The sequence below is a fragment of the Acinonyx jubatus genome, chromosome C1 (genome assembly GCF_027475565.1).
Source record: "Acinonyx jubatus isolate Ajub_Pintada_27869175 chromosome C1, VMU_Ajub_asm_v1.0, whole genome shotgun sequence".
Classification (NCBI taxonomy): Eukaryota; Metazoa; Chordata; class Mammalia; order Carnivora; family Felidae; genus Acinonyx; species Acinonyx jubatus.
In genome coordinates this window covers 12,209,216-12,347,789 of record NC_069381.1, presented here as the reverse complement: position 1 = coordinate 12,347,789, position 138,574 = coordinate 12,209,216, and the positions used below count along the sequence as shown (strand labels likewise).

The following is a 138,574-nucleotide window of genomic DNA, read 5'->3' as shown; positions in this document are numbered from 1 at the left end:
GGAGAGTTGGAGTAGGAAGTCCAACCTGCCCATCTCTCAGGGGGTGGTGTTGGGGTGTGTGTGTGTGTGTGCGTGTGTGCACGCACATGTGTGTTTCGGGGAAGCTCAGACAAGCCCCAGGATGTGAAAGCCCTTTATAGCACAGAGGTTAACAGTGAACACCCCGGGCCAGGCTGCCCGTCCCGGTTCTTTCACCAGCCGCGTGACCTTGGACGGAACACTGAGCTTCTCTGTGCACCTGTTCCCACTTGTGTAAAAAGGGGATGATGACAGAGGGCTGCGGAGAGGTTTCCGTAAGAAATGCTCACACAACTCTAGGGTATGTGGGTGCATTCACTCTACTGAGAGTGCAGGCGATGGTGGTGAGGGTTGCAAATGGCTTTGCAGGGGCTTTGCAGGTTGAGCGCCCGACTTCGGCTCAGGCCGTGATCTCACGCTTTATGAGTTCGAGCCCCACGTCAAAGGCTGGGGCCTCAATGACACATAGTAGGTGCTCAATAAACAGAGCTGCAATTATCCCGTCTATGAGCATGGCTTTCACTCCCCTTTCGGTTTTCCCGGACTTGAAAAGCAGAGAACAACAGCTAAACGCGTACAAATGCTGTTCAGCAATTATTTCCGGCTCTCTCTCCGGGTAGGAAGGCTGGCACCTCCTGACGCCCCGGGCGGGTGCGGGCAGTCAGCTGGGAATGGAGGGGCCCTGTTTGTCACCTCCGAGCGGAGCATTCAACTGCCAGAGCGAGACCCTGCCCAGTCCCTCTGGCACACCAGCCCACCGCTCAGGACAGGGAACTTCACCAGCCTAGGACTCTACCTGACCGCAATGAGCGGAGTCCCCAACCCGAAGCAGTCCTTTGTTGTTTCCGTCATTTAGATTTGGGAGAGGAGCGCCTGGTGGCTCAGTTGGTGGAGCGCGTGACTCTTGATCTTGGGGTTGTGAGTTCGAGCCCCAAGATGGGTGTAGAGACGGCCTAATAAAATCTTAAAAAAAAAAGAAAAGAAAAGAAAGGATTTGGGAGTTGCTTCTATGGCAGTACAGCAGCCCCCATTCCACTCCTCATGTCAATCCTCTGCGACTTCGGCTGCTTGCAAGCCCATATCACAGATAAAGAAATCGAGGCTCAGGGCCACTCAGGTGGCTCAGTCAGCTGAGCGTCCAACTTCAGCTCAGGTCATGATCTCGCGGTTCGTGGGTTCGAGCCCCGCATCAGGCTCCCTGCTGACGGCTCAGAGCCCGGAGCCCGCTTTGGGTTCTGTGTCTCCCTCTCTCTCTCTGCCCCTCGCCCACTCACACTCTGTCTCTCCCTCAAGAACAAACATTAAAAAAATCTTAATTAAAAAGAAAGGAAATCGAGGCTCAGCGAGGGTGAGCAATTTGACCATGATCATTGAACTATAAATGGCTGTCTCAACAAATGATTGCCGCATAATAAAAGAAAAAATTTAATGGCTGAAGATGATAAGCCTGTACCGTAGCTCACGGTCAGCCGTGCGGCTCCTCTGGCCGGGACTACGCAGAGTTGATCTCAGCTGGACTTGGCTTGCTCACAAGGCTGCCGTCTGCTGGTTTCGGAAGCGCGTGCTCGGGATCCTGTCCTCCACGCGGCCCTCATGGGCCACAGGCTCGTGTCACGTGATGGTCACAAGGGTCCGAGAAGGAACGTGCGAGCGGGCAGAACCTCCTGACCCCCTGACTTAGAAGTCACTTGTCCTTCTGTCTACCATGTTCTTTGGGTCGAGGCAAGGAGTAGAAAAACTGACTCCACGACGCCGGGAGAAACGGAGCGTGGTGGGTGTTTTGGTCACTTATACGGTGGTTGGGCCAGGATTTGAATGCAGGCCTGTCGCTTCACTATTACTGCCTCCTACTCTCTTGCCCGCCGCCCGCCCCCGAATCATCCACACTTGCTCAGTATTCAACTTGAGCCTCTGTCCTTTCCAGCTCAGGCCTCTAAGGTGGAGGCGCCTCACCGAGAACCCTAGAGGCACAGCTTATTTCCGTCGATTTTCCTGGCCACCCACGGATGTCTTAGATTCCTACTGGCCCTGCCTTCTGCCAAGCTCAGGGTCATCCTGAGAATTAAATTCACAGCCCAAACAGCTGGGGCGCACCCAAGACATGGCAGAAACAGAAAGCAAGTTGGAGGGGGTGCTGAAGCCAACGGCTTGGAGGGGGGCCCGCTTCCCAAGAGGCCAGTGATGAGCATAATGGGTCATTACCAGCCGCAGTGCTGTCCCCACAGAACTGTCCTCACAGAGATCGGTAGTCAGACGCAGCTGCGGCTCCGCTGGGGGCCAGGGAGCAGCAGGAGGGTTCTGCAATGCGCACGGCGCCCCCTGGCGTTGTGCACTGAGCAGTACGCCAGGATGGTGGTCAGGGTCAAGGGTGAGACTTGGTTCCTATTCTTGTGCCCCCTCCTCCACCCCAGAGGCAGCTGCCGAACCCCCTGGTCTTACAGATGTGGCTCTTGTGCAAGTCATTCCACCTCCTGGGGCCTCAGTTTTCTTCCCTACAAATGGGCGTGATGATGCTACCTCTCACTGTTGCTATGTGGCATTGCCGAAGTCACAACCGTAAAGGGCCAGTGTTCTGAGCAGCTTCCCCTTCGTCCCGAGGGCAGTAGCCCCACCTCTCGACTCAGAGTCAGGAGCACGTCAAGCTCGGGGTCAGGCCCACAGCTCGTGGCGAGAATCTACACGGGATCCTTGAACAACATGGGTTTGAACTGCACGGATTTGGAACGTCCATGTGGATTTCTTTTCTCAATAGATACAGTACAGCACTATAAATGTATCCTTTCCTCTGTCGAGGAGCAAGAACTCCCGTCCCCCTTCCGGAGTCCTTCCGGCTGGACCAAGAATCAAATTGACTTGAGACAGATTAATGGGAGAAGATAAAATTTAATAGAGTGCGTACGGGGAATCCACACAGACACGGAGATTCCAGAGACAGTCGGGCACGATGAGATACGCACATCGTTCTGAGCTAAAGAGAAGGGGGCAAGGGGCAGGGACTTCGGAGGAAAGAAATGCACCTCACAGGGCGATGAGAGGAGATGTTTGGTAATTAGATGTCTCTCCTGCCATGTAGATGGGTCACTCAGATAAAATGTGTCTCCGATAATAGCCCTGCTTCTGGGAAAGACCCCAATTTACATGCTTCTATGTAGTTAAGGGAGGGACAAATATTTCTCTCGAGGCCTCAGGGTCTCAATTGCCATCGGCTCAAAATAACCTTCGTGCCAGGGGCGCCTGGGTGGCTCAGTCCGTTAAGTGTCCGACTCTTGATTTCGGCTCAGGTCATGATCTCAACGGTTTGTAAGTTCAAGCCCCGCATCGGGCTCTACAGCACAGAGCCTGCTTAGGATTCTCTCTCTCCCTCTCTTCCCCTCCCCTGCTCGCTCTGTCTCTCAAAATAAATAAACTTAAAAAAAATTTTAAAAATAATCTTCATGCCAAAGTGGACCATCTTGGGGCGGTCTGCCCTCGGCCCTCCACACTCCCATTTGATTTAACATTTTCTTTTCTCTGGCTTGCTTTATCGTAAGAATACAGCGTATAATACATACAACACACAAAATATGTGTTAATCGACCGCTTGTGTTATTGGTAAGGCTTCTGGTTAACAGGAGGCTAGAAAGAGTTAAAGTTTGGGGACATCAAAAGTTGTACACAGATTTTCCACCACGCGAGGTGTCTGTGCCCCTAACCCCCACGTTGTTCAAGGGTCAACTCTAATCTTGTGTTAACTGAAGACAACACAGAATCTCGAAAGCAACGGCAAAACACACACCTACAACGTGTTTCACGTTTTTGACCCTCCCTGCATCACTATGAGGAAACTGAGGTTCAGAGAGGTTCGTTCGCGTGCCCGACATCACACAGCCGGTAGGAAGTAAAGTCAGGGTTCAAAGCCAGGCCTTCAGGCTCCAAAATGTGGACTTTTGTCCTTGATGGAGATGTTGCTCTACCAACCTGCCCGGAGAGGGAAAGAGAAGACAAGGATTTTTTGTTTATTTATTTTTTTCGTCTCCTTTAGGTAGATGGAGGCAGCATACAGTTCAGCCCGCCCCCATCCCCCAGTTTGGCTGGAAGGCTGACCTGGCCCCCAGCCTTCCTGCTGCCCACTGCCTCCCCCTCCCAACCCCGGGAGCAGGGCTCATCCGGGGATCAGGGCAGTCTCGTTTCAGGGTGGGGTAGGCAGGGTGGGGTAGTTGGGGGGGCACCCCAGGCTCCCGCTCCTGCCGCGAGCTGCAGCCTGACTCAGGGGAGCCAAGTTTCCAGACGCACTGGCACCCCAGCTCAGGCCAAAAGCCTCAACCGACCCTTCCCAGGAGAAGCTGGGACACAGACCGTGACCCCACCAGGAGCATTAGGTCTGGGGGAGCAGGGAGAGCGTAGGAAGGCAGGGAGGAGCTGCCTTTCCTCTGGAGCCACAATCAGCTGGAATGTGAATCCGGACCTTGAGTATGATCATCACCACCAGGTAATGATAACAATAAAGGGAAATTATAATATAGCACAACCACATGCCCCACACTGTTCTTGGGTGTTTTACATGTATCGTCTCAATTTTCACAACTGCCCTATGGAAGGGGTGGTTAAAATGATCCCCATACCACAGATGAGAAAACTGAGGCACAGAGAGGTGACATCACGAGTTCGTGGTCACCGAGCTAGTCGGTGGCGGACTCACGAATCCTGACCCAGGCGGGGCTAAGGGTTTCACATGATCATTTTGTTAAATACAAAATCCTTAGGGGCGTTATTATAGCCAGTTTGTAGAAGAGAAAAATTGAGGGTCTGAGGGGCAAATCGCCAGGCCCAAGATCACACAGTTAGGAATGTATGGGCCAAGTCCTGGGCTCTTAACCACAGGTGACCTGGTTTCCAAACAGCAAGGGAAGCCCCTCTTCTTTGTCCAGATGCCTCCTGAGGGCAGGGGCGGAATCGTGGAGCTGAGGCGCCCTCTGCTGGCCTCGGCGAAAAGGACACCAAGAGGACTAGGGATGCTGAGCCCATTGAGGGCTTGATCCCTTCCCTGATGGGCGCGCAGTCCCCTGAGGGGAAATGGATCGTTTAAGAGAGGGGTAACCACAGGACTCGGGAGCAATACCCAACCAAGACTGGGTGGTCTAGAAAGGCTTCCTGTAGGAGGTGTCCTACATTGAGAGATGGGTAGCCTGATTCAGAAATGCAATTCACTGAGGCCAAAACCGTTTAGGTTCGAGCGGCCAGAGCCACCGGCAAGGGCCACCCTGAAAAGCTGGACTCCTGGTTTCAGCTCAGGTCATGGTCTCAAGGTTCGTGAGTTCCAGCCCTTCATCAGGCTCCTCGAGCCTGAGGACAGAAGAGGAAATCCCGGTCGGGTGGGGGAGGTGGAGGAAGGCGCTGCACGGGCTGAGCAGGCAGAAACGGGAACCACAAGTTGGAGGGAGCCTCAGTCAGCAAAGGCAGAGGGAGAGAAGTAGGAGCTGGGCCGCGATCTGGCCGCCTGGGAACTTGTTGGAAACGCAGATGATCGACCCCCAGATGCAGCTCAGAGGACCACCGCTCTGAGCCATCCCTGAGAGTCCTGCTCCGATCTGGACTCCCCCAAACCAACTCCCTGCTAGTTCCCTTCACAAACCAGGTGAGGGGCGCCTGGGTGACTCAGTCGGTTAAGCGTCCGACTGGATTTCGGCTCGGGCCACCATCTCACAGTTCGTGAGTTCGAGCCCCGCGTTGGGCTCTGCGCTGACAGTGCAGAGCCTGCTGGGGATTCTCCCTCTCCCTCTCCCTCTCTCTGTGCCCCCTCCCCCCCCCCACCAAAATAAATAAACTTAAAAAAAAAAAAAGCAGGTGAGCTCGCGAGCACACAGGCTGGCCTGCATTCTGAGAACCGTGTGGCCCTATATCACGAGTTTGTGGGTTCCTAGTAACAGGCTGACATTCGCTGCAGGGTCGCCCCGCTGGACCGTTCTCCATCCTCCCACAAAGCACCGACAGTGGCGCACCTGTGCTCCAGACCCGGAGACAGGGACTCGCCGAGCTGGAGGAACTTGGCCCAGGCTCCCAGAGCAAGGACTCAGTCCGGCAGCAGCAGGTTCTGGAACACAGGTGTCCCCACTCCTTCCCACTGCCTGGCCCTGAGCTGGACCCACTGCATGCGCATGACGAGCTCTTCTCTCCCCCCCACCCTTGGTTTCCTCGTCCTTGCAATGATGGAGTGCCAAAAAGATCGTAAGCTCCTTTCCCGTTCTAAAGCTAGCGGAAGTCCTACTGCCGGGGACCCTGCAGTCACGCCTTCCTTCTGGCCAGAACCGTGCAGAGCGGGAGACAGGCTCCTGCGGGTTAGGAGGAAGTACAGAATGTGCCAGTAAGTGCTGGGGAGAGAGAGACAGCAGAGAAGGGGACAGGCGTGGGTGGCACTTTTGTTTCGGCTGCCTGGAGGAGGTGACATCTGAGCGGAGACCGAGGGCGATGAGGGCTTGGAGGAACTCAGGGGTATGTGGGAGCAGCACATTCCAGCCAGATGGGACAGCAAGGGCATCATCTCTGAGGCAGGAGCTTAGCCTGTCCAAGGGAGGCCGGGCAGCTGGACCAGAGAGAGCAGGGGTAAAGCGAAGCGGGAAGACGATAAGGAGTGTAGGGAAAAATCACGAAAGACCGAAATGTCATGAGAGTCTCGACTGGCTGCCTGCCTACCCGTTTCTGGCCTCTAAGGTAACTTGGGACTCTACCCCATAGTGACGCACATCTCGTGCATTAAAATGTAAATTGTGTCCTGGGCGTGCGATTGATTTAAAGGTTCACCTGCATGGAGATTGGGTAGGTTGCACTGACCTAGTTGGGGGCAGGAAGGGTTTGCCTGGATAATACCATTGGATGGACGGACAGAAGGAAAGGAGGGAGATGGGAGGGAAGGAGGGAGAGGAGGGAGGGAGGGAGGGATGGAGGGAGGGAAGGAAGGGAGGGAAGGAAGGAAAGAAGGAGGGAAGGAAGGAGGGAGGGAGGGAGGGAAGGAAGGAAGGAGGAAGGGAGGGAGGGAGGGAGGAAGGAAGGGAGGGAAGGAAGGAAAGAAGGAGGGAGGGAAGGAAGGGAGGGAGGAGGAAGGAAGGAAGGAGGAAGGGAGGGAGGGAGGGAGGGAAGGAAGGGAGGTAAGGAAGGAAGAGGAGGGAGGAAGGAAGGAAGGAGGAGGGGAGGAAGGAAGGAGGAGGGAGGAAGAAGGAGGGAGGGAAGGAAGGAAGGAAAGAAGGTAGGAAGGAAGAGGGGAGGGAGGAGGGAAGGAAGGGGTTGGCTTTTCAGCTCTTCAAATCCAGGAGCTTTCAGAACAAACTAGAACCTTGGGCCCTTTATCAGAACCCAAAGGAGAAGAGGCCTCACACAGACCAGTCCTGGGGGCTAATTATTTGATGTGTCTGGCTCACGTCTCTCAATCCATAGGAGTCAAGTTGCGGTCTAGCCTGTTCTCTCTCTGGTGCTTGTTCAAAGCAACGTGCACTCTTCCTACGGCCATGGTGCCACCTGCAGACGCCCCCACCCCCACCCCCACCCCCGAGAGTGGTGTTTTAGGGGTTTGCGGGGGCCCCGGGGGCACAACGCACTGTAAGTAACGAAGGCAGAATTGAGCAGACGAGCCTCTACCTTCGCAGCCACCGCGCGTGCGTTCATGCTCGCTCGTGCGCGTGCTTCTTTAATCTTCCCCAGACATTTGCAAGAAAACGTCAAACTTCAGAGGAACACTGGAGCGGGTCCGGCACCAAGCAAGAAGTCAACAGAGGACGTCTCCGGATCCCAGCCCTTTGCTCCTTCCTCCTTCCTGGCTCCCAGTGCTGCCCGCACAGCATAACCACCTGACGTGAATTCGCCCTCACACCTGCGTGGGGGGAACGACCTTGACATTTGGTTTTGTCTCTGCAGAGTTCAACATCATGAGGCCATTAGGCGGCCAGGCTTGGCATCACCGTTCGGGGCTAAAACGGAGAGTTAGCCTCTACGGGGCCAGCCGACGACAGGCCACACGCGCGCTGCCTTCTGGGCACCTCCCATCGCTGGGTGCCTCAGAACCTCAGGGCTCAGAGAGGCTAACGGCGAGCTGGAGGTCACACGGCCATCTTCTGCCGGGCCAGGATCGGATGCCAGACTCGCCCTCCTTCCCCTTCCCTGGGGAGATTTGGATCCGTGTTCATCAACCGCGACGGCGCTCTCTGGTCGGCCCCTTCAACGGTATAGGGGGAGCCAGGTAAGTCTCACGGGGCCCCCCGTCCCCCACTGAGAGTTTATAACAGTGGGGGAAAAAAAAGCTCTCTCTGGAGAAAAAAACCCTCTAGATAGGAAACACGTGCCCATAAAGTGGGTTTCAGGGTAGCGATCAAAGCTACACATCTGGTTCTGGTCACCTCCCCCGTCGGGGCCCCACTCCAGCCCCCCCTTCCTGCTGCCACAGATGAAAATAATCCCGAACAGTAACTCCGTGGTGCTCAGCTGGGGGGGGGGGGGGGCGGAGGCGATCGTGCTCCCAGGGAACATCTGGCAGGTGTCTGGAGACGTTTGGTGGTCAGGTGGGAGAGGCAGATGTTACCGGCACCTAGCGGGTGGGGGCCAGGGAGGCTGTGCCACGTAGCACGATGGCCCCCACGAAGAAGACCCACCCGGCCCCCAATGTCAGGAGGGCCTGAACACTCTGCACTGCGAGGGCTATTTGCACACCCAGGGGCCATTTTCAGGAGCTAAGTGGGGAGGAAGGATCCTTGGCGAAGAGAACGGTTCCGAGTGAAGACAAGTTTCTCCGGGTTTATCCACAACGAGAGGCAAAGATCCCCACCCTCGCACCCATTTCTTGGCCCTCAGCTCAGAGAAAACCACTGGACGTCTCCTCCTTTACCTCCGGCCTTAGATGTGTCATCCCAAAGTCAAGACTGCGGGGCATGAGATCCAACCGGTCAGGGCCACCCGCCCGCCGCCTTCCAAACCCTCCCTCGTCACTTACGCGTCCCCGGTGCCGGGCTCGGCCTGGCACCGTTGACAGAAACGGCAAAGCACGTGGGTCCCACCCCCAAAGAGGTTACTTCTTCCCTCAAGGAGACGGTCACGGTCACGGAGAGACATTACCCCCTACAAGGCGGTTTCTCCTGTAAAAGAAAAAAAATTAGTCATGGCACTTGTCAAAGGGCAGCAAGGCAGGCTTGACTCGGGGGCACTACGGCTGTGAACGGAGGGTTCCGTTGCAGGGGACTCTGCAGGAGGGGACAGAGACTGGGCTCAAGCAAGGGACCCAGCGAGGGAAGGTGGGCAGGCAAGGACAAGGAGCAGGGTGGGTGTGGATGGACGGAGAGTTTCCAAGAGGAAACATCGGGGGTGGGGGGGCGGGGGGGGCGGGATTCTGGCTTAAGCAACAATGAAGGAAGAGGGCACACTTGTCTTCCTTCCGAACACTTCTGGGCTCGGGGCACCAAACGTGTGGGAGACACCAGCCACGCGTCCTGCGATGTACCTCGTTCCGACGCTATCTACCTGGATGGCATCAGATCCCAGCCGGGCAGGGCTCCGTCCTAAAAGACTGCCCCCGCTTCAGAAGCCAACCGCGGGCCAGGTTGTCACCTGCACCCCCGGCCCGGCTGGCTGCAGGTTGGAGGTTCCCCACCCCCTCCTCGGGTTGGGTTAATTTGCTCACAGAACTCACCCTCACGTACTCGATCGCTGAGTTATCACAGGATGTGGCTTGGGAAAAGCAGGATAGGAGGGAGGGGGGAGGAGCTTCTGAGCCCGCCCCTCCCCCCCCAGGGGCCATCCCTCCCCCCACCCCAGCACCTCCACACCCACCAACCCAGAAGCTCTCTGAATCTCGGGACCCTGAGCCCTGTCCTTTGGGGGTTTAATGGAGGCTTCATTACATTGGGATGGATGAAAACATTGGCCATAGGTGATGGAACGCCTTCTCCAACCCCTCTCCCCACCCCGAGGTCCTGCGGGCAGGGCTGAACGTCGGAAGCTTCCAAGCTTGTTAGTTTCTCCCAGCACCCAGCCCCCATCTCAGGGCCTTTCCAAAACTGACCTCAGTAACATAAACTCAGGGGTGGCTGAAAGGCACCTGTCACAGGTAACAGAAGACCAAGCCATTTCAGGAACTGAGGACAGAAGTAAATATCACAACAAAAGATGCCCCTGCCGATGGCTCTTCTATAGGAAATTGCGAGGGTTTCAGGGTCTCTGGGCCAGAACCGGAGGAAGACCAAATGCATTTCTTATTCTAAATTGCCCTATCACACACCCACCTAGTTGGAGTCCCACTGAAGGCAGGCCAGGGTGACCAGACGTCCCCAGGGCGGTGGCGGGACGTGAGGAAGCCCATCGGACATGGGGGGTGATCAGACGTGGCGAATGAAGGCTCCTGGCTGAGCCGGTTCAGCGGGGTTCTTGCAGAGGACACAGGGACAGTGCAGAGACGCTGGAACGTGGAAACCCAGAGGTCAGCACCTCACGGGGAAGGTTTCAGAGGAAGCTGAGCAGGATCTGGGCAAGGAGAGGCTCGCTGTCACCGCCAGCTGCTGACCCCTGGGCGATGGGACACAAAGTGGCAAAGACCCAGAGCCCGGAGTCTGGTGACATGGGCAGAAGACAAATGAAGGTCCAGGTGACGCAGGCCTGAGAGAATGGCTTCCTGGAGGAGGCGGCATAGATGGGACTGGGGAGCAAGGAGCAGAAGTCCTAATGCCCTCGACGGCCACGTGGCGGGGGGAGGCCATCCCCGCTCTCTGGCGACCTCATGGTCAGATGACAAAGGGTTAGAGCCCCGTGAGCCTTACTCATCACAAAAAGGCACTAAGAGGGGCGCCTGAGTGGCTCGGTCGGTTAAGCGTCCTACTCTTGATTTCAGCTCAGGTCACGATCTTGCGGTTCGTGGCATCGAGCCCCACCTCGGGCTCCATGCTGACAGTGTGGAGCCTGCTTGGGATTCTCTCTCTCCCGCTCTCTCTGCCCCTCCCCTGCTCTCTCTTTCGAAAATAAGGAAATAAACATTTAAAGGAAAAAAAAGGCACTCAGAAGCTGGATGCAGGAAAGGACGCCGACCTTGGCAACCGGGGAATCAAAGTCTTATTCCTAATTTTGCCATCAGCTGGCTGTGCAACCTTGGACCAGAAACCTCCCCTCTCTGGACCTCACTTTTTCTCCTGTGAAATGTGAGCCCTGAGCTGGCGAAGCTGCGAGCAGCTGTCTAGATACCATCTGAGGGGCTGTTCCCTCGGAGATCCTATGTGGTTTCGAGGCTCTAATGATGCGCCTGCGCTGAAGCGAACGACTCACGTGACTCCGCGTCCAGGCCAGACCTCTTCCCAACTCCGCGCTCGGGGCCAGCGGCCTGCTCCCGTCTCCACGTGGACGTCCCGTGGCATCGCAGGTCAACGTGTCCCAAACTGAGCTCCCCAGGGGTCCCCTCTTCTCATCCGCTGCCCTCCCCCACCACTCCAACCTGCTTCTACCCCGTGGGTCTCCCCTCTCCTCTGATGACAGTGACTCCGTGCTTAGGCTGAAAATTACAGTCACCTTTGTGTTTTGCTCCCGCACCCCGCAATCAATGAATCCAGTGGCCCCACCTTCAGATCACATCTGAAAACAACCGTTTCTTGCCATGCTCGTGGCTCACTTGGATTGTCACACGGGAATCCTAACTGATTTCCCTGCTGTGTCTCTTGGCTCCTTCTCGACACAGAGAGAGCAAAGTAGTCCATTTTTAACAAGAAGAATCGTGTCCCCCATCTACTCAGTGCCCTCAGGTCTCCAGCTGAGACCCTGTATGACCTCCCCTAAACTTCCCTGACCCCTCCCACCTCATTTCCTCACCTCTCTCCCTCCACTCTGGCCACACCAGCCTCCTTGCCCACAGATCCTGGATACAGTCGGCATTTACCTACCTCAGGGCCTTTGCACCTGCTTTTCTCTCTGCCCAGTGTTTCCCCCGCCCCCTGTCCCCCCGGTAGCCTCCTGTCTCCCAGCTAGCTCCCTCGCCAGAATGCCTCCTTCCCAGTGAAAGCTTCCCTGCCCACCCCGTCTGTAAGTGTACATTTTCCAACTGGCACACTCTCTCCCCTTCCCTGCTCTGTGGGACCCTCCTCCTTTAACAGACATCACAATTCACCTCCTTGCCTTGCTGGATGTCTGTCTCCCTTCGATCGAATAGAAGCCCCAGAAGGGCAGGGTCTTTGTCTGCCACTGGTCCCTCCTCTATCCCCAGTGGCAGGAATGGTGACGGTTCAGCCAGTGCTCAGAAAATATTGGTAAAAGGAAAACTTCAAAGGGTAGCTCTTTGGAAGGATGGAATGCTAGGGCAAGCATCTAAAGGAAAGCAAGATCAAATTGATGCAGCGACAGTCACCTTCACCCTGAATAACCACCTTTGGATTTTGCGCTTCTCCTTGCCCCTCCCCCCCATCGTTGCCTCTCAGCCTTCCCCCTTACAAATGGGGTCACCCTGTCCCCTAAAAACGTGCTAGGTCTGTCTCCCCGATCTGGGTCTCGGGCAAATACATGCCCTGAGTAAATCAGGGAAGCCTCCCCCTCTTGGCAGGGACGCTGATAAAGAGACGCTCTTCAGGGGGCGCCTGGGTGGCTCAGCCGGTTGAGCCTCTGACTTCGGCTCAGGCCATGATCTCATGGTTTGTGAGTTCCAGCCCTGTGTCAGGCTCTAACAGTTTGGAGCCTACTTGGGATTCTCTCTCCCTCTCTGCCCCTCCTCCACTCACTCTCTCTCTCTCTCTCTCTCTCTCTCTCTCGCAAAAATAAACATTAAAAAAAATGTAAGAGGGACACCTGAGTGGCTCAGTCAGTTGAGCGTCCGACTTCGGCTCAGGTCATGATCTCACAAGTTCGTGAGTTCGAGCCCCGCGTCGGGCTCTGTGCTGACAGCTCAGAGCCTGGAGCCTGTTTCAGATTCTGTGTCTCCCTCTCCCTCTGCCCCTCCCCTGCTCACACTCTGTCTCTCTCTGTCTTAAAAATGAATAAACATTTAAAAAAATGTTTTTAAACACTGTTCGGGGGGGTGCCTGGGTGGCTCAGTCGGTGGAACGTCCGACTTTGGCTCGGGGCATGATCTCACGGCTTGTGGGTTCGAGCCCCACGTCGGGTTCTGTGCTGACAGCTCAGAGCCTGGAGCCTGCTTCAGATTCTGTGTCTCCCTCTCTCTGCCCCTAACCCACCTGCATTCTGTCTCTGTCTCTCTCAAAAATAAAGAAATATTAAAAAATAAATAAATAAATAAATAAATAAATAAACAAACACTGTTCGGGCCCCTCGATCTGCTTCTTGGCTGTGGGTCCGCAGCTGCCTGTGGGGTATTCAGAGCTCGCTCGCATGTCTCTGTATTATTATAAGAGTCCCCGACCGCCGTCATCTCAGATCACAAGTGCCCGGTGTCGTGTTTGCTTCTTCAGCAGCGCACATTGTCGCAGTTGGGCTTTGCAAACACACACACGGACACACACACTCCTGAAGAGCTAGGCTCGCGTCCTCCTCGACCGCATCTCCCACCGCTGGAAAGGCCCCCCACTGGCCACTCCCATCTCTCACGGGGTCCCCTCCCTGAGAAACGACCTATTCTCTCACTGCTCCGCTCTTACCCAGCTGACGCTATGGAGGCCAAGAGGGGGTGTCCCTCTTCCCCAGGGTCCCTGGAGACACAGGTGCCTAACTAACCCAAGGGCCAGGCACTGAGCTGGGGGGCTGCTGCGATTTAGCTCAGACTTTCATTGTATGCAAATTATACCTCAATGAAAAGAGGAGTCTTAAGGAAAAACAGATGGGGGGGGGGCCTCGGGGACAAAGGAAAGATTCCATTTTATTATTATGGTTTTAATGTTTATTTTTGAGAGAGAGAGAAAGAGAGAGAAGAGGAGGGGCAGAGAGAGACATACACACACACACACACACACACACACACACACACACAGCATCCGAAGCAGGCTCCAGGCTGCGAGCTGTCAGCACAGAGCCCGAGGCGGGGGCTCAGACTCACCAACTGTGAGATCACGCCCTGAGCCGAAGTTGGAGGCTTAACTGACTGAGCCACCCAGGAGCCCCGAAAAGATCCCATTTTAAAAAGAGGGATGCGTAGAGCAAAGGGTTAACTTCACAGCCAGCCTGGAAGGTACAAAAAGCTGTTTCCAAAAAAAAAGGAGCTAAAACTTCTCTTAATGAGAAAGCAGACATAAAATTCGCATATGGGGGCCTGTGTTTTCACCAGTCCCGAGCAGAGATTGTGGCCAAACTTGCAAATGCCTGTGAACTAAACGCACACAGTCTCTCAGATTCTGCCAAAGATAACGTGTCACCCGGGAAGGGGGGGGGAGGGGGGAGGGGCGGGGGCCGGTGCCACTCTCATTTCTCGGGAGAGGTGGCGTGGTCTGCGGGGATAGCAGACAAACCCCACAGGCCCTCTGTCCCAGCCCCTGCCTGCGACCTGATGGGATCATTTCAAGCCCCGGCTCCCAAGTCTGCCCGTAAAGCAATTGCTAACGTCGTCCAAGGACGCGGTGGCTGTGAATCAGTAAGCCAGTCAGAGGTCAGGGGGCAGGGTGGGCTGAAGGTTAACGATGGGTGGTGTGCAAGACCCCGGTTGGAGTCCTGGCTCCCCCACGGTCTAGGTAGCCTGCTGTGAGAGACTGTTCCTCAGTTTGGTCACCTGAAAGATGGACAGATGATGGTAAAAATAGCCACCTCATAGCGCTCTAAGGAGGATTTCATAAAATTATAGACAGAGTACATGAATCTTTGCCCGCACCTAGTAAGGGCTCAATGCATGCTAGCTATAATAATAGTAACAATAATAGTTATAAATTGGCATTATCTAGGCTTTCCCGCAGATCAACTGTGTGAGCTGAAGCTAATCCACTCACCTCTGAGCTTCCCTCGGCGGGAAGGAACAAGGCCTGCTCCCAAGAAGGAATAAAATAACGTGTGTGAGGGGCGGTGACTCAGTCAGTTAAGTGTCCGACCTTGGCTCAGGTCACGATCTCGCGGTCCGTGAGTTCGAGCCCCGCGTCGGGCTCTGTGCTGACTGCCCGGAGCCTGGAACCGGCTTCCAAGTTCTGTGTCTCCTGCTCTCTCTGCCCCTCCCCTGCTCAGGCTCTGTCCCTCCTTCTCTCTTAAAAACAAATAAACATTAAAAAAAAAGTCTTAAAAAAAATGAATGTGTGTTAAGTACCCAATTGTCCCTAGAAAAGAACCATGAGCAATGCTATCTCTAATTATGATGACTTCTCAAAGCTGGTCTTTGTTTGCCAGTTCTCTTTTGGGGCCAAAAAAACCCAAAAAACCAAAAAAACAAAAAAACAAAAAAAACCGGCCTGTGATTAGCATTTAGATTCCTTGGGGGTAGGAATTCAATTGTTTCCCAGACCCAGCTCTCTGGCCCCTCAGGTATAGCAGCTGCTCCCTGATCCCTGAAGATATAACCCCCACTCCCCCCCCCCCCCAAAACCCAGAATCCACCAAAATGGTAGCTGGTTGTGTTAAAAATAAATAAATAAAGGCCGTCAGAGGAAAAACAAAACTACCTGGCTGATTGCTAGCTGATGAGGCCCGGGAAGGCAGGGCAGAGGAGAAACACGCCCATGGGTTCCCAAGGGCAGAGTCAGCGGCCTTCTGTGCTGGAAAGGGATTCGCCAAGTTGCGCCCACGGCACCTGGAAACCAGGCTCTGGGAGCCGCGCTGGGAGGCCCCAGGTCTGTACTCGGCTGGTTAACACAAGGCCCACTGTTCACTGGTCAGGAAAATGCCTTCACTTAGGCCTAGTTAGCGTCAGGGTCCTGGCCGGCCAGGTTCCTGATGACCTTTTGTCAGCTTCTCTCGCTGGAGCCCCTGGGGGTGAAACACAGCAGCTGGCTTGGATGGTTCCCAAAAGCTCTGCTATAAGTGGGGAAAAAAAGAAATTTTATTTTATTTTATCTATTGATTGATTGATTGATTTTACAAAGTCGTGGGTCATCGGCTGGCCTTTCCCCTCCTTTCCTGCACTTTCCTACTTTTCCTTTGCCGGTGCTCTGTATTGTTTTCATATCTGAAAAAAGACGTTCAGGAAACATCACCACGGGGCGCCTGGGTGGCTCAGTCCGTTGAGCGTCCGACTTCGGCTCAGGTCGTGATCTCGCGGTCCATGAGTTCGAGCCCCGCGTCGGGCTCTGTGCGGACGGCTCGGGGCCTGGAGCCTGCTTCGGATTCTGTGTGTGTGTCTCTCTCTCTGCCCCTCCCCTGCTCATGCTCTCTCTCTGTCTTAAAAATGAATAAACATAAAAAAAAACTGGTTTAAGTGGTATATTTTATGTTAGGCGTATTTTCCCGCAATTCAAAAATTTTACTTTTTTGTTGATGTTGTTTATTTAAGCAATCTCTACACCCAACGTGGAGCTCGAACTCGGGGCCCTGAGATCAAGAGGCACATGCTCCTCTGAGCCAGCCAGGTGGCCCTAAGACTTTTCTTAAAGAGTTTATTTACATGTTTATTTTTAAAGTTTCATTTATATTTATTTTGTGAGAAAGAGAGAGAGAGAGAGACATTGAGCACGGGGCAGGGTTGGGGGGGGGGGAGAGAGGTCGAGAGAGAATGCCAAGCAGGTTCCCGGTATGGGCACAGAGCCCGACACGGGGCTCGAACCCACGAACCGTGAGATCGTGACCTGAGCTGAAATCAAGAGTCGGGTGCTTAACAGACAGAGAAACCCAGGCACCCTGGCCCTAAAACTTTTAATAAAAAAAAGAAAAGAAAAGAAAAAAGAAAAGGGTGTGCCCGGGTGCCTCAGTCGGTTAAGCATCCGACTTCAGCTCAGATCATGATCCCACTGCTCGTGGGTTCGAGCCCCGCATCGGGCTCTGGGCTGACAGTTCACAGCTCAGAGCCCAGAGTCTGCTTCAGATTTTGTCTCCATCCCTCTGGCCCTCCCCCACTCAAGAGTGCGCTCTCTCTCTCTCTGTCTCTCTAAATATAAATTAACATGAAAAACAATTAAAGAAGAAGAAGAAGCAGCATCGGCCAGCAAGGTGGTGTAGCTGAGTACCTAGTACGACTGTATGAGCCCCCATCGTGAACAACCGTAAAATTGGACAGAATACCCTAAGCCATGGTTTTCAGACATTGAACCACAAGCAGCAGAAGCCTGTGGTCCCCAAGACCCAGGGAGAGACCAGGACAGGGTGAGTCCGCCCTTTGCCACCGCCCACCTTTTTCCTGGGGACGGCCCCCCAAATGCCAGCAAAGCCCTGAGGTCCTGCTGAGCGGAGGTCAGCCTTCGGGGCGGCAGAAACGGCTGGAGGCGGCATGGCAGGGTGCCACAGAGGCACTCCCCCCACCCCCGACCCAGCCTCTCCCCGCCCGGGCCTCAGTTTCCTCATCTGTAGAGGGGGATAACCACACTACCCACCTCATAGCATCACTACGGGAGTTCAAGAAGTTAAAATACGCAAAGCATCAAAACCTTTATATGGCGCATGCTGAGAGCCACGTATCTTCCGTGCGGGTCAGAAAAGACGTGCCGAGCGTAGTTAGACGCTGGGTGTTTGGTGTTAGGGGCCCGGAATGCATCTGCCAAAGCCAGGACCTGGGTTGGGTCGTGCTGTGCATGCTCCCGGCAGGGTCCACGGCGCCTTCACTCTTCCGGTGTGGTGTGCATCCACAGCCTTAAAGCGGTCCTGCCCTTTGCCTCGGTAATTCTGCTAATGGCAAAGTAGCCTGAACAAAATACTCCTAAATACAAAAAGTTCTTTGATTGGTTTAGTCATTGATACAGAAATTTGGGGGTTTTTAAAAATTTTTTTAATGTTTTATTTATTTTTGAGAGAGAGAGGGAGACAGAGTGTGAGCGGGGGGGAGGGTCAGAGAGAGAGGGAGACCCAGAATCCGAAGCAGGCCCTGGGCTCTGAGCCATCAGCACAGAGCCCGACGCGGGGCTCGAACTCACGAGCTCCAAGACCATGACCTGAGCCGAAGTCGGAGGCTTAACCGACTGAGCCACCCAGGCGCCCCGGAAACTGTTCTTAACACATGAGTGAAATGGTTTGGAAAGGAGCCACTCTCCTACGCAAGGTGTAGCAAGGATTCAGGGCCAGACTGAAGGAGGTGGGTGCTTCACGTTGTGGTTCGTGGTTGCAAGATGAACGCCGGGACAGAGAGATTTTCCAGCCTCTCTGAGCAGAGCGGCTGGCCGGAAGAAGAGCTCTCGTGTCCCCACCTCCTGGGGTCACTTGCCACGTGAAGGAGCCTGGGAAGCCCGGCTCTTTCGTGCGGGGGTTCTGCCTGAAGCACCCTGCTCGGTCCTTGGCATGGCCAGGCTGGCAGCTGGAAAGCTGGGGCCGCCCACTGAGGGTCAAGCCAGGCAAAGCAGGTTTGAACTTGGTGCCTCTCCAAAGGCCCTTCCCTTTGACTCTCAAGCCGTGGCCCACGGCCCGCACAACTCTCAGGGGCCGGGACCCACAGGTCCTGGGCCGAGCTGGGCGGGAGGGAGGGAGGTGGGGCTCCCGGAAAGCTGACCGACTGCAGAGGACGCGGTAACCCCAGAAGCCACCTTGCGGATGGTGGGGGACTCCAGGAAGCACATTACACTGGAGGACTCTCCCGGGGAGGTCTGCGGGGTCCCCAGAAGAAGCTGCGACATGAAGCGGGGAGGACACGGGCCTCTGGGATCTTACAAGTCTGGGTTGACCCGGCTCTGCCGTCTACATGATGTGTGTGGCATCCGAGAATTTTGCTCCCCTCTCTGAGCACCAAAGACGTTGCGATGGCGACAGTGAAAACACCTGCCCCTCGGATTGCTGTGAGGATTGCGTGACATGTAATTTGTGAAGCGTCTGGTAGGGATTTGAAACTTTCAACCACAAGGGCAGGAAAGGACCCATTCTTACTCTGGACGCAGCAGAGTGTGGGGCTGAGATTGCAGACTGTGAAGTCAGGGGCAACCGAGCTCCAATACAGCCTCACTAGCTGTTCAACCTCAGGCTGCTTACCTCGCCTCTCTGGGCTTTAGCTTCCTCATCTGTCAGCTGAGGTCGGTAACAAGAGCCCCTGCTCAAAAGGGCTGTCGTGCGGATTAAATGCAAAGATACATGGCAGAGGGGCGCCCGGGGGGCTCAGTCGTAAGCGTCTGACTCCTGATCTCAGCTCAGGTCTTGATCTCGGGGTCACGCGTTTAAGCCCTGCGTTGGGCTCTGTGCTGGGCGGAAAGCCTACTTTAAAAAAAAAAAAAAGACGTGGAAAACACAGGGTCTGCTTCATCACAGCCTCCACCACCGTCATCATCGGTATACCAGAGAATGCTTTGGGGAAGAGGTGACCTTGGAAAGGGCCTTGAAGGCCGAAGAGGAGTTTGAAGGACTCAGCGTGACGCTGGGCCCAGGGCAGGCACCTAAGGAGTATTTGCGGTTGCAAAACAGAGCAGAGCAAGTTCTGCAGGACGGGTGGGGGGGGGAGGGGGGGTGCCTTCTAGAGATCCCCGGGTGTCGGGGAGAGAGGCTGGGCTTGGGTGGTGGTCAGCCCTGGGTGAGAGTCTGTACGAGGTTCTCCAGGGAGACAGGAGCCCGAGGCTATACTGAGATATATGTACCGAGGTACGTCTGTTCATATGAGCAGATACAGAAAGAGATCTATTGTGAAGGGCTGGCTCACAGGATCGCGGAGGCTGAGAAGCACCATGAGGCACCGTCTGCGTGCTAGAAACGCTGACGGCACGGTGCCAGTCAAACCCAAAGGCCGAGAACTCTGGGACCAGCCGTGTGAGTCCCGGTCCGGGTCCGAAGCCCGAGAACCAGGAGCGCTGATGCCCCAGGATGCGGGATGCGTGTCCCGGCTCAGACAGAGAACAATCCGCCCTTCCTCTGCCTTTTGCTCCGTGCAGACCCTCTGGGGTCTGGATGATGCCCGCTGAACTGGGGAGGGTCCATCTGGCTCACTCAGCCGCCCTATTCAGATGCTGATCTCGCCCAGAACTCTCTCACTGCACAGCCAGCATTAGCATTAACGTCTTACCGGCTCTCTGGGCATCCCTCGCCCAGGTCATGCTGACGCGTGAAATTAACCATCACAGAGTCCCAGCTCTGCCCCCTACTGGCTGAGAGAACCTCCCCGGCCTCGGGTTTCTTCATAGGAAAGCAGGATGGGAAGGACGCTTGCATTGCCTGTCTGGCGTCCTGCAAAGCCTCCTCGCCCCTGGTGCGTGATGGGTGCTTTGTAAATGGCAGTCACCGTTTCGGGTCTCTGGGAACGTAGCAGCCTCCTCTCGGCCACACCAGCCTCCTCTGCCCAGGGACACAGATCTGTCACCCATGTCCTTACCGTTTCATCTGGGTGCCCTGTCATCACCCCCAACCCTTGCAGTAGAGCTCAAATTTCCCTCCCTCTAGCGCTGGGGTCGGCCAAGCTTCCTCTGTAAAGGCCCAGACAGCAAATATCTCAGGCCCTGGGAGCCAAGAGGCACCCTAGCAGGTGACCTGGGGCTACTTACATAACAAGGATAAAATGAACGTTCCCAAATGCCTCCTTACTTGTGATCAAATCCCAAAATTATAATCCGGGAGAATTTTTTTGTAACACGGTTCGACCAGCGAGCAGAATGAAATTCTTTCGGGGAGAGGAAGACAGTTTAACTGAGGTTCACGTGGAAAGACTGTTCTTTTTTTTTTAAGTTTATTTATTTAGAGAGAGAGAGAGAGTGGAGGAGGGGCAGAGAGAGAGGGAGAGAGAGAGAATCTCGAGCCGGCTCCATACTGTCAGCACAGAGCCCAGTGCGGGGCTCGAACCCACGAACCGTGAGAACTTGACCTGATTCGAAGTCAAGAGTCGGAGGCTTAACCGACTGAGCCACCCACGCGGCCCCCGTAAGAGCCATTCTTCACTCATGGGCTGGATGTGACCTCTCGGTGCCTCTCACTTTTCGGAAGGTCTCGGACCATTCGCCTGTCATTTGTTGTTATTTGCTGGATCTCGTTGTGAGAACTGACCCACCGGGCCTGTTCGCCTAAGCCCCCCTACAAGTTGCTGCGCTCACGTGCAGAGTATTTACTGGGTTAGGAAGCTATTCGTAGAGCTGGGAGTGAGGCAGTAAACAAGCAAGCCATCCCTCTAAGCTTCCAGCCTAGTGGAGGGAGGCGGAAAAGTGAAAAGACAAGCCCCTTGACCTTCCTGAGCCCCGGGCTTCCCTGCTATAATGCGGGCATAATCATCTGTGACCGTGGCTTCAGCAGGTGGTCTGGAGGCCCGAGGAAGCAGACAGCACGCTTCGCTAACCTAAAGCACCCTACTGACGTGAGCCCGGCACCTGAGGCACGCTGCTATTTTTAGCTGGTTACTTCTTGTCTCAAACCAGAGATTTTGACAAACGACCTTCAGGTCTCATTGCAGTTGGGAGGGATGGCAGAGAGAAGAGACATCGGTTCATCGAGGAGACGGGGCCGTTGCCAGCGCGAGATGAATCCTGGTGCAGGTACGTGTTGGGGGTGGGGGGTGCGGGGTCTGGTGGGGAGGGGGGAGGCGCGTTCCTCGTGCCCTTGAGCCCTCTGTGGCTCCTCCCAGGGCATCTGGGGGAATTCTCTCCCAGCATCCCTTGACGGTGGGTAGAAGCGAGCATCTCAATTTGCATCGTGAAGCCGCCCTTCCAAGTCCTCAGAGCGGGTCTCGCCTGGTGCATTCTTTCCCCCCCACCCCCACCCCCGGCACGTCCACCCCCTCGTCCACGTGGCCAGCTCATCATTGCTCCTCACGAGGGGGCTGCCTGCCTGCCCGCAGGCTCATGCCCCTGCCCGGGGGTGTCCTCTGTCCCACTAATGAGCCTCCCATCAAAGGAAGGCTCCTTTCTATGCCGAGAGGCCCCATCTGGGGAGGAGGGCCCAGATAGTAAGAGGGGGCCCAGGAGGGGCCCGCTGCTGAGGCGGGAACCCAGGAGTCCCTTGTCTGGGGGACTTTGAAGCCAGCCGCTGAGCTCCATGCGTCACCCCAGGGCTTGGAGCTAATAAGGTATGAGAGCCAGGAGAACGTTCGCATCATCTCGTTCAACAGTTTTCAAACTATTTTAGCGGCGACATTTTCTCTTCAAACAAAATCCTGCAGGGAACACGAACGCACAAAGTGTTGAGGTGGCCAGGTGTCCTGGTTACAAGTCCGGGTTTGAAAGAGGAAAAGGATGGGCTTTTTGAACAAATGACGGGGAGCGACTGGATATCCACAGGCTACAACATGAACTTGACTTCAGCCTCCCGTCTCATATAAAAATGAACTCCAAACGGATCATGGACTTAAAAGTAAAACACACAACTATAAAACATTCCGAAGAAAACATAGAAGAATGTCTTTAGGACCTAGGGCTAGGGTTGATTTCCTCCCCTCCTCCTCCTCCTCTTCTTCCTCTTTTTCCCAGATCATTGGCTGGTGGTAAAAAGATATAACTCAGGAACAGACAGACGGAAGAGACCCACAAGGCAAGGGTTGGGGGAAGGGCGAGGGCCTTCCCTGCCCTCTCTCAGAGCTCCCTTTTCCCCCACATCTCCACTTTTTCACCCACCCAGAAGCTCCAGGCTAGGAACATGATGCCAAAGCACAGTCCATAAGAGAAAAAAAAATTCATAAACTGGACTTCATCAAAATCAGGAAATTTTGCTCTATGGGAAACCCTGTTAAGAGGACGGAAAGCCCAGCTACAAACCGGGAGAAAATACTTTGAACCCACATGTCTGACAAAGGACTCATATTGAAAATATATACGGTCGCCTGGGTGGCTCAGTCGGCTGAGCAGCCGACTTCAGCTCAGGTTATGATCTCACGGTTTGTGGGTTTGAGACCCTCGTCGGGCTCTGTGCTGACGGCTCGGGGCCTGGAGCCTGCTTCGGATTCTGTGTCTCCCTCTCTCTCTCTGCTCCTCCCCTGCTCATGCTCTGTCTCTCTCTCTCAAAAATGAATAAACATTAAAAACAATTTTTTAAAAAGATATTTTAAAAAAGAAAATATAAAAAGAATTCTCAAAACTCAACAGTAAAAAAAAACAACAACAACAAAATGCAATTAGAAAAACCGGGAGACATGTCACGGAAGAGGGTTTACAGATACCGATGAGGGGCGTGAAAAGATGTTCAGCATCACCAGCCAGAAGAGAAATGCAAATCAAGACCCCAGCGAGACATCGCGACGTACCTGTGAGAACAGTTAGAGTGAAAACAGTTAAAGTAAAAAAGTGGCAAAACCAGATGCTGGCGAGCGTGTGGAGAAGCCGGCTCCCTCGCACGCGGCCAGCGGGGACGTAAAATGCGACAGCCGCTCTCGAAAATACTTTGGTGGTTTCTTTAACGAAACGAAATACACACTTAGCCTCTGACCCAGCGATTACACACTCGGGGCGCTGATCCTGGAGAAACAAAAACTCAAGTCGACACTAAAACCGATCTACAAGTGTTCCCAGCAACTTTGTTTGCAACAGCCAAACTCTGGAAACAAACAAGATGTCCTCTCATTGGACAAATGGTTAAGCAGGCCGCGATAGGTCATACGGAGGAACACAACGCGATAAGAGAGAGGAACAAACCGCTGATGCACACAACAGTTTGCACAGACCTCAAGGGATTAGGCTGAGTGTTCACACTCAGCCTTAGAAGGGTCTGATTCCAGGGGCGCCCGGGTGGCTCAGTGGGTGAAGCATCCGGCTGCCCATCTCGGCTCAGGTCATGATCTCATAGCTCATGAGTTCGAGTCCCACCCTGGGCTCTTTGCTGATGGAGCAGAGCCTGCTTGGGATCGTCTCTCCTTTTCTCTCTGCCCCTCCCCCACTTGTGCATGCACACACTCTCTCTCTCTCTCTCTCTCTCTCTCTCTCTCTCAAAGTAAGTAAATAAGCTTCAAAAGAAGTGGATGATTCCATTTACAAAACATTCTCGAAAGAACAAAATCACAGAGATGGAGAACAGACTGGTGGTTGCCAAGGTTTAGGGACTCCAGGTGGGAGGGAGGGGGCTATGACTACGAAGGACAGCCCCAGGGAGATCTCTGCCGTCATAGAGCAGCTCTGTGTCTTCACTGGGGTGGTGGCCACACAACCCTACACAGGCGACACAAGGTGGCAGAGGAGGACACATCGCACCAATGTCAATTTCCCGATTTGGGAATTGTACCACAGTTGTGCGAACGCCAACTATTACGGGAAACGGGCAAAGGGTACGTGTAAGGACCTCTCTGTACTATGTATGCGGTTGCCTGTGAAGCCATTATTTCAAAATTAAAGGAGAAACAAGTGAATAAATAAAAAAGTTCGGGCTCGGGGCGCCTGGGTGGCTCAGTCGGTTAAGCGTCCAACTTCAGCTCAGGTCACAATCTTGAGGTCCGTGAGTTCCAGCCCCGCGCCGGGCTCTGTGCTGACAGCTCAGAGCCTGGAGCCTGCTTCGGATTCTGTGTCTCCCTCTCTCTCTGCCCCTCCCCCGTTCGTGCTCTGTCTCTCTCTCTGTCTCAAAAATCAATAAACGTTAAAAAAAAAAATTAAAAAAAAAAAGTTCAGGCTCTGAAGTCACTCGGAATCGGGTTCAAATCCCAGGTCCCCATGGTTGGCTTGCTGTGTGACTTTAGGCAGATTGCATCACCTCTCTGTGCTTCCTGTCCCCTTCTGTTACCCGTGACCACCTCGGGAGTTTGTAAGGGTTGACTGATAGAGTGCACACATGCCTATAAAGTATCTGGTGGGTGGTAAGGGCCCAACAGATGTGTGTTATCATTTTGAAAATCTGATAGAACTGGGCTGATAGACCTTGGGCACGGGTACCTCCGAGGAAGCTTCGCCGGAAGGCCACTGATGAGGTTGTGCCTCTTTGTGTGGCCCTGGAAGCTGGAGGGACCCGGCCCAGGGGTCCCATCCAGCACCTGCCACATGGGGAGACTGAGACCCTGTGCTCCTGGCTCCTCACCCTGGGTCTCTTGCTCCTCAGCTGCCCCCTCCCCACCCACGTGGTCACGGGCATTCATTCCCGTGGGTCGATCCTGGGCGCTCCTTGTATGAGCCCCACAAGATCCCAGTGATAGGTGGACAGGGGTCTTAGCTAATGCAAGTTCCTCTTTCTCGAGGGCTCCTTCAGGCCCAGACTCGGGGTTCGTGCCCTTGACTCTTTTTTAACAATCCCAGCAGGTAAGGTCCATCCCCACCCTGACTTTACACATCAGATGACGAAGTCCAGAGGAACGCAGGAAGCGACCCAAGGCTCTCTGGCGTGAGTCCAGCAGTGGCTGTGGTCTGACCTGGGTCTGTGGGTCCAGGGGCTCCCCTCCTAAGGTCTAGGAGAAGGGCACCCAACTCATACCCCAACTCAACACGCTGAGTACCATTCCGAGACTAGCTCACTGGGGCCACAGAATGAGGCTCTGAAGTAGATTTTATTGTTAAAATTTCCACTTGCAGAGGAGGGAAGCGAGGCACAGAGAGGCTCTTGAACTTGTCCAAGATCACACAGCAAGCAACAGAGCCGGAAGGAGTCTCCATCTCCCTCCCTCACTGTCTCTCACACGGGTCCACCCTTTCCTGCCTTTCCAGAAGGGCCCTGCCTGCATTCCTGGGGCCACCTGTACTCTCCGCGGCCCCGTGAGTCATCTGGAGACCCCCCTCCTTGTCAGACTGGTTGCCCAGAGATCCCCGGCACCCTATATTGGACACAGAGCATTAGGTCATGGTGTGGGCGGAGAAGGCTTCACAGTCCAGCCAGATTCCTTCCTTCCCTCCAAGGCAGGGAAGGGGAACCAGCCCAAGACACAAGCGATTTAATGAGGTTTGGTAATAAACAAACTCTTTGGGCGGGAGGAGGGGGGAGTGTGTATAATAATAGTTATTTAAACCATCCAGAAGATAAAAAGTAATGAGTACTTTACTTGTCAAGGTGGCTTCTGGCCCAGTGGAAGGGAGTCAACACGTGGCCCTCCTCCTTTTGGCTCAGAGCGGGAGACAGCTGCCCTTCTCTGGCTTTTAGTTTTCGCATCCCTCAAAGGAGGAGACTGGGTTCCGGCTAGAAAATAATCCTTTCTGGAGCAACCTAATAGACCCAGAAATGACTATATTTCACACATACACGCTAGATACTTCGGGCCAAGATCAGGTTCCCACCTGCAAGGCTCAGATTCTCGGCTGCCAGCTTCCGGCTTCCTGAGCCCCATAATCAGGCCGGTGTTTGATGACGGGTTGCACATACCTGGTCACACAGGCAAAGCCAAGAAGTCTTCCGTGGATCAGGTCCAGACCTGCGTGATTCAATGTGTACCTTTCAACAGGCTTGCCTTCTTGTTCACTACCCGACTTCCATTCGCGGTGGATTTTTTTTTTTTTTTAATTTTTATTTCTTTATTTTTGAGGGGGGCGGCAGAGAGAGAGGGAAAGAGAGACAGAGAATCCCAAGCAGGCTCAAGATGCAGAGCCAGATGCAGGGCTCGAACCCACGAACCACGAGATCATGACCTGAGCCCCAATCCAGAGTCAGACACTCGATTGACAGGGCCACCCAGGCGCCCCATGGTGGATTTTTCTAGATCATCAGAGTCCATGGCTCATCACAGACCAGAGAACATCAGAGCTGGGAGAGCTGTCCGAGAGCAGTGAATCCTGATCTCTCAAAACGAAGTCGTTTCTGAACCACTTTCTTTATTTTTGTAAGATCTATGTAACACCTGATGAGTATCTTGCTTTAAATAAACACCTACTTTGGGGAGCCTGGGTGGCTCAGTTGGTGAAGCGTCCGACTTCAGCTCAGGTCATGATCTCGCAGTTCGTGAGTTCAAGCCCCGCATCCGGCTCTGTGCTGATAGCTCGGAGCCTGGAGCCTGCTTCGGATTCTGTGTCTCCCTCTCTCTCTCTGACCCTCCCCTGTTCATGCTCTGTCTCTCTCTGTCTCAAAAATAAAGAAACGTTAAAAAAAATTTTAAATAAACACCTACTTTAAGTTGAAGTGAATAATTTTTATTTTTTCCTTTTTTAAAGCTTATTTATTTTGAGAGAGAGAGAGAGAGAGAGAGTGTGTGTGCAAGTGAGGAAGCGGCAGAGACAGAGAGAAAGAGAGACAGAGAACCCCAAGCAGGCTCAGCTCTGTCAGTGTATAGCCCGATCTGGGGCTCAAACTCTACAAACCTCGAGATCATGACCTGGCCCGAAATCGAGAGTCAGTTGCTTAACCGACTGAGCTACCCAGGCACCCCTGAAATGAACAATTTTTAAAAGGACATTCTATATCATACATTATTGAAAACACGGATTTGGTTGCTAATGACACACACACACACACACGTATTTCTAATATACTCTGAAATGAGTTTGCAGCAATTGGAATTAAAAACAATTTTTTTAATGTTTATTCATTTTTGAGAGAGAGAGAGAGAGACGGAGTGTAAGTAGGGGAGGGGCAGAGAGAGGGAGACGCAGAATCCGAAGCAGGCTCCAGGCTCTGAGCTGTCAGCACGGAGCCCGCCGTGGGGCTCAAACCCACGAATCGTGAGATCATGACCTGAGCCGAACTCGGACGCTTCACCGACTGAGCCCCCCCAGACGCCCCTCAATTCGAATCTTCTAAATAGTCATCTGTGTGCCAGCCTCAACCTCCAGGTGCATAGCTGTGCTGCATTTCCATGGCGCGTGCCCACGAAGCGTGTCTATAACGTATTTCCACCGAGCACACCCACGAAGCGTGCCATTGGTGCGTGTCCACAGTGCCCATCCGTGGTACCTGTCTATGGTGCGCATCCCTGGAGCACATCCACAGAGCACATCCCTGGAGCACGTCCATGGGGCATGCCCAAGGGGCACATCCGTGGAGCACTGACCTATCCCTTTCATTTTGCAGTGAGGATGCCTGGGGCCCAGGCGGGGTTGCCCACAGCCTACACCTAATATTGCCGAGGCATATTCTGAGAAGGGGCCCAGGTCTCAGGGTTGAGCAGCAGGGAGGGGTGGCAAAAAGACTGTGAGTTTCCCAATCACAGAGCCCGAATCACCACCTCGGAACGCACCAGTTGAACAACCTCTCTGAGCCTCAGTTTCCCCACTAGAAAATGCACCGCTGTACCTACACAGAACACACCTCACAGGGCTGGCACCTTACTAGCACTCGGCCTGTAGTCATCGTCTTCCTCCTTCTCCACTTTGCCCAAAACAACAGAACGCATTCTCACCTCGGGGCCTTTGCACATGCTGTTCCTACTGCCTGGACGCCTGAACGAAGAGAGGCAGCTTGTGAACCGCAGGGCTCTGTGCCAACTGTGGTCTAGGAGCCCAACCTAAGGCCGTGATGTGGCCGCTGTGACATGCCTGGCTTTGGGAGGGTTCTGCCCCCGGCAGGGGACTTGCCAGCCCACGTGGTCTGCTCCCAGAAGAGCACAGACCTGGAGCAGAAGCTGGGCCCTGGCACTATCCAGCTCCCAGCCCAGCGTTCCTGTCGCCCACAGCGGACATCGTATTTGAAGATGGTGCCTCTTCTGGGGACACAGCCAGAAGAACCATTTGCACGAATGCTGTAATCCACCCGCTGCTTCCAGCTTCAGAGCGGAGCCGGGACTCGGATAGGCATAGCGAGGTAAGGAATGAAAAGAAGGGGCCCTAGGAAGAGGGGGGATTTCAGAAGGTGAAGGGGGGCACAGGTGGGGGGGGGGGCGTAGCAAGGAGAGGGCTGACGGGTGACAGTGGAGAAAGTATCGGAACGGCTGGTTGAAATCAGGACTATACATTTTAGTCTCTGCCACTAGGCAAGAGTTAGGCAAAGAGCGTATCATTATTCCTTATATTTTATCATCGCGTTGTTATGTCCCATGTTCAACCCTCGTGAGCAGGAAACACTAAAGCCGTCGTCCACTCGCTAACAGGCACTGAGTTGCAGTGTTCTTGCGATCGCACGACAGGGAAACTGAGGCACGACCAGGAGGGCTCTGCCGGGCTCAGTGGCCCCTGTTGCGTGGACGTCTTTCTGGCCAAGTTTCCCCAGAGGGGGTGGAGGAGGCGACTCAGACAGTGCTACGTTGACCTGAGGCCACGCTGTCCCCTGTCTCCAAGGCTCTCTCTCCGGAACAGCGCTTTCCAGTTTAGGGACCACTTTAAGGTGCCAGCCCTGGGAGCAGGCAGGGCAGGAGGTGCTGGCCCCCTGAGAGGTGAGGAGCCCACGCCCTGGAGAGGGCTGTAGAGGGGGACAGCATGGACCCCCCTGCACACGTTTCGCATGCCAGGGAGCATACTGCCTGGTGGTCCCCTTCTGCAGGGTGGCTGTCCCTGCCTCCGTTTTACCTTTGTGGGGCCTGAGGGGTGCCTGGGGGGCTCAGCCGGTTAAGCAACTGAATTTCGGCTCAGGTCATGATCTCACGGTTCGTGGGTCCGAGCCCCGCGTCGGGCTCTGTGCTGATGCCTCGGAGCCTGGAGCCTGCTTCTGATTCTCTGTCTCCCTCTCTTTCTGCCCCTCCTCCGCTCATGCTCTGTCTCTCTCTTTCTCTAAAATAAATAAACATTTTTTAAAAAAGGTTTTTTTTATTTAAAAAGTAGGAACCGTGGGACCAGTAGGGGGGAAATTGTGAAGGGGCTGCTTGTTTTGTTTTGTTTTATTGATTTATTTTTTAATTTACATCCAAGTCAGTTAGCATATAGTGCAACAACGATTTCAGGACTAGATTCCAGTGATTCATCCTCTCTGTATAACACCCAGTGCCCATCCCAACAAGTGTCTTCCTTAATGCCCCCTGCCCGTTTAGCCCATCCCCCCTCCCACAACCCCTCCAGCAACCCTCTGTTTGTTCTCTATATTTAAGAGTCTCTTCTGTTTTGTCCCCCTCCCTGTTTTTATATTATTTTTGCTTCCCTTCCCTTATGTTCATCTGTTCTGTGTCTTAAAGTCCTCAAATGAGTGAAGTCATAGGATGTTTGTCTTTCTCTGACTAATTTCACTTAGCATAATACCCTCCAGTTCCATCCACGTAGTTGCAAATGGCAAGATTTCATTCTTTTTGACTGCCGAGTAATACTCCATTGTATGTATATCCCACATCTTCTTTATCCATTCATCCGTCGATGGACATTTGGGCTCTTTCCGTACTTTGGCTATTGTTGATAGTGCTGCTATAAACATTGGGGTGCATGCGAGGGGCTGCTTGTTCTTGAGGTGCAGGTGATGGGGCTACAAACGTAAGCCCCTCAAACCCTCAGGAAGAGAAGCAGGGGCATCGGCTCCAGGGACGTGGCAAAGCAGAGGTTCAGTAAGTATTTGTTGAATTCCCTTAAATCTTGGTCTTCACTGTCCAGCACGTGAGGCTGGGTGTCCAGCATCTCATAGCTTCTCTCACTGGACTTAGGCAGAGACTAAGTCCCATAGGGCATAGAGAGTAAGGCTTCCGTTGAGAAATGGGGTATGACTTTCCACACTTTGAGATACATAGAAATCATCTGTGGGATCTTGATAAAAATGCAGATTGAGATTCAACAGATCTGGGGCCCAGCCTGAAATTCTGCTTCTTTTTTTTTTTTTAATGTTTATTTATTTTTGAGAGAGAGAGAGAGAGAGAGAGAGAGAGAGAGAGAGAGACTGAGCATCAGCGGGGGAGGGGCAGAGAGCGAGGGGGACACAGAATCCCAAGCAGGCACCAGGCTCCGAGCTGTCAGCACAGAGCCTGACGCGGGGCTCGATCTCATGCACCATGAAATCATGACCTAAACCAAAGTCGGACACTTAACCGACTGAGCCACCCAGGTGCCCCTGAAATTCCGTGTTTCTAACAAACACCAAAATGATGCAGCTGCGGCTGGTCCGGGGACCACGCCAAGGGTTTCCTGAAGTGGCTTACTTACTGGCCACTGTGTGGCCAATTCTGTGGCCTCAGGTGGTTTCAGAGCTTCTCTGGGCTTCCCTTCTTCCTCTGGGAAGCATACAGGTCAACAAAGCTACACTGAAAGCATGCTCCTGTCAGGCTGCCCTGGGTGCTTGCTGGAAAAACGAAGGTGAATAAAACCACAGGCCTGGGAGGGCCTTGCAGACAGGGCGGCTTAAAAGTCCAATGATAATATTTAAAGATCCTTTGGATTCTAAAATGTCATGGCTCCCTGGCAGAAATAGAGCTGGAGGGGTTTCCTCTCCCAGAAAACACCTTTCCAAACATTAGGACAAGGATCCCCATCACCTACTGTTCTCAGGACCAGGGAATATTCCTCCACAAGTAACCCTAAAAGAAATTTAGTGCAAACTCCAGCTTGCCATTTAACAGACGGGAAAACTCGGGAGAGTGTTGGGTCCAGAGCAAGTTACTGGCTTTCCAGCTGTGCTTTCAAAGGTAGTGTCATCCAATAGAAATAAAGCGTGAACCACACAGCATTTTAACTAAGCAATTTTAAATTTTGTAGTCGCCACATCGGAAAGAGTAAAACGGAACAGGTGATGTTAATTTTAATACTCCATTAACCTAATGCCAAAAAGATGATCATTTCAGCGTGTGATCAAGAGAATAAAATTAGTAATGGGGTATTTTACATTCTTTGTTTTTATTGGATGAAGACTGTGTTGGTTCGCCTACAGCACGGCTTAATTTGCATTAGCCACATTTCCAGGGCTCAGAAGCCCGTGTGTAGCCAATGGCTACCATGTTGGACGGTGAATATCCAAATGATGGCACCCTCCCCTAACCCAACTGTACAAACACAGCCCATCGGGACCAATTTTCCATTGGTCACTAGCATCTTTCTCATGATCAGTGGTCATTTTTTTGTAGACACTGGCATTGTAGCTTTCCGGGGTCAAGTCGAATAGCATTCCATTTCTGGGAGGGACCTTCAGCGCAGCCTAATTTTTTTTTTTTTTTTTAATGTTTATTTTTGAGAGACTGAGAGAGCTCTAGCGGCGGGGTGGGGCAGAGAGAGAGGGAGACACGGAATCTGTCAGCACAGAGCCCGATACGGGGCTCGAACTCACGAACCGTGAGATCATGACCCGAGCCGAAGTCAGACACTTAACCGACTGAGCCACCCAGGCGCCCCCAGCACAGCCCAATCTAACTTGACATATGCCTTTATCGAACACCAGAAGGGGCCAAACAGCCTGCTGTGGGGCCCCGCGATGGCAGGCTGGCAGTCGGAACCCACGCCTCCACAGCTCCTTGCGTGTCCTGCTTGTAACCCGGTGCCGGCCACCTAGGAAGTGCCCAGAGAACCTTCTTCATTCCTCCTCCTCGAGTTTTGCGCCAAACCGGCCTGTCCCCAGAGCACCGGCTCCATTAAAGTGAGATACGATGCAGAGCACGTCTGGGAGGAGGAAGTGTCACTTCCAGCTTGCCTGGCGGGTGCACCTCCCTGGGTCACTATCATTACATAAGCGGTGGGTCCAGCCCCGAAAGCCACGCCGGCTTTCCCCAGGAGAGTGGTGTGGAACCGAGGCATGTGCGTGCAGAAATGACTTTTGCCATCCGACGAGTCGGGCCAGTTCTCGGGTGTTATCCCCAAAGTGCTTTTCTAGCGCAGCGCGACCTCAAGAAAAACCAGTTTCACCCACACCACACCTAGGATCACATGACGCAACCCGATCTCAGCGTCTGGTTGCATCAGTGTTTTCTGACGGCTCTGTCTTCTGCGCTGGCAGAAAGCTTTATAATGGGGAAGGAGAAAAAAAAGAAAAAAAGAAAAAAGAAAAAGGCTCGCGGGCTGAAATCTAAAAGTACTATGAGTATTTCTCCTAATTGGCCACACAGGGTGCTTGGAGAATAAACACCCAACCGACCACGGAGGCCTGGCAAGCATCAGCACGCCATTTCCTGAAGGGGACTTGATGGCATATTTAGGCAAAATGCTTTTCTGGTTCGTTCTACTCCTGTTTTATATGAAAGCATCAAGGTGGAATCTCCGAAATCTTTTCTTAATGCGGGTCTATTAAGAAGAGGCTTTCAAAGGGTGTTTGTGTTCCCTGTCTTGACCTATCTGAAAAATCTCTGGAAAGTACCAGTTGGTTTCTCATTCCTAAAGTCGCTCCTGGCTCCCCGGACACGGAGACTTTTGACGGATCAAACCCCTTAGACTTGGGCCCCTTGGTTTCTCTGCTTTGCTTTAGACATTTGTTGCCTCCTGACTCCTGCTTCTTGCTCTGAGGATTAAAGAAGGAATTAATTGCAAAAATCCTAGAACTCTTATCCATCTTTGGGAAGTTGTCTAAAGATGAAACTTCCCGGTAACAGTCTCTGCCTAAGACAAAAGGAAGCAGAGTTGAAAATCCTCGGTAGGAGACCCTGTGCTATTCAGATCATATCATAGGAGGGGAGACTAGGACATCATCCCCCTCCCAGGATGAGCAAACAGAGCTTCTAAGAAAATCAACCCTTAGTATGGCTCACCAGGTACTACAGGATCTAGCTCTTGCCTACTTCCTCCGCTCTGGCCACACTGCTTTTCTTGTCCAGCCCCACTCTCCCTCCACACGGTCTCTCAAGGTCCCCGGACTTTTGTCTATACTGTTCCTCCTCGTGCCCTGGTCTTCGCATCACTGTTCGTCTGGCGAATCTTACCCACCCTCAAAGTCACTCGGCTTAACCTTCTAAAGGAGGCTTTCCCTGAACTCAGAAGAGGATGAATTTCCTTGCCATAAAGTTCCCACACGGGTGTTACTCTGCAATGCTTACGTTGGAGAGGAGAGAGCTTTCCTCGACCTTCTCTAGGGTTCTAGGCTGGGTCCGAAAATCATGCCGACAAAGGCAGCTTCACGGGAGAAAAGCATACGCGTTTATTTTTGCTTTGAGTTTATTGAAGTCATCTCTACACCTAACGTGGGGCTCGAACCCACCATCCCAAGATGAAGAGTCGCACGCTCTACCGACTGAGCCAGTCGGGTGCCCCGTGAGTTTAAGTTTTATGTGACATGAGAGCCTTCATGAGGATATGAAGACCGAGAGAAACAGACCCGTGCATTTCCCGTCATGTTTGATGGCGAGTGGACAGTGTTGGAGGACCAGCGTAGGTCAAAGAGTATGACGCACGTGTAGGTGACTGGGGACACTAAGCAAAGGTCACTTATTGGGATTCTCCCTGGCGTTCTTTTGTCTTCAGAGAGGCTGTTCCTTTCCTTCTGGGATGTGGAGGGCACTTCTCACCTGAGAGCTTTCTGACCTGTTTTAGGCAAGAGGGGTTTGGGAGGGAGGGGGTTGGTGGGGGGTAGGGGGGGTTCTCAGTGACTTTCTGGCTTCTGCAGGTTTTCTTAAAACTCCTTTAGCTGACAATATTCAACACACCGAGGTACCATGTTTCGGGGTAGCGCGTCCTGAATGCCATCACTTATCACACATGTGATTACTTGGTTAATGGTCTACGTGTCCCGTTAGACACGGTGTTTCGCTAGGACAGGACTCTTGCCCCAGCACCTAGCACCGTGTGCCTTACGTGTCCCGGGGACTTAGCAAATATTTATGAAAAATTTCCATCAACACTAGCGTCCTTGGCCTGCATACCAATCACTGGCTAATTCACTCATAGGGCAAGTCTTCACGTAACTCTACCAGGTAACGGCAGCTTGCTACATACTGGGGACGCATCCGTAGGCAGCCAAAGCGCAGCTTCTCTCTGCACAAGAGATTATTCAAATTGTATTCATCCTTCATTCCAATCACTCAATTAGGGCACGTCCCTTGTTGGCTGATGCGTGAGCAAAGTAACTATTTTCCAGCGAGTGTCCTCAGGTGACCCGTCCAGACGTGCTCGGGGGGGAAAAACAATCCAACATGTTCCTAAACCCCAAGGAAACCTCTGGCGCGCAGAGGACGCGCCGCGGAGAGGGCCCGGGGCCCGCGGCGCGGCCTGCGGAAGGCGCAGGACCCGAGCGGGTGAAGGGTGGCCGCGTGGCGCCCGGCGCAGGCTCGGGTGGGCCGGCAGTCCCCCGGGCGCGGGCACGGGCGGGGGCGGAACCGGGCCGCCGCGGGGTCCGCCGGCCGGCAGGGGGCGCGCGCGCCCCGGGCCCCGCGCCGCCCGCTCGGTCGCGCGCTCGCTTGCCGCCCGGCAGCACATGTGTTTCTGTTTTGTGTTGTAGCATTTGTTCTGGAAGCTCGTATTTACATTTTAAGTGTATCTGGTGAGTGGGCTGGAGCCCTGATCTGGGCCGGGGGGGGGGAAAAAAGCCCTCCGGTACGTCTTTTAGTTGCTCCTCTTCCGTTTTCTCTCCGGTTTCTCATCACTCCAACCAGGTAGGGACTGAAAATCAAAATCGACAACGTTCAGTTTGCGGGATCTGGGAAAGTTTTCCCCCCTCCCTTCCCCCCCCTTTTTTTTTTAAAGGAGAAAAGGTAAAAAAAAAAAAAAAACCTGAGAAGGGGGGTTGGGGGATTGAATGAATAAAAAGGGGAAGGAAGGCGGATCCACGTGGTTTAATCGGAGACAGACAGAGATCCCATTGTTCAAAATCAATAAAAAAAAAAAAAAAAAGCAGACAGGGCGAAAGCGCAGGGACGCTGGGGGAAAGTAGCGGCGGAGCGGGGCACTTTGCAGCCGGGATCGGAGGGACCGGCTGGGCCGCACGGTCGGGGAGGGGCCGGGAGAGTTGAGCACCATTAAAGTTTTTATTTTTCGTGTCTGTGCGAGCAGGTGTTTGGGGCTGGGGGCCGGCTTTATTCGCCCCCCTCTCGCCGGGGGCAGCCCACCCCGAGGGATTAGGCTAATTAGAGCCAGAGGTCGGAACCCCCGGGCTGGTGCGGAATTGGGGGCTCGGGCGGGGGAGGGGGACGGCAGAGAGAATTGCATTTAATTGAGTGGGCTTGGGGAGGGGGGCGCGGAGACAAAAGCAGCAGGTGGGGCGGCCAGGGGGGGGGGGAGCGCTTTCAAAGGGGGATCTTTGAAGTATCCCGGAGCCTTCTCTAATTAGAACGTAGAGGATCGGAGGCTGCTTTTTCTTTCCCTTTACTTTTTCGGGGACCAGGCTGCAATTGTGATGCGTTGTAGGCAAACCTAACTTGAGGATGGGCCGGGGGGGGGGGTCTCCATTTTTTTTCTTTCCCTACGCGGATTGCAGTCGGAGACCTGGGCTCCCGTGCGGGATTCCCCGGAGGAGGCGCGCCGGGGCCCGGGAGGGGCGCGATTTCCTCCCGGCTCGCCCCCTCTCCGCCCACCCCGCGGCCGCCACTTTGGGGAGGGCAGGGGAGGAAGTGGAGGCCGGTGGCTCGGCTGCGCTCCCCTCCCCCCGCGCAGTTTATAACCCGTCCATTGTGCGCCGCTGCCCCGTGTCTCCTCCAGCGCGACCATGCCCAGGAAGAAGGCGGCGGCGGCGGCCTGGGAGGAGCCGAGCTCGGGCAACGGCACGGCCCGCGCCGGGCCCAGGAAGCGCGGCGGCCCGGCCGGCAGGAAGCGCGAGCGGCCCGAGCGCTGCAGCAGCAGCAGCGGCGGCGGCAGCAGCGGCGACGAGGACGGCCTGGAGCTCGACGGGGCCCCCGGCGGGGGCAAGCGCGCGGCGCGGCCGGCGGCGGCCAAGGCGGGCGGCGCGGCCGTGATCATCACCGAGCCCGAGCACACCAAGGAGCGCGTCGTGAGTGCGGGGCCGGGGGGTCCGGGGGGCCGCGGCGCGTCACTGCGCGTCCTGGCCGGGGGCGGCGGGGCCGGCGCAGGCCGCGGGCTGAATCATCGCCGCCGCCGCCGCCGCCGCACAACAAAAGGGCGCGGGCCGGGGGCGGGCGCGGGCCGCGGCCTAGCCGACCCCGCCGCCCCCGCCCGCGCGGCAGTTGGCCGTTGGGGCGCGCGCCCCCGGGCCCCCGCCGGGGGAGGGGCGGCCGGAGCCCGCGCCCGCCCGCCCGCGCGAGGGGGTCATGGCCCCGCCCCCGGCGCCGCGCGAGCCGACTCCCTCCGCCTCCCCTCCCCCTCCCGCCCCGGGAAGGGAGACTTTTGCAAGTTGTCTCGGGCCGGAGGAGGGGACGCGCGCGCGCGCCGGGTGCGGCCCGCGACGCGGCGGGCCCTCGCCGCTCCCAGTCCCCTCTCCCCCCACCGCGGCTGCCGCTCGGCCGGGGCGCCGCCGCGGGAGGGGGCCGCCGGGGCGCTGCGGGGAGCGGCGGTTTGCGCCGGGGCTTTGAGGTTCCCGCCGCCTCGGCTCCGGCGCTCCGGGGGGGCGGGGCCTGGCGGCCGCCGCGCATGCCTCGTGCGGCCCTGCGCCGTCTCGCGCCGCCGGGGAGGCGGGGGCGGTCGGCGCCCGGGCGGGGTGCGAGGGCGCATGCTCGGGAGAGCCCCCTCCAACCCCCGCCGTTGGGGTCGGGAAGCCCCCGGGGCTGAGAGGTGTTTGGGCTTTGTTCGCCGCTCGCATTCCGAGGGCGCGGGGGCTCCGGTGGCGCTCCCCCTCACCCCGGGAGGAAGCATCTCCAGTGCCCTGAGCGGGGCTGAATTCGCTGGTTAGCGTGGGGCCTGTAAGATCTTCGTTGAGGTCGTGACCAACTCAACTCCTGCGCCTGCAAGACCCTGCGGAGCCGGAGATCTCAGCCCGGGGCCTGCGATCCTCGAAACCCACAGGCTTCTTGTGGGACGTGTGTTTGGGAGAGTCTCAGAGCTGACACCGGATTTCAGATAACCTCCAAAGAGTCAGAACTTCCGCTTAGGGTGTAGACGCTCTGGAGAGGCCTTTCGATGTCCCCAAAGGGCGTGTAAGGGTTAACAGTACCGGAGTGCTTTCCCCCAAAGGCGCTCAGTGTTTAAACGGCTAACAATGATGCATTTCTTCATCCACTTAACTGATGAGGAAACTGGGGCGCAGAGTTTCAAAGAGCCTCTCCCAGCATCACACGGAGGTGGATTTCCACATGGGCTCAGGTGTTTTCTGATGGCATCCTTAACCCCTGTGCAAAGGGGTCCCGTGAAAATGTTTTATGACTGCCCTCTCATTGAAAGGGTCAGCCCATCAGACGGTAGGGGAGAGCCCATGTCAGTGGAATGTCTCACCTGGCGTCTGGGACTGGGACGGTGCCAGGAACTAGCCACAGCATTGAGAAACTGGGGCGCAGGAACGGCTTTCCCTTGACAGATCTCATTCTCTGTGTGGGACTGTAGCCATTGGCCGCTCCAGTCCTGGTGTATGAGGAGGAGACTGAACAAAAAGGCCAGCTGAGCTCTGCCTCTGCTGCATTCTCTGTGCGTGAGTTCCTTCAGCTGCAGGGCTCCACTCCGCCTGACTGAGCGTGAGCTTTCTGGTCCTGAAGGAAGAGATTCTGACCCCAACACCAAGGTTCGCCCAAGAGTGTGGTCCCAGAGGGACGCCTCAGTGGCTCAGTCGGTCAAGGGGCTGACTTCCCCTCAGGTTGTGATCTCTCAGTTCATGAGTTTGAGCCCCGTGTGGGGCTCCGGCTGGGCTGACAGCTCGGAGCCTGGAGCCTGCTTCATATTCTGTGTCTCCCGCTCTGTCTCTCTCTTTCTCAAAAATCAATAAACATTAAACAAACAGAAAAAGAGTGTAGTTCCGGGGAGAGTGTGTGCAAGGCACACATGACTCTCCACCAGCACTGTGCGTGGCTGGCTTGTCTGGTGGGAACGGCACTTTCTCAGTCTCACTGAGCGACTCCTTTGATCCCTGGGGGTAGACAGACCGGGCAGTCCCCCGCAGCTTGCATTTGCTTTGTATTTACATCTCTAGGATCTTTCAAATTCTTGGTTCTTCTGTACAGATCTACGCGTACCTTCCCCCATCCCCTTAAAAATCAAGGGGCCTGTTAAGCATTAGAGCAGTTTCCTTTGGGCCAGTCCGCACCCTCCTAGGCTCAGCGCATCTAGGATACTGAGGGTTCAGATGCCTCATGGAAAGTGAGTACGCCGAGGTTTAAGTTCTTGTTAGCATCTTTTGGGTTGGGTCCGGAGTCCAGGCCAGGCCCTGGTGGGTCTCCTGCTTGGCCCCAGGTTCCTGGGTTCCAGGGGAAGCATAAGGTCGCCTTCTGCTAAGCTGTCCCGCCCCAGGCTGCCAGCAGCCCCTAGCTTGTTTCAGAGAAGGTTTTCAACCGCTGTTGAGGGCTTCCTGAAGGAGGTGTGTGTGAGAGCGGCTGCCAGGAGTGGTCTGGAACCGGAAGCTGCATAAGTTGGACTCCTGAAAGGTGAACCCAGATGCTTGTGTGGTCGAGGGGCAAGGTTGCCGTGAGTAAGTAAAGGTGTTGTGTTTTTGTAAAACATCTCATAGGATTTCAGTGTCAGGAAATGCTCCCTTCGGGGTTTATGTGCAGTGCTGTGAGGTGAGCGTTTTATGATGGTCTAGGGTCGATGGCTTGTGAGCTCCATAAGCCCGTAGGTGACTCAAACAGCCTTGGCAGAATCCTGGAAAAAAAGTGAGTGTCCCAAGCCGTCCGGGTCTTTGTAGTTCCTTCAGTGTTGGTTTGCTAAGGTTTTGTAGACCCTGAGACAGGTCTCCATCTGAAAGGGCCTGATAAATACGACTGAAAAGCGAGCTTGAAGTCTGTTTCAGTTGATAGCCGTTAGGAAATTTGTCATTGCTGCCATTTCTCTGAACCATCTTCTCTCTGCCAAGGGTAGCACTTTTTTAGAAGGATGTATGTGAAAAGGTTGACTCTCAGCCTCATGAACATGCTCCTTGCACTTGGGCAGTAATTCAAAAATCGCTTTGAGCCGGAAACCCCATTTTGTTGATCGGAGAAATTCTGTGCGTTTTGCTGCCATGGCCATTCATCTCGGCCCAGCTTACGGGAGGCAGCAAGGTGAAGTGAAATTCACTCATCCTGTTGGGGAGACTGTTTGACCGGCTTCATAGCCACCTGGCCTTTAGACACAAAAAGCAATCTCTTGGCCCATCAGGGAAGGTTGGATCATACCTTGCAGGGTCACCTAGCCTCCGGCTCGCAGCCCTGACAGCCATGGGGGGTCCTCTGGCTGGGAGCCAGCAGGCTTTGGGGTCTTTCCTACCTGATGTCCTGGCTCAGGTCTGTGACCAGGAGGGACATGGGCTGTGATCTAAAGGGCGTTAGGAGTTGTCATTTTAATTTTTTATTTCATAGAAGGTAAAGGGGAGAATTAAATTATGGACAAAGTCGGCGACGGCAAACAACTGTGTGGATAATAGCAGTGAAATCAAGTCTGTTACTTTGACCTCATGTGTGAGGACGTAAGGCCCGTGATGTAAAAACCTGAGTAAGATGACTCTCTCTCTGTAGGAATCTCTCTCTGTAGGAATCAGACCACAGAGACTGGAGTAGACTCCACTGACCAAGGCTTTGCACACACCTCGTATCGGGAAGGTGGGAGTTTTGTGTGAGCACGTAGCTGGCTCAGTGAGCCAGTATCCATGGGCACCTGCTCATCCGTGCAGTTGCTGGCAGGTGCAGGTCACAGAGGAAACCCGTCCCTTCCCCGGGCCAGGGCAGAAGGTCTGGCCATCTGATGGAGTGGCAGAGGTCCGCAGGGGCCACCTGCGAGCTATTGCTCTAGCAAATGCCTCTCGATGTCACGGGTTGATGGTCACATTGCCCCTCCCCCCCCCGCCCCCCGGGGCTCCTCTGCCCGCCTGGCCCGGCAGCTCGTCACACCATGCTTTAGTGCCCTCCTTGGTCTCTGCTCCCCTCTCCACGCACACCTGAGAAGTGGTGGGGAGCTGGCCGGTGACCTGCGCAGAGACCCAGGGCCACCCCTTCCTTGGGGAGCTTGACGAAACCCACTGGCTGCTGCTCATCCTCTGCTGTTGTAGACCTGTAGAATGTTCCAGCCAGGCCCGCCAGCTAAACAAAGAAGGGGAGATAACCAAGGGAAACTAGGCTCCCGTTCAAGTAATCCGAGTCTGTGGGTGCCGTGGGGTGGGACTGCCCTGCAATTAAGGTCGTTCTCTAAATAATTTAAGCCTGGTGAAGCCCTTCTCCATTCATGGTTGTTTGGCTCCCCTTTGCGTGCTGCTTTCTCTGCCCGCAGGACATGTCCTGTAGACGGACTGGCTTTCTCCAACCCCATAAACGTGGGTGAGCATGGCGGGGTCTGTTCTGTGGCGTGTCCGAGGCCTCGGGTTTGGGTCACGCTGAGTCCCCGCGAAGGTGCGTTCCTCTTAAAAACGCATGCATCGTGTGGCCAAATGTCCCTCCAGGGCCACCACCGCCTAGACATTATGATGACTGGAACCGGGTGGCTTTTTTTCATCAGGCCTTCCAAGAACAGCTCTGTAAATAGGAAGAAACTGTTCTCTTCAGTGTTCTGGGCTTGGTGCGGTAGGGGATGAGAGGGACGTCCCCTTCCCCAGCCCGTAAGGAACCGACCAGCGCGTGGTTCAGAAGTGAGTCTTTACCTGACTGCTGTTTGAAAACGTGCAGCAGACTGCTGAGGATATTCTAACGAGGGCCACCCCAAACTGGATAGTGGCCTTTTAAAGCAGTGTGTATTCCCATCGACGGCCCAAGGGCCGCACACGCTCTGTGTTGGACAGCTGAGGGTCTGGACCGGAGTACCAGGGTCTGGAACCCTCCCTGTCCCACTCGCTGCCGCTCCCCCAGGCTCCCAGGCCAGCAGTGGGGACAAGCCCAGCCCCATCGAAGCCAGGTTCTCCCATGTCACACGGTGCTCAGATGATTTCCCCACAGAAAGGCACCTGGCACCGCGGGGCAGCACCCGGAGGGAGGGTCCGACATCACCGGTGACTCGGGGCTCCCAAGGCTTGGAGTCACGTGCAACACCGTGTTGGCCGTGGGCAAAGCAGACCTAGCCCCAAGGTCATCCGTTGTAATTCTCCCTGTGTGCCACCGTAGGCCTCCCGTGAATACCCGTATAGGCATTTGGCAGGGTGGAGGGGAATGCCATTTGGTTGATTTTTTTTTTTTTTTTAATGTTTTTTTATGTTTTTTTGCGAAAGATCGTTCTCAAGAGAAATCAAAGGGTAACAGTGAGCCTGGGCATAAGGAACGAGCTGCCGTGGGCAGGTTTGGGGTTATGCACACTGATGAGGCAGTGACCACCTCAAGCCTCCGTTCGCTGTGCGAGCTGTGGGGGTGGGGGACGGCGGGGGGGGGGGGGCATGCGAATAACGAATTCCTATTTTTTTCTTTTGTTTCTGGCTGTCGTTGGACAGACTTAGAAAGCTAGAAGCTACGTGGCAAGCTAATACTTTTTCTCTCTCCCTCTCTCCGTAGAAACTCGAAGGGTCTAAGTGCAAAGGGCAGCTTTTGATTTTTGGGGCAACCAACTGGGACTTGATTGGTCGAAAAGAAGTGCCTAAGCAACAAGGTAGGAGGCGTGGTTTCCGAGTTCTCCCGCGTGATTCTGTGATTCTGGGTGATTCTGGCGGGCGTCCGCCAGGTGGGTCTCCTCTTCGTTTACCGAAGCGATCAGAGAGGCCAAGCAACCTGCCCGAGGCCACAGAACCCCCCTGGGGGCTCCCAGAGAACCCTGGTCTCCCGCTTTGCAATTCTGTGCTAACAAACCCGATTGTGTTTAGGATTAAACGGGAAGATTATAAATAGCCACCAATAACATTGACCCCTTCTTTCCATTCTCCTTCTCACGTCAGTTATTTTCTTGAAAACAGAGAGGCTGGTCAGACATCCAAGACATTTGTCACATACCGCATGTCAGACTCCTTAGATGTTACAGAACTGAGTTCAGTTCTTTGTTAGCCGTCAAATGATTGCAGGAACTGGTCGGACAGAGCAAGTGGCTGTGTGTGGAGTGAAGGGAGCAGAGGAGTCCCAAGAAGGCAGCTTTTGGTCCCCAGTGGCTTTTAGTGAGTTGGTATCTTTCCTCAGGCAGCTACTGGCCCGTCGTGAAGCTGGCACATCGCCACATTTTATGGCTTCTTGATTTCATTTGGAAAGATTCCCAAAGTGCTTCCCAGCATCGCCCAGTGAACAAATATTTGCACACTGACACTCCCTGGTGCCTCAGGACGGGCAGAGAAGGTCGTCTTATTCCGTGAAAACGGCAGGGGTTCCCGACGGGCAGGGCCCGCTTCCACCCCGCGGCTGGGGGCCAGGAAGCCCCTCCCAAGGGGTAGCTGATGCCTCTGCAGCCCTGCCAGTGGGCCACGTCCCTTCGCAGTGCTCTTCCGGCCGGTGGCCCGCTCACGGTTCCACATCAGGCCCAGGGAGGGGAAGTAGCCGCCAGAGGAGAGCAGAGCTTGGGCTGTCGTGTGGGGCGGGATTGCCGGGCCCGGCTCGACTCCCCGCACCCCTGTGAGGCAGAGAAGGTAGGGAAACCAGCCTGTGGTTCGAGATCCGCTTTCACAGCCTGGTTCAAGGCACTCTGGGCCTGTTTTTAGGCGTGCCTTTGTGTCCTTTCCCTTTCCGGCTTTTGCTTCCCTGATCGGTCTCCCTTTAAATGGAGTTTTATGTAATTAGATTGACCAGTGTCAGACCTTTGTAAGTATCTTAAAATACCTCTTGGCCCTCCGTGACCTTGCCGGAGCACTAAATGCAAGGGCAGGGGGTTTGTTTTACCACTGGTGCAAAAGCTGGAGGAAGGAGGGCCTCCCTTCTGTGTCTCCTGGCCTCCTCGGAAGGCGAGCTCGCCAACCCCCGTGTGCAGGCTGCCCCAGATCCCGTTGGATCGGCACAACGCCCACTTCATTTACAGATTGACACGGCGACTTGTGCTGCCTCTCCTGACCGCCAGCCTGGCCGAAGAGCCGGGACTGTGGCGGGGCACTGACTGTGGCTTGGATCGCCCTCCCAGGCTTCCCTGGAGGGTGGGCCCCCGGCGTCTTGGGCATGGGTTGCCCCACAGCTGCCGTAGGGAAGATGCTTTGGCGAACCCGAGCCATCTGGCCGCCTGTGAGGCAGGTCCACTCAGCGACGCCGGGGCAGCTGCCGCACCGCTCACCTCCGCGGTGTCCCCGCGCGCTGTGTCTTGTTCCCAGAGGTGACACGTCAGTCGTGCCCCCAATTCATTTTGCCTTCACGATAGACAGACTTGAACATAACCCGCGAAGGCTGTCATTTTTGGTCTGCTCTGTCTCAGGGAATTGTTGGGTTTTCTTCCCCCTTTGAGTAGCAGGAATGTCTCAGGGCGGAGAAGCTCAGGGACTTTGCTGTGTGCCTTTATGACCCCAGGGCCCGCTGCCTGATGGGGGAGGGACTTCAGCGTCCCTTTGCCTGGGCGGACTCTGCAACTCATGAGGATACGCTTGGCGCCCTCTGCTGGTGGGGCACGGGCAGCGTAGGTTCGCAGATGCTTTTCCTCCAGTGCCTGATAACTGATCAGCCTCCTAATCAGCTCGGACATCGAGATCAGTGTGACGGTTGACGTGGCAGCGGCTAGCGTTTCATAATGGCCCCCACGGGCCTAGAAACGTGTTCATGTCTCTGTCCTTGAGAACCCCAAATTAAAAATACTAAGCACAAAATTGGCCACACCCTGTCTGTCAAAAGGGAAAAGAGAGGGTTTTGAAGGAGGCAGCTGTTTTCTCCTGCCCACACACCCTCCAGTGTTCCTGGGTGCTCCCTGGGTGCCAGGCACTGGTGAGGCCCTCAGGTTACTAGGACCGTGGAAGGCACGTGAGTTCAGTAGGCTGAGTGCTGCGATCAGCCTCACGGTTCTCGGGGAACCACAAACTGTAGGGGGATGTGGTCAGGGAGGGCTTCCCAGAGGAGAGGGTGCTTGATATGAGGTTTTAAAGAACAAGTGGGGGGGGGGGAGGGCGCCTGGGTGGCTCAGTTGGTGAACGTCCGACTTTGGCTCAAGTCACGATCTCGTGATTCGTGAGTTTGAGCCCCACATCGGGCTCTGTGCTGGCAGCTTGGAGCCTGGAGCCCGCTTCAGTTTCTGTGTCTCCCTCTCTCTGCCCCTCCCCCACTCACACTCTGTCTCTGTCTCTCTCAACAATAAATAAGCATTAAAAATTTTTTTTTATTTTAAATAAAAAAAAATAATAAAGGACAAGCAGGGGACAGGGAAGGGCATTCTGTGGGAGGGAGTACACGGCAAAGGCAGGGGGCCATGACCTGGCCACTGCGGTGGGACCCCTGAGGCAGGAAGCCACGTAGGGGGAGGGGTGTCAGCCGTTCCCCCTGCACAGAGCCTGGTAGGTGTCCGAGGAGGGCAGGTTGTTCTGGGGAGGATGGGGACACTCAGACCCCAAAAGGAGCCTCTGGCTGCAGGGGGGAGGCCGAGGTGGAGAGCAGACGAGGGAGGGTGACGTTGGGCATAGGGGGAGGAGACCGGGGGTCCACCGCCAGCTTTCCTGGGTTGGGCTCCCAACAGGAGGGAGAGCACCGTGCCTTTCTGGCCAGCTGCACGTGGACGTGCTCGGTAGCCGGTGCGCGAGGGTCTGAGGTCCCTGTGGTTTGGGGGCCCAGACGCAGGTGGAGCAGGTTGGAGTGGCAAACTTTCTCCTTGAGCAGCCTCCCGGCGCCGAGGGGATGCCGCGCCCCCAGGAGACCGAGCCCTCGGTGGCTGGCGACGTGTCTCGGGGTGCTTTCCGCCAGCCAGTCCCCGCGGGCGTCTGATTTGCCTTCCTCCCTTTGCAGCTGCCTACCGCAATCTCGGTCAGAATTTGTGGGGGCCCCATAGATACGGCTGCCTGTCGGGGGTCCGGGTGCGGACTGTGGTGTCGGGTTCGTGTGCTGCCCATAGTCTCCTCATCACCACGGAAGGGACGCTGTGGAGCTGGGGTAAGTCCGGGCGGGGGCGGGGTTGGGGGCGGGTCAGGGTGGCTCATGGAGGCGGTCCCCCACGGGGCTGACTTCCTCCCCATCCATCTGGTCTGCCTGGAAGGGTGGCCTCCTTGCAGCCGCATTTGCTCCATCTCATTTCCAGCCGGTCCCTCCTGTTTCCCGCCAGTGCAGCCCCTTCCTCCACTGCCCTGTCATGCGCTTGTACACGGCCACCTAATTCTCTGAATCCTCTTTTTTAAGCAACCTTTTCCTGAACGTTCTGGCTGAATCTGGATCTTTCTGATCTTGAGGCACCTAGAATTGAATTCCTATTTTAGGCACGTCGTCCCCTGGGCAGGCAGCCTCCCCTCCCCCCCCTTGCTTTGTGGCTCAGTGTTGACGTAAGACCCGTGTTCTTGCCACCTGAAATGCCATGGGCCGCGTCACGGCGTTGGCCACTGTGTCCCTGCAGTCCTGTGCCTCTGTTTCCGGGGATCACAGGCCCACAGGCTGGGTTGCTCGGTGCCTGTTTCTTACTGGATTTCCCGACAGCTGAGAGCGCTTTTTCTCAGCCGGGCCGATTTCCGGCTGCTGGACCCCCTCGTGTGCGCCCCTCGGCGGTGGTGTCCTTGCCGTCCTCCGGTGTCCCCTCGGGAAGGCTTCCACGCGCTGCCGCCCCTTTCCTCTTCCAGATTGTTGATCCAGGTACTGACTAAGGCTCAGTTTAGCCCCACGCCCTGTGGTAGTTCCTGGAGTCTTCTTCCAGCTGGGTGTGTTGGCAGTGGTCCCCACCCTTTGTTTCTGGTCCTTTGGCTAGCTTTTAGTCCATATGACTCCTTTTTTATTTCGGTCTGTTTGAACGATTTTTTGCAATTTCATGAGCTGCTGTACCAAAGTCCAAATATATTAACATCTGTTGTCTTCGCTGCACTCTGCTAATTTTGTGATTCTGTTGGGGGGAAAAAAAAACAGCTAACAAGGGTGTCTGGCCCAAATTTAAACTTTAGTCTCTGGATGCCGTGCTGACACGGCCGAGGTTTTCATTTTCTCCGACTGGCACAGCGGCGTGTCCTCCCCACCCCACCCCCCCGAGGACCCCTCCTGCCTGGTGTTCTGACACCGAAACACAGCGGTCTGTCAGAGTTCCGAACGTGAAATAGCAGATTTCTGATCTCTTCGCCGAATTTCACTTACGTGGTGCTTCTAAAACTGTCCCCTGTGCTGACCCTGCAGGCAGGGCATGATGCTGGAGCCTGGCCACTTAACTTGGCCCCAGAGCAAAGACCCGTGTCCCGGTGAGCGGACTTGGTTGCCGCTGAGGGTGAGGGGCCGGCGGGGGGGGGGGGGGGGGGGGGCGGGGCACCCGGTTCCGCAGTCAGCCGCAGCCAAAGGCACGGGGCGTTGTCGGGTGTCTGTAAGCGTCAGGGCTCAGCCCGTCGCTCTCGAGGGGTCCACGCCTGCCAGCCCCCCAAGCGTCTCGGGTGGCCGAGAAGCCGCACCCAGCACCCGTGCTGGGTAGAGTGCCCTTCCCGGTGAACTTGGACCGTTCCCGGTAGAAGCGGGGTTCTGCCGCTCCTGCTGGGGGGGGGGGGGGTGGTGCTGGGATCTGTGCGGGTTTGAGGGTGGAGTTTCTCATAGCCGGCCATTAACTTCCTTCTCAGGCCCTTAGGAGGCTTGGGCCTCACCTTCGTGGCTCTGCTCTCCGCGTTTCCTGTGACAGAGGTCACGTTCGTCGTCAGGGAGGGTGTGAACTGCCCCTCCCTCCCAGTGCCCTGACTCTGGCCCCGTAAAATCTCCCTGATATGTGGCTCCCACCGTATGGCTCTCTTGGCCAGGGGGACGACCCGTGAGGGGCCCGCAGAGTTGTTTGATTTGGAAGCTGTCGTAGCCCGTGTTGGAAACGAGGGCAGGTGTAGGGGCCGGAGCCGAAGAGCTTTGGAGCCGAAGAGGCTTGCCAGGGGCTAGTGTCTCGTGGAAGGTTCTGGCAGGGTCCGGCCCCCTCGGCCCTGCCTCCCCGCTGGTTCACAGCCTGCGGGGCTCCAGAGGCAGAGGCAGCCCCGTTGGCAGGAGGGGCTTGTGGTCCGCACAGTCCTGTCCTTTGTCCGAAACCGAGGTTCCCGCGGCTCCACGGCTAAGGGCCCTGTGGAGGGCGGTCCGTAGGAGGTGGGCTTGGCGCTGTTCGGTGGCCATCATTTCCAGGGCAGATAAAAGGAAAGAAACGACGGGCAGAAATGCTCCAAATGGCCCATGGAAGATGCCCAGGGCACTGAGGTAATTAAACTCTTGTGAGGCAGGTGTCGAAAATGGTTCCTCTTAAAATCCATCTCGGAGAGAAGGGGACGAGGGAATTGTTGTCTGGCAGGTGGAGTGAGGACTGAGTTTCCGTGAGCTCATCTGCTTGTGTTGGACGCCCAGGGCGAACTGCGCAGCAGAGCCTCAGAAAGTGCTTCGGGGGGGGGGGGGCAGCTGCCGTCACAGAAAAGGGGGGTCAGAGAAGGTGAAGTAGATGGCAGTGGCCCGAGGAGAGGTCCCTGGGGAAGGCACCGTGGCTCTTCCCCTGGTCACCCGACCCCATCCGAGCGGGTCTCGAAAGGCTGGCCGTTGACAGAGGAGCCAGACCCGGACCTTTCCTCCGCCTCGATCTCCGCCACTGAGTGGAGGGCACCTTCTAGGGGACCCACACGTGCCTGCCCCTTCCGTGACGCTGCTCTGGCCACCCTCTCTTCCCTCTGCGTCTCGCTCTTGATCTGCAGGTCGAAATGAGAAGGGGCAGCTGGGCCATGGTGACACCAAGAGGGTTGAGGCCCCCAAACTCATTGAGGGTCTCAGCCACGAAGTGATTGTGTCTGCGGCATGTGGGCGGAACCACACCCTGGCGTTGACGGGTAAGGAACGGCGGGCTCCTTCTACATTTGGCACGAGGCCACAGGATCCACCTTGGGCACGGGGACAGAGCTGCCTCTGTGGCTCTTGGTCAGGATCAGAAAAGTGCCCAGAGTGCCCCAGGGGTGGGCCTCTTGAAGCCGCTGGCCGCCTCAGCTGCCTGCCTGCCTGCCGGTGTAGGAAGCCTGTCCGGGAGGCGGAGGCCGGGTCCGTGCCCTGTGTACCTCTGCACTCTCATCCCCGGCTGTGCAGGGGTTTTGCTCCGAGCTCGTCCGCTCCACCCGCTCAGGACACCGTCTCAGTTGTGCGCTCTTCCTGGCAAAGGAGCTCTTTTTATTGTTTTGGAGCCCTTGGTTCCAAATCCAGTTCAAAACCTTCAGTGTTCTTTGTCCCTTTTGTGATACTGTTCTCTCCTTCCAGAAACAGGCTCCGTGTTTGCATTTGGAGAGAACAAGATGGGGCAGCTAGGCCTCGGCAACCAGACAGATGCTGTTCCAAGCCCGGCACAGGTACCCGCTCCGGTCTTGTGGCCTTTCTCTTTGCTGTTGTGCAGAAATTTCTGGGGTGGGACCAAATACCTCTCCCTGCAGTGTAACTGATGTCTCGTAGAAACCAAGCCTAGAGTCTTTGAGTGGAATGCACATGTTACAGGCTTTAAAGCAGATTTACTATATGCTCACGGTTGAAACACACACCGAGAACGATTTTTCTCTCTCACGGAGAGAATTTGTTACAGAGGCCTTGTTCTTCAGCCTGTACTATTCCAAAGAAGGTGAGAGATGTTTTAGGGATGGGATTTGTCAGTATCTGCAAAGAGTTGTTGAGTTTTGACCTTGTGTGAAGTCCCCTGCCAGGTGCCTAGAACACAGACCGGAGTCCGTCTTTTCTTCCTCAGGAGCGGAGGGTTAAGTTGGGGAGGGAGGAATCGCACCTAAAACGTGACTATGAACATAAAACAGCCAAGTGCTAGTGAGTGTCTGGTTTAATGATGAAGGCAGGGACTCAGATCGCTCGTCTCTTAAAAAGAGACCGTGGGCAAACTTAACCTGTGGTTTGAACGATTTGTGGAACGTCTCCGTTTCATCTGCCACCCGCTCCGAGGAGGAACAGTTTCTAAAGGAAGCCAGGACCGACGGGCAGGGCCCAGGGCTCACGCTTCTTGGCGAGGGCTCTCCCTGACTGATGAGTGCAGTAACACAGTTTCCAAGTACTGTCTTAGATGTGTTTCCCGAGCCCACGCTAAGTTCCTCAGGCCTTGGCTGTCTTCGTATTGGCTGTCTTTGAGCCATTTTATGTCTCCTCCACACGGTGGAGACCAGTCAGGCCATTATCTCTGCGGAGGGTGAGGGAAGTGTGAGAAAGTTCCTCTCGAAAGTTGAGGCTGAGCTGCTAGTGAGTAGGTGAGGTCTGGGGGTCACGTGTGGGTAAGTTTCTGTCGCTTTCACTCTCCTGCCCGTGCTGGCCGGCTGAGGAGTGAGTGCGTTGACTGGGCACAGTGTTGGGCATCTGGAGGGATACAGGGATCGGGGCACCATCAACCCTGTCTTGGGATTCAACTCTGCTGGGAAGGTGGGGGTCACAAGGGTGTTTCTTAACCTGCATCCTAAGCTTTCGCCTTCAGAATTGCTGAGTCCATTAAATTTCCTTTGTAATCTAGTAATTGTTTCACACTGACCTACGAGAGGTGGAGGCTTTTTATCAGTCTTTTAAAAAATGTCTGAGAGTCTCCTGTCTTGTCTTTTCAGATAATGTACAACGGCCAGCCAATTACCAAAATGGCCTGTGGGGCTGAATTCAGTATGATAATGGACTGCAAAGGGAACCTCTATTCCTTTGGGTGCCCTGAATATGGCCAGCTGGGTATGGAAACATTTTTTTAAAAGCTCTGTAATCTAACTGCGTATCTGGAGCCAGAAGTCGGTGTGGGCCTGCACACACATGTTGGAAATGTGGGTAATTGATCGCAGATAATAGCCTTGATCCATTAAGTGGGTCTCCCATTTACTGGGACAGCATGTCCTAACTCACAGGGTTGTGGAGCATCACAGTGGCTTGGCCTTAATGAGTAAGTCAGGCTCAGTCTGACAAAGGATTCTTTTTTCTGATAATGGGAATTCATTTATATGTAAAAGGATTTCAGAGTTGTAAAAAAAAAAAAAAAAGCGCCTTCCTTCGGTTTCATATTTTAAAGATTTGCCTTTATTGAAAGTGAGAAAATTACACAAGATTAAGTCTGCTCTGCAAACCCTGGTCTGGGCGATTCTTTCAGGTACACGCATGAGCCCCATTCCGTGTAAAGTGCCTGGGATCCCTCCTGTTTTCGTCCCTAAACAGAACGTACTCCTCCAGAAACACATTCACTTCTATCTCATTGAGTAGAAAGGGAGAACTCAGAAAGCGGTTCTCAGTAAGTGGAAAATGTCTCTCGATCCTGATTTTACAAGGTCTCCATTTTCTTTTCCCATCTGACACCAAAGTGTTTTTTTCCTTCTGGCGCCTTCCCACACCCCAGCCCTTTGCGAGTAGGAGGTGAGGAGTGGGCGCCCTCTGCTGGCTCCCTAGCTGCATGCCACCCCGGATCCGCCGCGGCCCCCGGATCTGGGTTGCTGGGTCCCCACGTCATTAAAAGCAGGCAGATGGAAGAAGGTATAAATAGAACAAGGAGCATCTCGCTGGCCTTAGACTTTAGGGAACAGTGACTTTGTGAAACTAAATATACCTCAAGTCAGAAGTGAATAAGAAAGAACAGCCCCTTACGCACATTCAGTGTTGGTTGCCAGGGAGCTGCCAGAGGCTGTTGGAGAAACCGTTTCCATGGCCACAGGCCCCGGTGCCATCCCCAACCCCGGGCAAAACACCGGAAGTGTGGTTCCGTTCGGCTTCCGGAAATGTGTCTGCTCCCCTGCTGCCTCTGGCTGCCCCAGATCTGCAAGCAAGCAGGTGGATTTTCCTTCAGGGAGAGCCACACGATCTCGGTGACCATGATAATGGCTGATGGCTGAGCAGCTGCTGTGGGCAGGCCGCTCTTGGAGCACTTTGTACGGACTCCCCTTTCCCTGGGACATCTTCTTCAAAAGTAGTTTGAGATACTGGCTTTACGTGTATCTGTGGAGTCCGCTATACCTCTCAGCTTTCTTTGAAGCCCGCTTTGAATCTCCTTGTCCAAATCCAGAGAGATCCCTTTTAGAACTAGAACATACGAATGTAACCTTAGAGAAGTGCATCCCGGCACACCCGCTCACCCCCACCCACCCCCCCTCATGATGCGTTTACTGGGTCAGGCAAAGCGAAGACGAGAACGTGCCACTAACTGCGTTGTAACATCGTAGTGCTAGATCTAGGTTACCAGTAAGTCCTAGAACCTCAAGTCTCAGGTTGTGTGTTGAACTTTTTCTGTCCGTACCCCCCACACCCACCCCGGGGCCAAGTGGGGCACAGACCATACTCAGTAGACCATTCCTTCGAATCGGGAGCTTCTGACTTTGACCACAGCTGACATTAAGGTCTGTGTTACAGCCCCTTCACGTTAGAGCACGAACAAAGAACTTTTACAAAACAACGTCCTTGTGTGGACAGTGTCTTTGGGTGTTCCCTATTCTGTCCTACTCGTTTTTTTGTTTGTTTTTTTTTTTTAACATGTATTTTTGACACAGAGACAGAGCATGAACAGGGGAGGGCCAGAGAGAGAGGGAGACACAGAATCCGAAACAGGCTCCAGGCTCTGAGCTGTCAGCACAGAGCCTGATGTGTGGCTCGAACCCACGGACTGGGAGATCATGACCTGGGCTGAAGTCGGACGCTTAACCGACTGAGCCACCCAGGCGCCCCTCTGTCTTATTCATTTTTAAAAAATAATTGGTTTCAACCCCTTAGAATCGATTTCATGATACTGAGTGGGTTGTGCCCCAGATGGAAAAGCATTACCTTGGTGGGCAGATTTGTCCCGTGAGGCCCCAGTGCCGGGTTGGGGCGGGGTGCCGTCAACTGCTGCTTGACCCCTGGCTCTGGTCGCCCCAGGACACAACTCGGACGGGAAGTTCATCGCCAGGGCGCAGCGGATAGAGTATGACTGCGAGCTGGTGCCCCGGCGGGTGGCCATCTTCATCGAGAAGACGAAAGATGGGCAGATTCTGCCAGTCCCAAACGTGGTTGTACGAGATGTGGCCTGTGGCGCTAACCACACGGTAAGACTTGGGGGTTTCTGGCTTTTCCTCTGCTTCCCGAGCCTCACCTCCGTGGGGAGGCTGTGTGTGTGCTGCGGTGTCCCAGCGCTTGGCTTCGGCTGGGACTTCCTTCATCCTGGGAGTCCGAGACCTCCTCCCCTTCTCCCCGGGCTTTGTACCACTCAGGTGGCTCCGGGGCGGATTTTCCTTTTTTCTTTTTTCTCTTTTTTAAATTTGTTTTGAGAGAGAGAGCATGAGCGGGGAAGGGTCTGAGACGGAGGGAGAGAGAGAGAGAGAGAATCCCAAGCAGACTCTGCACTGTCAGCACAGTGGGGCTCGAAGTCAACGAACCCTGAGATCACGACCTGAGCCGAAATCGATTCAGACGCCCAGCCGACTGAGCCACCGAGGCACACCCCCCCCCCCCCCCCGACGGGGTGTAGCTCTTCTGTTCATAGTCTCTCTGTAACTTCTGTAGACGTAGTTAAAGGACAGACTTTTTGGTTGGACTCATGGTGTCTTTCTGGTTTTGGCCTTTGTCCGACAGCTTCACAGACTTCTTTTTCTGATCCCCCGTATGGAGGGTGTTGAATGGTTTTTAACTGTGAGGGCTGTGTCCTTGCAGATCACTTGGGATAGATGGCGATACAGTTTTTGGATATGCGTCTTCCTGTCTGTATTGCCTTCTCGCGGTGGTTTTGCCCAAGGATGCCTGCGAGTCAAAAGTTGGCTCTCTCCTCTGTTGAGAGAACACTGGGCTGGGAGTCCAGAGACCAAGCTGGTCTCCTCCTGTGTGCAACTGACTGGCGAGTGACCTTCGGGCATGGCCTCTGGATGCTTTGTCTGCTGCTCAGTGATGTGGACCGGGAGATTTTGGTCCCCTGGAGTCGAAAATCCGTGGTTCTCTTCTGCCCAGTGTCGTCTGGGGAAGCAAAGGTGGATCCCGTGCTGGCCTCTTCTGTCAAATGGTTTTGATGGGCTGTCCGTTTTGAATGTTGAAGGTGCCGCGAAGGAAAGAAGTTCAGCCTTAAGTTGTTTCAGTGAAATTAAGTCCATGTGGTCCCGGCACCAGTGACCAGATGGAGACCACCTGCGAACGGGGCGTCCAAGCCAGAGTCCCTGCAGGCAGGCAGGCCTTGCCTCTCGGTTTTGTGCGGTTCTGTCTCCACCGTGGAAGGAAACAAGCCTGCTCTCTGGAGACCCACCCACCCTTTTGCTTTTGATGAGGCGTGAAGGGGACTTGAGACTTAAAGTAGTAATAATTACCGACGAGAAAAAGAGCAAATGCCCTGTTGCCTCCGCCCCCACAGTGGGGGCAGCTTCAGATTATCCTGCCTTTTATACCACCAGCCACAGCAACAGGCTCTCTGGAATGGAGTGATGGCCCCCTCGTCCCCTCGGGTGGTTAGGAGGCCCGCTCCAAGCCTGCGTTTTCTCTCCGCCCGCAGCTGGTCCTGGACTCTCAGAAGCGCGTCTTCTCCTGGGGCTTCGGCGGCTACGGCCGGCTGGGCCACGCGGAACAGAAGGACGAGATGGTGCCGCGCCTGGTGAAGCTGTTCGACTTCCCCGGGCGCGGGGCGGCCCAGATCTACGCCGGCTACACCTGCTCCTTTGCCGTCAGCGAAGTGGGTGAGTGACTCCCCCCCCGCCCTGTTCCCCCATCGGGGCCTCGGGAGGAGAGTGTGGAACCAAGTCACGGCTTTCCGTGGCGTGGCGGGTGGGCAGCCCCGTAGTCCTTGGCACGTTCCCGGGCCGAAACCCCCGCGTTCTTCCGGCCAGAACGCCCCTCTGTTGCCAGCGGCGTGCAATGTTCTTGCCTTGCTGATGTTGCTGGAGAGGGGAGTTCAGTTCTTGGTATGTGTGCCTCTCCCCAGGCGGTCTGTTCTTCTGGGGGGCCACCAACACGTCCCGTGAATCCACCATGTACCCGAAGGCCGTGCAGGACCTGTGCGGCTGGAGAATCCGGAGCCTGGCTTGTGGGTACGTGGCAGTGTCTCCTGGTGAGCGGGACGTGTGTCCCCTTCCTGTCCCCTTCCTGGGCCCGGAGGACACAGTGGGGAGGGCGCCTCTTCCTTTGAGCCCCCCCGTCCCCCAATCAGGGCATCAGACGCACCAGGGTTCGGGGCGGGAGGGGCTGTTTCAGGCTCTGGGGGTTGGTAGGTCCTAGAACAGAGGCTTTGTCTCACCACACCCACAGAAAGTTCCCTTGTAGGGTTTTACTCCTCAGAGGCTTGGTGTGCTTCGCTCGTCTGTGCAGGTTAATGGGATTTTAGCTGGACGTAGCGGTAGGATTTTGGTTACCCCGACGCACGGAGAAGAAACCGTCTTTTAAGCCCGTGCTTTTTGGTTTATTTTGAGGACACCTCAGACGCCGTTGAGTGAGGCAGCGCTTCTTGGTGAGGAGTCCGATTATGTTAATCAGCTGCCGGGTCGTTGGAGGGGAGCCGTGTCTCTCGGGGCTAAGGCTTTAATCTGCCCGGATGTCTAGCCCCGCCCACGTCCGTTTTTGTGGCGTTCTACCCGCTTTAGAGTCAGCTCTCTGCCCTGATCTGATGACCTCTTTTCCCGGTGTGTTTTCCCCGCCCCAGCCCTCGAACCAGGCCGAGGTGAGGTTGGGGGAAGGCCTGGGGCCCCGGTTCCTGGCACCCTCTCGGGGCTTTGCTCTGGGGCCCGCACGGGACGCTGTGGAGGGCCTAGAAGCCCGTTGGCCCGGCGCGTGTTGCCGGGAAATGAGTACCTCTCGGTGTTTAATGGGGGGACTGGACTCTGATGCTCACGAGCCACACCCTGCTGTTGAGCAGGCAGCCTGCAGGGAGGGTCCGTGGCGGCTGGGGCTGCTGGCCACGCTGGCGACATCCTCTGCCTTTTCGCAGGAAGAGCAGCATCATCGTGGCCGCCGACGAGAGCACCATCAGCTGGGGCCCATCGCCGACCTTCGGGGAGCTGGTAAGCGGGGGGGATCCGGTCTGGGCTCTCTGGGGCTGCCTCCCGCAAACACGCAAGAGGAAAACGGGCATCTGTGTGAAAGGCCGAGACTCTCCCTAGTCTTTGGTCACATCGGCTTTCAGAGACCCTTCGGTGCCTCTCAAGTAATTGTGAAAGTCTTTCACATCCCCGTCGTAAATCTGGAAATAGGGAAGTTTCGGGTCCCATTTCCCCCTCGGGAAATGCAAGCCGTGGTTGCATATGCCGGTGATGGGGGAGAGGGGTGGTTTCTCTCGTTCCCTCCAGGAGGGTTTAAGTCAGCAGGCTCAGCGGGTCGTTGGGCCCCACGCGGGCGGTGGTGAGCAGGCGTCCTGTCTTCCTGGTTTTCTCCTGCAGCCACGGGGCCAGCCTCGCAGGTCATTTGGGGACGTTCTTCTCTCATTTTTCCTAAAAAAGTCAAAGTCAGTGTTGCCTGCTTTTAATCTCCGTTGCCTGCCTGATGAGAACTGATAGCCCTCGGTTTCTCACACGTACTTGGCCTTCCCCAACCAACTGTCTGATTCTTAGGTTCTGGTGCCTGATGAGTCTTTAACTTTCAATTTCTTCATCAGGAACAGCTTGGCTGTGGAGCTCGGCTGGCGGTCTGCCCGTTCTAGCTGCGATTTGATCCTCAGCCTGACTCTTTGTTATTTCCTGCGGGGAAGGCGGTCTGTTTCCCTTCCCGCCTCGCTTGTGGGAGGGAGAGGAGGGAAGGCAGGGCTCCTTGGTCCCTAAAGCCGTCTCCGGGGCTCGGTGGCCTGGTCCTCGGTGTTCTGCACCTACTTTGGGTCTGGGGCTCCCTGGGGGCCCATGTGCAGCTGCCCCTCAGAGTCAGCCCCGGGCGGAGCCTCGAAATCAGGACACTGAACCTGGCCCGGGTTTCACGGCTCATTCTTAGAACAGGACAGATGTCTTTAGGGCCTGTCAGAGATGGAACCCGTATACCGATTCAGCCACCAGAGGGGACTGAGGGGGACTTTGGGGCAGCTTCTCGGGGTTGGGGAGGTGGCCTGGCATCTCGGAGGCAAGCCTTCACTGTACGGGAAGGTGTGGGAGGGAGTCTGGTGGCAGAGATGCAGCCGGGAAGGGAGGCCCTTCCTCCCCAGCCCGGTCAGCCTCTCAGTTTGACCTGAGGGGTCTGCTTGGCCCTTAAAGGGCCCCGTGTCCACGCTCTCTGCGTGACGCCCTCTGTGTGGTCCTCAGGCAGAGCCTTCTGTCTCTGGTGTCCTGGAGTCTGGCGGCGGGTGGGGGTGATTCAGTCTCCAGTCTGCGGGGCGAGGGTGGGGACGGCCAGTGTTGTTGTGACCTCATAGCCCGAGGGCCACAGCAGCCGACTCTTCCTGTGCTCGTGACGGTGCTGTCTCCTCAGCGACAACCCCCAGAAGGTGCTCACGATAGCATAAATCCCCAGAGGTTGTCAGGGTTCTCAAGTGGGGAATCAGCCCCCTGTGCACAGCACTCTTGTGGGAAGCTGTCCTCCCCTCGTGTCACGCGTGGCGGGGCTCTGGTGCGGGGTCCCTCAGCAAGGTCGCCGTCGTCCCCTTTGTGGACCGTGCCGCAGCGAGCCCAGTCCTGTGTGTCTGTCCGCTTTGCCAGGGCTACGGGGACCACAAGCCCAAGTCCTCCACCGCGGCTCAGGAGGTGAAGACGCTGGACGGCATTTTCACGGAGCAGGTGAGCACGCACTCCCGGGCCAGGGGGACGCGAAAGGCGCCCGTGGAGAAAGTGCCGCCAGCTGGCACCCGACTTTCCTGCTCCCGGTCTCGTTAGCCTGGCCGAGGCTTGTCTGATGGCTCCTCGAGTGGCTTTTCTGCTGCTTTGTGCTAGAGGCCAGCAGTAGGAGGCACAGGGGCGTGCCAGCCAGGCTCAGTGGCTGTTCTCGCCCTGAATGACTCTGGCCACAGGCCAGCCCCGGCAGACTTGTTCTGGGGACGAGGGCATCGCTCACGTCTGCTTTGTACCTTCGGCGGAGCCTGCGCCCCATTGGGCCTTAGGGCAGATGGCGGGGCAAGGCCCCTGCTGTTCCGTCCACCGGCCTGCCCGCCCTTGTCCGCCGATACACAGATGGGGCGGGTGCCCTCACACAAGGCGGGATTGTGGTCCAGAGAGGCCCGGGAGCAGGATCCCCGTGTCCCCGCCAGTCTCTGCTGACCGCGTTGAATCCCTGCCTGGTGGCAGGCTGGAAGGCTTTGGTTTTGCCCAGGGCTCTTTAGCAAAGGGCTTTTGTGCGGCCCAGGGTGGCCAGCCCAGCTTACGGACGGCCTGTCGTCCGCTCCCCCCTCCACGACGAGCCGGCGGGCTCCGCTTACACCCCAGCCCCGATCTCTTCCCCCAGGTGGCCATGGGCTACGCCCACTCCCTGGTGATAGCACGAGACGAAAGCGAGGCCGAGAAAGAGAAGATCAAGAAGCTGCCAGAGTACAACCCCCGGACCCTCTGATCGTCCCGGAGCCTTCTGCAGCCCCACACCTCTCGCGGCAGCTGTCGGTTCCACGTGCACTGGGACGGGACGTCGAACAAGGAATTTTCAGAAAGCAAAAGTTGACCGAAGGTGCATTTTTGTTGGACTTCCTGCGGTTCCGTTTTATAAGCGATTCAACGTCAACTACCTTTTCTGTATGCTTTCCAAAGTGGTTTTTTTTTTTTTCCTTTTCTTTTCATGTTGAATTAAAATATCTGCTCATAGTTGACTTACCATTCCTACAAAAGAGGCAGAAACTTTGAGCGATCTAGGGGTTTTGTTTTTGTTTTTGTTTTTCTTCCTCCCCTGAATCCACTTCTCAGAACACCCCTTTCCAGCTGTAACTAGCGTTGCGATCCGGGCGGGTGTTCCTTGAGAGGAGTCCCCGTGGACTCAAAGAAACGTCCCTTCTGGGAACCGGCGGCCGCAGCTGGGCATCGACAGTCCTGGTGGCGGATCTCCATCCAGAATCACGGCCGCCCGCTTCGGGAGCATCGGGTCACTATTCCTGCTTCTTGTAGACCGGCTGAGGCTGGCGTTCTGTTTCTGTCCTTGGCTGCTTGTAAGCCCCATCGCCTTTTGGCTGCGACATTAGTAGAATCTGCCGTTTCCCCCCTGGAGGGGGCTTTGGGGTCTGTGTTTAGCCATTTTTATCTACTTTAGCTGTAAAAGAAGTCCAAATGAAAATCAGGTGATTGTGGACCCAGTGGGGACTTGGGGGTGGGGGGGGGGGGTGTGGGTGGGCAGACGCGGGGACAACGTCTCTGGTTCAAGGGCGGCTTCCAGGCTCCTTAGACGAGCCGGGGCCGCCTCGCCAGCACTCGCCATTAGAGATTGATCAGCCAGCAGTGAAAAGTGCATTCTGGAGTCCTTGCAAGGAAGGCTCAGCCCTTTATGTACCAGCCTTTACCACCTTCGTGCTTCTGTCTTTCTCCCCTGCCGGATCCTGCTGGAACGGGCCCCGTTTCTGAGACTCGGGCTCCTGTTCCACTAACCCAGCTCTCTGGTCGCATTGCTTGGCCGTGGTACCAAATAGTTGGGATTCCTGAAGAAGTCCCCCTTCCCCGCGTGTCGGCGCAGACCTGTGACTGCCACCCCCGTTCCCGCCAAGTGCCCTCTGCCCGAGCTCGTCACCGGTGTTGCGCTGCTCTGCGTGAGTTACGAGGTGCCTTTCCCGGAACCCCTCCTCTCGCTTGGACCCAGGAGAGGCGACAGCTCTGGCTGGGGCTCTTGTTTTCGAGAGGGTCTGGACTGGTTTGGGTGCTTTAAAATAGATTTTTTTAGTTCCGTGGTGCTTCTGGGGGGAGATGGGGGTAGAACTTCAGTGTGAGACTTGGGTGGATAGGGAAAGTTACATATTGGTCTTTTTTTATTCTTTGCTTTGCTGTTGTTACCACTTGTCGGTGTCTCGATGTTAAAATGCCAAAAATGATCTAGTCGTCGTTGCTTTTTTTCCCCTGCCCGTCCCCCGCCACGCCTTACGGCGGCCTCTGCCTTTTCCAGGGCGCGTGACAGGCTCTGTCCCGGCCGGTCCCACCGCCCCGCGCGAAGAGACCGGCCTGCGTCCTCCTTAGTCTGACTTCACGCTCATCTCTGGCGTCCTGTGTCCGTAGTCCAGGGGAGAAGCTTCTGCACCCTTAGAGCTTTGGCCACACCAACCTGATTCGTCCAAATCACCCCAAAAGTACCATCTCTCTCGCTTCCGTGCGTAGAACCTGTCCGTTTTCCTAAACACCAGTCTCCTTCCTGGAGCGGGGCTTAGGCGCCTCGCCCCTGGTACCCGCATATCTGCCCCCCCCACCCCCACCCCCGGGTCGGGTCGTGCGGTCCCTTTGCAGGAGCTGCCCTTGGCGAGGCAGGGCTCCGATCTTCCAGGGGACTAGTCTGAAACCTGCCACCAGCCTATATAGGGCCCCCGGCCAGGGACAGAGCAGCCTACACATACCTTCAAGTGGAGACGGCCCCATTCTCTGCCACAATCACTCCTTTGGGCTTAGACTTTTAAAATGAACTTCCTACTGGCGGAAAAAATCATGACAAGTGCAAGGGGGTGGTCCTGCACCCCAAGAGAAAGAGGGGCCCGGTCTGGGCACGGACTCTGCACCAACCCCTCGGGCATCTGACCTGTCTTCCAGCTCAGGAAGGAGCCTTTGGGAGAAGGGGTTTAGGGCGAAGGGGGAGAACCTGAGAAGAGGTTGTGATTTGGTCGAAGGTGCCTGGTTTAGTGCTGTAATTGTCTTATTTTTTTTTTTATATATATTTCTTGGAGTAAACATTTTAAATAAACGACATCATTGTTTACTCTGTTTTGGCTTTCGTGCTTCTTTTTCGGACCTGCTCCCTGCAGGTGCAGCCCCAAGGCTGAGGCGCGCACGAGAAAGACGGGCTTCAGGGGAGGTCGGGGTCGAAGGGGAGCAGAGCTCCCCACTCTCTCTGGAAACCCGTGCCCTTCGGGGAGGGGTCTGCCCTGCACTTGCCCGACTCAACAATGGCATTTGTATCGGCCCCGCTCGAGCGTTGGGGAGGAGAGACCGGGCATGGAAAGCACCGGAACAGTGGTAGGTTTCATAGACCAAGAAACACGTGTTCTCCTTTCCCACCACCCGTTCCTAGGGGAGCCTGAGCCCTAGTGTCCCACAGGCCCTGGTTGAAAACGTGCCCCTCCGGGTGCCACGTGGGCCCCTGGCTGGCAGCCAAGTGTCCACCAGGGGGCACTGAGGAGCCAGGCAGGTCCGCGGAAGCCCCAGGCACCTCCTGGTGTGCCCAGGCTGATCCCCTGTGTCCTGAGAGCAGCACCCCCAACACACACACACGCACACGCATACGGGCATTGCCCCCTTTCCAGTGGAGCTTCCCCTCAGCACGAGGAGGGGCAGAGTGGGAGCAGCAGCGGTTGGTAAAGTAAACGCTCCTCTGAGGTTTAATAGCATCTTTGTGCCATCAACCCAGGGGGCTTTGGAGGCCAGGGTAGGCATTTTCTGTCTCCGGGACACTTCAGGCGTCATGAGAGGTCCCCCAGGCCTGCCCCTGCTGTAGCCTGTCCCTCAGGCTCCAGCGATCCCCGCTGAAGCCAGCTGCCCACAAGGCCCAATCCCTCCCCACACCCCACAGCTCCTCCTGCCAGACCTGCCGAGGAGCCCTCTTCCCTTCCCCGAGCCAGGAGACGCTCACGGCTCAAGCAGGTAGATTAGCTGGTCTGAGAAAACTCCCAATAGTTTGCGTCCGGCCCTGGCCCACTGCAAAGACAGGGATGGGGGAGAAGGGGCGGGGAGGAGGGAGAGGGCAGCCTTGTCCCTGCCACTCCCCCCCCCCCCCCAGGTGGGAGAGCCTGCCCCAGGAGTCCCTTCGCTGTTACCCCTTCCTCAAAACAAGGCAGCTGCTGCCAAAATGCATTCAGAACAGCTCGAACTTTAATGGGTTCTCAGCTAAAGACCGTTTTCTGAGGGGTTCAGGCTGGCAGTGTTGGCCATCGCTCTGGATACTGAGGGACAGGGTGAACAGGTAAGGAAGGGGTGCAGTACCTTCCAAAGAGGCAGGGGATCCTAACGCTGGTGAATGGTGAGTAATGGGCCGTTCCTGCTGGGGCAGGGCTGGCACACTAGGCCTGGGGCTCCGGTACCATCCTCCACCATTTGAAGGCAAAGGGCACCCGGCGGATGTTGGCACAGGCACAGAAGTCCCCGACTTCAGTCAGGTAGCAGTCAAAGTCATCAATGAAGGTGCACTTGAAGCCCAGGGGCTCTAGCAACTGGCAGATCTTTTTTTCCAGGCAGCAGGTACCCTTGATCTGGGGCCCAAAAGGCTTGGGGATGCCCAGATTTTTGCCCATCACCATCATCTGCAGCTGTCAGACAGGATGGACAAGGCCTGGGTAGGGTGTCAGAGCCATGGAAGAAAGCCCCACCCCCACGCAGGGGGAAACGCAGCTGCCTCTGTGGTCAGGGCTAGACCTCCAGCAGCCCACACAGGGCACCTCGCTATAGGCTCTGCCCCCTGCAGACATCACCAATCACCCTCCGCAAAATCCAACTCCCCTTTGCCTAACCCTCCTACGGCCCAGCCCAGCCCAGCCGTGTTTCGGCGAAACCGAAATCCTGACTAGCCAAGGCCTGCCTCTGCAGACCTCCCCGGTTCCTTCCTCTGTTGTATTTCTCTTACACCGGGCGTGAGGTCTCCTTCACGCCGTAGTCTTGGTGCCTCTCCTGGAATGCCCTCCCCGACCAGCTCTGGCAGTTGACTTCTGTCCACTTCTCGTTTCCTCAATCGCAGCCTCTTTTCCCCAAAGGCACTCCCCCCACCTTCACCCCTGCCTGCTCCCAGGAGCCTGTGTCATGCCCAGAGGGCCACACTGGTGTTGTGAAATTAAAAGCTACCCATGTGTGACTGATGAATGCAGGGCCCGTGTCCCTGAGACTTGACGGGGGGACACAACTCCCTTCTTCCAAGTTTGGGGACGAGCCCAGGGCCTGGCCTATAGTCACTGCTTAGCCAGTCACCCGGTCTGGGACCTGCGCACGTCAGGGGCATTCCCTACCTGAGGAGGGAGAGAGGAGCTCCCACCTCCCTTCCTCTCAGGCACCACTGTCTGCCGTGCCCGTGCCTCTGGTCCAGCACCACGGACGTCAGGAGACCAGCCAGAGCGGGCGGAACGGACCCCCTCCCCAGCCCACCCCTGACGCTCCTCACCAGGTCAGGGAAGTACGGCCTCGCGAAGAACTTCCCCGTCTGCTGGTCGGAGGGGACGTTCGTCAGCTGCTCCAGGCAGAAGAGCTGTGGGATGTCGATGATGTCCCTCTCAGCCAGGCCCAGCTCCTTCTTCACGATGTCACGGTTCAGGTTAATGCACTTCTGCGGGTCGGCAGAGGGCAGTTCGTGGGGAATTGAGGAGCCCGGGGTATTGGCCTGACTGCCGCCATCTTGTCTTCATCACTCACCCTGTGCTGGGAGCCTTTCGTGGCCTGCCCACCCTCTGATAACTGTGCACACGGTTCCCTTTCTGAGGGGCGGTGGGGCTCAGAGGAAAGGCCAGGATCCCACAGCTGGGCTGGGCTGGGCGGGACAGCCACCAGTCCTAATTCTGTAGCATGGAGGCCAAAGGGCCCACAGTCCTGGCCAGAGCGGAGGCTCCGGGCAAGGTCAGGCGAAGAGGAAGTCCTGCCTTGGCAGGAACCCTGCTTCTTCCTTAAGGGATGTGAGCAGTTGCACTGCCCACGTCCTTGGGGGCACTTCCTCTCTCTGACCACCTGTTTCCCAGGTCTAGGCATAGGGTTTGTGACCTCCACCCTCAGGATAGGAGTCCCCAGGGCTGAGATGCGGTTCCCACCCTGCTGTACCAAGAGGCCTTCCCTGTTTAGCAAAGGTCGGCCCCCGTCGCATGGAGGCTCAGAATACCACCCCCCCCCCACTAGGAGCCGTGAGGAGCCAGTGGGCAACGCTGTTTGGGCTGATCCTGTGACCTTGGGCAAGCCCGTGGCCTCCCCCAGGCCCCTGCTTCCCCCCCCCAGACAGTTGGATGATCTCTTCTGGGAAACTCTTCTCCCCACAGTCAGTGGTTCACACCTTGAGACCCGAGGTGCTGAGTGACCCAGAACAGCGCTCATGGGCCACTTAAAGCATGGAGATGGCCCTCAGTCCAAACCTCTTGAATTTGGAGCTAAGTTCTTAGGGGATTCGGGGATGGGGTCTCCTTCATTTTCTGGTCAGACACGGGGCAACTTGAGTGGCAGAGAGAACAGGCCTTGGGATCAAACCCAGTCCCCCAACTCATGGCTTAGGTTTGCACCTGGCCTCTTACGCCTCACTCTCCTCAGTTGCTCGGTGATCTCCAGGATCATGGTGTCTTTCTTGATGCTTGGGCTAGAGTAGCTGCTCAGTTAGGACCTGGTCTACCTCCCCCCGCTTTTTGGAGAGGGGCCTTCACACCCCTGGCGCGTACCTCCACATATTCGTTCTGCTTTCTCATGTTTTCATCAGCTAGAAGTTGATGGATGGTATTGGCCTCCCTCCCTGTAGGAAAAAGGAGCGGGTGGGCAGGCTGTAGGCCAGGGAACGATGCCTTCAGGGACAGGCCGACCCCCCGGGCCCAGCTAACTGGGTATATCGTTGCCCCGGTGACCATGACAGATGGCCTGGCCAGGTTCCGAAGACCAATTTAAGGCCACATGTCCCATCTGGGGACTGACATCAGGTCCACGAAAGCCCAGGGAGGGCTTTCGCTGCCACCAGCCCCTCGGGCCCTGGGGAGGCAGCCGGAGCAGGTGAGCAGGTGACTTGAGCCCCAACTCACCCCTCACCCGGGCAGCTCCATGCATCACTTGACCTGAACAACCCATGACCTTGACCAGATTACTCTGCTCCCCCACGGCTTTGTCTTTAGGAAAGGGATGCCCAGTTCCAGTCCCCAGCTGAGGGAACACAAAGTCATTACATGTGGTGTGTGATTCGTGGTTCACACTTCCTGGATGTCACCTTCTAGAAGTGCTTCTAGGACCGTGTGATCCCTGGGCCCCACCCCAAAGGTTGATTCACCAGGTCTGGGCGGGGGAGGGCGGAGCTGAAATTCTGCATTTCTAGAACGAGTCTCCCCCCCCCCCCACCCCCCGTGACACCGAAGCTGCACTTAGGGTAGCAAAGGTCTAGAGAACCTCCCAGCAACCGCCTCTCTGGGTTCCCTCAGCATTTAGAGCAGAAATGCTGTGCACCAGTGACGCTATCTCTGTCCACTGAGGTTTTCCACGGGGGTGACCAGGGGACCCCTGAACTCCCAACGCCCAGGCACCTAACTCCACATTCCCTGAGTGGATCCAGACAGGAGCGTTGGTAGCGCCTGGTTTTGCCCCCCCCCCCCCCCCCCCCCGCACCGTCCCCCAGAGCCCTCTTTGCATATACTCCAGCCACCCCTCAGCTACCTTAGGACTTCTGCCTGCCTGGTCTGTATGCCCCGAGACAGAACCAGATGTCCCGTGGTACAGGTTAGGCTTTTACACTTTCCTGAGGCTCTTTCAAGCAGGAGGAACAGAAGAAAACCGGCCCTCTGGGAAGGACCCCTGGGAGAGAAGGAGCTGGCCTCTGCCCCAGTGCCAAGGGGCTCTCCTTACCGTTGGAGAGGAGCTGATCCTCTCTGACCTCCTCAAACAGAGTCACGTCTCCATAGCCCTCTCTCTGTTTCTCCTCAAACAGCCTGTAGCAGGAGCTGGGGCTGGCCAGGAGCAGCCGGAAGCCCTGGAAAGAGAACTAGGGTCAGATGCGAGCTAGCTTCCTCTCCAGAAGCTTCCAAGGGGCTTTAAAAGGTGGGAGGGCCCCCTGTCCACCCCTACCCCCACCCCCACCAGACCTTTTCGCCCTCACTCTTGTCCTGTGTGGGGATGAAGCACATGAACTCGTCTATGTGGCCGACCATCAGCCAATCCGAGAAGAGCTCCACGGGGGCCTGGACTCGTTGGGCGTAGAGGAAGTCCCGGAGGGCCTTACTCATGTCTCGGCCCTCCTTGCTGAGGGGAAAACGGAAGGAACGGGTCCCTGAGCCAACATGGTGTGGTTTAGGCCACCACCTACTCCCCTTGGGCTATGGTAGTTGCTCAGTTAGGACCTGGTCTACATCCCCCCTACCCCACTTTTGGGGGAGGGGCCTTCACACCCTTGGCCCATGCCTCTACATGGTCATTCTGCTTTCTCAGGTTCTCATCAGCCATCAGGCTCCCCTTCTGCTAACTGGCTGCTCTAACCATTGGGCTCAAGTGACCGGTCCATAAACAATGGGCTAAGAATCTCTTACTCCGGCCCAACTCAGGACCGACACCAGAGGATTCAAGCTCGAGAAATTCTGACCCCTGGGACACAAGCATCTCCTGGGTGTCGATTACTGGCCACCAAGAAGTCCACACATCTTGTGGGAGGAAGCTCCTAGAGATCACTAGGCCAACCAAATTCAGCATCCTTCTAATTTAAACCCTGGAGTCAAAAGGATGAAGTTTGTCTGCTTTTTCTACCCGGGGTCTCCTAGGACAACCAAAGGCTCAAAAATCCTTTCTGGGCAGTGTTAAGAATGTCCCCGAGCAGATGATCTGCCGAGTCGTGTGGAAGTTCCCTTCCAAGAGGCCACCGCCTGGTCTCGTGCCTCACCTGGGGTAAAAGCAGCTGCCAATGAGGATCCTGCCTAGGGGGTATTCTTTCCCTCCCACCTTGACCGGTGGGGACACCATCAGGTTCCCAATGGAATCCATGCTGGCCACCCTGTGGTCCTGGGTGCACTGGATCACGTAACCGACCCCCGGGCTCTGGAAGGAGACCCAGTGGGGCAGGGGTGTTAGGAAGGACGGGCTTTAGGCCCCAGTCTTACCCCTAATCCAGACTTCCGGGTAGATTCCCACCTCCCCGCCCCTTCCCCAGGAGGCCACTTGGGACCTCCCCCTCGGCACCCCATCACTTCCCGGCAGCCGCCAGGTCCGACAGGTTGGACCGAGTTCAGATCAGCCAAACTGAGCCCCACACCAGTGAGTATTTCATGGGGAAATCTTCCAGCGTGAGGGCCCGAGGGGTGTCGAGGACAAAGGAGAGCGTCTTGTGGGGAGCCTGGGTGTAACAGAAGGCCATCTCGTCCTGGAGGAGACGGAAAACGGAGTTGAGTTCTCCCTGCTCCCTCGGCCAGTTTTCCTGCCTGTGTTATTGGCCCACCAGTCACAATGCTTCCCGCACCCAGGCCACCTCTAAGAAGGGGCACAACGGGAACCCCCTTCCACCCACTCCTGCTTGGCCCTCGACACCCAGCTCAGGCATCCCCTTCTCTGGGGCTGGCCCAGACCCGTTCTCCTACTCGTCACGTTTAAAGCCAGAGTCCCCTCAGATCCCTCCTCCCACCTTCCTCACCCCGTCCACGAACAAGCCTCGTTTCATGTCGTGGGGACGGGGCAGGGTTGGGGGGGGGCGGGGAGCTCCTCTCTGGCACCGGTCAGGGGAACCTGCCACGTTCTCGTCCCCAAGTTACTGCAGTTGCCCCACAGCCAGTTCTCTTTGATTCTTGCCCCTTCCTTCCTAAGACCAGTTCTGTATTTCTCAGCCAGAAGGGACTTTTCAAAACCTAAATCAGAACACTTCACTCTCGATGCCCTCCCATCTCATTGTGAACTTGTTTCTACCCCTTAACCTTGGCTTTAAAAAAAGGTCCCTAATATAGGATCTGGCTCTTCCCTACCTCGGACCTTGTCGCTTTGATCCAGCCCCCACCACCCCAGCCCTTCTGTTCTCCAAACCCTCCAAGTACATGTCCACGTTCGGACCTTCACATCAGCGGTGCCTCTGCCCAAAGAGCCCCAATGTCTAATCTAGCACCTACCCCCAATCTTTGTCTGGCCAGCTCCGTTTCCTGAATTTGAAGATTTTCCCGACTGTCTAGAGACTCCCTATGGCATCATCTTCACAAGACTTAGAGAGTCCTGTGTCCTTGCTAGAGCTGGGCACGATCTGGCCCATTCTGCTTTATCTCCAGCACTCGGATCGATGCCCAGCCTAGGGTCATCACTCAGCTGCTCGTGGGGAGCAGAGCGCCGGACCTCAGGGTCCTGCCAGGTCGAGCTGGACGCTGAAGTGGGGAGCCCTGCTCTAACCGCCAACATGTGAACATGCCAGACCCGTTAGCACCTGGGTGTTCTGTGGTCTTGAACATGTGCTTTCTCGAATGGGAAGAGAGTGGGTTGCCCCGGGGGGGGGGGGGTTTACCTGGAGCCACCTGCCCAGGCGATTGGGGTCCTCGTAGACAGATGCCACTTGGCTGTTACTCTTCTCGCTCAGCTCCATCACTGTGTTCACAAAACCTTGGACCTGCAGCTCTCTGCCACGGGAGAGAAGCCAACCCTGGGGGAAGCCTTCAAGACTCCGTCACGGCCTCGCTGCCCCAGGGCCGGGGGTGGGGCACCTCTTTCTGGTCAGGAGAGAGGATGCCTCCGGCCACAAGGTGAGCAGAGCGGCCCTCTCCTGCCTCCTGGAGCACCAGCCGGTGCTTACCGCACGTCTCGCTTAGCAGCACTCGGCACATGGCGGAGTCGGGTCAGGAACTGCCAGCGTTGGTCCCTGCTCTGGTTCCCTAGGACCCTGCTTTGTCCCTGCCCTGCAGTCACACCCCGCGCATGCCTTCGACCCCTGCCCCAGGCTCTCTCACCTCAGTCTACACAGAGGAGGCTGGATTTTTCTCCCAAGAAGCCAAGCAGCTCAGCGCCCCCTTGGGAGGGCCAACGAGGTGGTCACATTTGTATGGCGGGTGGGGGTGGGGGTGGGGGTAGACCCTGGGGTCTTAGCGCTGTCGTGCACAGCAGCAGGCTTACGGGACCATGATGTTCCTCATTGGAGATGCCCAGTGATGTCTGAGGCACGCATTAAGACCGCTCATTTTACAGACAGATCCTCAGGAGTTGAACGCCAGCAAGGTCATACTGTTGGAACTGGACCAGAGTCTCAATTCTGACACTTCCCAAGCCCAAGACTTGCTTTGTTCTTCCATGCTCCCCAAGAACCGATTTCTTAGGTCAACACAGACAAGGCTGCAGGGAGCTCAGAAACCCGATGGGCGCCCCTGGCAAGGCCCGGAACAGTCTGCGGATGCGTGCTGGGGGAAGGAGGTGTAATCGCAGGCCGGCGGCTAAGCTGGATCACGCTGTGCCTGCATACCTCCTCCGTGGGAGAGTCCTAGGAGACCAGGCTTTCAGCAGATGCCTCTTATGTAGTGAACGTCAATCTCCAAAGACAAAGTAGAAGGATCTGGGGTCTGGGGTCTGGGGTCTGGGGTCTGGGGATCTGTCATCAGCAAAATCCCTTAAGCTCTTCCTTTTTTATTCTGAAGGGCATTCCTCTGGAGAGCCCTACTCCGTGGAAGCACCCCCACCCCCACAGAAGGGCTATCTGCTATCCCCTCCTGGGCGCAGAGGAGGTAGAGATCCCCCTCGCCATGAGGTATCGCACTGGGGCACGTGTACCACCTCCAAGATCTCACTCCGGCATCCGCCAGGTTTTGCCGCCTCCATTTCCGGCTCACCCTCGCCGGGACCTCTGGTCCTCAGCTGCTGTCTGAGGTTCTTGACCTTTCTCCTCGGTTGGCTTGGAGTCTAGGATCGTCGTCATTAAACCCTCGCCCCTGTGCTTGGGGCTGACTCACGCAGCCGAACCCCACCCCCCCCAGTTAGCCCAGTTCCGTATTTCTTCTTCCCTCGAACTCCAGTCACTGAAGGCAGCTGGAGCAAAGCCCCTGGTGACAACCTAACCTGGTCCTTAGCACCGGACGGCCGTCCTAGGACATCCCCAGTCCCTTTGCTCCGTTCTCCCTCCTGGAGCTGTGGGCGAGCGGTCCTTGTACCAGACCTGTGGACACGTCCTGCCGGCTTGGTTCCTGGAGCTGCCTTTTCCCTCCTGGTAGACCCTTCTCTGCTGGATCATTCCATCCGTATTGCTCTTGGTTTCCCACCTTAAAAAAGATGGCCTTCCCTTGCCCCTCCCCCCCGCCCCCCTTCTTGCTTTCCCAGTTCAGACCATTTCCTTTGGAGTTTTGCTAAGTCCTCCCTTCCCGGTGTCCTTCAGTCCTTCCGCACCCACCGCTCAGGGTTTCTTGCTGCACAGCAGGTGCCCTGCATCTTGCCAAACCCGATGGCGTCTCCTCTCTTCCTCTTGGGGTTTCACCCGGTATCCCCGCCTCCCTTAACGCCTGGGTCTCCACCCTCCTGGCTTTTAATCGAGCTTCTCTTCCTTCGCGGTTGCCTTTGCTAGATTCTTGTCCAGAGCGAAGTGTTCGATCCCTCCAGAGCTCGCTGCTCAGCCAGCTCTCCTGTGCGCACTTGCTCCTCAGCTGGGCGTGGCCAGGCTCGTGGCCTTGAACATCCTCCACCTGCCAGGCCCGCCCGGACTGGTCTCGAGCTTCCAAGACGGTCCCTTGAGCTCCAGAAGCTTAGAAACCCAACAGGTGCCTCTAGGTTCAAGTCATCTGAACCAAAGCACCCATTCCAACCCATGTCACAGCAAGGATGCCACCATTCACCTTACTGCAGACCCCAAACTCAGGGCACAGTCTCCTTTCTCTGTAGCCCGTGCATCAGCTAACCTGGTCGGGCAGGGATGGGGTGGGATGGGGTGGGATGGGGTGGGATGGGGTGGGATGGGGTGGGATGGGGTGGGATGGGGTGGGGAGGTCTACCTTCAGTACACCCCTGAGTCAACCGCTGTGCTCCCACCCGCTGGCCTGAGCCACTGCTGTGTCCTATGTCCGGCCTGTGCCATTGCAGTGGCTGTACTCGTCCCTGCCTTCTGCTGGGACCCCTGGTTTTCCATATGGCCGGAGCGATCGTACACACAGGACTGTTGATGGTTTCCCATCCGTTTTACCAGCCGGGGTCCTTGGCCACTTTCTCCCTGTCCTGGCTTCCCCATGGTCAGGCGCGGCCCTCTGCAGGCCAACGAGCACACGAGAAGCAGGTCAGGAGACTTCCAGGCCTCAGCAGCGACAAGTGACAGCTTTGCCTGGGCTTTGTCTCTTCTGCTTTCCTAGAGGATGGAGCTCGGAAGTGCCCGGCAGGCGGGGGAAGGTGTCACCGCAAGACTGAACGGAGCTGGGGCCCGAGAAACCGTGAGAACGCTGTTGCCCTCCTACCCGTGGGCATCCAGGTGGGAGAAAGTGGACTCTAAACCCCCGCATTTGGGGTCTGTCACAGCCCATGAGGCCCTGCTGCCTTGGCCGGGTCCTGTCCTACCTGCTCTCTCCCGGCCCTCCAGGTCCCCTGGCTGTCCCCGGAGCACACGCCTGTCCTTACCTCTCTACGTCCTTCACCCTGCTTGCCAACCCAGGACACCACCTGAAGTCGTGCCGCTGTCTCCCCAGGACGGGGGAGGGACTGTCACATCCACTGCTCTAGCATCATGCGCATTTAAACGGGACTTTTGGTAGGACCGTCCTGGGGAGAGGACTGGACAGTTCAGGCAGAAGGATCTCACTTGGCCGGGGAGAAGTCTGTAGTCCTTTTTACCCCCGTCACCATGCAGACACAGATTATGGAAAGGACAGGACACAGGCACCCAAGGGCCTCTTACCTGCACAGGTAGACCTCTAGAGGCATCTGTGTGCTGGGAATGAAGACGCAAGGGGCCACCCGGAATACCACGGTGTCTTTGTATACCAGGGTCTCTGGAATGGACTGAAACATCAGACACGGTCCCGTCAGTGAGCTTGTTCGGAATCCACCCTCCCCCAGCACCCCTGCAGGCCGCCAGCCGCCCAGCTCAACCCGCCTCCGGCCCTCAGCCGTCCCCCGCTGCTTTCTCCCAAAGGCGGCAGGAAACCCGCGCTCTCCCTTGCCAAACCTGGCCTTCCCCTGTCCCTGCCCACCTTGAGGGAGGTCTACCTTCCCCCAAAGTCCCCGGTGCGGGGGCTGCTGGTCTACACCGGGGGGACGTACCGGGTCTGGAGATTCTTGCACCAGGGAGACGGAGTAGGAAATCAGGCCCGAGAAGTCGGCAGACGGGAATTCCGCAGCTTCGACGTAGAAGGTTTCCTTCAGGTGGTTCTCGAGGGGGGCAAAGGTGCAGGTGTGCTGGCCAGGCCCCAGCAGTACCTCAAAGGTGCTCGAGCTGTCTTCTGAGGAGGAGAGAAGGGACAGGCCAGCTGCTGACGTAGCCTAGTGCCGGTCTCCACATCCGACGGTCAGGCTCGTTCCTCTGGTCGGAGGGACAAGGCGCTCCCAGCCCCAGGAGAACGGGAGCCGAGCCGGCTTTTCTGTGCCCGCAGTTCTGGCGACCGTGCAGGAGGTCGCAAACGAGCATTTGTTCGCGAACGAGGGCCCCCCCAGACGCTGCTCTCAAAGCCCTGTCACACCTCGAAGGCTGGGGCTCAGAGGAGGACGGCTGTCTTCAAGGCGCTCGGTCCAGGGTAAAGGCTCACGGGAGGTGGTTCTCCCCTTTGACCCCCTTCGGGGAAGATATCCTAAAAAGCCTTAAAGGGGCAAAGGTGAGCCTGGCAGCCTCATCTGCAAAGTCGGACGCTGCTTAAGTGAGCACTAGGAAGGCGTCCGTGAGAACGGCCTGTTGGCTGGCCTCCGAGGGTTTCCTGAGAAGCCAAGGAAAGTTCCCATCAGCTGTGTGGAGCCCACCTCCTTCCGGCTTCTCAGGTTGTGAAACAAAAAGCCACGCACGGAAGAGAGAGAGAGAAGCTGACCGCACCCTGTGGTTGTCTCTGGTTAATTCGATCCCCGATCTCTCCGGCAGGTGCTGGCTGCCTTGGCCTCCGGGTCCAATGTGCCAGCAGAGGGCCGCTGCGGCCACTGCCACCCCCCGGGGCACAGGCACGGCTCCGGCTCACTGGCCTCTCGCTCTGGGTCACGGCACTGCCGTGGCCTGCGTAGGGGCCGTGCTCCTCCAGACGCGGCCCAGCTATTGGTAGTTCTGCAAGAAAACCTTACGGGCACTGACCGCAGCCGCCGGCCCCGGGCGCTCCTGCTCCTCCTGCCACCGGCCACTTACGGGCTGTGCCGGCCGGACAGCTCGGCTGGGAACGTTCCCGGGGACCCCTGCCTCTCTGGTCCGCCCGAAGGCTCCTTCGCTGGCCCGGAACCAGGCCTGGAGGCGGCCAGCCTAGACAGGGTGGGAGGGACCCCCGAAGCTACCCAGCACAGCCCTTTTGACCGGATGCAGAGGTTCACAGCTGGTGCGCTCGAGCCCCACGGGGTTCCCAACCACACACACCGGATTGTTCCGGCCACCACGTGGCACCCGACAGCCGCCTCTGCGGGCCCGGCACCTCCCGCTGCACCAGGGCCCTGGGCTCCCCATGGCCGCTGCACCCAAAGGGGACTCCCCACGGAGTGCTGGAGCGAGAGGGTCCACCCTAGGTGCCCGTGGACGCCCACGCACCCTCCTACCCTTTGAGGCAGGTGCTGTGACCGCCACCCTCGTGAGGCGGGTGAGGAGGGAGAAAAGGTGCCTCACGACCCAGACAGGTGCCTTCCTGCCCTGTTCCCACTCCGTTCTCCGCTCCACTACCCTTGACCTCAAGCCACACCCCCCCCCACCCCCACCCCAGCCCCTGCTTGGCCTCTGGCTGTCTACCCCTAGCAGGCTTCGAGAGCAGGGAGCGAATGCGTCCTTCCAGAGCGAGAGCCCCAGCACACAGAGTCAACGCTGATCTGAGCTGTGCTTGCTCTGTCTTCCATGTACCACGGGGTCTGTTCTTCGAACCTTCCAGCCCATTTCTTCATCCCGCAAGAATCTTCGTCCCGTGGAAGGACACGCTCGCAGATGAGGCCACCGGCTCCTTCCTTTCTGTGCCCGACTGCCCCCCTCAGCCTCCTCCGTGGACTATTTTAAGCACAGACTCGTTGCCACCACTATAGTAGCCATTGCTGGCCACACCCTAGACCAGCCCATCCAGCCAATCTGCTCTCTCCTTTGACCTCACTGCAAGGAGCCAAGGCTCTGTGCCGCCCCAGATGCCAATCTCCACGCTCACGTCCCGGACATCACCTCCACACAGCTCGTTGGCACCTTCCTGTTTTTTTAGCTCACCTAGACCCCGACCTCTGCAATCCTTCAACCCAGCCCCCACCCTGCCTACCGCCGATTCCTCTTTTCATCCCCACGCACACACATTCCGGGAACCATGGCTAAACCCACTCCTTTGCACACGCCATCCGCTCCCACACCAAGACCTCAACTCTGGTTAAGCCAGATCCATCAAGCTCTCTTGGGGGCGCCTGGGTGACTCCGTCGGTTAAGCACCTGACTCTCGATTCCTGTGTCTCCCTCTCTCTCTGCCCCTCCCTCTGCTTGCACTCTTCTCGTGCTCAAAAATAAAGAGAAAAATAAAGCTCTCTTGCATCCACGCAGCCAGAGGAGCCACCATGCTGAAAAGACCCCCCCCGCCCCATTGGGAGAGGACCAAACCTGAGTCACCCTGGACACTACCCACTAGACACTGGTGTCCCCCTCCCGTCCAGGAGGGCTCCCGATTCTCATAGTCTCATCCTTAGATGCGCTCCCTTCCCTCTGCTGGGTCAGTGCTACCCGCACGGGTGTGCCGCGTTCTACCGTCTTCAGACATCCCCCCACCCCAGCCTCCCAGTCACTACCTCCACAAGGTCCCCTTTATGGCGGAGTCCTCGGCCGTAGACCCACAGCCTGCCCACTTTGCCGTGGCTCCTGGCCCCACGGCTCTTAGCAGATCGCGAATGACGGTCGTTTTGAAAACAGATTTTTTTGTACCATCGATTTGATCAGCGACACCATCAGCCATGGTGGATCATGGCCCCCACGCAAGGCTTCCTTCCCTTGGTTTCTAGAACTTCAGCTCTGGCTGTTGATTTACTCCAGAAGTTCCTCCTCGGACTCCTTTGCTCTAGCGTATAGAGAGAGAGCCGTGGTTCTCCCACTGGAGCCTGCTGCAGAATCCCCTAAGGGTTTGTGAAAACGCCGCATGCTGGGTACCCCTGCCCGGTAGGTTTTAAATGCATTTTTAAAAAACTGAGCTCCGCTCCAAGGGTGGGGCTCAGACTCGCAACCCCGCAATCACGAGTCACACGCTCCACTGACTGAGCCAGCCTCACGCCCGGTTCCCCTGGATTCGTGAATGCTATAAAAACAAAACAAAACGCCTTCATCTCTCCCCCCGACCTGGGGCTCCAACGCCTGACCACAAGATCGAGGGTCCTATGCTCTACCAACCTGGCCAGCCAGGCGTCCTTTGACAACCAAACAGAAACTTCAGTAAGACCCTGACAGCCTGACACAGAGGATGGAGTCCGTCTCCTCAGGCTAGACAGATCGCTGCCTCCGTCATCCACACGCGGCGGGCAGCCCCGGGCAGAGCAGTCCTCATGGCCCAAACCAGGCTTACACCCACGGGTCTACGGCTCACTCCCAGCCCACGCGGGGAAGGACCGCGTACAACCGACGTGGGCGGCCTTTCCTGGCCAGTCCCACGCCACTTCCAAGTTCAGCTGCGGTCTACAGAAGAGACGGAGCAGAAGACCGAGCCAGGGCCCCTGCGCGCAGGGGAGGAAGCGGCCGAGACCTGCTCTCCAGAGCCGGACGCCGAGGGATGGACGTGGTATGGAGAGCAGAGCCCTGCCCGGTCGCCCAGCCGAGCGAAACTTGGCTTTAAGAGAAGGAAACACACCGGTACAGGCCTCCAGAAGCAGCGTTAAACCTCAGCTTGAGGAAGCTGGAGGCATGGAATGCGAAACCGGTGTAGGTAGACCAGAAGGCTGGTTTGTTCTAGGAGGCCCTGCTGGAGGTGGACGTGTCCCCTTTTTAAGCGACAGCCTGTGTGCCTTTACCTATAGGCCAGGGATGTGCCACCCGCCTTCCAGGCTGCAAGGGCTCCCGCTGGGCGGGGTGGGGCGTGGTGCCTGGGGCGAACATGCTAGCACATGCTACTCCGCTCCTTGGGCTCTGAGTTCTGGAAACTTCATACGGTGGGCTCTTGGAATTCCGAGGAGGGAAGACAGACTCTTCCGGAAGAAGTAGCTGGGGGAAGAGCTTATCTGATCTGAGGACATGGGGCCAGTACGCGTTGCTCCCCTCCAGCTGTGGAAACCCCATGGGGTGGGCACTATCGTCACCCCTACTGGGGGAAGGTGGCTTGGGGGCCACGTGGGTGATCCACCCACGTGTACAGACTTAGTCTTTGGAAGTGGCAGCCAGAGAGTCCCCGGGACACACGTGTGGCCACACCAGGCCCCGACCAGCAGCCCTAGGTCCCAGAAGCCCTAGGTCCCAGCAGGCCTGCTGGGAGTGACGTGGCCACAGCTGCCCCCGGCACGATGGGGGCATGGGCGAAGCCAGAGCTGGTGCCAGAACACTCACTTTGGGGCCGGTAGACTCTTGCCTTCTCTGCCTCTTCCTTGGAGGTGTGGAGAACCAGCCGGTATTTCTTTAAAGTGCAGCTGGGCCCTTGAACATTCAGGGTCATCTGGGACAGACTCTTGATCTCTGGGCAAAAGACAAGTTAAAAGGTGGAGGGGCCTCTGCAGGCCAGCGCTCCAGAGGTGGAGGGAGGCGCGGTAAGGCCCACGGTTGGGGCTTGTGGATCGGAGCGCTGGGGACCTCGGGGCTCCCGCTCTGGCCCGGGCCTGCCGTAGGTCTCGGCTACTTGCTCCCCGCGTGGCCACAGGCAACCGGCCAGCCTTGGGGTCCGCTTTGAGTTAGGACAGCATTCACCCCACGCGGTTGGGGGGAGTGCACGGCCCCCGTAAACACCAAGAATAGGGCCTGGCACAGCCAGTTCCGTGTGGGTTCCCCTCCAGCCTTGGTGAGAACCAGGGCACCCCTTTATACCGCCAAGACCTAGAACGTTGGCCCCGACCTCAGGTGAGGACCAGGTCCAAGACTGCTTTTGCCTAAGGCAGAAGGGATCCTGCCCCAGGTCACAAGAGGGTTTTTAGGGAGATGCTCGCACACCCCTCGTGTGTGTTTACTTAGACTCAACTACTTCGTGAAGCCAGCTGGATCATCCCCATTTTACAGATAGGGAGAATGAGACCAGGGAAGTTAACACACTCAAGTCTGTGGCCAGGAAAGAGCAGTTTGTTATCCAGTATCAGGACCCACGGGGCCAGGTGGCCTCTTTCCTCCTCGCTACAAACTTCAAGCCTCTGACAAGTCGAGACTTTAGGCGCAGGGCGTCTGGGTGGCTCAGTTAAGCATCCTGATGGGCTCAAGTCGCGATCTCCTGGTTCGTGAGTTCACGCCCCGTGTCGGGCTCTATGTGGAGGTCTCAGGGCCTGGAGCCTATTACAGATTCTGTGTCTCCCTCTCTCTCTCCGCCCCTTCCCTGCTTGTGCCCTCGCTCTCAAGAATAAACGTTAAAAGAGAGACAGACAGACAGACACGGCTTAGGCTCAGAGGGGGACCTCAACCTAGAATCTGCGTTTGCTGAGGGCTGTGGCAATGAAACCCCAGGGAACGCTGGGTGCCACGAAGCAAAGGTGGCAGGGGTCCCAGGACAGCGAGAGGCCAGTTCTTACCCTCAGGAAAGAACACCTTCGTGGTCGTCTTGTCCATGCTCTGGCCCTTGTCGGTAGGGCTGCAGTTCACAAATAGGATGGCGCCCCAGCCACTGGGTCCCCAGACCCAGTTTTTCTGCAAACGAAACAGGAATGCTGATTCAGGAGGAAGCCGGGCAAATCCTGCTTCCCAAACACGCCGCCACACATCAGGAGCAGAGCCAAGACTTCCTCCAGGGGGACAGGGACCTCTTTGCCAACGCAAGTGCCTAATAGGAGAGGGTGAGGTCAGGGGAGCGAGTCGAGAGGGAGGGAGGAAGCTGGATGTGGGTCACAGCTCCCCTCCTGGTCTCCGTGCCGGGGGAGCAGGGATACAGGCAAACGAGAGGAGACCCGTCCCATGCAGAAGGGCCGGTCCCAGGTAACCGCACAACCAGGCTAGGATGGGGGGCCAGCGTCCCCAGACGTTTTCATTTCGGGGGCAGAGCTAGAAATGGACGGGATCAGCTCTGACTGTATTGCAGGAACGGGACTTCAGAGGCGTTAGGAAATCCAGAGAGAGTCTGTGGGCCCACGCCCTTCCCCGGGCAGCCTCACCTTAGCCTCCTTGTCACTGGCCACCTCGACTTGCCCGCTGCGGTAGATGTCCACGTCTAGGGAGACCACTGAAACAAGAGGGAAATTCACCACCACCCCCTAGACCTGCCGGATGGAGCCTCGAGGCGGTAGGTGATCCCAGCGCTGCCCGAAGCTGGGGCCAGGGGTCAGGGATGCCCCACCTCCCGGGCATGCTGCCAGCTTCGAAGAAGAAAGCTCCTCAGAGGCCGACCGCCTCCCGTGAGCAAGCCTGGAGAGGACCGGTATCTGGGCGTCTCCCCCAACCTCCCGGCAGCCCCCAGAACGATTCCACCGTGGTCCTGATGCGATCTCGCACCACTTGGCCTCTACCCAGGTGACGCCTACCTAGAGGGCCCGCTCTCCAGCCTTCTGGAAAGCTCTTGGCACTCTCAGACTTAGGAAAGGCTCCATACGTGGCGATTCCAAGCCTCTCAGAACTTCAAGATCCAGGCTCTGCCCAAAGATCACCACCGAGGCTCCTCGTACAGTTTCTACGTTCTCCACCTTCTACGCCTCCCGCCACACACTGGCCACCGTGTGCCTTTACCCTGGCTGTTTTTATTCATAGCTCCCATCTGATGTGCTAGGTCCCGGCCAGAACGTCAGGGCCACGAAAACAGACCACCATGGCCGCATACACTTAGCACCTGGTATGGATGCTCAGGGACCAGATACTAAGAACCTCGTCATCTTCAGTCTTAGGGAAGAGTGTGTGAGCGTGCGCGCCCACACCCCCGCCCCCGGCAAGGGGTGAAGACGGAAGTAAAATGCACATCCTGCCCGATGGTAGAAACGCCATAGGAAACAGGGGAGCAGGTGGAGGGATAGGTTTTAGTTTTAGGTCATCAGAGGAGTCTCCCAAATTGAAACGTGAACAGAGGCCTGAAGGAGGCATAAAAGTGATCAGTGTCCATATTTAGGGGAAAGCAATTAGAAGAGGAAGTGCCAAGCGGCAAGGTCAAAAGTCAAGCGGCCAGGGTGCTCTGGGCACCCACAAGACCTGGGTGGCAGGGAGGCCAGCTCTGACCCGGGTACGCAGAAGCAACAGAAGGCTTTGATCCACGGAGACCTTATCAGATAGCCTTCTGGAGACGCACCGCTCTGGGGGCCAGGTCAGGGGTGGACCTGTAGAATGGCAAGGATGAGGCAGGGAACCCACGCAGGGACGCAAGCAAGAGGAGGGTGGCTTGGACCAGCCAACAACATCCAAGTGGCCTGTGGCCGGATTCCAGCCAGCTTTGAGGAAACAGCAGCAAGGTACGGGGATTGATGTGGGCAGAGGGGAGAAGGAAGGGGGACATCCAGTGTTGGGGCCTGACGAGCTAGAAGCACGGACCATGGTCCACAGTGACGGGAAGACCGTCAGCAAGGTAGGCACTGGAGGGAGAGAGAACGAGTTCAGTTGGGGTCCTCCTACTCCGCCATCTTCCCCGGAAGTAGAACCAGTTCCATTTGGGATAGATTGAGTTGGAGACCTTGGTTAGACGCTCAGGAAGGAACACTGGGTCAGCAGATACAGGGGTCAAGTTGGCGGGAGATGCCTGGCTGGAAGAGTTTGGGGGGGGGGGGGGCGGTCCTGACCGCAGAGCCACGCGACCTGCTGCCTGAGGCACTCCCACCAGGCTGGGGTGGGCGGCTGGGTGATAAAGGATCCAGCAAAAAGGACCCGAGAAGGAACAGCCGGCTGGGTAGGAAGGAAACAGAGGGCAGGGTCCCCGAAAGGTTTCAAGTAGAAAGTGTCAAAGGGTAACCGGTTGTATTAAGGCTGCTGTCAGGTCAAGGCAGGGGAAGACAGAGCAGACTATTGGGCTTAGTGAAGCAGAGGTCGTTCAGGTCCTTCCTAAGGGCAGTGGGGGGTCGGACTTGACAAAGACAGACAGGGGGTGCAGAGTTAGGGGAGTGGAGCTTGAAGAGGACAGAACCAGATCTCAGAGAGCAGAGGTTAGTTACATCTTGTTCCTTAAGGAGACTAGGCGTTACAGCCTGCTCCCATTAAATGAATGGATGGGATGGGCGGGGCGCCTGGGTGGCTCAGTCCGTTAAGCATCCGACTTCAGCTCAGGTCATGACCTTGAGGTTCAGGAGTTCGAGCCCCACGTCGGGCTCTGTGCCGACAGCTCAGAGCCTGGAGCCTGCTTTGGATTCTGGGTCTCCCTCTTTCTTTGCCCCTCCCCTGCTGGTGCTCTGTCTCTCCCTCTCTCTCAAAAATAGATATTTAAAAAAAAAAGGGGGGGGGGAGGATAGCTTGTTCTGGAATGATCCAGAAGAGTGGAGAAAGGGGAGTGGCTTCCTATGGCAGCAAGTTGCTGAAGGAGGGTTCTGAATGAGAGGGGGAAGGATCGAATGTGAGCATTAACCAATCACCAGACCTACCACCAGTGGTACCCGGGGAGGCAGGAGGCAGGCGCCGGCCACAAGTAGGTATGGAAAACGAGGAAGCCCAGGGAAACCCCCAGGTCTGCTCTCCGAGAACGAGGTCAGCAGTGACTGAGCTCTGAGGGACCGTGTGAACAGGCATGTCGAGTGAACCCCTCCAGGACCCACCTTGTTGCCGGGAGAGCCCCTCAGCTCCCTGTCTGGGGTGGGAACATACTCACCAATGCCAGTGAGGCAGAGCACAGCCGTGGCCACTGGGACTTCCTCATCAGGCAGATAGTAGGAGACCAGAACCTGTGGAGACAGCAGCCAGAACCCACGGGAGGGGAGGGGACAGGAAGAGGACTTCGGCTAAGTACCCAAGTCCAGCCACTCGACTTTGGTCTCCTCTTACAGCTTCTGACATCTGGGAGCTGGGGCAGGGTCACAGTCCCGTCTAAAACCTGCCACGACCCCACCAGGCACTTCCACACGGTGGCCCCACCACATCCCATGCAGGTGGGCTCTACCCCAAGGTCAGAGAGACCAAGGCACTCGGCCCTACATCGCTCCACTAGGAAGGGGCAGCACAAGGTTGAAGTTCCAGGCCGCCTGGCTCCAGAGGTCAAGATTTAGAGGATACTCCCCGTCCTCCCCACTTTGCACCCGCATGCCTAGTAGCAGTGGGCCAGCATCCCCCAACCGTCAAACTACTCACTCAAAAGGAAGCAGGACACCCAGGGTAGGGACTGGAATTGGAACTCGGTCTTTCCCACGTCCTGCACCAGACTGTTTCCGGGAGGGCCTTTCTACTTTAGACAAAGACCTGCCCTTTGGCCACCGGTGGCCTGGGCCACAGAGCTTCGTGACAAACCAGAGAACGAACCAGTAGCTGGGGCCATGCTCTCGTGCCTGTGACCCATCACCTGTTCCCAAATGGAAATTTAGGTCCTCCAAGGTCTAGCGTCTCCCCAGCGGGCCACTCCTGATGGTTCTGGAGGCTGAGCCCCGGGCAGAGAATGCTGCTCAGGTCCTCCGGGCTCAGCCAGGATAGATCGCGGCCCTGGAGGTCACCTGTGAGCCACGCTGCGCTCAAGCCTGCCACCTGCTTCCTAGGGAGTCGCCAGCCCTGGGCACAGAGCACGGAAGCGGGTGTGTACCACCCTCCTGTCATCTGTCAATTACCAGCGGACCACTCCAGCAGGTTCTGCTGGCCGAGCGCCCTAGTCCTGAGCGGGCCTCACCTGTGTTCTCACCCTCACCTCACATTGGAGTCACCTGGAGGGAACTGTGACCCACAGAGGCTGACTTAATTGGCAGGGGGTGTGGTCTGGGTGGGGTTTCCAATCACCCTGCAGTGCCATCAGCTGCCGTCCCAGAACCACGGCCAGTGCCAAATCCGTGAGGAGCCTGCCCTACAAGGAACTGACCCCCCCACCCCCACCCCGCCGACACCACCGGGGCATTAGGGAGACAGCACGCCCAGGAGAAAGAGCACGGTCTTGGGCTCACATTCTAGATCTGCCCCACTCGGGTTCTGTCATTTAGGTCGAGAACAGTCCTTCTGTGCCTCAGTTTCCTCGTGTGGAAGAGGGGGGGCAGGCCGACCTCTCGAAACGTGATTCAAGATACCCATTACACATCATGCACTTAACACACATTAGCTCTTACGTTCCACTAAGATCTGCACACCCAGAAGAGCAGCCTTAGCCAGAAAGCCCATCTGAGTTTTGCTGCTAGAACCTTTGAGCCGGACTTTAAAAGCAGCTAGCTGGGAAGCTAGCCGGGTGTCTGGTCAGGAACACACAGGGTGGAGACAGACGTGCTTGAGCTTGAATCCCGGTTCTGTGGGTCACTGGCTTGGGCAGGGTGCTTCCTCACACCCAGTGAGTCTGTTTGCCTGTCTGTATAATGGGGTCACCGAGGGCCCACCTCGCAGGTTTGGCACAGGCATCGAATGTCATGCCGAACACCTGCACTGCGTTTGTCACGGACTCCGGGCCCAGGAAACACCAGCTTTCAGGAGGGAGACCCCCGGGGGGAGGGGGGCTGTGTCAGCTCCCTCCCCTGGGAGATTCCCCTCCCCCACCTCCCGCCCCAGACTTACCTTGTCACCATCGGGGGCAGAGCTGGGGGAGATCATATTCACCAGGACATCCATGGGATCAGACAGAGGCCACCGGGTCGTGGCCATCTCCTCCTTGGTCATTAACGGGGACGTGTTGTGGATGTCAACCAAGACCCCCGGAGAGCCACTGATGGTAAATGACTTGCATTTCTCCGGGGCACACCTGCTGGGCCCGACCAGGAGACAGACTCTAGGGCATAAGAACCTCAGGGGACGGCCCCTCACCCTCTCTCTCCTTAGGGCACTTTTGTGGTCCTCACACAACTTCAGCCCCACTCCCACTGCCCCCCACTGCAAGGAGCCCTGTTCTCCCTCCCACGGAGGCTCTAGCCTGGATCGCACCCTCCCACCGAGGCTCCAGAAGTTACCAAAGCTGCATCTTATTTATAAACCCATGGAGGGAGGAGCGGCTTAAGCTGGAAGGGATCCCTACAGGGGAAGAAACATGACCTAGTCCTGGGGATGGTGGGGAGGCCACCCCTAACTAAGTCACCCCCCCAACTAAGGCTCCAGTTCACAGAAGCCCCCCTCACTCAATCTTTATGGCCTCCTGGAGAGCCAGCCCCACCCCTATTTCACGGGCAAGAGGACAGAAGAGGCAAGGTGCTTGTTTCGCTAAGGTCCCACAGCCCACCCGGGGCAGACGCAGGAATGGGGTCAGAACCCCGCAGCGTCAGGACCGGGGGGCCCTTCGACACCCACCCTGGCTCCCTGAGATGAGGCAGGACCCGAAGACGCAGGGAAGGGAGGTGACCCCCGACCCCCACGCAGCCTAGGGCCAACCCCAGCGCGGGATGGGGCGGGAGGGGGGGGAGCAGGCACCAGCCTCCCTGCTCAGACCCACCCCCGGAGCCAGCTCCTCACCCACTGAGATCCAAGCAGATGTCCACACCCAGCACGCAGAGGGCATGGACGGGGCCGTCCAGGGACAGGTGGACGAGGCTCTGGAAGGACATGCCAAAGGCCTCCAAGGTGGCCGCCCATTCGACAACCCTCCCTCAGCACAGCGGCCTCAGATAACCCCGGGGTCTCCCCCCACCCCCTGCCCTCCCCTCTTAAGGGCTCAGGCCCTCTCCGGCCCACCCCCCTCACCCCTGCCTTGTTAAGGCTTCAGCAGCTGCCCAGGTGTGACTGATTTGCTCCACTGGGACTTGCCGATGGGGGGTGGGGGTGGGGTGGGGTCTGAGCCCCGTCGTCACTAATCCATCAGGCAGCCAGTTCCCACAGATCCAGGGCATCTGCGGCTGGCTGCTCAGGTCTCTGGCCTTCAGCTGGGAGCAAGGGGGGCGCTGGGAGGCTGGCGTGGGGTGTGGGGGGGAGTGGGCAGGATGGCAGCACGTGGCGACATCGCCGGGCTCTGGGGCCTCTCGGGCGTGTGTCTGTCCTGGCAAACGAGGAGCAGAGCCCGGCCAAGCGCTGGACCAGCGTTTCCGAGGCCACACGCTAGTTGCAAAAATGATCGGGAGGCTCGATAACGTTCTAGATGCCTGGGCCCGGCGGGTCTGGGGTGCGGCCCATCCCCAGGTGGTGAGGGGGCGGCGGTGGCAGGGTGGGGGGCGGCGCTCCTTGTCCACAGCGGTGTCAGCCGCTCCCGGAGGGAACACAGCGAGGGCCCGGATGGCACGCGCGAGTGGAGGGGCCCCTGCGGAGCCCAGGTCGCCAGCCGCTCCTCGTCTTCCCTGAGCTCACTGGGCAAAGAGCTCCTCCCCCGGCCCAAGGGACTCACCAGCTGACTTGAAAGCTGTGTGTTCGTTCCACATTTGACGTTTCATGTTACGGGTTATTCTTGAACGGCTACCTCGTTCACACGGGCCCGAGTTCAAAGAGGCTTGCAACAGAGGGCGCCTCCTGCACGGGACCAAGCACACACGTGTCCGTATCCTCCCCCCCCCCTCTTATTTTTATGTAAACGGCAGTAGGTGCTCCGCAGGATCCGTATCCCGCTGTTTGCACTGGATGGTGGAACTCGGAGGGAAGCACTTCCTAGCAGCACGTGAAAAGCATCCTTACCCTTGCTCGTGGCTCCGTAGTACTCCGAGCAGGGCCACACCGTTCTCTGCAGACGTATTTGGGTTGGGGCTTTTGCCCTGACGCACAACGCTGTGATGCGTGACCCGTGTGTCACAGCCCTGGGGGCGCAGGCTGGGTCCTGAGTGGAGACTGCTCGGTCAGCCAGGCTTGTTAGATTAAGGACTGAGAAGGAGAAACCTCCCTCTTTGGAAGCCGGAAGCTTGCAGCGTAGCTATCAGGGGTGGTTTTGTTTAGGGGGCTCTCGGAGGCAGCGGGTTGGCCAGGAAGACCCCCAAGGCCCTTCTGGTTGGGCTGAAAGCGGCAAAATACAGCCCATGTATGCACTCACCCGCACCCACGCACCTCCCTGCCCGTCTGCTCACACACACGCTGGCCAGGAGGGGGGCTGGAGGGAGGGGATGGTCGGACGAGGGAGGGGTCGCTGAGGGCTGGGCTCTGGGTTCTGGAGCCAGACAGCCTGGGAGCTGTGCCCTCCTCGCTGCCCTGGGGTAGCCCAGCCTTGTGCGGGGGTTCTGAGCACCGTGAGGACGAGCGCTCCCGGCCTGGAGGATGGAGACCCCTCTGGGCATGGAAGGGACTCGGAGAGATCTAGAGTGGACCCTGCTTCCTCTCCAGGGGCTCCCTGTTCACCACTGAATCTCCAGCACCCGCAGAAGCGTCCTGGGCATAGTAGGTGCTCAATAAATTCTTGCGATGTGCACGACTGCATGACCCCTGCGGCCCTCGAGAAGATAACTGAGTGGGCTTCTGACCAAACCGAGCCTAGTTTACCTGGACTCCCATGGCTCCCTACACGCTTGCTCAGTGTAGACGGTCCCCCTCGGCTTCTCAGTGAGGCTGCCTCATCACTCAGGTATCCGGGTCCCGTGGTCACTTTAGGTCACTGTGACGGGTGCCATGATACCACGTGACCCCTTCAGGACGCAGGCGCTCATTCCCCCGGCTGCTCTAGGTGTCGGCTGCCAGCTGCTCACAGCAGCGCCCACCCCCGAAATCGTCCACGCCAGGTCCCAAGGCCGTGTCCCCTCTTTGGGGGGAGCTTCCTCCAATGAGAGGGGGGACAAAGGGCAGGCTGCTTGTCTTAATTCAGGCCAACCCCGAGGGCCTCTCCCAGCCCCAGAGCATCTCGTGTTTTACCCCCAATCTTTGTGGCCACCACATCCCTGTGCATTGGCTCCTGCTGCCCCCGCCCCCTCCCTCCCCTGTCCCCTGTGGTCCCTGAGGGCACCCCCTCCCGCTCTCCATCCGCCACTTGCGGGCACATCTCCCTCTCCGAATCCGTTTCCGGAAACCAGACGTAAAACGGGCCCCGGACAACTTCAACGCAGAAGTTCAAAAGCCGAACCCCACACAAAAGGAAGCCCTCCGCCGTGGTTTTACAAGATGAAATCTGCCCCCACAAAGAAGAAATGATAATCACGTGCCGTGATGGAGGCCCTGGCTGACACCGCGGTGGTGATCGTTCCGCTGTATATATCAAATCAACACGTTGCACACCTTAGCCTTACACAAAGTTACGTGTCCGTTAGCTCTCAATTTTTCCAAAGCTAAGTCTTGTCCCTTTCCCGTCAGGGTTTAACGCAGGCGCAGAGCTGCAAGCTGTGGGAAAGGGATGCCCCGCTTCTCTCCGCCTCTTCCACCTGCCGCGTCCCGAAACAGCGGTTCCTAACCTGCGGGAGGTTAACACGGCCCCCAAAAGATGTCGGGTCCTAATCCCCGGAGTCTGTGACCACGAGACTTTGGGATGGGGAGATTATTCCTGGCTCTTCTGGGAGGACCCCAAATGCAATGACAAGTGTGTTTGCAAGAGAGAGGCAGGGGGAGATTCAACGCACGCAGAAAAGAAGGCAGGCTGACCACGGGCAGGGACCGGAAGCATGCCAGAGGCCACCAGGAGCCAGACAAGGAACTGACTCCTCCCAGAGCCCCCGGAGGGGACACGGCCCTGCCCAGCCCTTGATTTCAGCCCGGTGAAACCGATTTTCAACCCCGGGCCTCCAGAACCGTGAGGATAAATTTCTGTGGTCTTAAGACGCCCAGTTTGTGGTAATCGGTTACAGCAGCCGCAGGAAAGTAGCTGGGGGAGGGAGGGGAGACGGCCCGAAAGTTCTGGCTTCCCGGGTACTGTCCTAGGACGGCTCCGTGCTCTGTGGGGCCGGCAGGACTCCCAGCCGGTGCCTTCTCTCACGTGGGCTTCCCTGGTCCTTCGCAGAGGTTCTCACCCCCCAAGGGTGGCCGGGGGACGCTCCCCTGCACCTGTCTTGGTGCCAAGGTCTGCTTCAGCCACCTGCTTGTCCCTCGGTCCTTCTGCAGCCCCAGCAATGCAGCCAAACATTTCCCTTCCGTCTGCTGAGGTGGGTGGCATCTCCAGGCTGCTCTAAGGTTTGGGGACAACCTCATACGGGACTCCCCCTTGTGCACGGTCCTCTTTCTGGTCCACAGAAAACACGTGCATTTTTGCCCCAGCCATTCTGGAGGGGAAGCAGCTGACTCTTGGCAGAGGAGCACATTTTGACCTGGGTTTTTTTGGGGTCCCTTTCCGCATAGTCTGAGGGAAGAGGCTTTGGACGCCCTCCTCTTCCACCGTCACACGTCCGCCGCGAGCACATGAAAACTCTGGCGTTTTCTTAGTATCTCGGACGCTAAGGAGCCAAGATCTGGCCTTAATTTTTATTTATTTTATTATTATTTTTAAGCTCATTCATTTATTTTTTGAGAGACAGAGAGTTGGGGAAGGGCAGAGCGAAAGGGAGAGAGAGAGAATCCCAAACAGGCCCTGTGCTGTCAGCTCAGAGCCCGATGCGAGGCTCGAACTCCTGAACTGTGAGACGACGGCCCCGCAGGGCACAGTGGAAGGAAGCAAGCCGCTGCCTTGGAAGGCGGCCACGCCCAGGGGGCCAAAATGTCCCTAAGAGCTCTCACGATGCCACATTGCAGGGGATCAGGGTGTCTGGCCGGGAGCTTCGGAAGGAAAGGATGGGGGGGATGGGCTCAGGGCACAGGATGGGGTGGGGGGGATGGGCTCAGGGCACAGGATGGGTGGGGGGGGATGGGCTCAGGGCACAGGATGGGGTGGGGGGGATGGGCTCAGGGCACAGGATGGGGTGGGGGGGATGGGCTCAGGGCACAGGATGGGGTGGGGGGGATGGGCTCAGGGCACAGGATGGGGTGGGGGGATGGGCTCAGGGCACAGGATGGGGTGGGGGGATGGGCTCAGGGCACAGGATGGGGTGGGGGGGATGGGCTCAGGGCACAGGATGGGGTGGGGGGGATGGGCTCAGGGCACAGGATGGGGTGGGGGGATGGGCTCAGGGCACAGGAGGGGTGGGGGGGATGGGCTCAGGGCACAGGAGGGGGTGGGGGGGATGGGCTCAGGGCACAGGATGGGGTGGGGGGGATGGGCTCAGGGCACAGGATGGGGGGGATGGGCTCAGGGCACCATGTTCCACCACTTGAAGGAGAAGGGCCGCCGGCGCACGTTGGTGCCGCAGTGCACCTCCCCGTGCCGCAGGTGGTACGCGTAGAAGTCGTCGATGAAGGTGCAGCGGAGGCCCAGCGGCTCCAGCAGGGACCGCACCTTCTCCTCCAGGCAGCAGCGGCCGTCGATGATGGGCCCGAAGGGCTTGGGGATGCCCAGGTGCTTCCCCAGCACCAGCATGTTCACCTGCAAAGACGCGGGGTCCCCGGGTCAGGGGCGCCGGGGTGCAGCCCGCATCACCCTCCGAGGGGCCCCCTTTTCTTCTGACCTTCAGCAACAGCAGCCCCACTTCGCAGAGGGGGAAACTGAGGCCCAGGCAGGTCAAGCGGGCTGCCTGCTCCAGGCCTCATACCCAAGTCTGGCAGACTCCAGGACCCATGCTCTCGCCCATCTGCCACCTTCTGGAAAACCCTCTGCGACTCAAGGGCCAGCTCAAATGCCACCCGCTTTGGGAAGCCGCCCGCGAGTCCCTGAACTGCGGCACTCGGTGCTCCCCCTCTGTGCTCCCACAGCGGCCGGCATGGCGCCTGGCATAACGAAGGCACTTGGGAAATACCTGTTGAACGGACGCATAAATGACCACCTTTTTGGTAGCGCTCTCTGTATACTGCAGTTTATGGAAATGACTATTTCCTCCACTATCTTGGGAGGTGAGAAAGGACAAAGGTGTTGACTCCAGGCCAACAGAGGTTCGACTCCCAGCCCTGTTACTCAATAGCTGTGTGACCTTAGGCAAGTCACTTTCCCTCTCTGAGACGCAGCGGCAAAAGGAGCCCAAACACACTGCCGCTGCCGTGACAATCAGACGTCAGGCTCACGGGGCACCGTGCTGGCACGGAGCAGGTGCAGAGTCGGTCTCCAGGGCTCAGGAGTCGTGGAAAGGCACCTCACTCCCTGGCGCCACTCAGACACAGCCCGTGCTGGGGGTCTCGCCCTCTGAGTTTCTCTGCCTGTTCCACACCCACGCCCTCCCCGCTCCCACCGTGGGCTCCCGGGGGGGCGGGGGGAATCACGACTCTTGCTCGGGGCCTCGAACAGCGAAGGCACCCACGGTCGCCGGTCTCACTTCATTTGCGATGCCTCACCCCCCCGGCTGGTGGCACCCACCCTCTTTCCTGCCTGGGGAACCTGGCTGGAGTGACAGGCAGAGGGCTTTTATTCAAGGTGCCTCTTCCTGCCTTGTTGGTTTAGCCACGGAACCTCTTCTTCTAAATAAAATCTTCTGTAGTACCTCAATGCCTAAGACGGAAAAAAATCCCAACCGCTGCCTTGGAACCCCAGGGACCTGGGGAAACCAGTCTGACGTCCACTGTGCCGGGACTGGCCCAGCACCAGCAGGACAGGGTAGCTGAGGGCCCCAGCTGGGGTTTCTGCCCGGCCCTCGGGTATCCTTTGGAGAGACAGAGGAAGGGCATGGGGATAGTAGAAATACCGTGGATAGCTTTAAGACGGTCTTGGGGTGGGCGAGGAGGGGGTCACAGTTAAAAGTTCTTGACTGGGGTGGGATCCCCCCCGCCCGAGTTCACCCGTCAGAGGAGTGAATCCGCCCAGCCCAGGCAGTGCTAGCCTCACGGCCTGCCCGGACCACCCAGTCTGAAATGGTGCCCCCGACTTTTCCCCTTCCCAATGGGACTTGAAACGGAGAGCAGCTTGTAAGTTGCCTGCTCAAGGGCACACCTACACCGGCCCCCCGCCCCCCTGCCCCCGCCGGGAAATCCATAGCGGGCAGTGCCTCAGGGGTCAGGGTGTGGGCTCTGCAGCCAGACCCCTGGTTCGAATTCCAGCTCTAAATCCCATGTCGCCAGCTGTGTGTCCTTGTGCCGGAGGCCCGACCTCTCTGTGCCTCATCTGTGAAGCGGGAGCCCCACACCGTCATGGCTGTGAGACGCCCAGAGCCGCCCTGGGAGCGGCACACGGCCACGCCAGCCCCGAGCAGACAGCCAAGCCCCCTGGACCCACACCCGGGGGTCCTGACTGGAGGCCACTGGCAAAGGCGAGCCCACCCAAAGCCCCCCTCCTCACCATGTTTGGGAAATAGGCTTCGGCCTTGAGTCTCCCTTGGAGGTCATCCTGGAGCTTGAAGAGCTGGGGGATGTCCACAATGTCCCGCTCGGTCAGGCCCAGCTCCCGCTTTAACACCTCCCGGTTCCAGTCAATGCATTTCTAGGGGGGCGGGGGGGGCCGACTCAGGCAGGGATGGGGCGGGCAACAAGGGGGTGGAGGGGTGGTGAGGGGGCGGTGGGCACGGTGGGGTGGGGAGTGAAGGAGGGGTGGAGACCGCCGCGGAGGAGGACAGTCTGGGGCTGAGGGCTGGCCAAGGGAAGGACTAGGGACGAGGTCGGGGAGGCAGTGACGGGGCCCTCCTTTTTTCCCTCCGTTCCTGCTCTGCTCTGCTCAGTCCCTCTGCCTCCTGCTTCTGCTTGTGCGTCCCTGTCTTTCCGGTCACTCTAGCACTTGGCCTCTCTCCTGCCTCTGTCCCTGTTTCTGAGAGCTCCCCGCCCCCCCCATCTTTCTCTGGTTCCAGCTTTCCCGATTTGGTTCCCCTCTTTTCCATGCATCACTCGTGTGTGTTCCTGCAGTGGTGACTGAAGTCTCTCTCTGTCTCTCTCTCTCTCTCTCTCTGTCCCACACACATTTACCCGAATCCCAGAGCCACCTGCCACCAAGCCTACAGGCAGCTGGTGGAAGGCTCCGCCCTTGTGCCTCTGATGGTAGGGAAGGTGGTGGGGGCGGGTGGTTAGGTCTGCCCGGACTGCGGCGTCTCCGGCACCCAGGCTGGTACCTGCACGTACGAATTATCTTCTCTCAATTTCTCATTGGACAGAACGTCCTTTATTTTCTGTTTTTTTTCTGGCATGGAGAAAAAGAAAAAACAAAAGCAGGTGAACTCGGAGGTCAATTTCCATCCTCCTGGTGGGCACGGTGGGGACTCAGTTTTCCCATCTATAAAATGGGGGCAGCTAGAATTCCTAACAGGTAGGTTTGTTGTGCGCAGCCGGGAGGCACGCGCCTTAACGAATGTATTTTCTCAGCGCGAGTTCTCCTTAAAGGTGTGGCTCTCACCCCCTTAAATTATCTCCAAAAAATTCCCATCCAGCGAACGGCAAACAGAGGTCTAACCGTTGCCTGATGCAACACGACATACTACGGACACGACGTAAGAACTCTCAGCCGTGACTTACTGACCTCTGACACCAGCCCCTATCTGTGGACTTTCATGCGGGTCCTCAAACACATTTCACTTTCTCCTGCCTCTGAGCCTTCGCATTGACGGTTCCCTCTGTCTGAGCTACCTCTCTTCCCCTCATCCCACCATCCCACTGGGTGAACTCCTGCTCATTCGTCATGCTCCTGCCTGCTCCTTGCCTCCTCCAGGAAGCCTCCCTCGGACTCCTCCCAGATACCCTCCAGCCCCCGTGCTGCGGCCGTTTTCCTGACTCCCTTCCCCAGGGCTGCGGGCCGTTGCAGCAGCAGCAGGGAGCTCGTCTGCCCTGTTCACACAGCACCCCTGGCCCGGAGCACAATGTCTGGCGTACAGCGGGTGCTCAGAGGACAGGTGTTCTAGGTGCCCCCACGTGGCAACAGGAGGCCACGCGGAGGCACAGAAAGGACCCCGGGTGGAAACGCAAGGCACAGCCAACTTACTCTTGACCCCTTCAAATAGCAGAACCTCGCCGTGGCCCTCCTTCAGCTGCTCCTGGAACAGCCAGTAGCAGGATCTGGGGCTGGCGAGGAGCAGCCGGAAGCCCTGGAGGCATGAAACGCTGGGGTCAGAGGTCAGCTTTGCCCCTGGGGCTCCCAGAAGGGCGGGCTTGGACCCAGGCTGGGCCCCTCCTGGGGTTGAGGGAAAGCTAGTCCGGCACGTGAGGCCAGGCCCCCCCCCCACCCCGCCCCACCCCAGGCAGAGCGCGGAGCAAAGCCTGGGAGCCCAGGGCGGAGGTGTGTGCCTTCCTCCAGGCAGCCCCCCACGTTGCACCTTGTGCACCGGGACGAAGCTCAGGAACTCGTCCACGTGGCCCACAAAGAGCCAGTCGGAGTAGAGCTTCACGGGCGCCTGCACCTGCTGGGCGCTGAGGAAGTCTTGCAAGGCCTGGTGCATCTCCTGGCTCTCGTTGCTGCCGACACAGGATGAAGGGGGCGTTATGGGGGGCGGAGGGCAACAGGGAGATCTCCGAGGGCCTGGAGGCTGGGCAAAGGGGTCGGGGGTCTTCTTCAGCTAGGGAAGGGATTCAGAAGCCTGGACGCCTTTAACTGTCTCCGCAAACACTGGGGGACTTTACGAATTGCCATCCCGGTTGTGTTGGGGGAAACTGAGGCACCGAGTCAGTACGGCAAATAAAGACCAGAGCTTAGCCTCGGGAAGCAAAACCCACTGGCTCAGCCCAGATGCTGGCGTTGTGGGTAAACATGGCTCACAGCTCCGTGGAGAGCCGGTCCCGTCTGAGCGAATGATCTCTGATTAGCTGTGTGGCCTTGGGGACATTCCTTCACCTCTCTGGGCCTCAGTTTCCTCCTCGCTCTGGCCTCCATGGTCCTTCCTGATCTAGCCCTTTGCTCTCTCTCAATGTGCTCTAGCCCCTCTGGCCTTCTTGAACACACCCAGTTCAGTCCTGCCTCAGGGCCTTGGCACATGCTCTTTCGGCTGCCAGGAGCCCTCTGTCCCAGATCTCCCCGCAGCCAGGTCCTTACTGTCATCAGGCCTTCGCTCAAGAGCTGCCTTCTCAGCGAGGCCTTCCCCGACGACCCCCACAGTTCCCAAGTCCCTGGAGTCTGTCGAGGCCCTGGGGTCGGAAGCAAGTAGGGAGGGCTTCCACCGTGGCCCTGGGGCCACCCCTCGCCGCCCCTCCCCTCCTCACCTGGGGTAGCAGCTGCTCCCAATGAGGATCCTGCCCAGAGGGTATTTCTTCCTCCCAACCTTGACCGGGGGGCTCACTTCCAGATTTCCAAAGGAGTCGAGGTCAGAAACCTCTCCTGTTTGGGGCCCTCGAGTCACGTAGCCAAAATCCGGACCCTGGGATGGGAGAAGCATGTACCAAGCGTTAGAGAACACGGTCCCCGCGTGAGGAGAGGCGGGAACCGAGTCACGGGAAGGATTCGGGAGCGGTCAGCGGCCTGTACAGCCCAGGCACCGCTGTCGCTTGTAGGAGATGCGGAAGGGGTTCCAAACCAGCTGGTTAAGAAAAGAGACCGGCGTTTGTCGAGTGCCTCATACGCGCCCGCTGCTTTTGCAAACCTTAACTCGGCCGTAACAACGGATCTGCAAAGCATCATTTTTGCCCTCATTCTGCAGAGAGAAACGCAGCTCAGAGCGGCGTGTGGCTTCATCAGGTGCCACGGCCCGTCGGTGGAGGGACGCAGATTCGAGCTGTCTCTACAGCAAGCCCTCTTGCCACACTGCATCCTGACCTCGGGCTGGAGCGGGCCTTGCCGAATGGCCGCGACGTCCCCGCGTGGGTCTCTGCGGGAACAATCTCCTGCCCTGTGCGAGTTCGCTGTGGCTGCTGTAACACATCTAGTGGCTTAAAACAACACGCGTTTATCCTCTGTCGGCTCTGGGGGTCAGAGGTCTGAAACCGGTCTCACCAGGCTAATATCAAGGTGTGGCAGGGCCAGTTCCTTCCAGAGGCTCTGAGGGGAGAACCTGTCTCCTTGCCCTTTTCGGCCTCCAGTAGCCGCTGTGGCTGGTGGGCTCTCCCCCCAGCTTCAAGGCACACTGCTACCTCCTCCGCTTCCATCAGCAAGGGCCTTCTCCCACTCCGTCCTCCCTCTTCCAAGGAGCACCACGATGGCACAGAGCCCGCCAGATAACTCAGGGGCACCTCCCCCATCCCAGAGTCCCTAACTTCATCACATCTGCAAAGTGCCTTTTGCCACAAGATAGCATCAGGTCCTGGGGATTCGCACGGGGCCGTGTTCGAGGGCCGCCATTCTGTCTACTGCACTAGCCCTAGCTTTTTACAAATCGACAGAGCTTCACAGGGGCCACCGACTCCCTGCAGGTAGATTCCAAATTGTGAGCTTCCATGTATTTCTCTGGGAAGAGGAGTCCTCTCAAGGAGGTCTATGACACCCCCAGTTTAAAAGCCATCATTCCTGGGGCATCTGGGTGGCTCAGTTGGTTAAGTGCCTGACTCTTAATTTCTAGCTCAGGTCACGATCTCCTGGTTCAGGAGCTCGAGCCCCATGTCAGGCTCTGCACTGACAGCACGGAGCCTGCTTGAGATTCTCTCTTTCCCTCTCTTTCTGCTCCTCCCCCGCGCACATGCACCCTCTCCCTCTCTCTCCCCCTCTCTCCCAAAAATAAACAAACATAAAAAAAGGAGCCCGCAACAACTCCCCAGTTTCCCAGAGTTTAAACAAACAGCCCCCGCGTCATCCCCATCACCTCCCTGACAGCCAGCCTCTCCTTCCTCGCTCACTTCTTCCCCGCGCCCCCACCCGCCCAAATCAATACGCCTTTTATTGCATCTTTAAAATATGTCAAGTAGGTCTGAAAAATTGTCTGGCATCTTGCAGTTTCTGTAGCTGGACAACTTAGTCCTTATTCATCAGCCTGCCGAACCGTTCCTTTTTTCAGAAACCTCGCCACCATCCCCAGATTTCCTGACGTCCTTATTTTTAACGCTTGTGGCCTGCTGAATCAAAAGCAGCTGAGTTTCGATACAAGTTCAATGTCATTTCCTTCAAGAATGAACTCATCTTTCTGGGCCTGAGATACCGAACAAGCAAACGCCTGGCCTCATCCGAACCCTGCGGGGGGTGCGTTTTTTCACCCGAGAGATTTTGGATCTCGACGAGAGCGCCATTCTCCCAAACGATGACGTCGGTGGAGGAGCGAGCGGGCACGGGCCTCATCTTGTAACGGAAGCCCAGCGTGACGCCCTTGACCATGTTCTGCACACGACTACAGATGGTGCGAACGGTAGCCAGCTCTCCAGTTTTCCACCATGCGTCAACTCAGGGCTCTTCGTTTTCCTTCCAGGGAGACTGAGCTCTACACTGATGTGGTTGAAGTCCCTCCGCAGGGTTCCTCTGGGGCCCTTCGCAAATAACAGTGCCTCTCTTCAGAGTGATGGCGACACCTTCCAGAATGTTGACGGTCTCATTGCTGAGAAAGGCCTTCGTTCTCCCACCAGATGCGGCCAAGAGCTCCCACCCTTCCTCTTGCCCACTCTGCTTCACCCCTTCTGGCCTCTTCACGCTTCCCTGAACATGCCAGGCATGCTCGTGCCTCAGGACCTTTGCACTGGCTGTTTCTTCTGCCTAGCACACTCTTCACCCAGACACCCACATAGCCGACTCTCTTACCTCTTTTGAGTTTTTGTGCGTGTGTATGCTTCTCAGAGGCCCTACCTGACCATCCTGTTTAAAATTGCAGTGTAATCTTCCCACTACTCTGGAGCCTGGGAGCCTCTTGATTCTGTATTTTTTTTTTTTTTTTTCACCTACAGCACTAGGTCCCACCTCCCAACATACAATATAATTTATTTATTGTTGTGCTTAGCTTATCGTCTGTCTTTCCGGGCTAGAATGTCACCTCCATGAGGGTGGGGGCCATGAGGGTGGGGGCCTCTGCAGCGCTCACTGATATACCCCAAGAGCCCAGAACAAGGCTGGGCACGGAGAATGGGCTCAAAGAATGTCTGATGAAGGAATGATAAATTCATACGAGTCATTGCCTTGGCCGTTGCCATGAGAGGGGCTCAGTGTCACAGGCTGCAAGTTTGGATTTCTTTCTTCTTTATTGATTTTAGAGAGAGAGCAAGGGTAAGCGGGGGAGAGGCAGAGAGAGAGGGCGCGAGAGAGAATCCCAAGCAGGCTCCCCACTGCCGGCACACAGCCTGATTGATGTGGGACTCGAACTCATGAATCACAAGATCATGACCCGAGCCGAATTCAGAGTCTGACGCTTAACAGACTGAGCCGCCCCGGTGCCCCGTGGGTCAAGGCTTGGATTTCTGAAGGCCAGTGAAGGCGTGCCCAAGGTCTGCAGAAGTACCCCCCCCCCACCCCCACCCCCAGGGAGTGGGATGGGCAGGGGGAGCTCACACGTGTGACCCCAGCTGATCCGGCTTCTAGCACAGACTTAGAAACATGTCGCCCGCTTAACTCTCCTCTAGTCTTTCTGGTTCATCAAAGACCCGGAGTGTGCAAATCTATCCTCAAAACCAGCCCATCTCCCCCTTTAACAGCCAGAGAGCCCATCTGGGCTTCCCGCTTGCACTTGTTCATACCGAGCTGGCTTTAGTAACATTATTTGCTTTAATCCTATTTACTTTCACGGTTGCCTTTCTATTTACAGTGAGTGCTGCTGGTTTCCCTCGGATGGGTGTCCAAAATTTACTGGCGTTGTCTTTTGGGAAGAACACGCACCACATGTGGAGCTGTGTGCTAACTGGCCTGTGCACAGTGATGGGCACCCCGGCCTCAGGCTCCGCCCTCCTGCGGCTGCCGGTCTAGCAGGGAAACAGACAATAAAACGGAAGTAACAGACAATAAAACGGAAGTAACGAGTCAGTGATTTGTAACAAAACACTCCGGAAGAAACCAACAAGGTGAAACCAACAAGAATGCGAGGGGCTGGGGCGGGAGTCCTGCAGGGTCAGGGATGGCCTCACCGAGGAGGGCACTGAAGCGAGACCCAGCCAGACGTGTGAAGCGGGAAGAGCATTATAGGCAGAGGGAACAGCATATGCAAACGAGGTGAGTACAAGTTGGGTGCATTGGAAGAACAGGAAGGAGGCCGGTGAGGTTGGAGCTGGCTGGGGGACAGGGAGAGTGGCTCGTGATGAGTCTGGAAAAGCAGATGGGGTTGTTGCCTGGTGACAAGTTTGACTTTTATCCCAATTCTTTTCCTGAGTAATGGGAGTCGGAATACCGCAGATGTGCTTGCCTAAGAAAACATCGCAGCCTCTCGTCCAAGGCCGGGTATGGGAAAGGATGAGGTCACCCGTGCTGAGGCGTCTGTCTGCCCAACAGGACTCTGGAGATTTCGCTTGTGGCATCAGAGAATCTGACCTTTGTCACACTCAGATTACCAAAGTGAGAGGTCCCTGAGCAGAGCAGAGCAGGGCTGAAAACAGACGGAGGGACGAAGGTCCCAGTGGCAGCTGGCTCGTCTGTCCCCAGGGTCCTGAAACAGGATTAGCCTGATGCCACACAGACAGACACCATGGACCCACAAAATCTCTGCATCAGCCCCACTCAGCCCAGGAGAGCGAGAGGGACTCAGACAAGGTGCTGAGTTGAACTCAGATTCCCTTTCAAAGCTTCCTGTGTGGGCAGAGCCGCTTCCCCTTCCCTGGAGCTCAGGGTGCTCCCCAGAAAGCCATTCATCAGAGCAAACCTTACACCCCACACTCCTTCCTCCATCCCTGGAATCAGCCTGGAATGCGGGCCTGGTGGCATGCTGGCCACAGAGCTCCCGGAGCCAGACCCACCAGCCTCTCCTCTCTCCTTGTGTGACCTTGGAAAAGCTGCTTCACCTCTCTGAGCCTCAATTTCTCCATCTATATAATGGGCCTAGTGGCAGCATCTAGATTAAAGGTTGTCGGACAAATGAAATGAGTCAGCGCACGTAAAGAATCTGGCACCTTGACCGACACAGAATACGGGCTTGATAAATGTAACTATTATTATCATTATAAGTCTCTGCTGAGTTTACACAAACCTGCCAGGCTAGTCCGGCATGATTCACCAATATGTCACCCCCACCCCCACCCCCAAACACACACACGGTCACATCTAGGAAATGACCGCCCTGATCCCCAAACCCACCCCACACCCCAGATGGAACACCCCCGAGGCCAGACCCCACCCAAAAGACAGATCCTCCAGCCGGACACCGGGGAAGTTTCCAGTCCTGGCTCCACCCCCGCCCCCCCCCCACCTTGCCACAAGAGCATCTTCAGAGGAGCAAGGATGCCCAAGCCTGACCTACGTGCTTGGCAGGGTTATTCTGAGGACAGGCTGAGCTCATGGCTGGAAAGAGCTTTGGGAAAGGAAGGGCCAGATCTCGTCTCGGCAATGACAAAAATAACACGGTCCACCTGCGTGATGGCGGCTCAAGCAGGAGCTGCATCTACGGAGCGGGTGTGCTCAGCCACGGGGGCTGGCGGGGGAGGGGAGGGGGGACGGGCAGTGAGGAGGGAGACCTGGGGCAAGGGGGTCTCAGCACTGCCGGCCCCCCAGCACGTACCAGCATGCACTTGATGGGGAACTCCTTCAAGCCTCTGTTCCTTGGAGAGTCAAAGACCACGGGCAGTGTCTTGTGCGGGGCTTGGATGTAGCCGACCTCTATCTCGTCCTGTGTGTGGAGCGAGTGGAAGGAAGGCTGAAACGCGTGCTCTCTGGGTTGTGATACCCACTGCAGGGATCAGGGGGTGGGGGTGGGCGCAGAACCATCTGTCCCCCTCCCACGCCGTGGTCAAGGGCAAATCCACCCCAGAGAAGGGGCTCTGAGGAAGCGGAGTTTATTATCCTGTGTTTGCCCCAACAAGTTCACCCCCACTCCTGGTGAGTGTTGGGACCGAGTGCTGCAGGTGCCGGGGACCCAGTGAGCGAGCCTCAGACCCTGCCCTCAGAAAGCCGGGCACCTCGCACCCAGTGTGAGGTGCTGGGCGGGGACGTAAGGGTCTGTGGGGACACCCAGGAGGGGCTCCTGATGCTCTGCTAAGCTGAGGCCTGAGGTGGGAGCACGAGATCCCGCCCCCCCAAAAGGGGGCAGGTCGGACCCAGCCTCGACCGTGGGGCAGAAGCAGAAAGGGCTTGGCAATGAACCCAAGTCCTGCCCGCGTTCTGGCGGACGGATGAGACTACTTTTAGGCTGAACCCCCCGGAATTACCACTCCTGTAGGGCAAAAATGTGCCGTCAGCAATTTCGTGCCGTTCGATCCGACTCAACACGGAACGACGCAAGAGGAAGGGAGGGTTTATGCGTGGGGTTGGGAGAGGGATGGGGAAATTGGGGGAGGGGAAGCTTTCAAGCCGGGATGGTGCGAGTGTGACCCGGACGCGGGGGATGGGGACGGGGAGGACAGTGGCGAGGGGCCACGGCAAGAGCAAAGGCACTGAGGCCAGAGCAGGGCGACCGATCGGCATGGCAGGGCAAGGAGCCTGAGAAAGCAAGGGAGGGGCAAGGAGGTTCGGTCCAGCCCACCGGCTGCCCACAGCCACTGCCCCGTGCCACGCGCTGGGTGCTGAGCTGAGTGAGACTCAGTCCCTGAGCTCAGGGAGCTCACGGCATGAGCGGGGAGCCTGGCACAGGGAGATACGGTGCGGCCGGCAGGCTGGCACCAGGTAAGGGGCGGCCAGGCTGGGAGGCCAGGCTGGCGACTGCGTCCAGAAACCTGGCTTGGAGGGAGGGCCACTGGAGGGACCCGCTGAGCTCCAGCCCCCTGAGCTTCGCGTCATTTCCAGACGCCATCTGAGTTTTCGGGCAGGCAGGTGGTTTTCATCTTGGTGAGCACGGCAGTTTAATCGCTGGCCTGGGCCCCCGTACGCGGGGACCCTCAGGGGCTCCTCACTTCCTGCCCCTCTGAGGGACGCTGGCCAGTGAGCCTGGGTCCCCCAGTGTCGCTTGACCCTCAGGAGCACCCACCCCGCGTGTCCCAGCTCCCCTGGCCCACAGATGCTGCACACCTGTATCCACCGGTCCCCCGCACTCTGCTCCCTGGTGCACACGGTCAGCTGGCACTTGGCTTCCTGGGTCAGCGCCGTCACGGACTTAAGGAAGTCCTCATTTTCAGGCATCCTAGAAGGAGCAGAAAAGAAGCCCCTCGGGGCTCTGGATTCAGCAGCCGGTGGCCTTGGCCAGGCTCTGAGGGGGCAAGCTGGGCCCCCAGAGGGTCCCCAGGGGTGGAGCAGGAGCTCGGGCCCAGATGGAGTTGGGGACGGGCACAGTGGCTGCTGGGGAGATGCCTGGGGCCTGGACGGACATGCCCGGCTCTCCGGGTCTCCCTGCTCCTAGCAAACATCTCACTGAACTCTTGCAACAATCCCTGAGAGGAGCCAACAGGTACCCCCTTCCCTTGAGGAGACGCCAGAATGAGGAGGTCAAGGCCCAAGGTCATGCCATCCGGGGGCGAGTGCCCAATCTGAACCCAGGCCTCGCTGGCTTCCAGCCCGCGTCCTGCCCACGAGGTTACTCCCTCACCCCTTCTGCCTGGAAACGACTGGAAGAGGAGAGGGGAGGGTCCCCTGAGACCCCAGGATGCTTAACAGGTGCTCTCAGATGGCAGGGTGGATGCTGGGGGGGGGGGGGGACACCCAGAGCAGCTTGTTAAAAGGCAGATGGGCCCCATCCCCAGACCCAAGACCCCGCGGTTCTGGGGTTGGTCCGGAACATGCATTTGAAACGGTTTCTGGTTCGGCCGAAGGTCCGCAGGCCGCACTCTCAGCAGCCCGGGAAGCCTGGCTCACCGACTGAGGGTTTTCATCTGCCAGGCCTAGCGAATTCTACAGTCCTTCAGGAGAGAAAGCCGCACTCGGCGTGCATTAGGGCAGGACAGCGAGGACAAAACAGTAGCCACGGTAATTCCCAACCAGCCGGGAGCCCTCAGTACGCTGCGATAAGGGTCATTTCCCCCCATTGGCACAGCAGAGATGCGGGGGGGTGGGGGAGCCTGCGGCCAGAACCCAGGGCCCCTCCTGGCGTACCTGTGCCCCGCCCGCTGGCACCCCAGAGCCCTCACCTGCACACGTACACCTCCTCAGGGGGCTGAGTGTTGGGGGTCATGATCCAGGGGGCCACACGGAAGACCACACTGTCTTGGAAAATCAGGGTCTTGGGGAGCTCCTGCGAGGTGTGGGTGGGGGAAGGGCTATTGCAGCAGCAAGTGCCTCCTTCCTCCCAGACACCTGCTTCCTCCCAGAGGCTGTGTGAGCCTCCTCCCCGGCTGGGCTCCGCACCCCCACCCCCCGCCTGGTGACTCAGCTTCCCTGTTGGGCTGCCATCTTGGCCTACCGGGTTGGATGTGTCCAGTAGGGAGACGGTGAGGGAAATGAGCCCCGGGAAGTTGGCGTCTGGGAAAGCGAGGCCCTCCACATAGAAGTCTGTGCTGTGCTGCCCCCCCGGGATTTCCAGGGGGTGACAGGGCTGCTTTGGCCCCAGGACCTCCCTGTACCTGGAGATCTGATTGCCTCCTAGAAGAGAGAAGGGAGGCCCAGGTCTGCTTCTCCCCGGTGCTGCAATGCCTTCTCGGGGCCACCGCTGCCATGAAGACATGTCACAGCCACTCAGAGAAAGAAACCTAAAGTGTCAGCTGGGACATCGCCCCCTGGCTGGGGCTCCAGGGATGGAGTGACTGGGGCGGGGGTCCCTGAGCCATTCCCGAACATATACATACAGGTCCACTATACATTATGGTTCCTTCATTCATTCATTCATTCGTTCATTCATTCCTGAGCCCCAGCTCTCGGCTGACACTGGGGGAGACCAGGGAGGTGGTCACAGTCTCCTGGGTGAGTGACGAGGAGCAGAGACGGTCAAAATCACAGATGGTAGTAAGTGCTGTGATGGGGGGGAAACCCAGAGGGCCAGGGAAGGCTTCCTGGAGGAGGTGACGCCTCAGCAGAGGCAAAGAATTGGTTTGTCACCAAGTCAACGCCAGTCTGATCACCTTGGTCTAGAGTGGAAGCAAGTCAGATCAAGCTGTGCCTCTGCCGAGAGCCCTCAGATGGCCTCGGCCGCCTCCCTCAGACTAGAAGGCAGAGTCATTCCCCGCCTGCCTGAGCCGGCCCTTCCCCTTCCTTCTCCACCCTCATCTGCCACGTTAACCCCGAGTCCTGCACTCCAGCCTCACTGGCCTCCCTGCCTTCCTCAAGCCCACGGGCACCATCCGGCCTCACCCCGGGGCCTTTGCTCCTGCGGTTCCCTCTGCCTGGAGTGCCCTTCCCCTGAGTGTCTGTGTGGCTGTTCCCGCCCCTGCTGCTCGAGTGACACCTTACGGAGGAAGCGTTCCCTAACCTCCTCTCCTCACACCCCCAGACCCTACCCCTCATCTACACCCCCTTCCTGGTGGCGTTCTTCTGCACAGCCCTCAGACACTAGCTGCTTCACTTACTTATTTTATACGTTGTCTCTCAACCCACCAAGAGGAAAGCGACCTGGGGACAGAGGCGTTTTTATGTGCTTTGCTCCGGGCCCCGTGCCTCAAACAAGCCCGGCGCTCAGGAGCAGGTGCGAGCTGCTGCGAAGCTAATGCTGTCTTTGGTCAGGAGGATGCTGGAGGACAAAGTTTGATGCCGTCAGCTTGGGCTCGACGGTCCCCGTAAACCAGAGTCCTCTATGTGCACGCGTGTGTGCATGCGGCAGAGGGGAGGAGACAGACACAAACACAGCAGGCCTCGGAGCGGGGGTTACTTCCTCAGTGCTCCCCAGCACCAGACATCATGTTAGTGTTTGTCTGCACATCATCTGTGTGTCCTTTCTAGAAGGTAGCGGCATGGACGTCCACCTTGCTCACTGCTGCATCCTTGGCCCTAAGAACGTGCTACCTAATAGGGGCTCAGGAATTAGTCGTCAAAGGGGGGTGTGAAGGGGCTGTCCTGGGCCGGGGAGGGGACACCAAGGTGACGGCCAAGGGTGACTCACGGCTGGCTTGGAACACCCTGACTTTGTCCATCTCCGACTTGGCCACATGGAGCAGCAGCTGGTGCCTGGCGAAGAAGTCCCTGGGGGTGTTCGTGTTCAGGGTCACCAGGGACATGTCCTGTAGGTCTGGACCGAGAAGGGAGGGGCCTGAGACGCAGGCCCCCGAGACCCTCTCCTCCCCCGCTGCTCCCCTCAGGCCTCCCTCTACCTGGTCGCCTGGTTTCCTTTTCCTGACGCTCTTTCCAGAATTTAAAAGATGATTTCATTTTGGAATGAAAGCTAATTAAGTTTTTGGTCTTCTCCCGCGACAGTGAGCTTAGCGTAGAAGCTCCGTGAAGCAGGGGCCACAGCTATCTTGTTTAAAAAATTTTTTTTAATGTTGGGGCGCCTGGGTGGCTCAGTCGGTTAAGCGTCCGACTTCGGCTCAGGTCATGATCTCACGGTTGGCGAGTTCGAGCCCCATGTCGGGCTCTGTGCCGACGGCTCAGAGCCTGGAGCCTGCTTCGGATTCTGTGTCTCCCTCTCTCTCTCTCTGCGCCTTCCCCGCCTGCACTCTCTCTCTCTCTCTCTCTCTCAAAAATAAGTAAACATTAAAAATAAATCAATCAATACTATTTATTTTAAGAGAGAGAGAGAGAGAACAAGTGGGGGAGGGGCAGAGAGAGAGGGAGAGAGAGAAAATCCCAAGCAGGCTCCTGCTGCCAACTCAGACCCCAACACGGGGCTTGAACTCACCAACCATGAGATCATGACCTGAGCCGAAATCAAGAGTCGGACGCTTAACCGACTGAGCCACCCAGGCGCCCCAACACAGCTATCTTGTTCACCGCTCTGTCCCCAGCTCCTAGAGCCTAGGAGCACCTAGAAGCACCTAGAACAATGACGAGTACATGGCAGGTTGCTCGATAACTATTTGTGGAACGAAGGAGCAGCTAGGTTTCTCCCCTGGGCCCGAGTGGAAAGTGGACCAACCTGAAGAGTGGGTAAACAAAGGCATGGGGAGAGCGCGAAGCTGGACAGTAGTCACCACTGGGCAACAGTCAGCGGGTTACGAGAATAGGAGCCGGTGGGTTTGAGCCCTGGATCTGTGTGAGCCTGGGAGTTATTTCAGCTCTCGCTGCTTCCTTATCGGTAAACAGAGCTGAGGGCCGTGCCCACGAGCAGGGAAGGGTGAGGTCACACGTGCAAAGTGCTTACTGTAGCAGCCGGGGTCCTGGGAGTGTCCACAAGGGGTACTGGCTATTTTGATTATTACTCTGTGCCAGGCACAGCATAGACGCTGCCCCTTGGCATCAGGCCGAGACAAGTGCACGCAACTTTAAAATGCATCTGTTTCTGGGGCGCCTGCGTGGCTCAGTCGGCTAAGCGTCCCGACTTCGGCTCAGGTCACGATCTCGCGGTTCGTGGGTTCGAGCCCCGCGTCGGGCTCTGTGCTGACAGCTCGGAGCCTGGAGCCTGCTTCGGATTCTGGGTCTCCTCCTGTCTCTGCCCCTCCCCCGCTCATGCTCTGTGTCTCTCTGTCTCTCAATAATAAAGAAATGTGAAGATGCGTCTGTTTCTGTGCTCTCCTAGCCTCTCCCTCGGAAGGCCACCCCCTTAGCGCCCTCCTCCCACCCCAGCCACCTCAGAGGGGTGCCAGCAGAGACCCCGTGCCCACCTCCATGCTTGTGCCCTGGTGTTGGGATGTCTGGGTTCAGATCCTGAACCTGTGACTCACTGGCTGTGTGACCTTAAGCAAACTGCTTAATTTCCCCATCTGTAAAATGGGGTGAGGACTGCATATACCTCCAAGCCTCAAACTGAAGGATGAAACGAGTTAATGATTCTGAAGTGGTCACAGCGGTGTCCAGCGGGCGGCAGGGGCTCGGGGCTGCTCTGACGTGAGTTTGGGGGCGGTAGGCTTTCATTCCGAATAATTTCAGGTCCCAGGTTTGACCCAAGAGCAGAAATTTGGGTTGGGCAGCGGACTCGAGCATGGGGCCCGGAGGAGGCACAGGGAGACGCAGCACTGGTCCCAGGTGTTATCTGGCTGCTGTGTGACCGTGGGTGCGTGGCCTGCCCTCTCGGGACCCCTGTCCACTCCTTTTATACAGTGGACAAGCCAACAAGAACGTGCTTCCAATGACCCATTTCTGAGGGCCGTTCCAAAGCTTAGGCTGTGTAGACAGAAGGGCTTGACACACAGACAAAGCTCTATTTCCATTAGCTCTCTGGGCAGGGGGAAGGCTGGGGGGTGGGGGTCCTTACCTTGGCTGTCAAGTACCCTATCATCCTTGCAGTATATGGTGGAAGATTTGGGGTTGTCCTTGTCGCAGTTCACCAGCAGGATGGCGCCTTGCCCGCGGGGGCCCCAGGTCCAGGCCCTCTGTGGACGCCAGCAGAGACGTGGCGCGTTTAGAAAACCTGTGTGTGTCCCTCCACCTCGTGGGGGAAGCAGAGCCACCCTTCCCCAGCACCCCGATAGGCTTGTGCAGTTTCCACATCTCGCTCCCACATCAGGTCAATTCTTTAGTCCCAAGAGGGGATTTTTCCTGCTCCAAAAATCCTAAACAAATTCCCCCCAAATGCAATGCATCCACCTATGGAAAGGAGCCCAAGAGGGGTGCCTGGGTGGCTCAGTCAGTTAAGCGTCTGACTCTTGACTTTGGCTCAGGTCATGATCTCACGGTTCGTGGGTTCAAGCCCTGCATGGGGCTCTGCGCTGACAGCGTGGAAGCCTGCTTGGGATTCTCTCTCTCCCTCTCTCTCTGCCCCTCCCCTGCTCTCTCTCTCTCTCTCAAAATAAATAAACTTTAAAAAAGGAGCCCAAGACAGTAAAATTGATTTCAGTGGCTCTAAGAAACTGTCTGATTGGCAAACCAAACTGAGCTAAATATTTGTGTCAAGATTCGAATGTAAATGGTTACTCTTACGTGAACTCTTTTTTTTTTTTAAATATGAAATGTGTTGTCCAATTGCTTTCCATACAACACCCAGTGCTCACCCCAACAGGTGCCCTCCTCGATGCCCATCGTGAACTCTTTACTCCTTCACCAAAGTGTGGGTACTATTCTTAGCAGCTCGTTGCTGCCTGTCCAAAGATGAAAGCCAATTAAGCAGCCCCTCCCGGGAGGGATCTATTGGCGATGACGTCTTCTGTTTGCAGGTCCCACCCCCAGGGAGTGACTGGGCTGGGATGGGACAGAAGCATGAGTCCACTGCTCAGATGGTAATTTTTCCCTCTGCCTTTGGCTGACCCCACAGAGGGATCTTCATCTTTGGACAGGTCCTGTCCTTCTAAAGGGCCCACCAGCATTAAATCGGGCAGGCAGCTTTGGGATTTCAGTTGCTCCCTGAGCTTTATCCTCTGCAGACCCCAGTTAGGACAGCCTGCGTGCCTTGCTCGGGCTTTCAGCATCACACTTTCCCCACCCCCACTTGGCTCCTTCCCTCTCCTCCCCGCTGCCAGTCCTTCCTTTCTCTATTCATCACTCCCCACCAGCAGCACCGTGGGAATCTCTCCCCCCAGCCCAGAAAGCCCCCAGTGGGAGGGTTTTTTTTTTTTTTTTTTGCCAGAGTTAAGAACTGCCTGCATTAACTGGATGACTCTGTCGTTTCCAATTTGTAGGACAACACATGCTCTGAACGCACAACGGGTGAACATCTAGCTTTGCAAAAGAGACGGGGAACATATGCATCAAAATGGACATGGGGATTGTCCTTTTCTTCTCTCCCTGGTTCTTGCTAAAGGGACAGGCGGCCATTTGTGCCATCACCAGCAGGGGGCGCCAGAGGAGAACCCAACGGAGTCAGGGCGCAGCTGGAGCGTCCAGAGGCTTGAGCCTACCTGGCCTTTCTGGGCTCCGGCAGGCTTCACTTTGCCAGTGCGGGTGATGTCCGCGCTCAAGGAGATTTCTGCAATCCCACCAAGAGGAGAGGGTTGGTGAAGGGACAAGGTCAAGGCACTCAGCCTGGCCCGGGGTGGGGATAATCCTTTCCCCGGGAGATTGTCTGCACTGCACGGCTTCAGAGGAGACACAAGTTCAAAGACGCCCCCATGTCCCCCAGGAAGACGTCTGACTGCAATTCAGACAGCAGAGCTGGAGCTTCTGACCGCACGCACTTTCCTTTGCAGGGGAACTTGTCACAGCTGCGATGCTACCCAGACCCTACACGTCTAGCCACCTTCAGGGGTTCAGAAAGAATTCCCAGCCACCCCCAATGGGATGCTTGGTGCAAAGACACCTCGCCGGGCTCCCAGAGACCTCTGGCCTCAACTCCAGTCCCCAGTGACCTTGGGGTGGGGGACCCAGCCTCACCAGGCTCTTCTTTATGTGCATTATGACTGGGCTGGGGACAAATCATGGCCCCAGACATAACCCTCTCTATGCAAATGCCAAGTCCGAGAAAGCATACACCTGTTTCTAAATCCCTCCCACCCTCTCATCAGCACGTGTGGTCACATCCGTAAGGGGTTACATAGAGTATATGTGATGACCTTGTGAGCTCCCAGTGTGAAGTTGACCTGGATGACCTTTTAAACACATCCACGGCCATGTGGTAGTCGGGTCAGAGCAGCATAGAGTTGAATGCTCTGCATTTCCCAGCTCCTTCACTAACCGGCTGCAGGAACTTAGGCAGCTCTGTCGGCCTCTTGTGCCTCAGTTTCCTCATCTGTCAAATGGGCTGTAACAGTACCAATTTCATATGGTTTAAATGTAAAGTCTCAGCACAGCACCCGGTATAGAATTAGTGCTATATCGTTCATATTATTAAAATGCATACTCATGAAATAAGTGTGTATTAATGCATGAAATCGATTTGTTAATGAATGAAACCCATTAATGAAATGAAACGTGACGTTTTCACATGCCGTTCATATATTTAATGCGCGTTTAAATGGCAACAACAATCTTATAAAATTATCGTTTATGATGAGGTCAAGTTAGAAAATATACTTTATTTAAAGAAGAATATTAAATAAATATGAGTGTAGGCAGATCATCGGTACGGCAGAATGGCAAAGACGGGAGGTAAGTCGTGGCATTTGGGGAACATTGGTCTATCTATTATTGTATAAGACTGTCATCATCTGCTTTTCTTATAAATATTTGAAGTATCAAAAGGTATAGAGGCTCATATATGGAAAATATATGTAGCACTTCCTAAGTTGAGAAAATATTAACGTGTCATTGCACACTCTGTAAATGCCTTCCCTCCCCTACCCCTCGGTGAATTTCTTTATGGTTCACTGATGGGGGAGGGGATATTTACGAACCACCAGATGCACGACTAGCCAGAGATTGTCCCTTTTTTCTGCTCAGTCTAAAGTAAGATCCAGTGTGTAGTTTCTCCCGGAGAGATGCCTTGCAAGGGTGGTGTGTGTGTGTGTGTGTGTGTGTGTGTGGGAGGGGGGTAGTGGGACCCCAAAATCCTGGTGGTCACTTACCGACACCAGTGACATAGAGCAGGGCTTGGATCGGGCTGGTCTTCGATCCGTAGTATGAAATCTGGACCTAAAAGGCAGAGCAAACCATGAATATCTTCTCTTAGTCATTCAACAAACACTAACTAGACCCCTGCTCTGTGCCAGCTCAGGGTGGGATGTTGCAGAGACCAGGATGAACAGGAAATGGTCCCAGCCTATAAGGAGCACCCCAACTGGTGGGAGCAGAGGGGGCAGCAAAGTACTCAGATGACCGCGATGCTTAGAAGTGGGCCCTATGGGGGCGGGCGGGTGGCGCCTGGGGGGCTCAGTCGGTCAAGCGACCGACTTCAGCGCAGGTCATGATTTCGCAGTTGGTGGCTTCCAGCCCAGCGTCGGGCTCTGTGCTAATGGCTCAGAGCCGGAGCCTGCTTCAGATTCAGTGTCTCCCTCTTTCTCTGCCCCTCCCTTGCTCTCGCCCTCGCTCTCCACTCTGAAAAATGGATAAACCTTAAAAAAAAAATTGTTTTTAAAAGAAGTGGGCCCTATGGGTGCCAGAAATGGAAGGGCTGAGCCTGCGGAGGCCATATGGGGGGGGGGTACCCTGTAAGGTGGACCCTGGAAGAGGAGTAGGGGCTCCGCAGCTGGAGACGTGGTGGAGACCGCATCGGAGAGAGAGCGCTGGCTGTAAGCCACTCAGGGACGCGAAGAGCCAGACCTTGGAAAGGCTGGAGCCCGACCCTCGACCCTCGGAGGATCTGAGAGGGGGGAGTTTTAGATGGGAGCCGGTCTCTTCCATCCACCCCGCCCCCCCCACCCAACGTGCCCAGGGTTCAAAAATCCAGGAAGAGTGGATCTGATTGGCTCACCCTGGTCACGGGGGGGGGGGGGGGGCCGGAGCGTCAAGATTGACACTTTTGAGCAAAATGGCAGAGGGTTTGCTCCCCAAAGCAAGCGCGCAGAGCTGTGACCCCAAGAAGCGGTGCTCTGAGGGGATGGACTGAGGTGTTTGGGTCTGTCCTGTAGATAGTGGGGGTCCAGGGAGGGGTCACAGCTGCCATCACCTCGCATCTAGACCGGGGCATCAGCCTCCAGTCTACTGCCTGGATCCAATCTACTCTGGACACGGCAGCCCGTGGGGACTTTCTAAGACAAATGCAGACTTGTTACTGCCTGGATGACAGGTTGTCACTGGCTTCCTGTTGCCCAGCCCTCTGACGCTGGCTCCCTCTCTCCCCCGCTTTCCTCCTCACCCTCTTTTCTTGCCATGCATATCTTCCTCAGTTTCCCCAACACACGCCTGACCATCTCCTCATCTAGAGTGTGCACACAGGCCGCGTATCCCGTGTAGAGTTCCCACTCCACTTTCCCTCTCTTAGGCGGGTCATTTCTACCATCCGTCAGCTTGCCACCTCTTCCAGGAAGTTTTCCCTGATTGCACCCTCACCGACCTACTTTAGGGCCCAAACTCTCTGCTCCGACGGCAGGCAACAACGCTCCATCCCAAGGGGACAACCGCTTGGCCTGTCCTTCTGGAAACAAGTGCTCATTGGCCCAGATTTCTTGGGGAACCCCGGAGGCTCCTCCTGAGCTCATCTACAGTTAAAGGGGCATGCAATGGGTTGAACGGCCGTCCCCACAAAGATACGTCTTGGAACTTGCGAACGTGACCTTATTTGGAGAAAAGGTCTTTGCAGAGATAATTAAGTGAAGGGTCTTGAGAGGAGATCCACGTGGATTATCCGGGGAGCTCTTAAACCCAGTGACAAGCATCCTTCTTAAGAGTGAGGCAGAGGGAGATTTGACAGCCTGAGGAGGGGGGGACGAGACCACGGAGGCAGGGACTGGAGTGACAGGGCCACAGGTCTAGGAAGCCGGAGGAAGCAAAGAATGGGGTCTCCCCTAGAGCCTCCGGCGGGAGGGCAGCTGTACGGACACCTTGATTTTGGACTTCTGTCCTCCAGAGGGAATAGATTTCTGTTGACTTGAGCTGATATAGTGCGCGGTCATTGGTTCAGCAGCCACAGGAAACGAGTGGGCACGGATCAGAGCTTCCTAGGGCTGCCTGGCCTTGGCCTCCCAGCACACGCTACCATTCCCAATCGCTTACCTGTGTTTGATCTAGCTTGTAAGCCCCGTGTGGTCTGCAGCCTCGCCTATCTTAATCCCTTCTGTGTCTCCAGTGCCTGGCAGTGCCTGGCATGTAGTAGGTGAACAGTAAACATTTGCTGAACGGATGGATCGAATAAAAACCCTGGCCTCCGCAACCCCCTGGCACCCGTACGTTGTGAGGCTGCCGTGGCCGCGATGGTCGTCATAGATACCCGGGGAGGAGAAGGATAGAGACCCCTGCCGGGGCGGGGGCTGGGGGTCAATGCGGGACAGCCTGTGAGTAGCAGACCTGATGCCACTGGCTGGCCTCCTCCCACACGTCCCACCCCCGCCCCTGCCACACTCACCTTTTGGTCACCTGTGCTGCTGCTGGCATCTCTCACCCTCAGGCTCACCTCCAGCCTCGGGTCCAGGGACCACTTGGAGGAGCCCTTGGGTTTCTTCTTGGCTGGAGGGCCGTGGGCAACGTCCACGATCACTCCTGGGGAGGCATTGATGCTGAAGGATGTGCAGCCCGTGGGGGCAGAGCTGTGGAAGAGACCGTTGGGGAGGACAGGGGGGGTACAGTGAGGCGGGCCTGGGTCACCAATGATGCCCCAGCATTCTCCCTTTCCCCCAACAGGCGTAAACGCCAGGTGGCAGCCAGTCGGCCCTGACCACGGGGCAGGGTGGTGGCGGGGGGCGTGGGGTGGGCACCGTGAGCTTGCAGGGAGGTGGTGAGAAACAGAAAAGCCCCTGAGCCGAAGGGCTTACACTTGAACTAGGAGAATCGCGGAGGGATGTGCCCACCAAAGGCACACACACGGATGTGTGCACACAGCAGACGGCGTGCCCAGGGGTTTACACCACGCAAGCGCGCACATGTAGGCTTGTGCATAGATAAACGATCACACGGACTCCTGCTTCTGGAATACGGCCGACCGGTACTCTGAAGGACCTTCCTCTTACGAAACAACAGGATCACGATTGAGATATGCTTTGTAGAGGGGCGCCTGGGTGGCTCAGTCGGTTAAGCGCCCGTCTTCGGCTCAGGTCATGATCTCGCCGTCCGTGAGTTTGAGCCCCGCATCGGGTTCTGTGCTGACCGCTCAGAGCCGGTAGCCTGTTTCGGATTCTGTGTCTCCCTCTCTCTCTGACCCTCCCCCGTTCATGCTCTGTCTCTCTCTGTCTCAAATAAATGTTAAAAAAAATTTTTTTAAAAAAGATATGCTTCGCAGAGCATCGCTGAGACATAAGGGAGATCTCCAAGGACTCCCTTCTCTGTGTGCACGTGCACACACATACACACCACGTGCTTAAATTGAGGAACACCCAAACCAAGGAGAAAACGTGAAAGGTATCCAGAAAGAAAAGTCAGATCATCTACAAAGGAATAACTATTAGATTGAAAGCCGGCTTCCCAGTTGCAACAATAAAGTCCGGAGGACAGTTGAATAACAGCTTCAAAGTACTTTGAAGAAATAACCGTTAACGTAGAATTGTGTGCCCCACAAAACTATATTTGATTTATTATTTTTTTACATTTCTTTAATGTTTATTTCTGAGAGAGAGAGCGAAACAGGGTGCAACATGGGGAGGGGCAGAGAGAGAGGGAGACACAGAATCCGAAGCAGGCTCCAGGCTCTGAGCTGTCAGCACAGAGCCTGATATGGGGCTCAAACCCATGAACCTTGAGATCGTGACCTGAGCCGAAGTTAACTGACTGAGCCGCCCAAGCATCCCTATTTGTTTATTTGAGAGAGAGAGAGAGTGCGAGAGAGAGAGAGCATGAGCAGGGGAGAGGGGCAGAGGGGGAGAGGCAGGGGGGGGGAGAGAGAGAATCTCAAGCAGGCTCCAGGCTCAGTACAGAGCCTGAGGCAGGGTTTGATCCCACAACCTCGGGATCATACCTGAGCTGAAATCAAGAGTCAAATTCTCAACCCAGTGAGCCACCCAGGCACCCCTAGATGAAAAACACACTATTAGCAATAGAGAGGATCACAGCCTATTAATTTAAGGTTCAACTCACTTAGAACATATTCCAAAGTTATATGCACCTAACAACATAGCCCCAATATACATATAAGGCAAAATTTGATAGAAATACAGGGAGAAGCTGACAAACCCATCATCATAGTTAAAAACTTCAAGTCTTTCTCAGTTAACAATGGATTAAGCAGACAAAAAATTAGTAACATGATTAACAAGCTTGATTTGGTAGACATACCTAGAATTCTTTGCTCCACAAATAGTGAAGACACATTTTCCCAAACAAAGCACACATGGAACACCAAAAAAACATTAATCACATCATTGGCCACCAAAATAAGGGCAACGAATGTTAAAGGATAGGTCACATACGGGGTAGGTAGCATATTCTTTGATCAGAACGTAACTAGGTTAGGAGTCACTAACATAAAGTCCATTGCTAAGAGTCCCACACATTTGAGGGGTGCCTGGGTGGCTCACTCAGTTAAGCTTCCTACTTCGACTCAGGTCATGATCTCACAGTTTGTGGGATCGAGCCCCACATCCGGCTCTGTACTGGCAGCTCAGAGCCTGGAGCCTGCTTCAGATTCTGTGTCTCCCTCTCTCTCTGCCCCGCCCCTGCTCATACTCTGTCTCTCTCGCTCTCAAAAATAAATAAAATATTTAAAAACTTACCAAAAAAGTCCCATACATATGAAAATTTAAAAACCAGACTTCTAGATAACTTACAAGTCAAAGGACAATTAACAGAAATTCAATAATAATACTTACAGCAACAGTTAACATGCTATATTTCAAAACTTTTGGGGGAACGGAAGGTGTTGCTTTGTGCCTTACAGGCCTATATCTCCAAAAAGAAGAGAAAAGCTAATAAGTAAGTATTTAGAAAAAAAATAGAAAAATAAAGTAGAATGTAATTTCCCAAAATAAAGAAAATAAAGATGGTGGAAATCTGAAATATAAAACAAGTAAATCAACAAAGCCAAAATAGACTAAAACAACCGATAAACCTCTGGCAAGATTGATCAAGGAGAAAAAAAATTTTGAAAACTAAGAAAGAAACATCACAACAGGAAAAACAGATTATTTTGTAGATAGTTAATAAAAGGTAACAAAAACTTCACGGCATGATTATCTGAAGCCTCCCCCAAACATTTTAAAATTTAAATTCAAAAGAAATACAAAGAATGTAATAAGATAGTGAGGCAGAGAGGCAAAATTCAGTTGCATTTCTGGACACCAGCAATAAATAGTTAGAAAAAAATAATTTTAAAAAATAATTTTAAATAATTTTATGGAGAAAAACAAGCCTATTGAAAGCTTTAGAGAAGACCCAAATTAATAGAAAGAAGTACCATAAACATGGTTAGGAAGGCCTAATATCATTACCATTTGAATTTGCTCCAAATGAATTTATATATTCAATGGAATTACAGGGCTTTTCATAGAACTTGACAAGTTGATTCCAAGATTTATGCAGAAAACCAAGGGGTTAAGGTAAAGTATTCCTCACAGACAAGAAGCAAAATGTGAGGAACTTTCTCTACCAGATATGAATTTGCCAGAAAGCCGAGGATGGCACTATAACGGCTCAGGCAGGGACAAATGACAGTTGTAACTTAAGAGAGATTCTACTTGATCTGTGACATAGTGGTCTTGCAGACAAGTGGGCAAGGTAAGATTTTGTAAGATTATGTAAGGTTGTGCAAATGGTGCTGGGACAACTGAATGCCCATATGGAAAATAGTTAAATGGGATGAAACATGCAGTTGATCCCATCCTCACACCATATACAAAAACAAGCTGCAGGGGGATTTAAGACTTACATATGAAAGGCAAAAATATGAATTTTTTAAAAAATAGATATTGTTTTTTAGAGAAGTTTTAGGTTCACAGCAAAATTGAGAGGAAGGAACAGAGATTTCCCATATAGCTCCTGCTCCCTACCCCTACATACAGTCTCCCCCATTATCAACATCATCCACTGGAGTGGTACATTCATTGAAATTGATAGACCTCCGTTGATATATCATAATCACCCAAAGTCTACAGTTTACATTACATTTCACTCTTGGTGTTGTACATTCCATGGTCTTAAACAAACATATGCACGATGACATGTATCCACCATGATGGTATCATACAGAGTAGTGTCGTTGCCCTAAAAATCCTCTGTGCTCTGACCATTCCTCCTTCCTCCCAACCCCTGGCAACCACTGAGTTTTTACTGCTGCCATAGTTTTCTCTTTTCCAGAATGTTACATAGCTGGGATCGTATAGTAGGCTTCTTTTAGATTGGCTTCTTTCTTAGTAATATGAATTTAAGTTTCCTCCATGTCTTTTCATGATTTGAGAGCTCACCTCTTTTTAGCACTGGATAATATTCCATTGTCTGGATGTTCCATTGGTTTATCCATTCACCTACTGAAAGACTTCTTGGTTGCTTCCGAGTTCGGGCAATTATGAATAAAGCTCCTATAAACGTCTGTGTGCAAATTTTGTGTGGACGTAAGTTTTCAACCCCTTTGGGTAAATACCAAGGAGCACAGTTACTGGTCTGTATGGTTAAGAGTATGTTTAGTTTTGTAGGAAACCACCAAACTCTCTTCCAAAGTGGCTGTACCATTTTGCATTATCACCAGCAATGAAATGAGAGTTCCTGTCCTTCCACATCCTCTTCAGCATTTGGTGTTCTCCGTGTTCTGGATTTTGGCCATTCTAATGGAGTGGCATTAGTGGAGTGGCATCTCATGATTGCTTTATTTTTCATTTCCCCAATGACATATCACGTGGAGCATCTTTTCACACACTTACCTGCCATCTGTGTATCTTTTTTTTGGCCAGGTGTCTGTTAAGAGCTTTAGCCCATTTTCAACCAGGTTGTTTGTTATTAAGAGTTCTTTGTATGTTTTGGATAACAATCCTTTACCAGATATATCTTTTGTAAATATTTTCTCCCAGCCTGTGGTTTGTCTTTCAATCCACTTGACAGTCTTTTTTAGAGCAGAACTTTTCAATTTTAATGAAGTCCAACGTGTCAATTCTTTCTTTCCTGGATTACGCCCTTGGGGTTGTATCTAAAAAGCCATTGCCAAACCCAAATTCATCTAGATTTTCTCTTATGTTACCTTCTGAGAATTTTATAATTCTCTGTTTTACATTTAGGTCTATGGCCTGTTCTGAGTTTATTTTTGTGAATGATATAAGGTCTGTGTCTAGATTCCTTTTTTGGAGGTGGATGTCCAGTCGTTGTACCATTTGTTGAAAAAACTACCTTTTCTCCCCTGTTGTGTTGCCTTTGCTTTTTTGCCAAAGGTCAGTTGATGTATTTATGTGGGTCCATTTCTGGGCTCTCTATTCTGTTCCATTTATTTATTTCTCTGTTCCTTTGCCAATACCACACTGACTTGATCACTGTAGCTTTATAAGAAGTCTTTATACTATAGTGTCAGTCCTCCAACTTTATTCTTCTCCTTTAATACTCTGTTGGCTATTCTGATTTTTTTACCTCTTCATATCAACTTTAGAATCAGTTTGTTGATACCCACAAAATGGGATTGCATTGAATCTATAGATCAAGTTGGGAAGGACTCACATCTTGCCAATATTGAATCTTCCTATCCATGAACCTGGACAATCTCTCCATTTATTTACTTCTTTGATTTCTTTCATCAGAGTTTTGTAGTTTCCTCATATAGGTTTTATTAGATTTATAGCTAAGTATTAAATTTGGGGGGGGGAGTGCAAATATAGATGGTATCATGTTTTTAAATTTCAAATTTCACTTGTTTGTTGGCAGTATGTAGGAACATGATGGACTTTTCCACATTAACACTGTATCCTACAGCCTTGTCATAGTTTTAGAAGGTTTGTTTTTTGTTGTTATTGTTAATGTGTTTGGGTTTTCTACAAAGACGATCATATGACCTGCAAATGAAGAGAGGCTTATTTCTTTCTTTCCAATTTGTATCTCTCTTCTTTCCCTTTCTAGTCTCATTGCACTTGTTAGGAATTTTAGTATGATGTTGAAAAGCGGTGGTAAGAGGGGACATCTTCGCCTTGCTCCTGATTTTGGTGGGAAAGCTGCAAATTTCTCACCATTAGGTGTGATGTTAGCTGTAGGTTTTTTGTAAATAGTCTTTATCAAGCTGAGGAAATTCCCCTCTAAGTTTACTGAGAGTCTTGTCATAAACAGGTGTTTGATCTTTTAAAAAAAGATGTTGCAGCATTTTTATACCATTTCTCAAACAAAACACAAAACTAATAAGTATTAAAGATTGTAAATTCAACTAAATGAGAATAACTGTCTTCTGTTTACCAAAAGACACCATAAAGTGAAAAGACTAGCATAATCTAAGGAGAAGATATTCATGACATAAAACCAAAAGGGCTTAGCACCCACAATATGTAAAGAACTTGGGCTAAACAATATGAAAAAGACAGATAACGCAATAGAAAAAAATGGCCAAAGACATAAACAGGCATTCACAGAGGTTGAAACAGAAAAGGATGATAAACATGTGAAGACTCACTCCATCTCACTAATAAGTAAGGAAACAAAAATATCCAGGCCATAGTAACACAGGAGTATACACCAACCTGACTGGTGAAAAATAATGCCATAGACAATATGGTTCAAAGTCAACTCTAACACACTGCTTATGGGGGTGTGAAGTTAACCACTCTGTAAAGCAACTGGGTGTTCTCCTATGAAGTCAGACATTGGCCCCTCAAACCCAACGATTCCACCGCTAGACAGACACCCCAGGGCATCCCTGGAGCATGTACCCCAGGAGATATGTCTGAGAGTGTTCTGAGAGGGTACTTTCTGTACCAGTGAGTGACCCACAGACCGTGGAAGGACTAGTAATGGCAGCAGATTCAAACTATGGAAGGCTCCCTGGGGAGCCTGGGGAGGGAAAGCTGACTCCACAAGGTCACAAGGATATGAGTGTTATGATTGCATTTTCCATTTTTATTTTTGTCGTCAAATTCTCCTTCTCTGTATCAAAAGCTGTATGTATTCCTTGTAGAGAATTAGGAAAAGTACGTGATAGGCAGTCTTTGAACATGGCCCCCAATAATTCCACCTCTGGTGCTCATGCCCTCCTGTAAATCCCTCCTCCTGAGGGTGGGAAGGGCCTAGTGACGGCCTTCTAACCAATGGAAAATGGCGAAAGCAATGGGTTGTCACTTCTGTGGTTGAGGTTACAAAAGACTTTCTCTCTGCCTCTCTCCCTCACCCCTCTCTCCTTGGCTTCCTCACCTTGAGAAGTCAGCTGCCATGTTGTGAGCTACGGAGAGGCCCAGATGGCAAACAACCGAGGGAGGCGTCCAGCCCACGGGGAACCGAGTCCTGCCAACATCTATGTGAACAGGCTTGCTAACATGACTATGGCTCCACTGACACCTGGACAGTGTCTCCGTGTCCCCCACTGGTGCCCCAAAGCGGAGGACCCAGGAAGCCACACAGGAGTCCTGCCCCACAGACAAGGCGAGAGAATAGACAATATTGTTTCAAGCCACTGGGTTTGGGGCAATTTGTCCCACAGGGATAAGTCATTAATATGAGGCTAACAAGGAAGAAAGTAGGGGAGAGGCAGACAGAGGAAGGAAGGGAGGAAGGGAGGAAGGGAGGGAGGAAGGAAGGAAGGAAAGGAAGGAAGGGAGGAAGGAAGGGAGGGAAGGAGGAAGGAAGGAAAGAAGGAAAGAAGGGAGGAAGGAAGGAAAGAAGGAAGGAAGGGAGGGAGGAAGGAAGGAAGGAAGGAAGGAAGGAAGGAAGGAAGGAAGAAAGGAAAGAAGGAAGGAAGGAAGGAAAGAAGGAAGGAAGGAAGGGAGGGAGGAAGGGAGGGAGGAAGGAAGGAAGGAAAGGAAGGAAGGGAGGAAGGAAGGGAGGGAAGGAGGAAGGAAGGAAAGAAGGAAAGAAGGGAGGAAGGAAGGAAAGAAGGAAGGAAGGGAGGAAGGAAGGGAGGGAAGGAGGAAGGAAGGAAAGAAGGAAAGAAGGGAGGAAGGAAGGAAGGAAGGAAGGGAGGAAGGAAGGGAGGGAGGGAGGGGGGAGGAAGGAAAGAAGGAAGGAAAGAAGGAAGGAAGAAAGGAGGAAGGAAGGGAGGGAGGAGTTGCCTAGAAGAGAATGGAATCTTACCAACTTAGAGACAATCATTGACATTTTGATATTTTCTTTCAGGAGATTATTTTTTTAATGTTTGTTTATGTGTGCATGTATTTTGAGAGACTGCACGTGCACGCAAGCAGGGGAGGGGCCGCGAGACAGGGAGGGAGAGAGAATCCCAAGCAGGCTCCACGCTGTCAGCACAGAGCCCAACACAGGGCTGGATCCCACAAACAGTGAGATCACGACCTGAGCCAAAACCAAGAGTCGGACCCCTAACCGACTGAGCCACCCAGGCGCCCCAGGAGGAGATCAATTTTTGAAGTAAGTTTTGCAGGACCGAGAAGCAGCAGATGAAAAAGAAACTCATCTTTCCCCCAACGCTCCCCTGGTCTCTGTTGCCCAGTTTCCTTCTGTGGGCTGTTCACCCTGCACGGGCCCTTATGCCAGTCCCGCAAAGTCAACCTCAAGTTCTTAGCCTCCAAGGACGGTGAGCTGGTCATCTCAGCCGCAGAACAGGAGAGGGGCACGCTGGGCGTTCAGAACAGCAGGAACATGAACAAGGGACTCAAATGACAACGGGCAGGCCGAGCCGGGGGCGCACGCAGCCCCCGGCCCGCGGCGGGTTCCCCTCGGCTCGCTCTGCCCCACGTGGCTTCCTCGCCAGGGGCAGGAAGACGGGCGCAGACAGCCAGGTCTGTGGCCTCACAGCCACCCTCTGTGCCAGATGGGGAAACGGAGGCTCAGGGCAGTGAGGCCCAGCTGGGAAGTGGCACCACTGGGATTGGACCTGGGATGTACGTCCTTTCCTTCGGCTGTGTTTCAGACCCTCTCGGGTCCCTGACCAAGGGGCTTCCATAAGCACAGAGGGGTTTTCACTGTGAGTGGGGGGGGGGGGGGGGGAGCCGCCGTGTGTGTTGCTTTAAGACAACCCAGAGCTGATCTCCGTGCGATTTCTACCAGCCTCTGCGGAGACAGCACTGAGAGCTGGAGCCCCAGACAAGCGACCTCTGGATCCAGCTCCCGCATCCGGCATTTGCTTCCCAACGACCCCCGGCCGCACAGCACTCAGTGTCTGCAAGTCTTGAATTCGGGAGATCACGCAGTCTTTGCGGGAAGGGGGACCAAATTACTTGTGTCATTTGTAATCCTCACCACACGCCGGCAGGGTGGATGTTAACGTTCCCATTTGACAGACGGGTACACCGAGGCTCAGACAGAGACTCGCCCGTGTTCCCCGCTGTCACACTGAGTGGTCACCTGTTGAGAAGGAGACGCTGGGGGGACAGTGGAATTTGTTGGGATACCATCAGTGTATTTCCCATGACAGGAAAAGAGCTTTTCCAAATGCAGAACGGAAATCGCAAGCAGCATTTGTTAAGAGCAGCTCTGGAATATGGGTCCTACAGCCCCAGGTCTGCTCCTGCCTCTACAACCCTGTCTTTTTTTTTTTAATTTTTGTGTTTATTTATTTTGAGAGAGATAGAACAAGCCAGGGAGGGGCAGAGAGAGAGAGAGAGGGATGGAGAGAACCCCAAGCAGGCTCCCCACTGTCGGCACAGAGCCCACCGTGGGGCTCGAACTCATGAGCTGTGAGATCGTGACCTGAGCCGAAACCAAGAGTCGGATGCTTAGCCCGCTGAGCCACCCAGGCACCCCCCCCCCCAGCCCTGTTTTTCTCACCCCGGGGGGCTCTGAGCCCAGTGGCAGAGGGCTTGGCTTGAGCTAAGGGGTGGAGGCATGCACGCGGCAGGGGGAGGACCAGGGGGCTGGGCTGGGGAGGAGGGCGTGTCTCAAGAAGAGAATTCACCTCCTCTTTCCCCTCCCCCCAGCCCCCATCAACCCCCAGTTTGTTCTCAGGGGGGAGGCGGGGGATGGGCATCGAGGAGGGCGCACCTGTTGGAATGAGCCCTGGGTGTTGTATGGAAACCAATTTGACAATAAATTATATATCTATTTATACACATATGAAGAGAATTCAGACTGCAGTCGGTGGGGCGGCTGCCCAGGAGATGGGAAGAAGGTCCTCGTGAGGCGGGGCTGGGCGGGGGTGGGGGGGCTGCGGTCAAGGGCAGGTAAGAAAGGAGAGGGAGGAGTCCCCAAGCCAGGCTGCCTGGGTCTGAATCCCAACTCCCTCACCTCTGGGCTGTGTGGCTTCAGGGGGGTTACTTAACCCCTCAGAGCCTCAGCTTCCTCTTCTGTAAAATGGGAATAGCAGCACCGCCTGCCTTCCTAAGGCCGTTGAGTGAGTTGTGTGTGGGCAGTGGGAGGGAAATCTGGAGCATCACTGTGTGAGACGTCCGGTGGGGGGGTGGGGATTGGTGAATGACAGGGCTCTGTGTCTCAGAAGGAGCTCACTCTCAGAGGGGGCAGGTGGCCTCAGGTGACACCAGCCTCTCTTTTCCCTTTATCCCTCGGCCTCTCGGTCTCCTGCTTCCCCTCCACGTCTCCGGGAGGCTCCCCCCTTTGGTGCTGCTCTACCGCGGTCCAGGTTGAGGCAGCGGTGCCACTTTGAAGGAAATGTCCCAGACAGTCCCGTGGGCACCATCGAGGACCACAGATGTCCGGCCTGGGAGGGAGGAAGCCGGGGGAGGCCGCTACCTCTACTGACGACAACGACACCGACCACGCGCACTGAGTGTCCCTAGACCGTATCTTGTTTAACCAGAGCCTGGGGCCGGCTTGGCACATAGTAGGTGTTCAGTTGGTATTTGTTGGATGGATGGATGGATGAAAACCACTAACAGTATGTCCAGCTCTATGCTGAGTTCTTACACACTTTCATCTTTAATCCCTCTACCCGCCATGTGAAGTGGATATCATCCCCATTTCACAGATGAGGAACCTGAGGCTCAGTTGGCCTTGGCCTCAGCCTCTCCCACGCCACAGCCTGTCCCATCGCAGATGCGTTCTTACGCACACCTGGAGGGAGGCTCGGCTGAGAGGTGGGGGGCTGGCAAACGGCCCCTTGAACCAGGTGTGGGTCGTGAAGTCCAGGGCCTAGCCTTCCTTCCAGGGCCGTGGGCCTGCTGTGTGCCGTGAGGCAAGTCACAGACCCTCTCTGAGCTCCGTTGCCTCAACGGCGAAAGGAGAGGGTCCTGTTGGCCCTGTGGTCATTCATTTGCGGTGAGGCCCTGGGGAACCCTCGCCTCGAGTCCAGGCACATCCCGGGGCCACGCAGCCTTTCCCCTCTGGCTTCTCCCTTGGCGGCAGCTACGGAGGCTGCGGCCGGAAGCCCCAGCCAACCACACATCCTGTGTCGGCAGAACCTGCTCATCCAGCATCACTGGGCCCATCCCCGCCCCCGGCCCCGAATGTCCCCGCTCACCTGTAGACATCCAGCTGACTTTCGGTGCCCAGGACACACACGGCATAGGTGGGCTCCTCCGGGGCCACATGGATCACCGTGCCCTGGGCCATAGTCCCTCCCGCCAGCCCGTCCCTCCAGCTGCAGGGAGCCCCTCGGCTGGTTCCTTTATAAGGCCCGGCCGGGCCGAGCCATGAGTCAGCACCTGTGGTTTGTGGGCTGGCGGCTTAGCCCTCCCCACGCAGGCCCCGGGGCGTGTCCTCTCCACCCTCCCCAGCCCAGGAGCTGCCCCTCGGGCCTGTATGAGTGACGATGCCAGAATCAGGGCACTGACGCCCGCGGTCTCCTGGGAAGGGCCAGGGGCTCAGGAAGCCTGGGGGTGGGGAGTGTAGGTCTGAATCTTCACATAACAGCCCCGTGCGCACCTGGGGCCCTCCCACCTTGCCTCGCTGTGCCCAACACCTGTATCAGGAAGAGGCGAGAAACACAGGGGGCTCGGGAGATCGTCGCCAGGAGGTCACGGCTGGCTCGGGACGGGTCTCCCCGGGCTGGTCACCCACGTGATGGCCCACTTGCTATGTTCCGTGCGTCTGGTAGCCGTTTCTGCCCCTCGCATGGAATGACCCGCTGAGGCAGGCCCGTGGGGGGAAACACAATCGTGATTCCCTCGCTTTGTTCTCACGGCACCTCTCGGAGGTCAGTGTCGTTATTATTCCCATTTTACAGAAGAAACTGAGGCACAGGGAAGCTAAATAATACTCCCAGGGCTCTACCAGCCATAAGGAGGAGCCTTCTTGGGGCTCAAAGCCCATTTCCTGAGCCAAAAGCCGATGCGGCCGGACCTGATGCTCTGGCCCGTCTACACTGCTACTTGCACACAGCAGGTCTTAATAAACCCAATTTCTCTGGCTGGTCATAGGGTTAGGACTAGTTTGAGTTTTGGAGGGAAGCCGAGGGAGGGGGCTGTCAACTGTCAGACTCGAGAAGGCCCTCGTCACCAGACCCGGTCATCCTGTGGACGGGAGACTAGGCACAGAGAGGGCTATGACATCCCCACTCTCACACAGCAAGTCGGTGGCAGGGATGGGCTCTACCCCCGAGCCTTAGGTCTCCTGGAGTAGTTTTCTTCTTCATCCTTTCTCCCCCTTTTTGCTTCAGCATTTTAGGGTTTACATTTGCTATGAATAAGCTACAGAGAGAACAAGCCCAGAGCACTTGTGTTAATTCAACAAACATTTATTGATTGCTTCCTGTTTGCCAGGCCCTGCTCTGGGCACTGAGGATACAAAGAGAACAAAACAGACAAAAGTCTTGTTTTCATGGAACTTTCTTGTAATAGAAAGAGAGAGCCAGTAGGCAATAAATATAATAAGTGAATTATATAACATGTGAATGTTATGGAGAAATGAAGCAATAGGCAGGGCAAGGGGTAGATTGCAGTTTCCAAAAGGGTGATCGGAGGAGGTGACATCTCAGCCGACTGGAGGAAGGTGACAATGAGAATACCTGGGGGGAGAACATTCCAGGTTGAGGGACCGGCCAATGCAACTAGTGCAAAGGCCCTGAGGCAGGGACGTGCCTGGAGGGTTCAAGAAAGGGCAAGGACACCCGTGCTGCTGGAAGGCAGCAAAATGGGAGGGGGGCTGGAGGGCAGTGATAAGAGGCCGGTGTGGAGCACAGAGAGCCTTGCGGGCGTTGTGAGGACTTTGGCTTCTACCCCAAGTGACTTGGGGAGACAGGGGGACATTTTGAGCAGGGCAGGCCCATGGTCTCATCTGTCTGGCTGCTGGGGGGAGTCAACCACAGGGAGAGCAGCGAGAAGGCTGCTGCTGTCCGGGAGGTGGTGGATGATGGGTGCTGGCAGTGGAGGAGGTGAGAAGCAGTCAGATTCCGGACATAGCCTGAGACTACAGCCAATAGGATTTGCAGATGGGCCAGAAGGGGGGCAGCAAGAAAAGTGAGGAGTCTAGAAATCCAAGGTCCTGGGGGGGGTGGGGGGGTGGGGATGAGCCCCTGGAGGGATAGACCTGGCACCCACTGCGGGGGGAAGGCTGGGAAGGGGCAGCTGCAGGCGGCGTGGCCATCGTCGGGAGTTTGGACCCGGCCATGCCGAGCGGGAGCTGTCTATCCGAGTCTGTGTGGGGACGTCCCGTGGGCCATGGGACACATGATCCCGGAGTTTGAGAGGATCGGGCTTAGAAATGACAAGTCTGCCAGTGTCTAGAGCGTCCCCAGGGAATGAGTGTGGACGGAGAAGGGAGAAACCTCAGGACCCTGCACCAGAGACTGAGAGGGGCTACCAGCAGGACGGGAAACAAAAGAGGGTGTGTTTTGCTATTTCACAGGGTTGTGGTGAGCAACCAGCCTTGTGACACACACACACGCGTTTCCACACGCTCACACGGGGAAAGCAGCCGTACTTGGGCGCGATGCCCTTTTGCAGACTCCCGTGCCCTCGTGTGGCAGAGTAGGGATGAAAGGCTCTGCGGTGGGCAGGTGGCCCGAGGGCAGACAGACCTGGGGGTCGTTGGGGCACCACCCGCCGCTGCACCATTGCCTGGCTGCTCCCTGTCTTAGCTTGGCTGCCGTAACAAAAATACCCTGGGCCGAGGGCCTTAAACAACAGAGATTTATTTTCTCACAGTTCTGGAGACTGTAAGTCCTGGATCATGGCATCAGTTCAGGTGCGGACCCTCCTCCTGGCTCACACACAGCCGTCTTCTTGCTGTGCATGTGGCTCAGAGAGAGAGAAGGAGGGAGAGACAGAGAGAGACCCAGACCGTTAGTTCTCTGATGTCTCTACCCTCATGATTCATCTAACCCTGATTACCTACCAAAAGCCGCCTGTGCAAATACCACACTGGGGGTGAGGCCTTCAACTTATGGATTTGGGGGGAGCCACGATTTAGTCGACAGCCATGCGGGACGTGAAGGCTGTTTGCGGATTTCTGGCGTAAAAACCATGTTATGATACACAATTGCATCCAGGTCTGTGGCTCCTTGCAGGGATTTTGTGGATTGATCTTTCCTTCTCTTCATTCTCCTACAGGGCATTTTGGTTTTTTCCTGAAATTTGTTACAGCTTATTATTAGGTGTGTGTGTTCAAATGTCTATCCCCCAATCAGCCATGAGAGCAGGGCCTCTATAGGTCTTGGCCGCACCACCAGCACCTAGAATAGCTTCCGATTCATTGTAGGTGCTCACTAAGCCCTGTGGCTGAAGACTGCAGTGTTCTCCAGCACCCAGCCTGGCACCGGACCCTGGGGTGGGGCCGCTGAGGACAGCTTCCTATGAGGATCCTTCAGAACCCGGCCTGTTATCTCCAAAATGGCATCAACCTTGGGAAGTTTGGGAAGTAAATGGTCTGGCACAACAGAGCAGCTGACTCAAAGCCCAGACCAGAACCGCTACAGGAAGGGGCCCCTCTCCCCACTGAAAGGCAGAATCACCAGCGGGGCTGCTCACAGCTTACAGGAAGTAAGGCGACGTTCAGAGTTGCCCGACGCCCCCCGGCACCTGAGCTGATGCCCCAGCAACTGGCCTGGATATATGCCCTTTCTCCAGGTGGTTGTGATGATGTTGTTTGGGGAAGAGGCCCTGGCGTCAGGACTCTCCGAGACGCAGGGACGGGTGTAGGGCAACGTTATGTTTGGGGTGGACGGCCGAGCCATTTCTCCAGGGTCGTTCGTTCACAGATAGAGTTCAGATTCACTTATTCGGCTCTTGACTCAATAAATACTTATCAGATGCTTCCTAAGTGCCCGGCACTCTCTTAGAGGCTGTTAGGCTTTATTGAAAATAGATTTACAAGGACCCAGGGTGATAACAGAGACCGCAGTCTATTACACGTGCACTATGTTCCACACTTGCCTCCAGGTCCTTGGCTGTATTATTTCCAACTTTCACCCTAACCCAGCGGGCAGGACTTAGGATCTCATTTCTACAGAGGAGTGAAGCCCCGTGCTCAAGGTCACCGGGCCCCTGCATGGGTTTCAAGGTCACCAGGCTCCTGCGTGGGTTTCAAACATGCTCTGCTTTGCCCAACATGCTCTGCTCTCTGGTGCGGCCCCTGCCCGGGCCAGGCCACTGACATGACCTCATCTCAGATCCCCACATCAACCTTAATGTCTGAGTTATGCTCTCCCCACTTTCCAGATGAGGGAACTGAGTCTTGGAAGGCTTAGGTAACTCGCCCAAGGTTATGCAGACAGCAAGTGGGGACACTTGGGCTTACCTTCGCCCCTTGTCCCACTCTGCCCACCACACAGCTGCCTCCTGGTCAAGTCCCTCAGCTGATGAGCTCTGAAGCCCGGGTGTCCAGATCTTCCAGATTGGCCTGACGAAGGGAAGACCCCTACTAGTCACCGATAGGTGAGCATTATGTCTGGGCAGAGCTGGGAGATGGGACACAGGTCCGCCTGCATCGAAAGCCTGTGACCTTCCACTATGCCATCTTTGAGGAAAGAGGGGGATGCAGCCAGGTGCAAGTCTTTTCTGGAGCCGCCTTCTACCCTGTCTTCGACCCCAGGTGCCCACATCCCTTCTCCAACACCCAGAGTGTCTCATGGGGACCGTGACCACGAGAATGTCAACACCCCCAAAGCAGGGGCTTGCCTTTGTGATCATCGCTGTACCCTTAGTGCTGGTACCGAGCAGGTGCACAAGAAATTCTGTATTTTGTTGAACTGAAAACTGTTTAAGATACATCCTTGCTCCTTCAACCGTTTGTTGAAATGATGATCCTTCCTCTGTCGAATCACCTTTGCATCGTTGCCCAAAAATCAGTTGGCCATCCTTGCGTGGGCTGTTTCTGGGTTCTCTGTTCCGTTCTGTCGATCGACACGTCTATCCCCCAATCCCCAAGCCCAGTCTTGATTACTACAGCCGTGTCTTGAAATTGGGTAGACTAAAGGCTCCCGCTCGATTCTTTTCCAAAAATGTTTTAGCTACTCCAGTTTCTTTGTCTTTCCATGTAATTTTAGAAGAACCTTGCTTATCTCTACAGACAGTCTTCCTGGGATTCTGACTGCAACTACATTAAAACCCGGGCATCAGTTTGCTGAGGACTAACACTTCACTGTGCCAAGCTTTCCGACCCACGAACACAGCATCTCTCCACTTATTTAGAGCTTCTGTCGCCAGCCTTTTGGAGCTTCCAGAATACAAGTCTTGCGCACGTTTGTTAGACTTCTATCTAGGGATTTCATTTTGGTGGGGCGGTCGTAGATAGATGGTCTTGTACTTTTAATTCCAGTATCCATGTGTTCGTTGCTAGTATATTAAAACACAAGGGATTTTTATGTGTTGGTCTCGTATTCTGTGACCTCACTGAACTCACTTATTAGTTCTAGGAGGGCTTTTTTTTTTTTTTGTAGATTCCTCGGCATTTTCTACATAGATAATTATGGCATTTGCAAACAGAGGTAGGAGGTAGTTTTATTTCTTCCTTGCTCGTTTGTACATCTTTCTTTTCTTGCTTTGTCACCCACTGGCTAGAACTTTCAGTGCTAAGTTGGATAACAGTGGTGAGATTGGTCATCCTTATCTTTCTCTCAATCTTGTGGGGGGAAGCGTTCAGTCTTTCACCATGAAGTATGTTGATAACTGTAGATGTGGTTTTGTGTTTTTTTTTGTACATGCTCTTTCTAGTTGAGGAAGTGCCTCTCTACTTCCTTTTTTTTTTTAATGTTTATTTATTATTTTTGAGAGAGAGGGAGAGAGAGACAGAGTAAGAGTGGGGCGGGGCAGAGAGAGAGGGAGACCCAGAATCCGAAGCAGGCTCCGGGCTCCGAGCTGGGAGCCCAGATCTCGACGCGGGGCTCGAACCCACGAACCATGAGATCACGACCTGAGCCGAAGTCGGAGGCTCAACCGACTGAGCCCCCCGGGAGCCCCAGTGCCTCTCTCTAATTTGCGGAGAGTTTGAATCATGAATGTCTATTGGATTTTTTTCAAATGCTCTTTTGGCACCCACTGAATACGACGGTATGAGTTTTCTTCTCTAGCCTGTTACATGGCGCATTACGTTGGGTTTTGTCCAGAACACCAGGCACCGATAACGAACGCCAGGGGAGGGCACCCACTAGACGGAGGACAGCAAGATCATCGCAACGCCAGTCTCCGCGAATACAAGTCCAAACGCTTCTGCCCAAGACGGCTGACCTTGCTCGCCTGCCCAACACTTTCGGGCCGGGCGGCGGGGCGGGGGGCACTTCTGCTATTTTGATGGTGGTATTTCGTGTTTCTTTCGTGCCTAATGAGGTGGCTACACGTGCCAGATGTCTGCCATCCAGGTGCTGACGTTGTCGATGAGCGATACCGTTCAGGAGAGACCTTAGGAGCCAGGGGCTGGAGCCCCACAGGCGCCTTGTGTCCTCACAAACCCCTCACCTTGTGCTTTCTGGTTAGACTGCGAATGCTTCTCTCCAGCAGCGACTTGGAGGTTGCACCTGGAGCTACGTTAAAATAACACGGCCGTAAAAACTTGAACCCAAGCGCTGGTTTCAAATAACACTGACACCTCACATTCTTCTCAGCCAGGCTTGGGTGATGATCTTCTGCGGAATTTGTTTGCTCAGTGGACTCACACCCAACGGGGCAGCCAAAAGGCGGGGCCGGGTGACTCTGTCACAGAGGTCTTGGGCAGGCCAGCCAAGACCTCTTCCTCCTGGTGCTCTAGACCCCTTATGCGTCCCTCCTCACTAAGGACCATCCAGGCATCTTCAGCTGCCACTCGGGGGCCTTGTGGGTTTAGCCTGAACGTGCCTCTCGGTCCTATAAACAGAGCCATAATGGAGCCCAGGATGACTCCACCGGGAAGGCATTTTGCAGGCAAGGAAGTTGAGGCTCAAAGAACTTGACCAACCGGCACAAGACCACCTGGTGGTAAAAGAAGTTAGGATTTGAATCCAGGTCGAGCGGATGACAAAGCCGTAGGCACAAGGCTTCACTGGCCACTTGGGGGGAGAAAAAAGCCCCCAGACTCTTGGGTCTTCTGATTTCTGTTTATTTTTCTTAAAAAAATGTTTCTTTTAATCTTTATTTATTTTTGAGAGAGAGAGAGAGAGAGAGAGACAGAGTGAGAGCAGGGGAGGAACAGAGAGAGAGAGACACAGAATCGAAAGCAGGCTCCAGGCTCTGAGCTGTCCGCACGGAGCCCGACGCGGGGCTCGAACCCACGAACCGTGAGATTGTGACCCGAGCCGAAGTCGGACCCTTAACCGAGCCACCCAGGCGCCCTCTGATTTATGTTTATTCAACAGACATCTGCTGAGCCCCCCTCTGCACTAGGGCCGTGTGCCAGGTATTAGTGACACAGAAGCTCGAAGGGTCCCTGCCCTCAAGGAACACAAAACAAAAGTCCAAGAAACAGGGGCGCCTGGGTGGCTCGGTTGGTCAAGCATCTGACTTCGGCTCAGGTCACGATCCCGCGGTTCGTGAGTTCGAATCCCACGCTGGGCTCTGTGCTGACAGCTCAGATTCTGGAGCCTGCTTCAGATTCTGTGTCTCCCTCTCTCTCTGCCCCTCCCCTGCTCACACTCTGTCTCTCTCTCAAAAAAAGCACTGGGGCGCCTGGGTGGCTCAGTAGGTTAAGCATCTTGACTTCAGCTTAGGTCACGATCTCACAGTTCATGAGTTCGAGCCCCGCGTCAGGCTCTGGGCTGACGGCTCAGAGCCTGGAGCCTGTTTCCGATTCTGTGTCTCCCTCTCTCTCGGCCCCTCCCCTGTTCATGCTCTGTCTCTCTCTGTCTCAAAAATAAATAAACGTTAAAAAAATTTTTTTAAATAAAAAAAATAAATAAGCATTAAAAACAAAAAAGTCCAAGAAACAGGACTAAGAAGATGTCTCTCTGTCTCTGTCTGTCTCTGTCTCGCTCTCGCTCTCTCTGTACGTTCTGGGACAGGAACTTGAGTGCAAGCGGTTTATCTGGGAGGTACAGGAGGCCAGGACGAGGTGGGAAAGTGAGACAGGGAAGGGGGCCGGTGAAGGTGTGTGAGTCAGCTGGTCACCGTTGTGACTACTTGAGGGCTTCAGGGCCACCCCCCCGGGGGCGCTGGAAAGTGTGGAGCCCCTACCCCACGGCCAGCCCACCCCAGCGGCAGGGGAGCCGGGGCATTTACAGCCCATCCCCCTCAGCCGTAGTAGGTCGAGGGCTGCTCCTGAGGGCCTCGCGTCCCTGGCATCTGGTGAGCAGGCTCTCGTAGACAAAGAGCGCTCATGCTGGTACTTGGAGGCCAGGTGTCCGTGAACTGAAGACAGAGGGGACGGCAGGCGGGGCACTGGCAGCCACGGCCAGGGGCCGTCCTCCGGGGCTGGCAGGTCCCCTGCTGTCTGCCTGCTGGAGGCGGGGATCTCGTTCCAGCCAGCGTGAGCCGCGTTGATGAACGAGATCTGCTCACGTGCACGTTCCGCGGCCGCCTTTCTGTCTGCACGCATGAGCCCAAATCGTGTGTAACACCTCATGCATACGGAGGAGCACGAGAACTCGCGCTCGTTTTAAGGAACAGGAATAAAGTGGACACAGCGTGCAAACACCACTTAGGCTAAAAAACAGAAAGGGGGCGCCTGGGTGGCTCTGTCGGGTGAGCGTGCAACTCTTGATTTCGGCTCGGGTCCCGATCCCAGGGTCGTGGGATCAAGTCCTAGGTCGTGCTGAGCATGGAGACTGCTTAAGATATTTTCTCTCTCTCCCTTCCCCCCTCTCCCTCACTCAGGCTCTCTCGCTCTCTCTCTAAAATAAAATTAAAAAAAAATTAGAAAGTCTTCAGTATCTTTGAAGCAATTTAGGGACACCTCTCTCACTACATCCCTGTCCCAGCCCTGAACCAACAATTCGGCAAATTTTTCCGTCATCATTCCTTTGCTTTTCTTAACAGCTGTTACCGTATTGGTTAGTTTTGTCCGGTTTTGGACTCGACGTAAATGGAAGCACACTTCAGTCCTTTGTGACTTGCCTCCTTCGCTCAAGGTTGTATTTTTGAAACGCGCCCCGGTTGCCGGGGGAGTCGTATACGGTGCATCTCCGTTGCCTCCCAATATCCCGTCACATGGACGTCCAACAATTTAGCGATCCGTCCTGCGGGCGATGGGCATCGTTTCCAGTCCGGGGATGATACAAGTACCACTGTCGTGAATAGTCACGTCTCTCGGGGCACCGTGCAAGCGTTCCCGCAGGTATATACCTAGGAGTCGAATTCCTGGCACAGGGTGGGGTATTTTTAATTCACTGGGTCGTAGCAAACTATTTTTCATAGTGGTTGCACCAGTCTCATCCCCATCAGCGATTTCTGAGCCTTCCCTTTGTTCCACATCCTGGCTAAGAGTTCTCCCTTATGCATTTATTTTCGCCTCTCCGCCAAGCCTGGAAATAACGTATCATTGTGGTTTGCCTCTGAGTTTCCCTCATTACAAACGAGGCTGAGTATCTTTCCATCTCTTCATTGGAAATCTGTGTTTTCTGTTTTGTGACGGGCCTATTTATAGTTTTATCCTTTTCTCCCCTCCCCCCCCCCCCCATGGGATTGTTTCTCTTTTTCTTATCTTTATTGAGCGGTAGGACTTATTTATCTATCCTGGATAGTGGGCCACAAAGAACACAATGATAAAGGAATGATTAACTGTATTAAAATGAGGAACTTCCGGAAGCCTGGGTGGCTCAGTCAGTTGAGCATCTGACTTCGGTTCAAGTCATGATCCCGCAGTTCGTGGGATCGAGCCCCACATCGGGCTCTGTGCTGGCAGCTCAGAGCCTGGAGCCTGCTTCACATTCTGTGTCTCCCTCTCCCTCTCTGCCCCTCCCCCCTCACACTCTGTCTCTCTCTCAAAAATAAATAAACATTAAAAATTTTTTAAAAATAAAAGGAGGAACTTCCACTTATTAAAAGATTAAGTGAATAAAAAATAAACCACAAACCCGGAGAAAATCTGTCTGTGATACATGCCAAGGGTGACAGGTAGAGTTGATCAGCAACTCCTACCAGGTAATAATGAAACGTCTGACCCTCCGATCTGGGTAATCGGACTGTTTGTCTGCCTCTGCACGAATTCTACGTTGCCTTCATCATTACAGCTTTATACGAAGTCTTAATACCTGGTAGGGCCCATTCTCCCATCCTGTCATCTTAACAGTCACTTAGTTATTCTCGGCTCTTTGCAGTTCTAGATACATTTTAATTTTTTTTAATGTTTATTTTTGAGAGAGAGAGAGACAGAGCATGAGTCAGGGAGGGGCAGAGAGAGAGGGAGACACAGGATCGGAAGCAGGCTCCAGGCTCCGAGCTGTCCGCACAGAGCCCGATGTGGGGCTTGAACCCACGAACCGTGAGATCGTGACCTGAGCCGAAGTCAGACGCTCAACGGACGGAGCCACCCACGTGCCCCTAAACCTTCTTATTCTTATAGCGTGCAGATTCTTTTGGATTTTTCTATGTCTGTAATCATTCCTTTCTGGTCCTTAAAACCTGCACCTGTACTGCATGAACTTTCTGCTCAATGCTGAATTGACGTGATGACCATAGTGCCCTTGTCTCGCCCTGATCCTCTGATCCTAGGAGGGTGGTTTCAACATTCCCTCATTAAGTGTAATTGTTGACGTGGGTTTCTTGTAGACCGGTGGTTCTTGAAGTCCAGCCACACTGGAGTTACCCGAAGGGCCCATGCAGACACAGCCCACTGCCCCTGTCCACACCCTGACCCCAGAGTTTCTGACTCAGTAGGTCCGGGGGAGGCCCGAGGGCTTTGTTTGGGAGGAGTTCCCTCTCAGGGCTGCTGCTGCTGGTCTGGGGACCACGCCATGAGAACATCTGCTGTCGATATTCCTCATCAGGTTAAAGCAGCTCCTTCGTGGGGACCCTGCGTGGCTCAGTCAGATAAGCGTCTGACTTCGGCTCGGGTCATGATCTCACGGTTCGTGAGTTCCAGCCCGACATCGGGCTCTGTGCTGACGGCTGGGAGCCTGGAGCCTGCTTCGGATTCTGTGTCTCCCTCTCTCTCTGCCCCTCCCCCACTCATGCTCTGTCTCTCTCTCCCTCCCTCTCTCTCAAAAAATAAACATTTTTTTAAAAAGCAGCTCCTTTCTATGCTTAGCTTAAGTTTTATTTTAAACTAAAATAAATATTAAAATAAAACTTTCCATTTTAATGGAAGTTTTATCAACTGTCTTTTTCTGATTTATTGAGATCATGGTGTAAATTGTCTTTGATTTATGAAGCCATCGGACTGATTTTCTAAGGCGATCTGGGATCGGCTTAATTTGATCCGATATTGTATTTAGTTTGCTGAAGTTTTGCTTACAATTTTTGTATTTATGAATTCACTGCTGTGCCTACAGGCTTCCTTTTCCATGCTGCTCTCGTCGAAGCCGGGACCTAGCTCAGATTCAGTGCTAACAAACGGACGTTCCCATTACGCCCTGATCGTTGTATATATCCTGCCATGCCGCCGTTGCCCAGTGGCCTTGCTTCGCTCCTCACCTGTGAGCTTCGTAAAGGCAGGGTCCACATCTGCGCATTCGCTTCCCCGGAATCTACCACGAGGCTGGACACGCCGCAGGGATGATTGCGCCCGTATAAAACAGGGGTGAGGATTAAGCGGCTGCTACGGAGAGGATGAATGAGGCACTGGTCCTGCAGGGTTGGAGAATGGAAAGTCAAGAAACGAACGTTTGCCGGCTGCTCCCAGTCTGCCAGGCCTGGGTCTAGTCCTCCTCGAACGATCTGGGAAGACAAGCATCGTCCACAGTTTACAGATGAGAAACGGAGGCTCAGACGTAGGAGATCTCTCGTCACATTTGCCGCCACAGAGGGTTGAAGGCAGCGACCTCTCCACGTCCTTTTATAAGGGCCCACATGTGGCGGGGATCATCTGGCCGTTGCCTTCCTTCCGATAATGAGAACAAGATGGCTGATTCTGCTTCCTGTTTTTGCACGGTCTGCCGGGAAGCTCAGATCCCAAATCTGAGCTTAACCACACTTTCATATCTTTGTTTGTCCTTTCTTCCTGTGGCCTCTATTTCTTAAAATTTTCCTGCTTTGGTGTCCTTCCCTTCCTCTATTTTTTAATCATCAATTTGCTGTTTCCTTACATTAAATGGTCTCAAATCCCTTGAAAAATCATTCCCGTCAAGGGAATTAAAAAAAAAAAAAGAAAGAAAATATGTAACTATAAGGGCTGAGTGGCCCCGTACCTTCCTGGGTAGTGTTACTCACATAAAAACTCATCTCTGAGTCATGCCCTGCCCAGCCCTGCTCAGGCCCCTGCTTGCCGGAGCCCTGGGAATTACCTGGGGCGGCCGTCATTTCTGTGATTGAGATGTTTCCGATTAAGATAATTACCGCTGAGATGCAGCTTCGCAGGATGCCGAGGCACTTAAAGACCCAGGGAGAGTTCAAAGAAGCAAGTGCGGAATGAACTTTAATGCTGGCCTCGAACTCTTCAATGACAGCATTGCTTCAGGAGTCGGCTTAATGGCCGCTTTTTATCTGCTGGGTGAGGACACCCACACGTCTGCGGGGCGCTCACACCAGCACCGCGCACCCTGTGTTTTCAAGTGCGCGGTCCTTTCTAGGAACTCCGAGGGGGACCCCTGGCCCCCCTCCCCCGCCCCGGCATCCCACCAAAAGCCGTCTCAAATCCTCGCCACCGACGTAACGAGAAAACGCTCGGAACCAGGAGGCCCCAGCCTTGGTGCCCCGATGGAGGGACGGGGCGCCAGCCCCGCGGGACCCTGGCCTTGTGACAACTTGCCCACTACTTACTGACTTCAGCTTCAAGTCAGGGGGGAGTGGCCGCGGGCACATCGTCGTGGGCACAGGGGACCCTCCACAGCCCGCCACCCGGTGGGCGGAGGGTGTTTGCATCTACTCTGCCCATCACAGCATTGGCCATAGCCAGACTTCTTAAGCATAAAAAAAAAAAAAAAAAAAGCTTATTATCAGGAGAAAGCGGGTAAGGGACTCCTTAGGTGGCAGTGCAGACAAATCGGGGCTTCTGAGCCAAACCACACCTGTCTTTCCGATGACCTCAAGTTACGGCTCCCATTTAACCGAGCACCGGGCACCATGCCAAGCACCTTAGACCATCTCTTACTCTGCTCACAGCACCAGCCCGAGATGGGGACTATTACCGTCCCCGCCTTACCAATGAGGAAAGTCAGGTGCAGAGGTCCTGCCCAAGGTCACAGAGCTGGCGACAGCCAAGCCAGGAAGCGCACCCTGGAGGCCTGGCTCCTGATGGGCTCCTCGCCGGGCTACGGCCATTGCCGCGTAGGCACATAGCACGTGCTCAGGAAACATCTAACAGGTGAGACGGAGGTATCTCTCTCTCTCCGTCGGCAGAGCTCTCGCCCAGGAGCAACGGGCAGGTACAGGCGGGCGGATGAACCTCAGTCCGCTCCCGTGTTGGCACACCAGTCGCTCGAGCGCCGCAAACAGGGAGGCAGGAAACACGGAGGCACTGCACGCCTCCATCGGTCACCGGGTCCTCAACGCGGGACTTTGGCCTGCTTGCACTGAAGGCACCCTTGACCCCTTCATCTCTGTCCAGGAAGCTATCAGGAGGGCCCGGTGTCCCAAGGCGGGGGGAGGGAGGGAGGTGTAGGAAGGAACAGGTTGAAAGCTCACCGCTGGGACCTGGGATGTCCCTTCCCTGAGGGATCTTTCTCCCGGACCACTCTCTTTCTCCTCTGGACTCGGGAAGCCTAGCGAGCAGCCTCTTCCCTCATCTGTAATGTGGATGTGACTCGGCAGGCCGCCTGCCCTGGCGAGGACCACGTTCCCAGAGTCCCTTGCACCCACACGCGGGCACTGAGTTCCCACGGTGATGTGTGTCCCCTCCGGCCTGATGTCGTTTCTCCTCTCTCTCTCCTCTTTTCTGCCGGCTCGAGGCCATCGCCCAGGGGGACCTTGGACATCACGACGGCAGGGCCTCCGCCAGCCTGGGCCCCCGAGCGACTGTGTGGAGCACCCGGCGCACCACACATGGGGCACACAACGCCCACCTCAGACTGTGGGCACGAGCAGGAAACAAACACGCGCTGCGTCTGAGCCGCGACCCGTGTTACCGTCTATTCGCTGGAACCGCGAGCCTCCCCGAAACGAACGCTTGCCCACGTCCCCCAAAGGACCCATTTCCCTTTCTTCTCCACCGCATCACCATTTCCCCAGTCAAGGAGGCTAGAGACCTTCTAGATACTTCATCTAGAGAGACTCGTGAATGTGCACACCAGGGAACATCCTGACAATAACCCCGTTGTTCATCACAGCAAAAAATTTTTTTAAAAAATGGAAAGAACCCAAGACCCCTTGACAGAAAGACATAACCAAATCCCATTCACGAAACGGAATACTACGTAGCCGTGCAAAGGAACGGTGGCGATAGGCAGCAGGAAGGAATCTCACCAACACGGTGTTGCGTGAAACGGGCAAGACACGGAGTAACGGGAACGAATGTGGTTGGAAGCATCTAAACTCTAAACACGGGCAGTGCTGAACAGCAGGTGGTTCCGAGATGCCGCTGCAAGTGGTGAAATCGTAACGAGGGGCGGAGTGATGACAAACACAACGTTCAGGGTAGCGAGAGGCCCCGGGTGTGGGTGGCGGGCGGGAAGGGTCACCCGCAGGACCGCGGAGGGGTTTGCAGTGTTCTCTTTTGCAAAGAAAACAGGGCCGCGTAGACCCGGGTCCTGTCTAAGAATCCCTTAAATCCTCCAGGAACATCATAAAGACTTTTTTGTAGCTGCGATCGACTGCGTAGTAAATCGGTGAGTTAATAAGCCTGGAAAGCTGGCAGTTGCCCCTGACCCGCCTTGTTGCCTCGGTTCTCACACAAACGGGGAGTTGAACGCGGTCCTGCTCTCCGGCTGACGGTGGCAGCCCTTTGACCCCGTCTTTGCGCCCGCCTCAGTTCTTACCGCCAAGCCAGTTCCCCGTCTAGAACGTTCTCTTAAAAAATCTAGACCAAACCACATCGCACCCTGCTCAGAGGGCTCCCCCTGCTTCAGAGCCACAGCGAAGCTCGTCCCTGTGAGAGCGATGGGGACCCGCCTTCTCTCCCAGGACATTCCCTTGCGCCAGCTCCCTCCATTCTGACACCGGGAGGCCTTTGGCCAGGTTCTAGAACACACAGAGTCAGCCCCCCATTCGGGGCTCTGGCCCCCGCTGTGCTCTCCACTGTGGCCCCTTCCCACTCTTTCTATCCAGTCTGAGATACCACCTCCTGGAAGGCCTCCCTGACCACTTGTCTGAGGTAGGTCCCCTGGGGCTCCCAGCCGCACGCCCCCGTTTGTTTCCTTCGTGCCCCGAGCGTTATTTGGGGCTGGGTTACCGCATTGTCTGCTTGGGACATCAGACTATGAGCTCCGTGGAGGAGGAACCTCCATTGTGGTCTCAGTGGTGGGGGGCGCCATTTTCCCCCGTCCACTCTCCAGAAACTTCAACTTGCACTTTGACTCCCCAGCGTGGCCACAGTCTTTGGCCCAAAGCACAGCTCATTTTCACTAAAAAAAAAAAAAAAAAAAAAAAAAAAAAAAAAAAAGAGTTTGAATATACACACACGGTGTGTAATTCTAATACATAAATCACGCAGGTAGTCGAATCATACCCACCTCACAGCGTATTTTTTTTTTAATGGGCACATTTTTTTTAAGGGTTTGTTGGTTTATTTATTTCTACAGAGAGACAGAGGGAGACAGAAATCCCAAGCAGCCTCCATGCTGACAGAAGACGCAGAGCCTGATGTGGGGCTTGAACCCACACACCGTAAGATCATGACCTGAGCTGAGACCGAGAGTTGGCCGCTCGGCCGACGGAGCCACCCAGGTGGCCCCGCGTGGTGTCTTTTTTATCCCTTATGTATCTGCTTGCCTCCTTCCTCCTCCCTGCCACCATGGTAGTCAGTCTGTGCTTTCTCCATGGTTGTACAATCATAAAGCAATGCACACACACGCACGCACAGCGGGGGCACTTTTGAGGGCCCCGTGCCCCTGCTGACCACAGCGTGTGCACGCCATTTTGGGCTTCGGGTTTCTTACTCGCTGCCTTGTGGAAACCCCTCCACGTCAGTTGGGATCATTCCCATTCATTCTTATTAAATGACATATAACAGTCCCAGGTATGGACGACCCCAGAATTCAAAGACACCTTCTTGGCGCCTGGGCGGCTCAGTCGGTTGAGCACCTGACTCTGGATTGGGGCTCAGGTCATGATCCCAGGGTCATGGAATCGAGCCCCGCATCGGGCTCCATGCTGAGTGCGGAGCCTGCTTAAGATTCTCTCTCTCTCTCCCTCTGCCCCTCTCCCCCACTCACTCTGTCTCTCTCTCTCTTTCTCAAAATTAAAAAAATAATAACATCCAAAGACCCATCTTGATAAACGTCCACACTATGTCCAGATGTTTTGTGATGATGAACAGGAAATCGTTGGAATTTTTAACCCAGAATCATCAGAACCATCTGGGAAGTTTACAACATCCCAATAGCCAGGCCCAGGGATTTGGCTTAGGGGGCCTGGCCTGACGGGTGAGGGTGGCCAGAAATCTGTATTTTTAATGACCCTTCTGGGAAATCCTGTGTGCACGCTAAGAGCCACTGGCCCTGCAAGAAAATTTGAGAGTAGCAGGAGCTGTCTGGTTGTTGGAGGTGCCACCACAGCCTGGGTGATGTGGGGTCCCACAGCCCCCCGAACTTGCCGATTCTAGGTGGCGGAGATGGCGACCAGGCAGGGGCAGGGGCAGGGGCGGGCAGGCTTGGGAAGGCGGTATGGCCTGGGCCACTGATGCTCTGCTCTGGCTGCCCGTCAGAATCACCAGGCAGCTTCGTGCAACATCCCAAGGTCCAAACGGACCTTCCAAGGGCGGAGACTTTGCCCGGCTAGTTTCCAGCCTCCCCGGGTGACTCTTAACGGGCGGATGGGGTGAGGATCTGTACTGTGGCTGCGTAAGAACCCAGCCTACGGAGGTCCCCCGTCTGGACTCAAACCTGTCCTCTCCACCTAAGGGCTCTGTGACCCGGGCAAGTTCCTGCATGTCTCTGTGCCTCGGTTTCCTTGCCTATAAAGTGAGGGTGATAATAGTAACCACCTGCCAGCCTGCTGTGCAGAGCAAACGAGACGGTTATGTGGCAGGTGCACGGCACCTGCTGGCACACGGGTCACACTCGCCGACCTTAGGCCGTGGGAGACGTGCCGTGACGCCGATGGTTTAGGAAACGGTGGCTTCTACTGACTGCACCCAGTCGACCAGAATTCCTTCCGGGCCATCCCGGAGCCCCAGCTGCCCCAGCCTGACGCTCCGTCCTCCGGGGCTGCTGGCCGAGGCGTAGGAGACCACAGAGTTGGGCAACCTCCTGCCAAGGCCCTGCAGTTACCGATTCCTAATTCTGAAGAAAGCACGAGTCAGGCGGGTCCAGTGCCACGGAGCGTTGCCAGTTCCCACAGGAAAGACAGGCCCTCGCTTCCCGTCTGGGCCGGAGCCTGGTCAATCCCACGCAGCTGGGACCAGCGGGCTATCACGTTAAGAGTTGCTGGGCCAGCCCTCCCATCCCTTCCTCCCAAATCTGACCT

The 138,574-nt window shown here is 55.7% G+C and overlaps 3 protein-coding genes and 2 long non-coding RNA genes across 8 annotated transcripts; 2 read left to right on the top strand and 3 right to left on the bottom strand.

Moving 5' to 3' along the window:
• Positions 1-6,189: 6,189 nt before the first annotated feature.
• On the top strand, positions 6,190-8,272 carry LOC113599130 (uncharacterized). Its single transcript, XR_003419864.2, has 2 exons — positions 6,190-6,705; positions 7,903-8,272. It is a non-coding gene; the product is annotated as an uncharacterized LOC113599130 (long non-coding RNA).
• On the bottom strand, positions 7,626-9,067 carry LOC128312734 (uncharacterized). The gene is made up of 2 exons (XR_008292422.1): positions 8,972-9,067; positions 7,626-8,200 (listed from the first exon to the last, which is right to left on the bottom strand). It is a non-coding gene; the product is annotated as an uncharacterized LOC128312734 (long non-coding RNA).
• A 25,909-nt stretch (positions 9,068-34,976) lies between these two features.
• RCC2 (regulator of chromosome condensation 2) lies at positions 34,977-60,255 on the top strand. Of its 4 annotated transcripts, none has more exons than XM_053207909.1 (13): positions 34,977-35,137; positions 36,180-36,468; positions 42,023-42,116; positions 45,353-45,496; positions 48,232-48,363; positions 48,782-48,870; positions 50,107-50,221; positions 52,379-52,545; positions 53,973-54,153; positions 54,399-54,504; positions 55,398-55,470; positions 57,085-57,162; positions 57,824-60,255. In XM_053207909.1, the coding sequence occupies exons 2-13, from the start codon at positions 36,187-36,189 to the stop codon at positions 57,926-57,928; spliced, it is 1,566 nt and encodes a 521-aa protein (XP_053063884.1). In that variant the 5' UTR covers positions 34,977-35,137; positions 36,180-36,186; the 3' UTR covers positions 57,929-60,255. The 4 variants fall into 4 exon arrangements, with proteins under 4 accessions (XP_053063884.1, XP_053063888.1, XP_053063891.1 ...); XM_053207913.1 differs by having other exon boundaries at positions 35,010-35,025; XM_053207916.1 differs by lacking the exons at positions 34,977-35,137; positions 36,180-36,468 and adding an exon at positions 37,643-37,711.
• Positions 60,256-61,517: 1,262 nt separating this feature from the next.
• On the bottom strand, positions 61,518-83,006 carry PADI6 (peptidyl arginine deiminase 6). The gene is made up of 16 exons (XM_015072949.3): positions 82,880-83,006; positions 81,995-82,178; positions 80,130-80,202; positions 77,512-77,579; positions 76,936-77,050; positions 75,776-75,901; positions 71,377-71,555; positions 71,012-71,115; positions 67,664-67,775; positions 66,440-66,547; positions 66,071-66,225; positions 65,283-65,439; positions 65,047-65,170; positions 63,885-63,955; positions 62,636-62,797; positions 61,518-61,793 (listed from the first exon to the last, which is right to left on the bottom strand). Exons 1-16 carry the CDS (start codon positions 82,969-82,971, stop codon positions 61,548-61,550), a joined length of 2,076 nt encoding a protein of 691 aa, XP_014928435.2. The 5' UTR covers positions 82,972-83,006; the 3' UTR covers positions 61,518-61,547.
• Positions 83,007-87,411: 4,405 nt separating this feature from the next.
• Positions 87,412-121,177, bottom strand: LOC106975589 (protein-arginine deiminase type-4). Its single transcript, XM_027060279.2, has 16 exons — positions 121,039-121,177; positions 109,981-110,161; positions 107,546-107,612; positions 105,944-106,011; positions 104,365-104,482; positions 102,118-102,243; positions 100,489-100,667; positions 100,217-100,320; positions 99,165-99,276; positions 97,723-97,830; positions 92,381-92,535; positions 91,501-91,639; positions 91,170-91,272; positions 90,307-90,374; positions 89,547-89,687; positions 87,412-87,710 (listed from the first exon to the last, which is right to left on the bottom strand). Exons 1-16 carry the CDS (start codon positions 121,128-121,130, stop codon positions 87,477-87,479), a joined length of 1,995 nt encoding a protein of 664 aa, XP_026916080.2. The 5' UTR covers positions 121,131-121,177; the 3' UTR covers positions 87,412-87,476.
• Between the last annotated feature and the right edge of the window lie 17,397 nt (positions 121,178-138,574).

What these genes read in the sequence shown, in the direction of transcription:
- RCC2 (XM_053207909.1), top strand. Translation starts at nt 36,187, where the DNA reads ATGCCCAGGAAGAAGGCGGCGGCGGCGGCCTGGGAGGAGCCGAGCTCG. An exon ending in CCCTGAATATGGCCAGCTGG is followed by an intron (nt 50,222 to 52,378) that starts GTATGGAAACAT and finishes TGGTCGCCCCAG; the next exon opens with GACACAACTCGGACGGGAAG. An exon ending in CGCCGACCTTCGGGGAGCTG is followed by an intron (nt 55,471 to 57,084) that starts GTAAGCGGGGGG and finishes CCGCTTTGCCAG; the next exon opens with GGCTACGGGGACCACAAGCC.
- PADI6 (XM_015072949.3), bottom strand. Translation starts at nt 82,971, where the DNA reads ATGTCCTTCCAGAGCCTCGTCCACCTGTCCCTGGACGGCCCCGTCCAT. An exon ending in CTGCCCCCGATGGTGACAAG is followed by an intron (nt 80,203 to 81,994) that starts GTAAGTCTGGGG and finishes CTGTCTCCACAG; the next exon opens with GTTCTGGTCTCCTACTATCT. An exon ending in GGCAGCTGCTTTTACCCCAG is followed by an intron (nt 65,440 to 66,070) that starts GTGAGGCACGAG and finishes TTTTCCCCTCAG; the next exon opens with CAAGGAGGGCCGAGACATGA.
- LOC106975589 (XM_027060279.2), bottom strand. Translation starts at nt 121,130, where the DNA reads ATGGCCCAGGGCACGGTGATCCATGTGGCCCCGGAGGAGCCCACCTAT. An exon ending in TCCCCATCAAGTGCATGCTG is followed by an intron (nt 92,536 to 97,722) that starts GTACGTGCTGGG and finishes CTCCCATCCCAG; the next exon opens with GGTCCGGATTTTGGCTACGT. An exon ending in GCTTCGTCCCGGTGCACAAG is followed by an intron (nt 91,273 to 91,500) that starts GTGCAACGTGGG and finishes TCATGCCTCCAG; the next exon opens with GGCTTCCGGCTGCTCCTCGC.